Genomic DNA, 121,896 nt, shown 5'->3' on the forward strand with positions numbered 1-121,896 from the left:
AAACCAGCCGGTCAAAATGGGAGATAATCCCGCTGGAGTCAGCGTTGGGGCAGCCTCACCTTGAGCACCATCTGCAGGGCTGGGGCCCTTAAAAACGATTCGAAAGTGCTCAGAAGCATCGAGAGGAGGGCAAGGGAGCTGGTGAGAGGGCTGGAAGGCACGTCCTGCGAGGAGCGGCTAAGGACTCTGGGTTTATCCACTTTGGAGAGAAGGAGGCTGAGGGGGGACCCCATTGCTCTCTGCTCTCCTGAGGAGGGGAAGGGGAGAGGGAGGTGCTGAGCTCTGCTCCCTGGGATCCAGGGACACGATTCATGGCAATGGGTCAAAGCTGCACCAGGGAGCTTCAGGCTAGACAGAAGGAAACATTTTGGTACAGAGGGGGTGGTCACAGGCTGGAACAGGCTTCCTAGAGAGCTGCTCGATGCCCCAAGTCTGTCTGTGTTTAAGAGGCATTGGGACAAACGATGCCCTTAATCACATGCTCTAATTCTTGGTTTGCCCTGAAGTGATCAGGCACATGGCCTAGACTGTCACTGTAGGTCCCTTCCAACAAGACTGTTCTGCTCTAGTCTAGGCTACTCTAGTCTCTTCTGCTCCATCAAGCCTTTGGCATCTCCGCGAGGTTCTCAGGCGCTCAGCCCCACGCAGCATGCACGCCTCCCACGTCCCCTCTGCTACGCCCAATCCCTCCCCGGCCCCACAGACACTGCACGGAGGATCGGCCTCACCCCTCAGCACTCACCCCAAGTTCAGACCCCAAGGGCACGCACGCAGGCGCTCACTCACCGGCTTCCCCCGCCTGCTGCTCCCACTCCCCACGGGCCTCTCACCCTCTCTCCCAGAGCTCACCAGCCTCAGCCTCACGGCCACAGCTTTCCCTCACCACAGACAGGCACTCCCTCAGCCAACAGCCAGTCAGGGGGCAGATAATAACCGCCCGCTGCTGCACGAGCCCCTGGAAGCTTCCAGAAAGTGTCTGTCAGGACCCCAGGATCAACTCCTCCAGTACAAGAAATAGATCAGCTTCACCAAAGAGCCCCCAAAACAACTGCTGGGAGGGGTGGGGGGTGAAGGAGGGAATGAATGAGAAGAAAACCGACCAGAAGCCAAAAACCAAACACCTCCCACAACAGTAGTTAGGGGACTCTGAGGGGTGTGAGGACAGAAAAATGCCCTCATTAAATAACACTCCCCCACAAAGAGCTGACATCAATAACTACACCAACAGACCTGGCATTTCCTGCCCGTGCTGCCACGTACAAGGGACACCCTTGGGGTCCACTGCCATCATCCCCCCTTGCTGTGGTCCCCAGCCCAAGTGACAGGCAGCCCCCATGACACCACCTTCCCTCACAGACGGGTCCCAGGGCCACACACACAGGGTCACGTGTCCTTGACTTCCATTGCTTTGAGACCCTGGGCAACCCATGCAGGGTGCCCAGGTGACCACTCCGTTGCTGTGGGGTCCTCAGCTGACCCGAGTGTGGGTCCCTGTTGCCCTCTCCCCATGGCTCATGGTCCCCATCCCACCTACGGGGGAGGCCCCACACCACGGTCTCACTTTCCGATGGAGTCCACAACTGATCACTTGGGGGACGCCCCAGGACACCATCTCCTCTTCCCTGCAGGGCCCACGGTGACCCATGCAGAGGGTCTCGGCACCACCATCCTCCCTGCTGCGGGGTCCCTGGGCCACCTGGGCAGGGGACCCCAAGCCACCGTCCCTCTGCTCTGAGGGCACACAGCAAGCCCCCGCTCTGAGGTCACCATCCCCCTCACTGCCGGGTCCCTGAGGCACAGCATGGGGCGCTGAGCACCAGGGGCACGAACCTGCCGGGACCCTGCGCTGCTGGGAACAGTGATCTGTGCTGGCTTCTCCTTGCCTGGACACCAAGAGCCCACCAAGCCGCTCTCGCACTCCCTCTCCTCAACTGCATGGGGCAGGAAAATACCATGAAAGGCTCCTGGGTCGACATAAGCACAGCGAGATCACTCGCCAACTGCCATCACGGGCAAAACTGACTCGAATCAGGAAAACTGATGAAACGTCCTGTCAGTGAAAAGTCAGGGTAGGAGAAGGAGAAATAAAAACAACTATTAAAGAAGCAGCAGAAACAACGGCTGATGAAGAGAAGGCAACTCCCATCCCCTGCCCCCAGGGCCCCTGGCAGGGAGGAAGTAGAGAAATCGGGAGCAAACCGGAGTCCATGAAGAAGGAAGGGTGGGGAAAGGGGCTTTTAAGATGCGGTTGTATTTCTCACTGCCCCACTGGGATTGGATCGGGAAATTAGTGCTGGTGGTGGTGTTCAAATTCAGTTGGTGTTCTTCCTCAGTGGGGACTGTCTTCTGCCTCTGACCACAATGGGTGACACATCCCTCTCTGTCCTTCTCTTGACCTCCAAGCATTTTGGTTTTTCTCCTCTCCATCCCTCTGGGCAAAGGAGTGAGCAGGCGGTTGCAAGGTGCTCAGTTGCCCGCTGGGCTCACACCAGGACACACCTTCTCACAGAGGCGACCCCTGCTACCCTGTCCATGCCAAAGCCCTGCCAACAAAATCCACTCTACACAGCTACAACATTACAAGGCAGAGGGAGCCCCAGATACCCACAGAGAGCAACCAACGGCAAAGCCAGGCCTACAGACAGGATTAGTGAGCTGGCATCAAGGCAGGGAGGGGCCAGAGATGATGGGAGGGGCAGCCTCTCACACCCACAACACATCCAAGGCCCAGAGCAGCCTGCCAGGCCTGAGAAGTAATGGGGACCCATCCTCAGAATGCACCCGCAAACCACAGCACACCAGGGCCACGGGGTGACCTCACTGATGACAAACACCGCTCTGTGCTTTGCACACGTCTGTAAACGCCCTGACACGCACCTTCCATGAAAATACTCCCAAATGCCTTTTCTCCCTTAAAAGCTGCCGACAAGGTCAGAGGGACACGTCCTCAAGAGAAGGACATGAAAAAGGTGCATTGCAGCCAGGAAACACACCCACCTCATTACTGGCCAGGCTGTGGCATGAACAAAACTGCTCACTGAGAAATGCCGCCATGCCCAAAGGCTGTCCCGCCCCTTGGGGACCAGCATAAAAGCCGGCCCAGCGCCTCTCTCCCTCACACACTTCTCCTGACGCCTTCTCCTGCGCGCTCAGCAAGGTCAGCCTCAACCCCCTTCCCCTCCTTCTCCTCACCCACCTGCCCCGGCTCTCCCAGCACGCTCTGCCCCCAGCCTCAGCACCCCTGACGCCTCCCCACCGCCACGCTCCACACACACCCACCACAGCCCTCCCCGCTCCCTCGCCCTCCTGCAGCAACGCCCCTCGCACCCCCACGCCCCTCCGCTTGCTCAACACCCTCTCTTCCAGGGACCCTCCACACCACAGACATGGCCTGCTACGATCTCTGCCGCCCCTGCGGACCCACCCCGCTGGCCAACAGCTGCAACGAGCCCTGTGTCAGGCAGTGCGAGGACTCCCGCGTCGTCATCCAGCCTTCCACCGTCGTCGTCACCCTGCCAGGACCCATCCTCAGCTCCTTCCCCCAGAGCACCGCCGTCGGATCCTCCTCCTCGGCTGCCGTGGGCAGTGCCCTCAGTGCCCAGGGAGTGCCCGTCTCCTCCGGAGGCTTCGGCTACGGCTTGGGAGGCCTGGGCTGCTCCCGCGGCACCAGAGGCTGCTACCCCTGCTAAGGGCCCTCCACAACAACCATGACAGCAGCTCTCGAAGCCACGGCATGCTTTCAGGATGCACCTCCATGTCCGTGCTCAAACACATGCCCGCCATCGACGTCTCCTCCTCTCAAGGCACCAGGCCAGGAAGCAGTGAAGGGACCAGCCTGGGCTGCCTGGAAACATGGCCCATGTTCCTCCTCCTCTTCTCCCACTTACTTCGCTGCATCAAGCCTTCTGCTATGGACGCTGCTCTCCACTGCAAACACCTTCTCACAGGGCAAAAGCCATGGGGCACCTCTGGTCGGCTGATCCCACTGCAGGGCAGGAAGATCTCAGAGCTCTGGCACAATCTCCTGCATGCAAAGGGAGCTCTGCTGATGGGCGCACTACTTGCACCTCAGACTGGCTCCCTTCCACCTCACGCTCTTGACTTTTCCCTGTTTTTTTCCTGCAATAAATTCTATGCATCCCAGACTGAGACGCCTCCACTTCTTTTCTTCTCTAAAATCTCTTCCATCCCCACCCGGCACAAGCCAGGCCTCAACCGGCCATTGGGGTGGGGGCAAAAGGAATACAGTGCATCTCCTGTAAATTATGCTGCCAACACCACCTGCACAGACTGGCACCTGGGAGCTTCCAAAACATGACATAAGCCCATCTCTTGCTCAGACAAAGGCTTTGACATGAAAAACACCCAACTGAACATGCCTTTGATAAAGTGTCCCCGTGCCAGCACACGCTTGACTCACTCTCTTCCCCAGCAGGACTCTCCAGGCCTCCCAGAAAACAGAATCACAGAATCATTTAGTTTGGCAGGAACTTGGGAGAAAAGGTGCTTCAACCCCTGTCCTCGTGCAGGGCCAGCTCGGGTTTGCAGTATCTCCCCAGACAGAGACTCCACCGCCTCTCACACTCCTGACACTGAACAAGGCTCGCTGCCTCTGCCCATGGAATTTCCTCTGTTCCCACTTGTGCCCAAGGCCTCTTGTTCTGCCACTGATCACAAGCCTCAGGGCCCAGCCCTTCAGACGCTTTGCAGTCCCCCTCACTGGCCACTGACACAACCCGTCCTTGCTCACCTTGTCTGGGAGCACATCACAGCAGACACTGACAAAGGCTTCAGTCAAGCACAGCTCAACCACCGTCACTGCTCTCACCTCGTCCAATAACCAGTCTCTTCAATACCAAAGACATGGAATTAGGTCAATCACATTTTGCCATTAGTAAATACTTGCTGATCACTCCTCATCAGCTTCTTGTCATTGCACGTTTGGCAGCACATTCCGGGATGAATTTATCTATTGTCCTCCCTCAAACCGAGCTCAGGCTCACCAGACTCTCGTTTCCCACATCCTCCCTCTTCTTCTTCTAAAAGACACAAGCGGTGAGAGCTCTCTTCCAGTCTTCAGGAACTGCTCCCAGCGACCATGACCTTGTGAAGAATATCAAGAGCCGCTTCAACACCTCCCTGCCTGACGCTCACACTCCCCCTCTGCCTCTCGCCACACTCACGGCATCTCCAGAAAATCCCCTGCCCTGCCCAGGTGCCCCAGATACAATCAGAGAGTCCTTTAGCTTGGAAAAGGCCCTTAACACCGGCGAGTCCAACCCTTAACCTGACACGGCCGCCTCCAACACTAAACCATGTCCCCGAGCGCCACATCTAAACAGCTCTGAAATACCTCCCGGCAGGGTGACTCAACCACTTCACACACAACCTGTTCCCGGGCTTCATGGCACTGTGGGGCATAAATGTGTTCCCAATATCCAGCCCAAACCTCCCCTGCTGCAACGTGAGGCTCTTTCCTCTTGTCCTATCACTTGTTACTCGGGAGAAGAGACTGACACCCACCTCCCTACAACCTGCTCTCAGTAGCTGTACACCACAATAAGGTCTCCCCTCAGCCTCCTTTTCTCCAGACTCAAGACCCCCACTTCCCTCAGCCGTGCACCCGGACTCTTGCTCTCTACATCCTTCACCGGCTCCGTTGCTCTTCCTTGGACACGTCATGGCAGAGCCCAGGCTGCAAGCTTCCAACAGCAGCTAAGGACAGGGCTACGGAGGGGGCAACACAAGGCTCTGGGCAGCAGGACAGCCCTCCCGGCAGCACAGGGCTTGTGAGCTCTGAACCAGGGCTGCCAGGACAACGGCCTGCTCTGGCAAACAGCCCTCCTGGGGCTGCTGGCACTGCCACCCCAGGGATGGACCCCGGGGGACACAAACACAAACACGCAGCCTCCTTTCTGCCAGACACAACCTGACAAGCATCAGGGGCACCAAAACAACCACGGAGCACAGCCAAGGGGAAAGGACAGGCCTGAAGACACGCTCAGAAATCCACTCATCAGCCAGCCTGTACCCATGGCTGGGACTGACCCGACCCACAGGCAGGACATTGCCCTTGGCCTTGCTGAACTTCATCAGGCTGGATTTGGCTCTATCGGACAATGGGGGAAGTTTCTACTGTGTTGAATAAATTCCTACAGCCCCATGGCTAGCAAACCCTTGTGTTGTCAATACAGTACAGACAGCCACAATCTAAAAGCGAGGAGGGACGCTGAGCCCAGATGGAAGGGGCAGACCCACGTGCCCACTGCACGTCCAAAGCCCAGATCAGCCTGATGGGCTGCGCGGAAACGGGGTCCCCTCTTCACAACGCACCCACAAACCACAACACACAAGTGCCACGCGATGACCTCGCTGATCACAACCCCCCTCTCCTGCGCTTTGGCCACGTCTCAGGAACGCCCTGACACGCACCTTCCATGTGAATCCTCCCAAATACCTGCTCTGCCGTGAAAGGTGCCGCCAGGGTCAGATGGACACGTCCTCAAGAGGAGAACATGAAAAAGGAGCGTTGTGGGAAGGAAAACACACCCACCTCATTACTGGCCAGGCTGTGGCATGAACAAAACTGCTCACTGAGAAATGCCGCCATGCCCAAAGGCTGTCCCGCCCCTTGGGGACCAGCATAAAAGCCGGCCCAGCGCCTCTCTCCCTCACACACTTCTCCTGACGCCTTCTCCTGCGCGCTCAGCAAGGTCAGCCTCAACCCCCTTCCCCTCCTTCTCCTCACCCACCTGCCCCGGCTCTCCCAGCACGCTCTGCCCCCAGCCTCAGCACCCCTGACGCCTCCCCACCGCCACGCTCCACACACACCCACCACAGCCCTCCCCGCTCCCTCGCCCTCCTGCAGCAACGCCCCTCGCACCCCCACGCCCCTCCGCTTGCTCAACACCCTCTCTTCCAGGGACCCTCCACACCACAGACATGGCCTGCTACGATCTCTGCCGCCCCTGCGGACCCACCCCGCTGGCCAACAGCTGCAACGAGCCCTGTGTCAGGCAGTGCGAGGACTCCCGCGTCGTCATCCAGCCTTCCACCGTCGTGGTCACCCTGCCAGGACCCATCCTCAGCTCCTTCCCCCAGAGCACCGCCGTCGGATCCTCCTCCTCGGCTGCCGTGGGCAGTGCCCTCAGTGCCCAGGGAGTGCCCGTCTCCTCCGGAGGCTTCGGCTACGGCTTGGGAGGCCTGGGCTGCTTCAGCGGCACCAGAGGCTGCTACCCCTGCTAAGGACTCTCCACAACACCCCTGACACCAACCACACACATCCTGGAAGCAACGATAGGGATTGATTATGCTCCTCAGGCTCTTTCTGGCACGTAGACCTGAAATCTGTGGCTCTTTCTCTCAAGGCACCAGGCCAGGTAGCTGTGAAGAGTCCAGCCCTGGCTGCCTGGAAACACGGCCCATGTTCCTCCTCTTCTAACTCCTACTTCTGTTCATCAACCCTTCTGCTATGGACGCTACTCTCCACTGCAAACACATTCTCTCAAGGCAAAGGCCACTGGGCACCTGTAGCCAGCTGGTCCAACTGCAGGGCAGGAAGACCTCAGTGCTCTGGCAAAATCTCCTGCATGCAAAGGGACATCAGATGATGGTCACCTGAATTCCACCTCAGAGTTCCTACCTTCCACTTGGGGCTCCTGCCTTTTCCCTGGTTTTTTTTGCTCAATAAAGTTCTCCTGGCATCCCACCATGAGTTGCTTCTTCTTAATTTCTTCTCCCAATGCTCTTCCAACCTCACCCAGCACAAGCCAGGGCTCAACAGGACATCAGGGGGATAGAAAAGGGCCACAATACCTCACCTAGGAAATATGCTGCCACCACCTCCACCAATACCGACTGGCACCTGGGGGCTTCCAGAACGGGACACAAGTCCAGCACTGCCTCAGACAAAGGCTTCTAGATGACAACTGCCCCCTGCACACCCCTCTGACAAAGTCTCCCCCTGCCAGCACACACCTGACTCATTCTCTTCCCCAGCACCGCTCTCTGGCCCTCCCACCAAATACAAACACAGAACCAGTTGCTTCAGCAGAAACTCAGGAGAGCAGGTGCTTCACCCCCCTGCTCATCCAGGGCCAGCTACAGCAGGTTGTCCAGGACCACGGCCAGTTGGGTTTTCAGTATCTCCCAGGACAGAGACTCCACCACCTCTTCCACGCTTTGACCACCCTCACACTGAACAAGGCTCGCTGCCTCTGCCCATGGAATTCCATCTCTTCTCCCTTGTGCCCAAGGCCTCTTGTCCTGGTAGCACGCACTGCTGAGGGCACCCAGGCTGCCTCAACATCACGCCCTGCCCTCCAGGGATTTACACACATCGATGAATGTCTGTAAGGAAAGGCCGTGGATGGAGTTCTCCTGGATTTCCATGAGGCTTTGGATCCTGTCCCTCACAGAGTCCTGCTGCACAAGTTGTCCAGCTCTCAGGTGAGCAGGTGCAGGCTGGGATGGGTGAAGGAAGAACTGGCTGGATGGGAGCACTCAAAGCCTTGGAGCGAATGGGGCTACATCTGGCTGGTGACTGGTCACCACTGGTGTGCCTCGGGGCTCCATTCTAGGGCCAGTTGTGTCCAATATTGCTAAGAGGGGGCTGGATGCAGGACCTGAATGTACCTTTAGGGAATTTACTGATGCTACCAACTGGGAGCAGCTGTTGACTCTCTTGACGGACCAGACACCTTACAATGGGATCTGGAGAGACCTGAGCACTGGGCAGTGATTAGCAGCATGAAATTTAACAAGAGCAAATCTTGGATTCTGAACCTAGGGTGGAGTAACACCAGGCACAGGTGAAATTTGGAGAGGAGTGGCTGGAGAGCAGCCCTGCAGAAAGGGATCTGGGGGGCTGGCTGGCAGCAGGCTCAACAGCAGTCAGCAGCGTGCCCTGGCAGCCGAGAGGGCAAAGCACCTCCTGGGGTGCAGCCAACACCGGGAAACCAGCCGGTCAAAATGGGAGATAATCCCGCTGGAGTCAGCGTTGGGGCAGCCTCACCTTGAGCACCATCTGCAGGGCTGGGGCCCTTAAAAACGATTCGAAAGTGCTCAGAAGCATCGAGAGGAGGGCAAGGGAGCTGGTGAGAGGGCGGGAAGGCACGTCCTGCGAGGAGCGGCTAAGGACTCTGGGTTTATCCACTTTGGAGAGAAGGAGGCTGAGGGGGGACCCCATTGCTCTCTGCTCTCCTGAGGAGGGGAAGGGGAGAGGGAGGTGCTGAGCTCTGCTCCCTGGGATCCAGGGACACGATTCATGGCAATGGGTCAAAGCTGCACCAGGGAGCTTCAGGCTAGACAGAAGGAAACATTTTGGTACAGAGGGGGTGGTCACAGGCTGGAACAGGCTTCCTAGAGAGCTGCTCGATGCCCCAAGTCTGTCTGTGTTTAAGAGGCATTGGGACAAACGATGCCCTTAATCACATGCTCTAATTCTTGGTTTGCCCTGAAGTGATCAGGCACATGGCCTAGACTGTCACTGTAGATCCCTTTTAACTGGACTGCTTTTGTCTAGTCTAGTCTAGTCTGCTTCAGCAAGCCTTTGGCACGCAGACATCACCTCGAGGTTCTCAGGCGCTCAGCCCCACGCAGCATGCACGCCTCCCATGTCCCCTCTGCTACGTCTAATCCAGCTCTGGCCCCACAAACACCGAGCAGAGAAATGGCCTCACCCCAAAGGCACTCACACGCTCAGTTCCCTGTTGCTCCCACTCCCCATGAGCTTTTCACCAGCCTCACCATCGCTCCCAGAACTCACCAGCCACAACCTTCCCTCACCACAGCCAGATACCCCCTCAGTGACCAACCAATCAGGGGCAGATAACAACCTGACAATCAGGGGCAGATAACAACCTGACAATCAGGGGCAGATAACATGCACCAGCTGTTCCAGAAGACCCTCAAAGCTTCCAGTAAGTGCCTGTCAGGACTCCAATATCAACAACTCCAATACAGTAACAAGACAAACTTCAGCAAACAGCCCCCAAAACAACTGCTGGGAGGGGTGGGGGGTGAAGGAGGGAATGAATGAGTAGAAATGCTGCCAAAAACCAAACCAAACAACCACACGATAGTACTTAGGGGACTCTGAGGGGTCAGAGGGAGGGAAAATGCCCTGATTAAATAACATCCCCCAAAAAGCTGACATGAATACATCAACAGACTAATTACTGCCCTCTCCTCTGTGAGGTCACCGTTCCTCTCACGCTGGGGTCCCTGAGTCACCACATGGGGCACTGAGGACCAGGTACAGGAACTGTGACCCTGCTTTGCTGTGAAGATGGGGCTCTGTGGGGTGTGTGGCCAAGAAGCTGGCGGGGTGAGCACATTTCCTGGGGCTCCTACCTTTCTTCCTCCCAGTTTGAGCACTGAAACCCAGATTTTTGAGTACCAAAGATCTTGGTCCAGCCCCCCCCCCCGATTGCTTATCACCAGCGCCACTCGCTCGCTCTTCTCCTTTGTTGCTTTTATTTTGCACTCTCTGTAAAAAGGCTCCTGCAAAATAGGTGAGCTCTGGGCTGAGACATGAGCTCGCAGTCTCCAGGGCTATTGGCAGCACTGAAATATTCATCAAAAGCAAATTAGGAGAACATCTCCAGAGCAGCTGGAGTCCAGAGTGCCGGAGAGGTCTGTGCGCAGCTGGAGTCGGCCTCATTTCAAAGAGGAAGATTTTGCCTCGGAACAAAGCCCTTGCCTAAAATCAAAACCAAACATCACCTGCCTCAGAGCCGGGCGAGGACAGTGGGAATGGGTTTGGATCTGTCTGGCCGTTTTATCTGGTGATTTAGTGTAGATAGTGCATCTCCCCTGCAGGCGGGCTTTGTTGGCCTTGAGGGGCTTGCTTCAGCTCATCTTAAAATAATGTCTAATCAATAGAAGACAAATTCAAGTAATACCTGTTCTTAGGAGCGATAGTTGTTCACCTTGAAGTTCAGCCAGCTTGACATCAACCCTTGGACTGAAATGAGTGCAGGATCTCACCTCCCCACAGCTCTGCGACATGCCTGAGCAGCCAGGCCTGGCGGAATGTCTGTCTCGTGCTTCAGAGCACGTCTCAGCCCAAACTTGCTCTGGAGCCGCTCGTTTTGGGCACAGTCAGCTCAAACGGGTTCAAGGGAGCGCTGGGAGGAGGCTCACAGCCACATTGGAAAGGGGCTCAGTGCTGGTGTGCTGTCCACCTAAAGGCATAAAAAAGAGCCACAGAACTGAAAGCTGAGTGGGAGAGGGATGCTGGTGTGTCTCACCTGGGCTCCTGGAGCCTGGCTGCTGCCGTGCAGCAGCATCACGAGCTGGCTCCCACGCTGGGGTGGGCTCCAGCTGAGCAGCTCGTACCCACCTGCCCCACTTTCCTGGGAGGAATGGGGAAGGCAGAGCAGGGAGTGGGGCTGGAGCTGAGACCGGACCAGTTCAAGGAAGCTTCGTTATGGAAACGAGGCGTCGGGTGAAGCAGCGGTTCTCCAACGGCGATGGCATCTGACCAAGCCACCCAAGCTCTACCCTGCTTGCTGCAAGGTCCTGGGCTGTCCTCCTCCTCCTGTCACACAGGAGACCTGCTCGCTTGAGCTAATGGGTCTCCTCCAAGCTTTCATCCTTAACTCACGAGATCTTGCTAGATAATATCAAAAGCCTGGGTTATATTTCATTAATGAGAGTCCTGCTCCATCCCATGCACTCACTGCAAGCTTACACCTCTGCCCTGTGATCCGCCCTCATGCTCTAACATCGCTTTGGTAATTAGCTCCAAAATTACCATATTTAAATCCCTGGTTATTCAGCTGCTGCCACAGCAGCTCTGGCTGCGCCACCTCTCAGCGATACCTTGGTTGAAACAGGGGCTACCCCCAAATTAGTCTCTGAGGTTTGCAGGAGGCAGCAAGAAGCTCTTATTCTCCCACCAGCACCTGGAAAATCTCCCCCAGCCTTTTGCATTTCCCTGGCTCATCTAACGGGTGCCCCATCATTACAAGTGTGCAAGGCCACGTCGAACGGGGCTTTGAGCAACCTGACCTAGTGGAAAATGTCCCTGCCCATGGCAGGAGGGTTGGATTAGATGATTTTTGAAGGTCTCTTTCAACACAAACCCTTTTATTCTGTAATTTTACCACGCGTGGATGAAGCTGGATGTGGGGCTGGCTGAGATCCATCCCCCTGCCTTGAGCTGGTGCACACGGAGTGGGGACGTGCAGGAAAAGTCACATGAAGTTTCTTCTTGCCAAACCGTGGTGTGTCGTGGAGGATGAAAGAGGTGATGCTGTTTGCGGGGCAGATGAGGGATTAGCTGGCATGGAGCAGCCAGGGCATCCTGCATCGGAGGAGGGAAAATAGCAGCAGGACTGGGAGATGCTTGTGGGATTTTGGAAAGCACTGGGAGCACTGGGGACACGCTGGGACTCCCCCAGCTGGGACACATGAACTTCCATGGGACACACAAGCAGAAGGTGACAGGGGAAAAAAATGACACCCACCACCCCCCGAGGAAGGGTTTCCCCAAGGATCCAGTTTTTCCTGAGACTTTCCCCAAAGGAAAAGAGCACGTTCCTCTTCCAGGTGTCACCCAGGAGAAAGGAGGAGGAAGAAAAGGAGTGAAAAAGCTGGTGATATCCTACTGCTCGTCGACATCGGGACCGTGGTTTTTTTGGAGGAAAAGTGGGAATTCCTGGCTGCGTCTCCCTGAATCCTTTTCCTCCCCGTTTTAATTCAGAGCAGCGCAAGGCTCTGCCTTCGCTTCACAGAAATACCGAGGGAAAAGCCAGCCGGGGGGGGGGGGGGGGGCGGGAGTGTGTCTTTGAAACCATCCCCTGCCCACCAGAAAGCCTTGCTCATTTTTAATCTCCGCTTAAGTGCATTAAAGACGATTAAGCCTTTTCCCATCAAAATCCTTTTGTGTTGGGGAGGAGGGGAGGGAAGCTGCGCGCCCCCCCCCCCCCGCACCCCCTCCGGCTGTGTGCCTTGCACCAGCCCCCCCGTGCAAGTGACGGGGGGTGCTCTCGGTGTCCCCCGGTGCTCTGAGAGGTCCCGGGGCCGGTGACCCCCCCCACACCCCGATTGCGGACTCCATTTCCCGAGGAGCCGAGCGGCGGCGCCCGGTGATGGCGGCGGGGCGGCAGGAAGCGCGGCCGGGCCCGGCCCAGCCGAGCCGAGCTCCCGCTAGGCCGAGCCGAACCGAGTTCAGCTGAGCCGAGCCGAGGCGAATCCAGCCAAGCCCCGTGGTGGGGTGAGACGGGACCCCCCGCCGTAGGGGTGCCGGGGGGGGGGGGGGGTGTCCCCAAAGTACAGAGGGGAGAGCCCCAGGGGAGTCTGAGGGGTTTAGGGGGCCCCTGCGGTGGGAGGCTCTGGGTTGGGGTACGGGGGTGTCTGGGGCGCGGGGAGGACGGGGGGGGGGTAGACCTGGGACTCGGGGTGCAGGGGAAATGTGGGGTGCAGATCCGGGTGCAGAGCTGGGGTTTGGGGTGCAGACCTGGGACTCGGGGTGCAGATCCGGGTGCAGACCTGGGGTTTGGGGTGGAGAGGAGGGTGTGGGGGTCAGGCCTGGGATTTGGGGTACAGGGGAGGTGTGGGGTGCAGACCTGGGACTCGGGGTGCAGGGGAAACGTGGGGTGCAGATCCGGGTGTGGAGCTGGGGTTTGGGGTGCAGGGGGAATGTGGGGTGCAGACCTGGGACTCGGGGTGCAGGAGAAATGTGGGGTGCAGACCTGGGGTTTGGGGTGCAGGGGAAACGTGAGGTGCAGACCTGGGACTCGGGGTGCAGGAGGAGATTTGGGGTGCAGATCTGGGACTCGGGGGGTGAACCTCCATCCCCAGAGGCCGGGCAGCGCCACGTGGCAGGGTCTGGCTCCAGCCCAGGTGCCGCACGGGCCACCGGCCAGTTTCATCAATTAACAACTACAGCTGACGAGTTTCTGCTGCCCCAGCCGGGCCACGTCACCGCCAGACACACCGCTGCTGCTTTTCCTTTTCCCTTTTGCTGGCAGAAGTGGGTAAATCCCCCCCCCCCCCCAAAAAAAAAAACCAACCCCACCAGCCTGGCTCGTGGCTGATGCTCGTGGGTGCCCATGCCAGGGTGGGGGTGAGCTCGGTGGTGAGCCCAGCTTAGCCCCCCCACTCCCCGCAGGGTTTTGGCCATGACAGAGGCGGCAGGGCCGGTGCCCAAGCGCATCCTGGTGACGGGTGGCACCGGCTTGGTGGGCAAAGCCATTGAGAAGGTGGTGGCCGATGGAGAGGGGCGGCCGGGTGAGGAGTGGATCTTTGTGTCCTCCAGAGACGCCGACTTGACGTGAGTTGACCGTGTGGGTTTTCACTTGGAATACCCACTCCCCCCACCTATCAAATCTCCCTTGGCACTGCTCGAACCCCAAAATTTCCCATCCCAGGAATGCCACGGAGACCAAAGCCCTGTTCGAGCAGCACAAGCCCACCCATGTCATCCACCTGGCTGCCATGGTTGGGGGCCTCTTCAAAAACATCCGCTACAACCTGGATTTTTGGGTGAGCATCCTGAGGGAGGGGTGGTGATGCGCAGAAAGAAACACTGCAACGGGGGGGAGAGTTATAAGGTAGGGATGTTTTTTCTGGCGCCAGGGTGCAAGGGGATCTCTCCACAAAGCTTGCACCCCAACAGCACGTTTCACCAGATTATAGAGTGTAGATATACATATTCATTGAATTACGTAATGCAAATATAAATATGCATAAGTAAGGCTGGGTTAGTTCAAAAGGCCGGTGTCAGCAGTTTACGTTCTCTTTGTGCCTGCCCATTGCCTCCTGGGGGGTGTTTTGAGGGATCTTTTGGAGGAAGGCTCACAGTCTTCTTCACCTCGTCCTCAGAGCACATGCAGATTCTCTCAGCCAATTTCTTGAAGAACAAGAGTGGTTCCAGCCAGTTTACCACCTCTGTCTTACCTAAAAGGACTAGCTTATGAGTTTCTACTCTCCGTATACAGTCTACAGAGACTCAGCTTGTTAGAACCCATCCGCTTTCCAAGGACATGTCTCTTATTTTTCCTGAACACAGTAGTCCTTGGTGAGTTTCCACAGAACAGTCAGGGCAAGCAAGGATTATTAAGCAATATTCAGAAATCATTGTAACTTGTTGTAAGTAAATAAGTTGCAAAGGAGGTGAACATTCCCTTGTATCAGTGGTATCGGGATCCCTGTGGGTGCTGCAGCCCCCTGCCCTGGGACATGGCTTGCTCTGCTCCCAGCACCTAACCAGAGCTCCTCTGGGTTTTGGAGTTATTAATGAGTTATTACCCATAGGGTGCAGGGTTTTGGGAGATCTGACCAATCTCTCCATCCCCAGAGGAGAAACGTCCATATCAACGACAATGTCCTGCACTCGGCATATGAGACAGGGGTGCAGAAGGTGGTCTCCTGCCTCTCCACCTGCATCTTTCCAGATAAAACAACATACCCCATCGACGAGACCATGGTGAGCATCTCCATCCCCAGGCACAGCCCAGGGGGTCCTTGCCCTGCTTAATTCTCTGCTTTTTCCCCCCCCAGATTCACAACGGGCCACCTCACAGCTCCAACTTTGGTTACTCCTATGCCAAGAGAATGATCGACGTCCAGAATAGGTGCGTGAGGGACATGAAAGAGAGTTTTACAGGCTGTGAGCACCCACTGGTTATCGGGGCAAGGGGAAGTCCCTGGGACTCCCAGGAATTAAACAGACCTGGGGGGATACTTGGGCTCTGGAGATGGGAGATGCTGTTGGCCAGGGTCTTCTGGGGACAACTCTGTGAGTAAGGGGTAGGTGACAGTAGCTGGTGGAGAACCCACCCGCACCTTCCCTGCTCTCACCCAGGGGCTACTTCGAGCAGCACGGCTGCCGCTTCACCGCCGTCATCCCTACCAACGTCTTCGGGCCACACGACAACTTCAACATCGAGGACGGCCACGTCTTGCCGGGGCTCATCCACAAGGTCTATCTGGCCAAACGTGAGTGCGGCAGGACTTCTTACAGCTTTTGGGGGAAGGGTTGGGTTGTTTTGGGTTTTTTCTCCTCTGCTGGCTCCGTGAGCTGCTCTGCAGGGCGGCCAGGGTGGGTGGAGGTGGCTCCAATGGACATGCTCTCCTTCCCCCTGCAGAGACCGGCTCTGCATTGACTATCTGGGGCACGGGCAAGCCCAGGAGACAGTTCATCTACTCCCTGGTATGTGTGGCCTTGGGGAGGGCAGGATGCGGGGCTGGGGGGGGTCAGCGCCTGGACCTCAGCAGGGTCTGAGCCCACCTGGGTTGTTCTGGGCAGTGTTGGCCATCCTCAGGGTTGGGTCTCCTTGCACTGGGAGAGCTGCTCCCCAAGAGCCATCTGCCCCTCTGCAGGACCTGGCCCGGCTCTTCCTTTGGGTCCTGCGGGAATATGATGAGGTAGAGCCCATCATTTTGTCAGGTAAGTCCTGTCTGCCCTCCCCTACAACAAGGGGGTCCAGCCCCTTTCCAAGAAGATGGAGGAATGTCCACAATCATGCCCTTCTCCGCAGTGGGAGAAGAAGATGAAGTGTCCATCAGGGAGGCAGCAGAGGCGATCGTGGAAGCCATGGACTTCAGGGGGGAGCTTGTCGTATCCTTCACTTCAGGCTGGCCCCCCTTGCTTGCAGGGCTGTGGCAGCATGGGGGGCACCCCACTTTCTACCAGCAACCACAGAGCTCCAGAGGAGATGCCACGGTCCGGAGCAGCACCCCAAGCATCCCACCCCCTGCCCCAGCCACGACGCTGTGGTGCAGAGCCAGATCTGGGTTTTTTTAACTCTTTGGTTTCCCTTAATCCCTCCCACCGCAGTTTGACACCACCAAGGCAGATGGGCAGTTCAAGAAGACAGCCAGCAACGCCAAACTACGGCTCTACCTGCCCGACTTCCAGTTCACACCCTTCAGGCAAGGTGAGATGAGGGGCGGGGGGCTCCACAAAATACAGAATCCCAGAATCACCTCTGTTGGAAAAGACCCTGAAGATCATCCAGTCCAACCATTAAACTCACACTGGCCGTTCTCAACTCCACCAGATCCCTCAGCTAAATACGGAGGTCCTACCCACGGCAATCGGGGTGGTCCATCCTTTCAGTATGTAAAGGAGGCTTGTAAGAAACATGGGGATAGACATTTTAGTAGGGCCTGTAGTGATAGGATGATGGTAATGGTTTTAAACTAGAAAAGAGTAGATTCAGACTGGATCTAAGGAAGAAATTTTTTTATAATGAGCGTGGTGAGGCACTGGTCCAGGTTGCCCAGAGAGGTGGTCGATGCCTCTTCCCTGGGAATATTCAAGGCCAGGTTGGACGGGGCTCTGAGCAACCTGATGTGGTTGAAGCCATCCCTGCTTATTGTAGGGGGTTTGACTAGCTGACCTTCAAAGGTCCCTCCCAACTCAAACCATTCGATGATTCTATGAACAAACTGCTTTCCCCATCCCCAAAGCCATCCCATCTCCTCCCTCCCCAGCCGTGAAGGAGACCTGCGCCTGGTTCAGCACCAACTACGCCGATGCCAGGAAGTGACGGGCCAGCACGGCCCCAGCAGCATCCTCTTCAACTCAGGGTTGTCCTTTGCTGGGGCAAAGGACAGGGCTGGGGGGGTGACAGTGACACTTCCAAAGTAAAAAGGGGACAACAGCCCAGTGAGCAGCGCGGGACGCCCAGGGCAGGGGCAGAAAGGTCAGGGCACCCCAAAGGCATTGGGACCCCAAACCAGGTGGTAGCAGCCAACTGGAGCCACCACTGCTGCCTTGTCCAAGAGGCTGGTGGCTCTGGTTGAGCTGTAGCAGGCAACACTGCTAATTACCTGTAATTAGGCTGTAATAAAGGGCAGGTGATTAGGGCTTGCTTCTGCAGTGCAGGAACAGCAGCCAGGCATTTGCTGTTGCTTTGGGCAGGTGGGGATGGTCCTGAAGCCCCCAGCAAAGCCACCCTGCCCCAGCATCAGGATAGGGGGGTGTGGGGGGGGAGTGCAGAATGGGGGAGGCTCCAGCTGTAAATATGGCATTTATTAAAATATATGCAAATAGCATAAAACTGGTGAGATGAAGAGTGTCTGCTACACCGCACAATCCCACACCCACATCAAATGGTGCCCTTAGGGCCCCTGAGCACCACCCTGTGCTCACCAGGATCTGGAAGAGCAAATAAAAGGGTTTTAAAACCCCTCTGGAAGGGAGAGAGGGAGGGAGGGAGTCAGACATGAGGGGACGAGTCCGTGGGCAAGCGGCTGCAGGAGGCTGGACCAGCGGCGTGGATGTGGCAGAAGTCCTGCCCGGGGGTGACACTCTTCCGGCATCGCTGCCCGGCCCTGGTGACCCCCTGGCACAGGGACCGTGGGGACAGCAAGGACCTACAGAGGAGAGGCCCATCAGCACCCCAGGAAGCCCCCCAGGGGGGTGTCCCTGCCCTGTCAGGTCACTGCTGCACCCCGAGGTGACACCAGCCCTTGGTGTCCCTGCAGAAGGGGTGACCTCTACGGTTGGTACTCACGTGCCACTGGCCAGAGACTGCCTCGGGCTGCCCCGTTTGGGCTCCCAGCGCTTCCCAGTGCCCGTGTCCGGCTCCAGCAGTGCCTGGTTGGGGAAGAAGAGGTTTGAGAGGGCACCCTCTGTCTCTGGTGATCCTCCTGTCCCACAGGAAATGTCCCCTGGGGACATGGGGGTCATTAGAGGATGGGTGCCTTGACCATCTAGCCTTGGAGGACACCCCCTCCCCCTACAAGTCCTCTCAGCATCACGTCCCAAGTGCTGCAGGACCAGCCCTGGCCCCTCTCCCAACAGGGTGTCCAGCACCCAGGGGTGCAGTCACAGTGAGGACACCCCCAGCCTTAGAGGGCCTGACCCTCAGGGGGACCCAAGGTGGCCTCCAGGAGCAGAGTCTACCCCAATCTAGGGACATCCCACCCAGCACCCACTCCCAGCTCAGGCTTACCTCACATGAGCTCAGCTTTGTCCTCCAGCTGCCGGGGAGAGGTGACACCCACTCTGCTAAGCCAGGGAGGTCCCCTGCCACCGCTGGGGGCTGCTTGGTGCACAAGGGCTCTGTGAGAACATGACACGGGTGGTGGCACGCTGCCAGTGCTGCTGTCCCCAGGTGTTGGATGGGGACACCCTGGGGTGGTTGTAGGTGCTTGGGGGAGGGACATGCTGGGTGTTTGGATCCCTGTCCTACAGCCACCACACCTCCCACCTCATGGTCATCTCTCCCCCTGTCCCCCTGCCCGGCCAGCTCTCACCTCGCAGGCAGCTCATCTCCATCCTGTCCAGCTCCTCCCGCAACAGCTCCATTTTGCACTCCCTACGAGGGAAGAAGGAAGACCAGAGCCCCATCGTCTTGGCAGCTTTTGGTGTCATCATCACGATGGCAGCTCCCTCTCCAGCCTCCCAACACCCTCCTCTGGGCAGAAGTAGGGCAGGGAGCTGGGGCGAGGTGCTCAAAAGCCATCGAGATGTGTCCTACCCCCTCCTGGGAAGCAGCAGCCCACCCTGGGGACCTCAGCCAGATGGCAGCAGGGTGGGATGTCCAGGATGGGTGCCCAGGCTGGGTCCTAGCAGCTCCCAAGCGTGCCATGCCAATCCCTGTGCTCCCCCCCCCCCCCTCGCCATCTCCTACCTGTCCGGGGTGGAGGTGAACCGGTGAGAAGGCTCCTCCTGGGGAAACACCAGCCAGGGCCCCCCAGCACCGCGGCGAGCGGCTGCCACCAGCCACTGACCTGTGGGGAGGTGAGAGGGTGGGAGAGGGGAAAAAAAAACCCCCTCAGCCCACCCCTGTAGCACCCCCAGGGTGGCACATGCTCAAACAGTTCCCCCACACACACCCATTCCCACCTGCCGTGGTGAACACCAGCAGAGCAGAGAGCGCTGGGATGCTGAGGGTGCTGGAGGCGAGGAAGAAGAGGAGGAGGAGGAGGATGGCGCGGGGCGGTGTGAGCAGCACGGCCAGCAACACCAAGCAGGAGCCGCGTAGGATGGAGGTGGAGATGGCACCTGTGGGACAGGGAGCAAGAGCCTGGTGTTGGCACCCACCAGCACCCATCGGCCCACCAGCACCCACCCCTGACTCACCAGCTGGGTCAAGGACAGCGTGGAGGTGCTGCGGATGGTTCTCCACACTGCTCCGGGCATCCTCCACAGCCGCCAGCATCAGCCCCAGGCTCCGGTTGACTTGCTGCAGCTTCTCCATCATCTCCTCCATCTGAGCCAGGAGAAGGGCCAGGTCTCTCCCTGCATGTGGAGGAGACGGAGACGGTGTCGGGATCCCAGAACCATCTGGGTTGGAAAAGCCCTTGCAGCTCCTCCAGCCCAACCATGACCTTCCCCCTGACCGTTCCCAACTCCCCCAGATCCCTCAGCGCTGGCTCAGCCCGACTCTTCAACCCCCCCAGGGATCCCGGGGACTCCCCCCTGCCCTGGGCAGCCCATTCCAACGCCCAACAGCCCCTTCTGCACAGAAATCCTTCCTCAGAGCCAGCCTGACCCTGCCCTGGGCAGCTTGAGGCCATTCCCTCGGGGCCTGGCGCTGGGGCCTTGGCTCCAGAGACTCATCCCCCCTCTCTGCCCCCTCCTGGCAGGGAGTTGCAGAGGGCCAGGAGGTCTCCCCTCAGCCTCCTCTGCTCCAGACTGAACCCCCCCAGTGCCCCCAGCCGCTCCCCAGCAGACCTGTGCTCCAGACCCTGCCCCAGCTCCGTTGCCCTTCTCTGGCCACGCTCGAGTCCTTCAATGGCCTTTTTGGGGTGAGGGGCCCAGAACTGAACCCCCTCAGCGAGGGGCGGCCTCCCCAGTGCCGAGCCCAGGGCTCAGATCCCTTCCCTGTCCCTGCTGGCCACGCCAGTGCTGACACAAGCCAGGATGCCGTTGCCCTCCTTGGCCCCCTGGGCACACTCTGGCTCATTCTCAACCCCCCCAGCCCCTCTCTGACCGGCAGCTCTCCAGCCACTCCTCCCCAGGCCTGGGATGACCCAGGAAAGCTGCACCCGGGGTTGTCCTGGTGCAACAAGAGCTGGGAATGGGGTTTCCCACGTTCCCACTTAGTTGGGAATAAACATCCCGAGCTCGTTCCTGCCAGTGACAGAGGTCAGACAGAACAACCCAGGGCCCTTCCCGAAGCCCTGCGACCCCACAGTTGCTCACGTTCCCTGTGGGGAAGCACAAGAGGTTGGGTTGTTCCCCGAGATGGGACACAGGGACGCAGCAGCATCCCAGCTGGTGGCTCTTACCCATCTGCTGGGTCGTGTCCTCCAGGAATTGGGCCACCCGGTGCTGCTCGTTGGCAACGAGGGTCTCGCCCGGCCCGGGTCGCTGCAGGCTGTGGTGGTCCGGGCTTTCGTGTCTTGGCCGTAGCCACCCGGCCAGACACTCCCGCAGCTCCTCCTGGGGTGAATATTGGGGTGGTGGCACCACAGCCCCCCCCAAACCATCACCCCACAGCAGTGCGCCCCACCACGTAGCCATGGGTGCTGGCTCCCCCCATGGGCCCACCCTCGGCATCCCAAAATGAACCCCCAGCGTTTCACCTCAATCCCGCAGTGCTGGGGAAAGATTTCAGAAAAAAACATTGGAAGTGAACAAGGCTGGGGGGTGGGAAGGGGGGGGTAGGAGTGGCAACCCCCATCTGCCATGAGGGAAATGGGCTAAACAGGGCTGGTTTTACCCCAAAATGAGGATGAGGGGTTGAGCAGAGGGGGCTGGGCTCTGCGTGGGTTCTGTGGCCACAAAGTTTGGGATTGGGGGGGGGGGGGGGGGGAATTTGTGTTAGATTATGAATTGAAAAAAAAAACCAGGATTTGGGGGGCCTTACTGTGTCTGGGGTGCAGGGCTGTGTCCGGTGCCCCTCAGGACTGGTCTGGCAGCTGACCTCCTCCTCCTCGCTCAGGTTGGCGCAGGATGAGCGGAGCCGCACCACGACCCAGTGGCAACGCGGGTGTCCGCAGGGCTCAGCACCCATGGGTGCTCCCGGCGCGGGGGGCTACGGAGGGGTTGGGTTTGGGGGTGAAACCAGGAAAAAGGTCGGAGCCCATCCCAGCACTTGGCCTTCACACCCTGCTCACACCCCCAAAACCATCCCACACCAACACAGGGTGCCCCATGTCAGCCAAAGCAGCTGCCCCGGGGTGGGGGGTTGTCCAGGGGACCCCCCCCCCCCATTTCCCGGTTTCGGGGTGAGGGGGGCCCCATGGCCACACCTGATGGTGACAGGAGTCTAGGGGTGACAGCACCCAGCACCTGGCTTCGGTCTGGAACAGGTGAGCACCCGCAGCCATCTCAAGAGGGATGCGGGGGGGCTTCCCCACCTCCGGGGGGGTCCCCAGCTCCTCTGGGGGGGTGCCAAGTCCCAGCCACCCCAAAAACCCGGCGGTGGCACAGAAAAGCTGCAGAAGCCAGCAGCTGCGGGGCAGCATGACAGGGGGGGTGTGTTTGGGGGGGGGGGGGGGGTCCTGTGGGAAAAACAACGAGTGGGAAACACCCCAAAACCATCCCCCCCCCCCCAAAAAAAAATTCCAGTTTGGGGGACCCCCATCCCAAAAGGGACCGAAGCCCATGGGGGGGTGACCCCCCCACAATACACCCGGGGTACCAGGGACCTCGGCTGCAGCCCAGCCCTGGGGCGCTGGGGACCGTGTCCCCCCCATTTCCCCACGGAGGGAGGGGAGGGGGGGGGGGGGGTGTCCTCACGCCTGCACCGGAGCCCCCCCCCCCCCCCCCAACGTGGCACCCGCGCACCTGCGCAGAGCCCCGCCCCTTCCCAGCCCCCGCCCCTTATAGCCCGGCGCCGCCAATAGAATAGCAGGGGAGGGGCAGAGAGCGACCAATGAGCGTTGGGGAAAGGCAAGTCCTGGAAGGGGCGTCTCCTTGCGGCGCGGAGGAGGCCCCGCCCCGTAGAGCTCGGCGCCGCCAATGGAAGGGCGGGGGAGGGATAGAGAGCGACCAATGGGGGTTGGGGGGAGGCGTGGCCTGGAGGGGGCGTGTCCGCGCGGCGTGATGGAGGCGGCGGAGCTGCGGGTGGGGTTCGTGGGCGCCGGGCGCATGGCGGGAGGCCTGGCCCGGGGGCTGCTGCGGGCAGGTACGGGCCGAGCGCGGGGACGGCCCCGGGGGTCCCCGCCCCATCGAGAGGGGTGGGGACATGGGGATAGCCCTGTCCTGTCCCCTCCCGGGTCCCTGCCCCCCTCCCCGGGGTCCCTGTCCCCGGGGTCCCTGTCCCACAGATCCGTGTGGGGACATGAGGACAGTCCTGTCCTGCCCCCCTCCCCAGCTCCCTGCCCCTTCCCCGTAGTCCCTGCCCTGTCTGGGGTCCCTGTCCCACAGATCCGTGTGGGGACATGGGGACAGTCCTGTCCTGCCCCCCTCCCCATGGTCCTTGCCCTGTCTGGAGTCCCTGTCCCACAGATCGGTGCGAGGACTTGGGGACAGCCCTGTCCTGTCCCCCTCCCCTGGGGTCCCTGTCCACAGATCAGTTTGGGGACATGGGGACAATCCTGTCCTGCCCCCTCCCCGGGGTCCTTGCCCCCTCCCCCGGGTCCCTGCCCTGTCTGGGGTCCCTGTCCCACAGGCAGTGGGGGCACAGCCCCTCCCCTCCCCGGGTGTCCCTGGTTGTCCCTGCCCCATAGCACAGTGTGGGGATGGCCCTGCCCCTACTCAGAAGACCGGTTTTGGGGTCACCTCCCTGGTCACTGCACCGTGGCACAACTGGGTGCCCACACCCCGTGGGGTGCCCGTGCTGACCCGTGGGGTACCCACAGCTGTCCCCGTGGGGTGCCTGTGCCAGCCAGACCGGCAGGATCCGTCCCCGTCCCCCTTTGCTCCACGTGCCCCAGGCTGATCGTGCTGGGGTTGGAGGACGGGAGCACATCCCGGCTGATATCGGGGTGCCCAGGCTGTGCTGGGGTGGCCCCACCACCCTGGGGCCACCCCGGCCGCTCACCCTGCTCCCCGTGTTCCCCAAGGGAAGGTGCCAGCCAGCAGCATCCTGGCCAGCGCTCCCACGGACAAAAACCTGGACGCTTGGCGGGTGAGTGGGGATGTGGGATGACAAGCCACCCCGCTCGGTGGCCGCGGCGGTGGGAGACATGTTGGGGTGCCCCTCGCCACAATTTCGGGGTATCCTTTCCTGCCCCATGCAAGGATTTGACTCATCCTTCCCAGGTCTGGGTGAAATCCAGGCAAAACCTCAGCGGTTTTACAGCCAGAACGGGTCCCCACGACTTGGCCCTGCATGAAAATGTGCTTTGCCCGTGGGGGTGCCGGGGTTTGGGGGTGCCCCGCTGTGACACCTCTCCCTGCCCGCGGGCAGGAGTCGGGCTGCCGGACCACGCACTGCAACCTGGAGGTGCTGCAGGAGAGCACTTTGGTCTTCCTGGCCACCAAACCCCACGTCCTGCCGGGCGTCCTGCAGGAGATCCGTCCTGCCGTGGGTCCCCACCACATCGTTGTCTCATTGGTGGCCGGCGTCACCCTTCAGACCCTGCAACGGGTGAGCTTCCTCCTCCTCCTCCTCCTCTTCCTCTTCCTCCTCCTCCTCAGACCCATGGAGAAGGACACGCCGCTGTGGCTCTGTCCCTGTCACATCCCGCTCAGATGAGGGAGACAAGTGACTCAGATTTGCAAATCCCCAGCGGAGCAGACAACGGTGAGACAAGTCTCAAAGTCCAAACATTTATTAACTACCCACAAGGTACTAATTGGACACACGATAATTGGCTAAGTACAACGAGTTGTGGCAAGCAATACAGTATGCCTTGCATTGCTTAATGGTAGTGAAGGAAAAAGGGGAAAAAGGAGGGAATAGAGATCACCAGTCTGAGTTTCTACGTCAATCCCAGCAGCGAGGGTTCTTCCTTGCTTCACTTCACTTACCAAAAACCCCGTCCTTCCCCCCCCTCGATTTATACCCCTTTCCCTTGGGTCCATCCCCTAGGTCGACCCACATACCTACATATCCCATGGGTGGGGAGGGGTCAGGCGTTCCATTGGATGATGTAATGAGCGTGATCTTGTTAGTCTTCGTTAGCATACCCAGGGCTGTTAACTTTAACATGTAATTGTGGGTAATGAAGCAAAGGTCATTCACCGGACAGATGGCCCTTGAAATCTGGCCAGGTGCCCCAGAGCAGAACCGTCCTGTGTCCACAGGGCTCCCCCCTCCACCTGCACCCTGTGTTACTGGGGCAGCCCCATCAGCTTCGACCTCCACACTATGTGATGGACTGTAGTTTCATCTTGTGAGTGTTTGAGGCATTCCTTAGCTTGGAGGGCCTCAACTTTTATCTCTTTCTCAGGCTGTATTTCTCAGTCCATGTTTCACAGAATCCCAGAATCCTTCAGGTTGGAAAAGCCCCTCGGGGTCATCGAGTCCAACCCTCAGCCCGACTCTACAAAGCTCTCCCCTACCCCACATCCCCCACAGCTCATCCCAACGGCCCTGAAACCCCCCCAGGGATGGGGACTCCCCCCTCCCTGGGCAGCCTCTTCCACTCTCGGACCACTCTTGCTGGGAAACATTTTCTCCTCCTGCCCAGCCTGAGCCTCCCCTGGGGCAGTTTCCAGCCGTTCCCTCTTGTCCTGTCCCTGATCCCCTGGGAGCAGAGCCCAGCCCCAGCCTCTCTGCAATGTCCTGGCAGGAGCTGCAGAGAGGGGTGAGGGCTCCCCTCAGCCTCCTCCTCCTCACACTAAACAGTTTATCACAGGCCTGTTTTTTCCCCTCACAGTCCCCCACTCAGGTTGCATCCCCAGCTTCTTCCCCGTGGATTTCTCTGCCAGCCCCATGGGTGATACCCACCCGTGTCTCAGGGGCACCTCGGGGTTATTCCCAGACCTGGCACCTCTCTCCCATCCCCATCTCTCCCCAGCTTCTCCCCGCCGGGACCAAAGTGCTGCGCCTCATGCCCAACCTGCCGTGCGTGGTGCAGGCAGGGGCCATGGTCTTCACCCGGGGCAGCGGTGCCGGTGATGGGGAAGCCGCCCTGCTGAAGAACCTTCTGTCCTCCTGCGGGCTCTGCGAGGAGGTCCCCGAATCCTACATCAACATCCACACCGGCCTCAGCGGCAGCGGCGTGGCCTACGTAAGCCCCTATGCTCGGTGGACACCGGCGGGGCGCCGGCAGAAATCCCACCCGTGTGGGATAGAAGTTTAGGGGGGGGTCCCCTGCCTTTTGCCATGCTCACCCCCCATGTTCTTCTCCCCCAGGTTTACCTGTTTGCCGAAGCTTTGGCCGAGGGGGCGGTGAAGATGGGGATGCCGAGCGGTTTGGCCAGCAGGATCGCGGCTCAGACGCTGCTGGTGAGTCGGTGCTGCCGCTCGGGGACACCCAGAGTTGCTTCTCTCCCTCTTGTCCCCCAGCTCCCACCCAGCTTGGGCACTCCATCACCATCACTGCCCTGGGCTCTGCAGCACCCAAGAAGGTGGCAGAGTGAGGGAGGAGGCGGTGGGTGACCTCGTGCCTCAGTTTCCCCTCTTGAAACTGAAGATGAGGCCACCAGAAGACAGCGAAGGGACGGGGGCTCCAGCACCTTGACCTCCACGGCAGGAGTGTGGGCGATGGGAGGATGCTGCCAGTCAGCCCCTGGGCAAGGAGAGGGGAGGTTTGGGAGGTCCCCTTCTCTCTGACCCACCCTGGGTTCCCGTAGGGTGCAGCGAAGGTGATGCTGGAGACAGGGGAGCACCCGGCGAAGCTGCGAGGAGACGTTTGCACACCCGGGGGCACCACCATCCACGCGCTGCACCAGCTGGAGAAGGGGGCACTGCGGGCCACTGTCATGAACGCTGTGGAGGTGGCCACCAACCGGGCATGCGATATGGCCGAGGACTAGTGACCTGGTTGGGGATGATGAGCCCCTCCATCCTACCTGCCACAGGGAAAAGAGGGGCGATGGGGAATAGACTGAACCCCTTCAGGGACCCCGACACCTCTGTGAGACCCTGGCTGGGGGTGGGAGATGGTGTGGACTCACATCCATGCCACGTGCTAACTCTGCAGGGCTGGAACTGAATAAATGTGGGCAGCACGGTGGAAAACTTGGCTCTTTATGGTCCCTTCAGTCCTGGGGGGCTACTGCACCCAGTATGGGGTCACCTCCATGGGAAGGTGACAGCCAGGGGTCCCTGGGTCAGCAGGGATCACAGAATCCCAGAATCATCTGGGTTGGAAAAGCCCTTGCAGCTCCTCCAGCCCAACCATGACCCTCCCCCTGACCGTTCCCAACTCCCCCAGATCCCTCAGCACTGGCTCAGCCCGACTCTTCAACCCCTCCAGGGATCCCGGGGACTCCCCCCTGCCCTGGGCAGCCCATTCCAACGCCCAACAGCCCCTTCTGCACAGAAATCCTTCCTCAGAGCCAGCCTGACCCTGCCCTGGGCAGCTTGAGGCCATTCCCTCGGGGCCTGGCGCTGGGGCCTTGGCTCCAGAGACTCATCCCCCCTCTCTGCCCCCTCCTGGCAGGGAGTTGCAGAGGGCCAGGAGGTCTCCCCTCAGCCTCCTCTTCTCCAGACTGAACCCCCCCAGTGCCCCCAGCCGCTCCCCAGCAGACCTGTGCTCCAGACCCTGCCCCAGCTCCGTTGCCCTTCTCTGGCCACGCTCGAGTCATTCAATGGCCTTTTTGGGGTGAGGGGCCCAAAACTGAACCCCCTCAGCGAGGGGCGGCCTCCCCAGTGCCGAGCCCAGGGCTCAGATCCCTTCCCTGTCCCTGCTGGCCACGCCAGGGCTGACACAAGCCAGGATGCCGTTGCCCTCCTTGGCCCCTTGGGCACACTCTGGCTCATTCTCAACCCCCCCAGGTCCCTTTGGGGTGGAGCTGATGCCACACAGGCTCTGTGCTGGCCCAGCGCTGTGCTGGGGTGTGTGGCACTGGGGACAGGGATGAGGATGGGGATTTTGGGGATGGGGTGATCTCAAGTCGAGCCTGCTGGGGCTGGGCAGTGCGGCCACGTCCCTGTGGCAGGAGGCAAGGAGCATCGCAGGTGCCATGAGGATGCCAAAGGACCTTGGAAAGTGGGGAGCTGGCAGGACGATGCTCTGGGGGTGAGGATAAAGGCTTCGATTTCTCACCTCGGTGCTGAGCAGGGCTGCTCGGTGCTTGGGTGACACGTGGGCAGCAACGCCCGCTCCTCTGCTCGGCTCCGGAGATGCCTGCACGAACACGGAGCTGCTATCCACATCCCGGAACCACAGGGAAAATGTCAGGCCGCTGAAAAACCTCCACCTCCACCCCGGCCAGGCACCCGCGTCGCACCACGGTCCTGCAGACAGGTCCCTCTCTGGCAGGAGGGAAGCCCAGACCCGCTCTCGGCCCCTGGGGTGCTACACATCAAGGGAGGAGAAACTCAAAGCTTGCCTATCTGGAGAGGATCTGAGCTTTTTGCATGCCCTAATTAAGCTTTGTTTGCCTCCCGGCACCTGCATGAATGCAATTAGTGATGATTTGAAAACCGCTTTGAAGATGAAAGGCTTTTTTCAGGTGAAACATTGCTGGTGAAACAGCTGGATGCTGAGACTCTGGCTCCTACAGCTTCGACCCCATCCCCACAGAGGTGCAGTGCCGGGTCATGCCAAGGCATGACCTCCCCAAGCACCTTCTTGAGGGATCTAATTAATTAACAAAGCTGCACAAAAGCCGGCGGTGGAGCTGGAGTCTGCCTGTCTCTCCTGCCCATCTCTATGCTTCACTGTGTAGCCAGGGAAGGGGCTCAGGGCACCTACGTGGTGCAAGGAAGAAGTCCTCAAGGTTTCCAAGCCACCTTTGTCCTTGTTCTGCCCTGCTTTTATCCCTGCCCTGTCCCCAGGTGTCCCCCCCAGGCCATTCTGCCAATCTCTCCAAAATATGCAGCCTTCATTCTTGGGAATCGCCATCTTTTCTGTACCCTCCACACCACTATTTTAACGTATCTGGCCAAAAAAACCTTGGCCAAATCCAGCCCTGCTGCTCGTGATGTGGCTGACCACATCCCCTGCCCCTTCCCCATCTCCACGTGTCCTCCTAAACGCTTTTGAGCTTTGGGTTTTCAGGCTGTCTTTCAGAGCAGTGGCATGTTGGACCCCAAAGCCGGGATGATGATGACCTCCTTCGTTTTGCTAAGTGCTAGTTTTAACAAAACGGGCCTAAATTCCATTAATTTTATTTTAAAAAGCTAGCACTCATTGCGGGTAAATTATTGCTACAAACTTACTACCAGTACTCCTGCCTTCAGGAGAGGCATCTTGCCCTGCTGTGTGAGATCATGGAGCAGATTTCTCCTGGAGGACATGTTGAAACATAGGGAAGGCAGGGAGCTGATTAGAGATGGCCAACATGGCTTTGCCTGACAAAGGTAGTGGCCTCCTACGATGGAGTGAGTGCATTGGTGGACAAGAGAAGAGCTACAGATGTCACCTACCTGGACTTCTGTCAGGCCTTTGATAGGCTCCCGCAGCACATTGCTGCTGCTAAATTGGAGAGAGATAGGTTTGATGGATGGACTGTTAGATGGATCAGGAATTGGCTGGATGGCCGTGTCCAGAGAGTTAGTCAATGGCTCAACGTCCAAGTGGAAACCAGTAATGAATGGTGTCCCTCAAGGGTTTGTACTGGGACCAATACTATTGAATATCTTCATCAGTGACATAGATGGTGGGATCGAGTGCTCTCGGCAAGTTCGCAGGTGACACCAAGGGATGTGGTGCAGTTGGTTTCCTTGAGGGACGGGTTGTCATCCAGAGGGACCTTGACGGGCTGGGGGAATGGGCCCATGTCAACATCATGAAGTTCAATAAGGCCAAGTGCAAGGTCCTGCACAGGGGTTGGGAATGAAGGGATGGAGAGCAGCCCCGAGGAGAAGGACTTGGGGGTACTGGTGGGTAAAACATGGGACATGACCCAGCAATGTGCCCTCACAGCCCAGAGAGCCAACTGTAAGCTGGGCCGTGTCCCAAGCAGCGTGGCCAGCAGGTCGAGGGAGGGGGTTTTCCCCCTCTGCTCCCCTCTGGTGAGACCCCCCGGAGCCCCGCGTCCAGCTCTGGGGTCCCCAGCACAGGACAGACATGGAGCTGCTGGAGCGGGGCCGGAGGAGGGACACGGGAATGGTCCGAGGGCTGGAGCAGCTCTGCTGGGGGGAAAGGCTGAGAGAGTTGGGGGGTTCAGCTGGGGAGGGAAGGCTCCAGGGAGACATTAGAGCTGCCTTTCAATATAGAAAAGGGGCTCATAAAGACGGAGCAATGGTTTTAAACTGGAAGAGGGTACATTTAGATTGGATATAAGGAAGAAATATTTCACGAGGAGGGTGGTGAGGCCCTGGCACAGGCTGCCCAGAGCAGCTGTGGCTGCCCCCTCCCTGGAAGGGTTCAAGGCCAGGTTGGACGGGGCTTTGGGCAACCTGGGCTGGGGGAAGGTGGCCCTGCCCGGGGCAGGGGGGTTGGACTGGATGATCATTAAGGTCCCTTCCAAGATGGTTCAATGTTCTCACCTCCCAAACCAGGCCAAACGCTGCCACGAGTGCACCCAGACCAACCTACCCGAGGAGCTCAGCACCTTCTGCTGAACTTGGCCACATTTTTCTCAAATACCCAAAGACTCCTTCAATTCACAAACTACCGCTTGAACCGAGCCACATCCCAAGCTCTAAACTGGTTTTGTAAGGGGTTTTTGGTGCAAAAGTTGATAAAAACAAACAAAAATGTAGTTTTACACGACTGCATCCCGTTGGTGGATAGAAGTCTGCATTCCAGCATGGCAACATGAAGGCCCAAACTCAGGCCATTAGGAAACCAAAGCTAAGGGAGAAGCATGAAATAGGTGGGACAACACCCAGGGTGACGGCTGTGAATCCAGCAGCAGCCAAACAGCAGAAACTGAGGTTGGTTGGGTTTGTGGGGGGGAAAAATAGTTTATTTCTTCTCTAAAAGCTTTTCTTGACATTGGTTCTGCAGTGGAGTTTCATGATCTGGAAGGACAAACCTCAGCTCTAAATTTGACTTTTTTTGTGGTTTTTTTTTCATTTTGCTGCTCCTTAAATTCCCTGGCAGGCTCATTTATCAATTATTAATTTACTAATAAAGTAAAAAACTCAATTTGGGGAGCAGCCACAGCTACTCAGGCGCCTGCCTGACCCTGCTGCATGAAACGGGCTGCGGAGAGGCGGGGAACACGACAGAGAAGACCACACCAAGAGGACACAAACCGCACAGAGATCTCCCTTTTGCCACCCTCCACCCCGCTGGGATGACTCCGCGTGACTATTTACACACGACAACCCCAAAGTGGGAATAAAAATCCATTTAATTTTCATAAACTCTGAAGTTATGAGACAAAGACCCAACAAGTAAAAACACCCACCCCGCCTGATGACACGGGGCACGGCAGCACAGATATTTTTTTTCTTTTTCTTCCTTTCAATAATTTGGCTAAGCAGGTGAAAATTTAATCCAAATCAGGTCAAGAGCTACTAAATTCCTATCTGATGCCTCCGGTTATTTTAAGGCAGTGCTGGGAGCCCTCCCTGCTCCCGTCTCAACTCGCGACGCACGTCACGCCAGCAGCCACGTCCTCCAACCCGTCTCCCCGTTGGCACCTCAACCCTCATCCCTGGAGCCTTCAGCTTCGTGAGGATGCTCGGATGATGGTACCTGTTTCAGCAGGTCTCCGTAGTCCGGGCATTCCCAGGCATGGGGCTGTCATGGGAATGATGGAGGTGGCCCTCTCCAGGGAGCCGCAGCTTCTTGGATGCCACCCAAGTGTCCCTGTCCCAATTCAGTGCATGAAAAAAGTTGTCTTGAACCAGCCCCAAACCTCGCCAGTTTAACAAGACTCCGTTTTGGCAGGGGGAAGGGCATCACCAGCTTCTTCCAGGGCAGGATGTTTGCCCTTTGGCACGCCATGGAGTGGTCCCTGTCCAGCCAGACGTGCCCACCTCATCCCTGCTCTGAGATGTGGGGAATGAGCGTCACTTCCCCGCATTGTCCCGGCTCCTCACGGTGATGCCAAACAGGTCCCTCCCTCGCCCCTTCTCCCCATGGCGTCGGGGGGGGATACAAGCAGTGTGGGGAGCATCACCCCCTGACCCAGGGGTCACTCAGTCCCATGGGATTTAAAAAATAGCACCTCCTAAGTATACTTAAGGTGAGGAACAACCCTCGAATATGCCACGTAGGGAGGGGTTGTTGCACAACCCCCCCCCCCCCCCGTTAGCCCTAAATTGTAACCCCTCCTTCGCCGTGGTAACCCAGGGGCGTTCGGGCTTCCCGAGCCCCCAGGGACTGCCCGTGACGGAGGGCTGAGGGGAGCTGGCACCTCTACCGCCAGCCCCCGGTGACAAGCGGGGTGTCCCCAGCCCCGTGTCCCCCCACCCCGAGCGGGGTGGTTGGTAGCCGAGAGAGGTCGCGGGTCGCCCTGCCCTAGGAGTGGGGGCTGGCGCCGCTGCGCAGCCGCTGGGCCATGCTGATGAGGGAGCGGAGCTGCACCAGCTTCAGCGGCCCCACTTGCCGCGGGTCCTGACCCTCCAGCCAGCGCAACGCCGTCTCCAGACCTTTGATGGCCTCCCGAGCTGTGGGCAGCAAGGCATCCCCTCCTTCCCCACCCCTTCTGCCCCCTCCATCTCCAGCAGCTGCCTCCTCCTCATCCTCCTCTGCTCCGCAGCCTCCGGCGCCTTCCTCCTCAGCATCCTCTTCCCCATCGTCCTCCTCCGTACCCGGGGCCACGTCATCCAAGTGCAACCAGTCGGCCACTTCCTCAGGAGCCAAGCGCTTGTAGGCCAACGCGGCCAGGTGAGTCAGGTCACTAAAGACTTTGCTGTCCCCGCCACCTTCCTCCCCACACGGGTGGTCTCCGTGCTCTTCCTTCCCGGGCTGGGGCTCAAAGGCAGCGCGTAGCCCCAGCAGCCAACACTTCTCGATGGAGCCGGGGGGGATGAGGTCCCAGGAGAGGCCGGCCAGGTACAACATGTCCTTGAGGAGGAAGGACCTCACAAAGTCCATGGGGCCACTCGAGCTGGTGCCACCGCCGGCCACGCACGAGACGGCCAGGCGCAGCAATTCCCGCTTGTAGAGCTGCTTGAAGGCCGACACCACCCCTTGCTCCAGCGGGGCCGGGATTCGGCCTCCCCCTCCGGCCGAACCGCTCCCGGTAGGGCCCTTGGAGAGGAAAAGGGCGCGGATGGAGCCGTCGGGCGTCTGCAGCGGAGAGGAATCCTCAGGGCTCGTCCCGGAGGAGGGTGGCGGGGAGCTGAGAAGCAGCACGGCCTTCTGCTGCAGGCAGCTCCGGCGCAGGTAACGTTTGACGCCCGGCACAAAGTCCTCAAAGAACCAAGCCCGGAGAAGGGCCGGCCCCAGCCTGGCCTCTGGGCTGTAGCGATAGCAAGCGGGGAATTTGTCCTGGTTGTGATGGCGGAGGCTGGGGGGATCGCGAAGGCCCCCGACCACCAGCGGCTTGAGCTTATGGGAACCGGTCAAGTTGGCAGCCAGCAGCACGGTGACTCGCTCGCGGGGAGCTGGTCGCCGCCGCGCCGCCGCCCCACCAGTCTGTCCCGGCAGCAGCTTCCAGTAGAGCCCGGTGACGTTGGCGTTGTAGATCTGGTCATCGCCGTAACCCCCGGCGTCGGCAGCCGGCACGGGCAGAGCCTCGGGGCAGGCGGCGGGAGCCCGCTCGGGCTCGCTGGGGAGGCCGCCCTCGCCGTAGATACGTTGACTGGAGATGCCGTGACGCTTCTGCCAGCGCCAGAACCAACCGTGGCTGGCTTTGAAGGTACACTCCGGACCGTAGATCTGCCGGGCGAAAGCCTCGGCCTGGGCTTGGATGAGGGGCCCGGAGAGGGGGACGCCATGCTGGCGGAGGGCGAGGAACCAGGCGTAGACGGCGCGGTCGATCTCCTCCTCGTTGGCCAGACGCATCTTCTTGCGTTGGGTGCCCACCTCACCCCCCAGCTGCTCCAGGAACCACCGCAGCTTGGCCTCGTCCTTCAGCCAACCCCTCAGCGTCCCTCCAGGCACCCCGAAAGCCCGGCACACCGACGCTTGCCGCTCGCCTTTCTTCACCCGCTCGATGGCCTGCAGCTTGTCCTTGATGGAGTAGGCCCGGCGCAGCGCCATCTTCACCGACATCCCCCCGGCTGCACCGCCACTGCCGCCACCGCCCCGCCGCCCTCCCGCCATACCGCCCGGACCCCCTCCCGCCTCCGGCTCCCCCCCGGGCATGAAGCCACCCCCGCAGCCATGGGCCGGCGCGGTACCGGGAGAGGGGGGGGGGCGCGTTATAACCGGGGCGGGGCGGGGAAAGGAGGGCGGGGGGGGGGCGCGGCGCCTTTGTCTCCGCTCCGGCCCCGAGCCGGCCGGTAGGGCGGGGCGGCGCGCACTGCGCATGCGCCGCCCGTAGGGATTGGGTTGCCCCCCCCCCTTTTCGTGCCCTGTTGGACCGTTCCCCGCAGCCCCGCCGCCGCCTCTGGGTTGTACCACTCGGAGAGGAAAAGAGGGGGGGGCCAGCATCCCCGCTTCCCCCCGCCTCGCTGCTTTCCTCCCGCCCTGCCCGGTTGTTCCACCGTGGGGAAGGAGCCGGAGGAGGGAAGGGGGAGGACACCCGCGCTGTGAGCGCGGAGCCTTGTGTCCTTCCGCGCACCCCCGGTCCACACACACACACACACCCCCCCCCCCCGCCGCCACGCGTGGTCCGCGCCGCCCCCACAACCCCCCGCGCGCCGCCCGGCGCCTCCTTTTGCCTGGTGGAGGCCGGGCGGAGCGGAGCCGCCTCAGGCCTGGCCGGGCCCAGCGCTGCCGGTGAGTGCAGCCCACCCCCCCCCGTCCCCCCCGCCTCATCCTCACCGGCTCCCCGCGCTTTTTCCTTTTCCCCTTGGGCCTCCCTAAGGGGATCTTGGGGGTCTCTCGTTCCTTTCACAGCCTTGTTGGGGGGGGGGGGGGGTTGTGGTGTGGGAGCCTCTCGTGGTCTGTGGGGAGCTTCGCTGCTCAGGGACCGGGAGAAGGGGTTGGGGGGCTCCTGGCGATCCGTGGGGTGCCTTTCTCCTCTCGCAGCCTTTAAGAAGGAGGTTATGATCACCCCACTATTATCTCCGGGGTCCTTTCCTGCTCATAAGCCAGGGGAAGGGGGTTTTGGGGGAACCTCACAGTGGCGGGAAGAGCAGCGTTGGGGGGGGGCGTTCATTACATGTGGCGGTCTCCTTCCCAGTTACAGTCTCGGGGAAGGGAGGTTTTGGGGTTCCCTTGTCTTCTGCATGGTCCCTTCTTCACGGTCTCTGGAATGGGGGTGGTTTTGCCTCCTCCCCCCCATTATCTGTGGGGTCTTTTCCCCTGATGAAATCCTGAGGGAGACGGTTTAGGGTGCCCTTGCTCTTCGGGATTACTTTTCCTCTACTCAGAGATACAGGGAATAATGGGGTAACATGCCCCCCGCAATCTCTTAGGTCCCTTTCCTCTTTAACAGCTCTGGGAAGGGGGGGTTGTGGGAGGGCCCCCAATTCCCTGTGGTGTCTCTTGACCCCTCCCATCCCAAGGAAGGAGGATGTTCGGGGCCCCTCATGGGGGAGAGCCCTTTTCCCCTCTCGTGTCTAGGGAAGGGGGGGTTGTATGGTTCTCCCATTTCTGTGGGGTCACTTCCCTTTCGCAGTCTCTAGGTAGGTGGTTACAAGAGCACTCTGTTACGGGTGTAAGGGCTGGGTGGGCTGATGCTGCAGATCTCCCCAAACCTGTTTGCCTTTTGGGAGGGGAGGCAGGTTCCCTCTCCTTTGGGGTGCTGATTGTGGGGATACCCTTGCTACATGGAGCCTTACTCTTCAGGTTTTCGGATCAGTGCAATTCCTGCCCTGGTAGGGAGGGGAGTTTAGGGGACCCCCTGTCCCCAGCAGCTCCGAGTTCCTTGGGGGTCTGCTCTTTCCCCATTTCTCATCTTGGCAAGGGTTTCTTGTCGAGTCACCTGCTGCAAAGGGAAACTGGAGCTGCTGCCCTATCCTGGCACAGAGCAGCTGGCAGCTCTCTGTAACTGAAGCAGTGGCCTGATCCAGCCTGTGGCCCAGCACCTTTAGCTGCCTCTCCAAACTTGGGGTGGAGCTGGGAGCCCCGTAACGTCAAGCCTCCCCCATCATCCAGCCCTTGCTGTGTACGTGCACCTGGGCTCTGCTTATCTCACCTCTCCTTCTCTGCGTCTCCGTGCTCCCAACCCCTCTAGAACCTTGACGGTGCCTCCCCGTCCTCTTGCTCTTTCTGCTTTTTGTTTCAGCGACAGCTCACTCGGGAGGTATCCGTTTCCAAACTCTTATTTGGGGAATGGGCAGAGCCGGGGAGGAGTGGTTGTGTGGAGGCTGCTAAATGTGCTCTCTGGGGGTTTGTGAAGGATTACAGCGGTAGCTAAAGTTGCTGAGGCTGCTGCAGTCTGTCGTTCCTCCCCTCCTGGTGTTCCCTGAAATCAATATGGATTTGTTCTCTCGCGTCTCGATCGCTGATGGTTTGGAATTGATTGTAATCTGATGTTCACAATCCTGTCGTGCTCGCTGTGGAGGAGAAAATAACTTTGCTTGGCTCGTATCGCTGTAATTCTTTGCTCTCCTTTTCTAGGTGTGCCCTCTTTCTCCCTGACCTTGCAGGTACGCATTTTTTTCTCTTCAGCCAAGCTGTGTATTTTCAACTACTTTGCTTTTTCTTGTGAAGGTGACTCCTTCCCTGTCTTTCACTACTGCTGATTTCCAGTGTCCTTGATTATCTCTTCACTAGCAATCAGCAGCATGGTTGCTTGGAGCGAAGAGTCGTGGGTTTAGGTGATGGAGGCTGGGAGTCGTTGTTGTTTCCCTGGCTAAAGGTTAGTGTGGAGTTTTATATTATAGGTGGTCTCTCTCCTGGCTGTCTCCTGCTTCTTCAAGCCACTGTCTCTGCTGCTTGTGCGTTGGGAGAGAGCTAATTTAGGGAGTTAAACCAGCAGAAAAGCAATACTGCACAAGTGTTAATATTTTCTTTTGCTTTAGCTGCCTGTATTGACTCAGTGCCAGTGCTGAGGAGGGGGGTGGATTTGCTCCCTTGAGCTACAAGAGCCCATCAGACCCTCTGGTGTGAAACCAATCTCTGTTCTTTTAACTCTGAATCACCAAAAAGAAAAAAAAAATAGCAGGAGGTGGAGTGGGGTTGATGTTATCTTTGCTGTAAAGCAGGTAGGTATGAGGCATCTGTGTCTAATTGGTGCCTAAATTCCAAGCTGAAACAGCTCTTGGCTTTTGTGCAGGACTGCAGCAGTAGGATTTTGGAGAAGAGAAGTGTTTCACAAAGATGACGTGGGCAGTGCAGGTGTCTTGAGTGTGGTAGCCCAGGTGCTGGTCTGAGGCTGTAGAAAGGACCAGACTGGTGCCCGTGGACCTTCTTGTTCCTCTCTCTGCTCTGTTTCTGACACCAAATAGGCCTTTTCTGGGTTTTCTGGCATTTATTTTTCTGGCTGCTGCTGGGATGAGTGTTCAGGAGCTTCTGGTGTGACATGTGATAGGACAAGAGCACTAAATTTATAGCCATGTTGGCCAGGTTGGAATGAGCTGTGCCAGGGCATGTAAGGAAAGATGCAGATGGAGGATTGGGATAGAATCTCCTGTAGTGAGAACCTGTCCGTGCTGCGCTGGGGAAGGAGTGACCGGTGTTGGCTTGATTGCCGCTTGGACCTGCAGAAATCAAGATTTTCCTGCCTAACCTCTAGGGCTGTGTCCATGGGGTGTTTTTGGGGTCAGACTGCAGCAAGATGCCCCGTGTTTTTGTCATCCTCTGGCCCTGCATGCCACCTGATTGATGCTGGCTTTGGCTTTTTTGAAGAAGAGAGAGTTGAGCTGGGACTAACCTTACCCTCTTGGTTATGGCTTGCAGAAAGCAGCTCTCACATCCCTCCAGAAATCAGTGATGGGTAAGATTTGCCGCTCTTGCTCATCTAAAGATAATTTTTTCAAAGCTATTGGTAATATTTTTAAGCCACATCAAACTGTTCAATTGTTTCTGGGAGAACTGCTTTCAAATCGTGCTGCTGCCTGACTTGCTGGGCCTTGTTGGAAGCTGAAGGTCAGCCTGGCACACAGCTGAGATTCAAATCGCAGTTCAGTTCCAGTGCAAGAAATTGTGCAAAGCCTAATGGAATTTAGGTCTTGGGGAGGCTGACACAAACATATTTATAACCTGACTCCCTCCACAACCCCACATTTATTTTATTGGTGTCTCAATTCAGGAGACATGTAACTTTCTCATGGATAGATGAGAGAGTGGCTTTCATTAAACCAATAAATGGAGTTGACTTAACTTTTTGGCTATAGCCCTAGAGTAATGCATTGTACTCTTTTGTTTTACTGACTTTTGAAAAAGTAAGCAGACTTAAGGGGATAATGCAGCCAAATAGCTGCAGTCCAAAGCTTATTTTGGATTTACAAAACAATAGAGACCTTTTCATTGCCTATTTTTAACTGTATGCATTCCCCTGCAGCGCTGGAAGTACAGCACAGATTTGTTCTGGCTTGAAATACCCAGGACATGGTGACAAGACAACAGCAAGCCCAAAGCTCTGAAGCAGTATCTATGATTAAAAATACTTTCAGGATTTCCTAAGCCCCATTTAACGGTCCATGAGAGACCAGTGATTTTTTTGTTGTTGCTTGTGAGTATTTGGTTATTTGGCATGGATAAAGATTAATAATATTTGCCTTTCCAATGGCTTTGTGCCTTGTAAAATGCCCAATAGATTGTCTGCACTGTCACCAGAAAAGCAAAATTGTCTTGTGTACACAGGAGCCAGTCTCTGGTCTGTGTAGTAGAAGCCCTCCTTATATTTTTCTACTCCGCTCAGATTTGTGTTTCTTAACAGCTTTTTATAAAGTTTACCGCCTCTGTCTTAAAGTATGAATTTATCTTTGTGCTAAAAATAATGCTCGTTAAATGAAAAACTGCTTCATTTCTGAAAAATGCGAATGAATGTGGCCTCAGGAGTGGCTTGAGGGGGACACCCGAGCGTAACTGTTCATGTCTCCTTACTTAGCTTTAAGCATAGACTAGGTCAACTGTAGTTTCTGTGCTCTTGATTTTTGCCAGTGGAGAGGGTTCATAAAGCTATTAGCATGTTCTTTTAATTGTGAAACTTTGAGGAGGTGAAGCAGGCAGTTGAGAATACCAGGTGGAAAGCATCGAAACAACTGACCAGGTTGTGGTTTGGTGTGGTGGTAAAGCTTAGCTGCCTTGGACCAGAGATGGGTCAGGCTCTTAAGAAGTCCAAATCAGTTTAAATTTCTCCCAGAACCTCTGGAGAGGTGAATTAGTCTTTCCAGACTCCAGAGAGTAGGTCACCGAATCCTTCAGGTTGGAAAAGCCCCTGGGGATCAGCGAGTCCAACCCTCAGCCCGACTCTACAAAGTTCTCCCCTACCCCACATCCCCCACAGCTCATCCCAACGGCCCTGAAACCCCCCCAGGGATGGGGACTCCCCCCTCCCTGGGCAGCCTCTTCCACTCTCGGACCACTCTTGCTGGGAAACATTTTCTCCTCCTGCCCAGCCTGAGCCTCCCCTGTGGCAGTTTCCAGCCGTTCCCTCTTGTCCTGTCCCTGATCCCCTGGGAGCAGAGCCCAGCCCCAGCCTCTCTGCAATGTCCTGGCAGGAGCTGCAGAGAGGGATGAGGGCTCCCCTCAGCCTCCTCCTCCTCACACTGAACACTCCCAGCTCCTGCCCTGCCTCCTCACAGGATTGATTCTCCAGCCCTTCCCCAGCCTCGTTGCCCTCCTCTGCCCTCGCTCCAGCCCCTCCAGATCTCTCTGGGATTGAGGTGCCCAAACCTGGACACAACCTCCAGGTGTGGCCTCCCCAGTGCAGAGCACAGGGACTGTCACCTCCCTGCTCCTGCTGGTCACACTAGTGCTGACCCAAGCCAGGAGGCCGTTGGCTTTCTTGGCCACCCGGGCACACTGCCGGCTCCTGCTCAGCTGCTTGTCAGGACCCCCAGATCCTTTTTCTCCAGGTATGCTCCCTTCGCTCATCCTACTGTGATTTAGCAGACTTGGCTGAAATAGGATTGTGAGCTTGTGTCTTGTCAGGAGTAAATTTGTATTCTGGGAGAACTGGTAGTGCACTGGTCTGGTGTTTATGATTTGCAGCTCATCTCATCAGGCTGTCTGCAGCAGCCTAGATTATGGCTTGTGTAATTAAAATCCTTGTAAAAGCTTTTTCCCGGGTTCCTCTGAGAAGATTTAGGAACACAGAGTAGAAAGTACTTTTTTAAAATTTTTGCTTGTATTTGTAACCTTTACTTTATTGAAAATCTGGTCTTTATCATAACTAAACTTAAGGTTTGGCCCCTCATGGAAAGAAATAGGTGTTGCAGGTACCTTGTACTCACCTTTGGAAAATGGTATAGTCACCTCTTGTAAATCCCCTTATGAAGATTTTTCCCTGTTAATAATCTTTGTAAAAACAACACTTGAATTCCTGTGAGCCAGGTTTTTTGGGGAACATTTGTGGTTGTTTTGGCTTGGGGGGTTTGTGTTACTACTTTGCAGAAATACCCTTTTAATGTATAACGGTCAGTTGGTGACATGAGGAGCTGTGGCCTGTCAGGCTTCCTAGGTGTAACCTCATAGGTTACAGCTCTGTGTAAATCTTAAATTCTCCTGCAAGCTTTCACATGTTGTATTGATGCTTTTCCTGAAAAATTAGTAGCCTGAGTGTTGGTGCTAGTGTTTTATTTCTATCTCATTCATCGAATGTTGTACAGATGGCTAACTTCTGGTAGAGATAATTACAATCATGTGAATTCATTATTTGATATAACTGTTACATTTTCAGAATTTTTCAAAGTGTGTATTGTTGGTGTTTAGTTGCTTGAAACCGAGGGACCTGAGCTGTATTGGTGCGGCAGGTTGGGAGCCCCTCTGGCCTGTTCTCCATCGTGATGGGTGGATCCTTTTGAATATGTATATTTTCATGGCTTATTTAAAATTAAAATTAACAGTACCTGTGGTGTTGGTTCATGAAGATAATGTAGTTCTGGAGAGTGAACTGGTTGTAAATTTAAACGTATTATGTATGGGGGGAGTTAACTGTATGACAGTGTATTTGGCTTCTGTCATTCTGTGCCCTTGCTGACTAGCTGCTGCATCTTAGAACTTGAAACTTTCTCTAACTATATCTTTTTCCTTAATGCTATCACAGGAGCTAAAAAAGTAAGTACTCTCTAGTTGTTGTGTGGTTTCTGCACTTTCTGGAAAATCAGGGGAATACAGGTGCTGATCTGATTACTAGACAGATTATCGCAGTTTTCTGATTTCCACTGGAAAGAAGTGTACCTTTACAGGTTGGTTTGTTGAATTCAGCTGTGCCTCACCGATTCAACAGTCCGTTGATCTGAGAGAACCTCCTGATAATTGGAGTCCTCAGTAATGCACCTCACCCTTGAAATGAGTGTTGTGGTGGCTGCAACTCCAGGGTTTGAAGCTGTTTTCTTAAGGAATTGAGCAAGATTATCTATGATTTTTTTAAAAAAAAAACCCAAACTCACAAAACCTAAAATTTTAGTTTTGTTTTTGTCAAATTGTCGTGCTCTTTCTACATGAAATATTAATGGATGTAATGCAAATTAAATATTTAAAGGTGTGACAGTTTGAGCTGTATTGGGTCATGTCCAGGTTTCTTGTTACACCCACTAGAGAGTCTTCCTGAAATAGTTTTAAGTTGTAACCTCTGAGTAGAACACCACCTGCACTGGGTTAACAAAGTATTCTCAATAAAGGATTTCCTTGAAGTATGATTTTTTTTTTTCCTTGGGATAACTCAAATGTGAATGTAGAACCGTCCAGAGCATACCAGGCAAATACAGAAATCTGACGTCCTCTTTAGGAGTCCTTATTGACCTGAGTAACCTAAAAATTCAAATGTATTGTCCTTCCTGTGCAATTTCAGTTGTGCATTTTGCTTTTCCCGTGGATTTTGTGCTGACAGCTTGCTACTCTAGATCCGGATGGCTGCTATTTTTGAATGTGTGCGCTGCAAAGCAGAGCCTTTGTGCACAACACTTTGAATTTTTGCATCGTTTAATCCCTTTTTCAGTCTGACAGATGACTGAAATCCAGGTATTGCTCTAGCAGACGTCGCCTCCTCTTCATGTTACCCTCCAAGAACCTCCTTTAAATTGACAACTCCTGTAAAGATTATTTTTTTAAGGAGGATGCTGTTTGCTACTGAACAATATAAAAGCATCTAAAATTATTTGTCCCGACAGCTGAGATGATCAGGAATACGAGGCTGACTCAGATTATTTTTTTTAACAGCATGAACATATCCTTGTACCTCAAAATAACCGGTGCAGGCTCTCTAGTGGCACTGTCTTCTGTCCGCACGATGTACACGGTGTCATTTTCCACTGCTTGATGATAACGCTGTGGAAGCTGTAGTAGCAGAGCTTATCCCAACGAGTAAACCCGAGTTACTGCTTGCTCATAGCACTGCTTCCACTTGGGGGGGTTTTGGTGTTGATGGTAATAAATAGATTAATGTTTATTGGAAGCACTGGTTTGTTTCTAGTTGTCTTTATTAAGAAGCATTTTATTGCTCCATAACTGGTGTAAAATGCACAAGAGTGTAAAATAAAATAACGACTTAAAAAGAAGTTTCAGTTTAGGTGGTTTAAAATGTTTTTAGCTGTATCGCAGTGTTTTCAGCAGCTGGTGGAGGAGCCGTTTCACAACTCCAGTGAGAAAAGAAAGATCTTTTGCTTTTACTTGTAATTTTTACAATTGAAATATAGTATTACATTGCTTGAATATTTTAAACTACATAAATTTAAATTGAAAGTTTTAAAAGGAAAAAAACAAGTTATTATAATAATCCTTTATTGTTTTTACTGATCTGTCAAGGTCAAGCTCCAGACTTGAGGCTTGTAAAATCTTCCAGGAATGGTTGGAACTGCAAGCCATGGACTGTAGTCTGGAGAGTATTTCAGCTGCATGTGAATTTTATTTGGCAACCTGTCACAGATAAACTTGTAGCTATAAAACTTGCTGCTGTTGGTAGCTAAAGAGAGAGCTGGCTTACAGGTACTTCATTTTGGACCTTTTTTTATAACTCTAGGGATCTGAAAGTGTAGTGTTTGGCAGAGAGGGTAGTTACCCACTCATTAGATTTTTGAGCAGTACAGTAAGTTCTGTACTTGGAAAGGTATTTCCTATACCAATTGTAATAATTAACACATACTTGGAGCTGCTTGATTTTTTTTTTCCGTAGTAAAGTATGACTAGGGTAGGAAAACACAAAGCAGATAAAGTGTTTTTCATTTCAATACAAGATCTTTTTGTTAAGCTAAATTAATCATGAGATTTCCAGCTCGTAGTCAGTTTTAATTTGGCAGTAACTGGGATTTTACACCAAAACTGAGTCATATTTTTTCAGCCAGCTCCCTCTGCTGGCTTTCTAGTAGCAAAACACAAAGAGGTGTAAGCAATGACCTCTAAAGATACTCAAGAATTGGGGCATCTTTAGTCTGTCTTCCCAAAAGAGTGGCTAGTTGAGAATACCTAGCAAGTAATTAAGTATTAATCTACTAACTTGAAAGAACTTTTTACACATTACCAGGGGTTTGAACAAAACCTCGTTGCTTTTTTCCTGCCAGTTGTCTTCAAAAGTGAAAACTAAAGTGCTTTTGGCAAGTGCTTTTATTTTTAAATAGTTAATGTGTAGAATGCTTGTCAGAACAGAAGTATTTTAGGAGGAAGGTTATTGACTTCAGAAATTGGACATGTTTAGGCAGTTTAATTTCTTTGAATTAAAATCTGTAACAAAGGAAAAATGGAACTAAATGCTTAGGCTCTTTATCATCAATAATAATGTCATGATAACTTTTGAGACTCTTGTTTTACTTAAGAAATTAGTAAAGTCTGATGCATGCCCTTGCTTTATTTAGTTTTGCTGCAACTACATTGTTATGCTTATCTTTTAATGCTGCCACTCTTTGGAAGATGAGGACAAGGAAGCCTCCCTGCCCAGTAGAAAAAGTGTGGGTAGACAAACACAAATATGATGAAGCAGAGAGACTGCATTACGAAAGAGAAGCGATGCTGGCTGCTGCGGCCCCGGAGGAGTGCCAGGAGGTAGAGGCTGTAAACGGAGTCTGCAATGATGACTCTGTTGAAAGCGAATTCAAGGGAGACCTGAAGAGAGCAAGGAATGGAAAAAAACAAAGGAAACGGAAGCGTTCTCCAAAACCCAAAAATGCACCCTCCAAGTTGGACTCTGTTCTGAGTGGTTTGTTAGCTGACCGTGTGTGGTTTGACAAGCCTTTCTACGATCATGCCGAGAACGTGTACAGGAAAAAACTAGTGGATTGTCAGAACCAGGAGGCACCTGAGACTGCACTAACTGCTGAGCAGTCTCCTTTAGTGGCCAGGTCAAAAGCCATCCAAGATAACCCTAAGCCAAGGATGCTTTCAGCAGCCCTGCCCTGCTCCCATGGTAGTCTGTCTGCCTGTCACCATGTTGTTCAGGGTGTCTGGGTCAACAAGCTTGACTTTGATAAGGCCGAGGAGGTGTTTATTGAAAAATCTCAATTCTTTGTTCCTCCAAATGTCCTAACGATCCCGTCTGGGTGGTCAGATGCAGGCAACGTTGGGCTGAGGACGCCAGACGAGGGCTATGTTACAGCCCTGCCTACTCCTGCTACGCCAGGCTTAGCTCCAGACGTCGTTGCTGAATCTGCTGCTTCCCTCATTACCAGTTTGCCCAGCTCCCTCCACCAGACAGTCAACGGTAAGCCACAGATTTCAAGCTTACAGGCTCTCATGTCAGAGGTGTGGTTAGAGAAACCTCTCTACGACGATGCTGAGAAGAGCTTCTATGAGAACATGTTTGATGGACACCCGTCGGGCAAAGTCAGACAACAGCAACGCGGCTGCCCCGAAGCGTCGAGGAACCACCACGAGGAAGGGAAGAGCCACAGTGCTGAAGAGCAAATGAGCCTCAAACCCGTGGAGATGGCCACTGACTCTCTGCTTCCCAGGGATGCTGAGCAGCCTCCACCTGCCTGCTTTTTTCTGCATGAGGACAGTGAAACTGTGTGGCTTCACAAGCTGACATATGACAGTGCTGAATCACGATACTATGCAGCCGAGGCTCTGAAAATGTCAAGAAAAGGAGAGAGTACAGGGAGGCAGGAATCTGCAGTAATAAAACCTTCCCAACCACCTGCTTGTGCTTCAAGCGTACCTGCGCCAGAAACGAAGTAGGAGAAGTTTATTCTGGGGTAACACTCACACATGCAAAACTGCCGGGTCAGGATTGAGCTGAAAGAATTTGCATGTGTGGAAGACGGGCGTCCTTTGTGTCTGCAGGACGTTAGGGAGGTGCTGCTCCTGAGCCAGGGAGCCTGTTTGTGGACAGGATTAACTGGGGGAAACTCCTTCAAGAAACTCCCTTCTCCTGATTGAATGCTGGTGGCTAAAGGTAGCATTTGTGTGGTGCCAGAGGTTCAGCATTTAAAGTCAGGGCTGGGAGTTGAGCTCAGGTTTGACCCCCTCTTTACATGGGGGAAGCCCAGGGCCGTGCTTCTTTCTGTATTCCTATTAAAAAGCTGTAAAAGTGAGAGGTTGGGAGGGAATAATCACGCGTTCTAAACAGGCCTGTAGAGGATGCAGTGTTTTGTCTGATTTGAGACATTAAAGCAGTGCTTCTTTGCTGGGTATTTCTGTTAAAATGCCAGAAGGTCCTTTGGAGAAGCGTTTGTCCCCAGTCCTCCTGCAGAGCACGTAGGCTGCTCACTGAGCTCTGTGCCAGCCATGACTACATTTGAGCTTGAAGAAGACTTAGGGATGACAGCAAAGTACAATTTAGGGCATCGGTCTGGCGTGAGCATGTGCTGTATTTGCTTCACTGCGGGCGAAAGTTGCCTTTCTCATTTGTTAGACTGTTTGGTTTGGAAGCTGCTGTTAATTTTGGGACACGACTAGCTGGATTGCAGCTTGTTTTGATGTGCGTGTATGTCGCTGGGCAGGAAGGAGTTCAATCTCAAATTGTAGATGACTTTCACAGTTGTAACTTGCAGTTATAAATCAGTTTACAGGCAGAAACAGAAATGCTGAACCCTGAAGTCTGCTGCTCTAACGCCCTGGGAGCTTGTCTGAAGGCCAGAGCGTAGATGTTATTTTGCAGCGCCAAGGTAGAGGCTGATGTTCTTGGAAAAAAGGCTCTTAGAGCGTCTGTCCTTATTTCTGTCATTCTGATCCTTGAATTTGTCAGGATTTTATTGCGAAGGTTTTAAGATCTTTACATCAAGTGATACAGGGGGTTACAGACAAGCTTTAGAGCAGACATGCCTTTCACCCTGTCCTAGTTGGGATAATTTTCTCTTTAGTTGAATAGAACTAGATATTTGGTCATGCTTTTCACCATTCCCCAGGAAAGACCGTGTGTCCTTGTGAAATATGTGGCGAAAGTTTGTGTAACTGGCATTTTCTGTTAATAATAGAGACTTTGGGGTTTGAGTGCTGTGAATGGCTTCAGTTTAGAGGACCTCTGTGGTGTGGTGGCCTCCGGTCTCTTCTGAATGGGTAGATGAGAAGGGTGCTTGTTTTACAGAAGACTCATCTGTGTGGAAGAGTCTTTACGGGAGAGCTGTGGGGTTTTGAGCTGATGAGGAAAGGGTTTGCGGGTTGTTATTAGTTGCTCTCTCCGCGTTGCGTGGTGGAACCTGGTAACGGTGTGGTTTCGTTGTGATGCTCTATCCCTGCTCCCACCACCTCCTCAAACTGATGTTGGCTCTGTAAGCGATCCCCTGGCTCGAAGTAAGGGCACATCCTTTTCCTTTACTGTTATAAAGGCTCCATCATTTGCCTTCAAGTTAAAAAATGAAACAACCTTTGGAAGCTGCTGCACCGAATTAAAATAACACCATTTCACCACAGTGTTGGGATGTTTTCTGCTGTTCCTTCGTGTAGTGACAGGTCTGTCCCTTGCATGTGTGCGTTGCTGGTGATTTTAATTTCTGAACAGTTGCAGCAGCTTCCAAAAGGGCTTGTCTGCAGTTACCTGTGGTAAATTGTCTGTGTGTCTGGATTCCTGGAGGCTGGTCGGGGTGTTCCTTACAGGAGGATTTGGTGGCGCGTCTACTGAAGCGTGGTATGACCAGGCAGAGACACGTACTAGCCTGAAATGGCTGACGGTTGCTGTCAACGCTGTTGAGTTGTGTTCAGGGAAGACTGAGATATGTTCAGATTTGTCAGCTGTGGTGTCAGGAGTTGCCTGTCACATCCAGAGCGCTCCCTCGTAGTGTGGCACGTGCTGCTTGGAGCTGCGTATTCTTCAGTCTTTGGTTTCCCTGTGACCTTTTAAGAATTAAAAGCATTATTCCCTTTTTGATTCTTGTACACAAGACACCTTAGCAACAGATTGCCATGTGTTTAGCGTGATCTAGAAAATCCTGCTCTGAAAGCTGTTTTGGTGAAGAAGGTACAGAGGAGCTGATTTATTCTGTCCCCACTTAGTGTTCTGTCACTCAGTGCAGGTCAGGCTGGGCAGACGGGTGGGTGATTAGGCTGCCCTGCTTTCTTAATAGGATCCTGTTTACTTAAAGCTTTCCACCTGAGGGGAAACCGTCAAGCAGAGAGCTGCAGGCAGCTCTATGGGGGAAGAAAATACTCTTCTGACAAGCTCATTGCAAGCTGCTCACCTTAAGTACTTGTAGGAACTCACTGGGTTTGTGTTGTGCTTTTTTTTTTTTCCTTTCTGCAGAAAAATGGCAGTCGACTACTTTCTGCATGAGAAGATCTGGTTTGAGAAATACAAGTATGACGATGCTGAGAGAAGATACTATGAGCAGATGAACGGGCCTGTTAGCAGCTCCTCCCACCAGCAGGTAATGCTTGTTCTCAGACGGGTTTAGCAGAGTGCTGGAGCTTTGTAAGAGCTAGTTCCAGAGCAGGCGAAAGGACACGATCCACCTGGACGTGCACTTTTGTCTTATTTCCACTCTTGGTGCTGCTTTTTCCAAATGTGAGAGTCTTTTTCTGGAGCTCTCTAAGCCTACCCCCAGCTATGACCCCTTGTGTCTTTTAAAAGACTGTCTCCTGTGGACTGTGAAGAATTCCTCCCTGACAACCAACATACTGGGAGTTCAGACATCCTTGTAACATCAGACAAACCAATTACAGGTTGTAGCAGTTGCTTTTAATCTTTTCAGGCTGCTGTGACCTAACGGGGGCGCAGTTTGGCCTCTAAGCCCTGAGATCTGCCCTTCTGTTGACCGGGCTGGGTGATATACGCAGTGCCCTGTCCCTGTTTATCCAGGGAAAATGCTGGTTTGCTGCCATTTTGGAGCAGCTAAGCTTTCCTTGGCGAGGGATATCCTGGCTATTTATGACGTGATGTTTGAAGAGAGGCATTGTGGCTCCAAAGAGACCAGAAATTAGGTTCCTCTCTTTGTACCCCTTGAAATACTCGGTGTGCTCCTGCAGAAGACTGCATCGCAGTACTGGTGAGTTGGGGGGAGGAGGTGGAGGGGAAGCATGGTGCTGCTGCAGCATCCCTGAGCTGAAGTAGTTCAAGCTTAAATATTAGGCCGAAATGATGATTATTTAAAGGTATCGTAACCTCTTCCTGCCGTGTAAAGAGCTGTTAACTGCTTATGTGTTTGGTTCTGTAGAAAGCTGCTTAGTTTTAAATGGCTGTCTTGCAAGTGTGTAAGGGGAAGCTTTTTGCTTAAGTAATAGCTTCTAGGCACACGCTCTGTCTGTTCCTGCTGCCCGTGCTGGTAGAGTGGTGGCACAGCACCTAGGACATGTGTAAGAATTAGAAGCTGTAGGTAAGCATTTGAAGTAGATGTTAAAGTGCAAACTTTGGCAGTGCTCTTAGAACTCTTAGACTATTTCATGCCACCTAAGGAGCTTCCAGTGAAGAAGCTCGGCCTTTGAGAGGTGGTGTGAAGGCTCTGGGGGAGATTCTGCAGCAGTTTATCAGCTACTTCTCTGCTAAAGAAGATCCATGCTCCTTAAATCCTTCCTGCAACCTGGAAGTAGTATCCACCTGAAAGTGTCCAGGCTGTGGCTCTTCTGTGGTCTGTTTGACATGAGGTTTTGGGCTTGTGGGCAGTTTCATGTCTCAGATTTTGCTTCTGGGGTTGCAGTCTGGGAGAGGCAAGGGGAAAATGGATCGAGGAAACTAAATTCGTGCCCTAGGGAGGGGATCTTCAAATCCAGGCTAAGGCATGGCAGCAGGAGCATGGACGGGGTGGGGAAAATGCCCTTGTGCTGCCATCCTCTGGATAGGAGACTTCAGTTCGGGCTGTCACTTCTTGCCTCTGAATACAGTGACAGGTAGTGCTATGAAAAAAAGGCTGCCTAACGATAGATTTCTGAGGAGTACTGAAGTGACTCCAACCCTCTGCCGGGCTGGCAGCTGGCCAAACCATTCAGGTGATAATAGAGAATTTTAAAAGCTCTTGACTGGATGATCTTCTGGACATGTGGCCTGATGTGACTAGGGACTGCAGTCAGTGCTGCTTGATTTAGAACCAATCCTTCTTGCAGCTAAATTTGCAATACTTGCTGAATCATTGGAAGGAACCTTCCCCCACTCTTAACCCCTTTTTGTTGTGGTTTTATTTTTTGACTTCCCTGACCAGTTTCCGATGTTACATTTTTTTTTAAAAAAAATCTTGGTTCTTTCTGCACTGTTTGCAGGAGAACGGAGCCAGCACGATCCTACGCGACATTGCCAGAGCCAGGGAGAATATCCAGAAATCGCTGGCCGGAGTGAGTACCCAAGCTCTCTCACCAGCTGGCTACCCGCAACCATTTTTAGCTGTGATGCATCTCACAGAACTCCGCTGTGACCACTTCATAGATTGTGTGGCTTCTTAATTTTGAAGTTAGAGGAGAAGACTAAGGCGTGCAGCGCTGTGTACCACCAGCGTAGCTCCATCCACTGTAGAGCACCGTTACTACTAGAGTGCATGCTGCTTACCTGCTTGCTAGCCTGCAGTGCTTTTTTAAAACTAACTGGATTCGGGTTAAAAGTCTCCAACTTGGCGCATTTCTTTACTTTTTCTCCTGGTGGAATGCTAGAGTTTGTTCGCACGAGTCTTTTATCTATCGCACAAGTCTTATCTAAGCAAGTTACTGTTAAAATAAACCTTGCTGGGTAGCAAAGCACTGAGCTGCCAGCAGGAGTATGTATGGCTCTCTTGGGGTACACTGAGCTGCCACCTTCTCTTTCCTGTTTTGTTTTCAGTTAGGGTATGTGCAAAAAAATGGTATCTTCCATCTGCTTGCATCTAGGGAATTCAGCTTGGCTCCTAGCTCTCAGTCTGGACCATCCTGTAGAAGTCCAACCACATCCTTTCTGGAGGTGTTTTTGTGCTGATACATGCAGACAGCACTGTTAAAACTCTTTTAATTTTTCATTAGGAAGATGAGATCTTAAACTACTAAGTGGACTGGTTTCACGAGTGAAGAAAATTTATAAATACAGTCCATTTGTCTTCATTTCTTCTGCAGTGGGACTACTACATACCTGCACATATCTTCCACCTGAGGGTATCCATCCTTCTGCTATATTGATTTGGCCTCATAACAACCTCTTTGGGGTATTTAACATCCTCAGTTTCTATCTAGATCAGCACAGTAACAGAATTGAGCCTTTCTCAAGGGGAATATTTCATATTCCTCCTTACCACAAGCAGAAAGGAGCCGTATACTTGGGGTGAATGCGAAAGAGTCAGGCTAATTGCTTTCCCCCGTGGTGGTCTCACTGTGCCTGTTGAACTCAACACTATAAAAGCAACTTCTGCAACCGCTCATGTGAGTGATCCAAGACCCTCAGTACTGCACTGGAAACTTGGAGGTGGATGCAGGAAGAGCAGGGAAAATTTGGTGAAAGGATTAAATTTTGTTAGATTCAATGGCCCTGAACACAGCATGGGAATCAATGGAGAGTTGGGACAGCTTAGTAATATTAAAAACAAACCAAAGCAGGTTGAGGAGGAAAATATTGGGAGTTTTCTAGTTTCTTATTTCAGCCAACAGTTTAGGAAGGATTTTCCAGAACTGGCTCATTTCAGTTCAGATCTGAAATAACATGTTTGAGCTTTCAGTAGAGACTATCAGCCCCAGTCAAAGCTGTTTGGTTTGAACTTCAGTAAAGAAAATATGTGGAGAAGGGAGCCCCCATCCCAGACAGGGCTGGGGAACTTTTTGCACAGTGTTAAATACGTTTGGAAAGATCTTTTCAAGCTGAACAAGGTTGCTGCTTCCTCCCAAGACCTGCCTCCTCCAGGAGCAGAGGCTGGGGCAGGAAACCCACATACAAATCACCTGGCAGTGCTGCTGCTCTGCCCTCAAGGCACATTCTCATTTTGCAGAGTGGTCTGTGGTTTGTCAAAGATGAGGAGTTTCTTGCCCTGGCCTGTGACTCCTGTTAGAGCTGCTTCATGTGAGAAGCCTGTAAATTGGTTTGTCCAGCTCCTGTCATGGGGAAGACTGGGAGAACTGGAAAAGCACCAGACCAAAGCCAGAACAGAAATTTGAGAATATAAAGACCTATACACCCCTGTGGCACTTGTTGGGGTCAGTGCTGAACATAAAATATTAATCTGCTGGGGTTTTTTTTTCTTCCTGTGAAGAAAGCTTGGTGGGCTTAAGGTTAGGACTGAGCCATTGGGCCTTAAAACTGGAGTCTGGAGTGTTGCAAAAAGTGGACTTGAAACTCTTCAGTGAGGTTTTAAGGAAAAGCATTGTGTTACTGCACGACTGTATTAGGGGAAGCATTGTGCCCCCTGATCTGCATCGTTGTCATGGACACTCTGTAATTTATCTAACCTGTAGTTGCCGTTCTGCTCCCAAAATACACAGTTGCTTGGATGAGCAGAGCACATGAAAACAGTGACCTCCTCCTCCTTTCTGTTTTGTAATCCTGTTTAACTGATCTTACCTTAGCCCGACTTATACGATACGCTGCAGAGTTCACCTTTTCCTTTTTTCCCCACATATTGCCCCATCTCTGCCCTGGAACCCGTAAACCATGGTTGGATCTTCTCTGTTAATGTGCGAGTTGGGAAGACTGAGCTGTTGAGAAACAGGTCTGAAATATCAGCTTTTGTAGCTTCTGTTTCTGAAGGATCATCATTAATCTTGGACAGCTGTGGCCTAAAGCAGACTTGAGAACATGCTTAAACTTTGTTTTTGTGTTTCAGCCAAATCTATACTGTCTGATCTACAGAGCAAGAGTGAAGCATGTTTTTATAGTCAGGATTTTAGTCTTTTCTTCAACCTGAACATGCAGAGTTATTGTCAGGAGTGTAAAGGTGTAGCAAGTGAGGAGTTGGCTCTTATAAAATGGGAAGATGAAAGCTTAGTACCTTTTGCTGTGAAATTCAGCCAAGGCTGGTTTCAGATCTGCTTCAGCTGGCTAGTGGTGTTCTGAAATGTGTGAATGAGCATCAGAAGGGCTGAGGCAAAGGTTTGTACCTCCTAAAGGAGGGTACAAAGCTCCGATGCTGGAAACATTTGTTTGCACATACCTTTCATCCCGCTATGCATGGTCATCTCTGCTTTAAACAACCTCTCCAGTTGACATCTGCTCGATCCCTCGTGCTTTTCTAGATATCAAGTTGTTAACATGTGCAGTACTGCAGCTGGAGGCAGTGAGACTGCACGTGGGGATTTTACAGCTGGGGACCCGAGGCACGGGGAGGCTCGACTTGCCTGAGATCATAAGCAAGTCCAACAGAGCGGGTGACTGAACTCTCCCTTCCTACACCCTCCCTGGGGGCTGTAACAAAAAGGATGTCACTGGGTAGGTGGCTGGTGTGGGAGTTGAAAGCTCTGTTATTCCCTTCTCTGCCCGAGCTCCCTCTTGCAAAGCATTTGTGGGTTTCAAATGAGAAAAGCTCCCAGAAAACCTCTGATCCTGTTAAAGTGTTTGGAGACCACGGTCAGAAACACATCTGTGTCACACCTTCTGCAGGAAACCAGCCAGGACCCATCCTGCTTGGTCTTAGGTGGGGGGGAAAAAAAATCTTTTAGTTCTTCAACATCATTTCCCCACTGTTCAATTTTGTGTATCTAACTGTGACTAAACTTTCCCTGTTTCCAGAGACCAACCTGAGGGGAAGGGTGTTGTATCCCTGCGTGCACAAAATAGGTTTATTTTTTTGGATGAAGCTGTTGAGTGCTTTGAGCTCTGGACTGGAAAAACCTACACATCACATCTATAACAGAGCTTGTCAAATCTGCATTCTGTTCTTTGTAACTGGTTAACTCAAGAGGAAAAAAAATACCTCCAAATAATACTTGTAGTGAGGGAAGTGCCAGCTTTCCAGCTGCAGGCATTAGCTAGACCTGACATACCAAGGGAAGAACTTTTAGCTGTAGTGATCCAGATTTCTTTCTGCTGATATGTAGAAATGTAACCTTTGCCAACTTTTTCTTCGTTAGTCAGCGTTCTTGTCTCTGATATTTAAAGTATGTTTTAGAGCTAATCTTCAGAGAGGGCCAGATGTTGATAGTAGCCCTTTGAGGCTGAGGCTAGATTCTGTTTTCTACCCTTCGTAAGCAAGAATTCCCAGGGTTTTAATTTGCTTGGATGATTAAATTTATATGCAGTCCTTGGTGTGGTTCCAGGCTTGCTGAGCACTTTTACGCAAAATATTTGGAATTCATTGCAGTGCTGGTTAGTGTATCTAATGTGGATTCAACACAATGACTGTGGGTTAAACTTTGAAAAAAACAACGTTTTTAAGAGCTCCATCCATGACACAATGCACAGGAAGTGACTGCAGTGATGCTCTGGAACTCCCCACCTTTGAGACTTTGAATTATTTTCCTTGATAAAATTCACAAACGCTTGTGTTGAGCTTCCTCTTGGCGTAGTTGAGTCAGAAGAGGAAATAGTGTTTGGTTGTGCAGAGGAAAAAACACGGTGTAGGTAGTGTGTAGCTTAGGTTGGCGACCACATCTTCAAAAGCTTCAAAAATCCTCACCTCAGGGGAAAGCCCACAGTCTCAGAAAGGCAACTTTGCCACCATTTCTGAAAGTGTGACTTGACCACCTCCCAGAATTGGGCACTTTATTCAGCATTGTGCCTCTCGCACTGTGTTTTACACAGGTTCCACGTTCCCAAAGGATGGCTGCCCTGGTTTGTGAAGACTTAATATCTTGTTTGCTTGAGCTTGGGGCAGGCAGCCCTTTCTTATTGCCAGCTCAGGCTCACCCTGCCCTGGGGTTGCCCAGGATGAACAAGTAATGGCTGAATTCCACAGGGTGTTGATTTAAATCACAGACTGGGTTCAAGGGACCTTAAATATCATTTAGTCCAACCCCCCTGCCCCGGGCAGGGCCACCTTCCACTAGCCCAGGTTGCCCAAAGCCCCGTCCAACCTGGCCTTGAACCCTTCCAGGGAGGGGGCAGCCACAGCTTCTCTGGGCAGCCTGTGCCAGGGCCTCACCCCCCTCACAGGGGAGAATTTCTGCCTTGGATCTGATCTAAATCTTCCCTGTTTAGTTTAAAACTGTTACCCCTTGTGCTGTCACTACAGGCCCTGCTAAAAAGTGTCTCTCTTTCTTATACAACTGTTGAAATGCTGCTCTAAGGTCTCCCCGGAGCCTTCTCTTCTCCAGCTGAACCCCCCCAACTCTCTGTCCTCACAGGGGAGGTGCTTCAGCCCCCCCGGTTATCTTTGTGGCCCTGTGCTGTGCCATGTCTGGGAGCACTGAGAGCCCCCCACCATGCTGTAAATCTCCCTTTCAAACAGGCACGAAAAATACAGCACAGAGGAATGAGTGACTCCAGGTTTATGATTAGCTTAGCCTCTGTAATTTGCTGAATCTGTTCATCCATTGAACTATTCACATGAGTTTTGTGGGCTTTTTTAACCTGTAGGTGCATCCAGGTTGGTAATTAATCTTGCCATTTCTTCAGAGACCTCATTACCAGCTTGTAGCTGAGAAATCCTGGGGGTGAGACGACTCCCCACGGAGCCACCCAGATATTTGTGCTGCAGCTCCTGTGCTACCTGTGTTGCTGCACACCGATGGGCAAGCGCCTCTCTGGGCTTCATTATCTCTATTTACAACCTTAATGTCGTCTCACGTGCAGGATTGATGTGAACTGGCAAAGGAGGTGTCAAAAGGGAAGGAGTTTGTGCATTGCAGAGCTCTGCCTCGCTCTGCGCGATTCCCTGGTCGCTACGTGAAGCTTTAGAAACACCGCCACTATATTTTACACTTCTCAAAAGGTCTGCTGAAATAACAAAATGTCATGTTTCCATGCTCTTCCTCACTGAGAACAGCTTCAGGCAGAGCGGAGTGTTTCAAAGTGCTCTCACCTTGCTCTTGCAAGCCACAGCTATGGCCTTTTTGGGGAGAATGGCCACGATTTCCTCAAACTCTGTTCTCTAAATTGACACAACCACTCAAGGCTGGCAGGTTTTTCTGTTGAAATAACAAAATGCCATCTTTCTGTGCTGTTCCTTGCTGAGAACAGCAAAGTGTTTCAAAGCGCTTTCAACCTCACTCTTGCAAGCCATCGCTATGGCCTTTCTGGGGAAAATGGCTGTGATTTTTCTCAAACTCTTTCCCCTACACTGACACAACCACTCAAGGCTGCAGGCTTGTCTGTTGAAATAACAAAATGCCATTTTTCCATACTCTTCCTCACTGAGAACAGCTTCAGGCAGAGCAGAGTGTTCCAAAGTGCTTTCACCTTGCTCTTGCAAGGCATAGCTACAGCCTTTTTGGGGAAAATGACAGTGATATTCTCAAACTCTTCCCCTAAATTGACACAACCACTCAAGGTGGGCAGGTTTGTCTTGAGCTGGAGGCCTCCTGCCAAGCTGTAGGTGTTTTTCCTGCGAGAAGAGCGGTACTGAGCTGTTCTGTGTGAGACTCCACAATGGCAGCTGACAAGTGTAAAGGTAGATGGTGCTGCCTCAGGTGAGATTTTTCATATTTTTGCAGGGGTTATCATTAACAGGGAAGAGAAATGTGGAGGCACAGCTGGGTTCTGTGACATGTTTCCACTAAAGCTGAAAGCCAGGATTCGACTTAAAACAGGCATAGCCATGTCACAGCGCCTCGAATATCCACGGCTGTGTGCAGGTTAGCCAGTTGCCACGGCACACGTGGAGTCTGCTGAAATGTTTCAGTATTCAGCTTGAAAACGTGACTAGGGCTTGAAACTGCCAAATAGCTGCAGTGTTTGCTGCTTAGTTGAATCAGCAGGCTGCTTTTGGGGGAAAAAAAAAAAAAAAACCCAAACCTGGCTGTGTATCTTTTTGCAGGTGACACAGCTCCTGTGTTTGATCATTAGTCAAAACAAGATGTGGGTTTCCACACGGTGGGGATGGATGTGACTGTTGCCAGAATTCACTTTCATAGAATCATCTGGGCTGGAAAAGCCCTTGCAGCTCCTCCAGCCCCACCATGACCCTCCCCCTGACCGTTCCCAACTGCCCCAGATCCCTCAGCGCTGGCTCAGCCCGACTCTTCAACCCCTCCAGGGATCCCGGGGACTCCCCCCTGCCCTGGGCAGCCCATTCCAACGCCCAACAGCCCCTTCTGCACAGAAATCCTTCCTCAGAGCCAGCCTGACCCTGCCCTGGGCAGCTTGAGGCCATTCCCTCGGGGCCTGGCGCTGGGGCCTTGGCTCCAGAGACTCATCCCCCCTCTCTGCCCCCTCCTGGCAGGGAGTTGCAGAGGGCCAGGAGGTCTCCCCTCAGCCTCCTCTGCTCCAGACTGAACCCCCCCAGTGCCCCCAGCCGCTCCCCAGCAGACCTGTGCTCCAGACCCTGCCCCAGCTCCGTTGCCCTTCTCTGGCCACGCTCGAGTCATTCAATGGCCTTTTTGGGGTGAGGGGCCCAGAACTGAACCCCCTCAGCGAGGGGCGGCCTCCCCAGTGCCGAGCCCAGGGCTCAGATCCCTTCCCTGTCCCTGCTGGCCACGCCAGGGCTGACACAAGCCAGGATGCCGTTGCCCTCCTTGGCCCCCTGGGCACACTCTGGCTCATTCTCACCCCCCCAGTCCCTCTCTGACCGGCAGCTCTCCAGCCACTCCTCCCCAGGCCTGTAGCCCTGCTGGGGGTTGTTGTGGCCCGAGGGCAGAACCGGGTATTTGCCCTTAATGAAACTCTTACACTTTGCACTGAATTAACTTAAACCGTGGCCCAGATGGTGTAACCAGAATAGGAAGAGATCAGGCAACGAGTTCATCTGAGCTTTAATTTTTATCCTTGGTGCGTAAGGCTAAGGGCTGGCCTGCTGTGGGGAGCCCCCTGTGGCTACCAGCCTCTGCTCTCAGTGGTAGTTGTGGACTTATTAAGAGTTTTGGTAACCTTCCCTGTGCTTCTGCATCTGTCAGGTGTTAGATTTTTTTTTATCTAGTGACAGCAAAGCTTAGTGGAGACTGTGGTGTGTGCCACCGTCATTGTGCATCTGTTGCACCTCTGGTTTTACAGATGGGCAGACTGTGCTCTAGACATCTCTGTCTAATTCTGCTGTAACCTTTCTGCAGGCACTGAGATGTTTAACAAGAAGTTTGCAGAGTTCACGGATAAATGTTTCTGTGCAGGCTTTGTTCTGTGTGTAGTTGGTGTGAGGCTGTATCTTGTTGCTTGATGATTTATCTTGCATGTGGATCTGCTTCTTGCACTTGAACTGCCTCTTCCAGCATGAGTGAAACCTTCTTCTATCTTCCGTGTTGAACCAAACATCCCCCAAACCTTTTGCCCTTTGCAGCAGAAGACAGTTCCTCGTAGTAAAGAAGCTCCTCCTGCCCGTCACAAGAGGCAGTCGGGCCGCTCAACTGTAAGTCACCTGCGCACGGATGGAGCTGGATGTGTGATCTGAGAGGACGTTGTAGGGCCAGGACAGCCCTGCCTCGGGGAGATGGGCCAAGTTCTCCTTCCTTACGAGGAGAAGTGTTGGTCCTGTGGTCCTTACATCTCACCTTATATAATAGGAGCTTCTAGCAGGGCATTTAGTCTTCCCCACTTGATCTGCTCTCATGTTCCTGGGCCTGCATCTACCTCAGAGGCTGTGCCAGAGATTGAGTTCTTGATACTTTTGACCTCCGGCCCCTGCCCCTTTTTGGGTGGGTGGAGATGGGTCTCTAACCTTCCTGCTCAGAGCAGCTCGTGCTTCCATGTGTCTCCCTGAGACCTGCTTTCTGTGTGCCCCATGTTCCTCTCTCTTCATCTTAATCCCTGTGTTCCCCCCTCTTCATCTTCAGTGACTGCTGAGATGTCAGAAGCATGTCAACTGCAATCGAGAACCACCTTATAATTATATGCAGGGTGCCCTTGAAAGAGTATAAATTATTTCCTCTATTGTTGTATTCAGTTATAAATGACAAAGCGTGAAGGCCTGTTATTTTCTTTCTTTTTGATTTGAATTCATAGATAAGGGCCTCCTTAAAAAAAAAAAAGCTCCTTTTTGTTGTTAAAGACTTTTGAAGCTGCATCGGTATAATTGCTCCCTCAGGATGTGTTAAAGTAGATTTAAGTTGTTTTGAGAGGAATTAAAGGCTGGACTGGGAAGGCAGGAGTACAGAAACACTGGGATCTCTTCCCAGCTTCCACAGTGACTCACTGGGTGACGTTAGGCAGGTCACTTTTGCGCTCACATTCTGTAAGATGAGACCAGCTGCCCCATTTCAGGGACTCGGTGTGAAACTTTCTAAATTCTCTGTGTGTTTAGTGACAGTCTGTGATTCAAAACTAAAGGATGACTTAATCCTTTGCTCCTCAGTGCCAGCTGAAATTTCTTGAAATAGGTTTCCTGCTTCACTCTGTAGAGCTAGTGTATTGTTTTTAGAAAGCCTTTAAGAAAATGCCTTTTTTTCTTAGATTAGTTCTTATATTTTCTTCTTCCCTGAAGGCATGACTCTGCTTTGTTTCACTGAACCATTGGCCTTGGGAGTAAGCAAACAGATTTGTTTCATCTTGGTTTTCCTTGTTGCAGAGCTCAAGCACAACCGCTCCTGGGCCTGCTGGTGACCAGAATGAACTCCTTTCCAGAATTTCTCACCTGGAGGTAGAAAATCAAAACCTTCGCAGTGGTAAGTAGGAAAATCTTCTGGCATGAAAGCAAAACTGGGTGATGGGGTCCTGCTCCTGCGGGCTGTACCCCCTTACTGAGGTTGTGGTCAGGTGAGCACATGCCAGTGTCTTGAGCAGAGCTTTGCAGGCTTCCCTCTGTCTGGGGCAACTGGTGGGTTTTCAAGCCCACTTTGAGCAGAAACAAATTTATCCTGACTTACAAACTGATGTAGAACCTGCAAGATACAGTTTTATTCCCCTTCTCTCTTCTCACAGTTGTTGCAGACCTTCAGATGGCCATCTTCAAGTTGGAAAGCCGTCTGAACGCTCTGGAAAAATCATCTACCTCCCACCAGCCCTCACCGGTTCCTCCAACCCAGGTGAGCATTGGCAGAGTGTTGTTCTTACCTGCTTCACGCTCATAACGTCACTCCCAGGGTCTCGTTTGAAGATGGCGAGATGCTCATAGTTAGGATGAGTTTGGTGCAGATTTTCCAGCGGTTTTGGTAGCTGCCTTGCCAAAAATATCTTGCCGAAATATTGTAGAGATACCTTGCCCAAATGTTGTAGAGAGGAGTAGTCTGCCCTCGGACCAGCAAAGAAGCTACGTTAGAGATTTCAGCCAGGGAGAGCTGATGCAAATCTGTGAAGCTTGGAATTAATACATACTTGATTAGCATTTAGCCCGTGGCACTGTGATTTTCTTAGCAGGCACCAGGTAAAATATCCCTTTATTACAATAAACAGAATCGGAGATGCTTTTTTAACAAATGTCCTCCATAAGAATATGTTTAATTGGATTTAAGGCAAAGCTCTGTGGGAGCTGAATGCGTGGCACCGGTTTGATCAATTCTTGTAGGTTGGAAGATGTGCTGCCAGTGGTGCTGGGGGTCTCTGCAGTAAAGCCTCCAGAAGGTGTAGACCCCTCCTCACGTGAGGGGAAGACACTTGGTTGCGTTCCCAACTGCTGTCCCACTCAGACTTTTGTGATCTAGATATCCTGAGCCCTTAGCAGAGGGATCAGCTCTTGGCTACGTGGTGGTTTTCGCTCTACGAATAGATTTATGGCTGTGCCGGGCCGTTTCAAAGGTCCTTCTTGTCAAATGTCCTATTTTCATGGCTTATTCTTCACACAAATCACACGGTGTGGGCCACGTTGGCTGGTTTGAGCGATGTAGACTTCTGTGCCTGAGCCTGTGCCGCTCCGATTCAACTTTGGGTTAATCTTCTCCCCTTTTTCCTTGATGCCAACTTGGAACGTGCCTCACCCCGATGAAGAAAGTGGAACCGTTCAGTGTTCCCTCCAAAAAAGTGGAGCTCCCATCTGCTTCACCAGCAAAGAAAGTGGAGCCAGCTGCTGCAGAGGAAGACGATGATGATGACATTGACCTTTTTGGTAGTGATGATGAAGAGGAAGACCAAGAGGCTGCTAAAGTCCGGGAGGAGAGACTGCGTCAGTACGCGGAGAAAAAAGCCAAGAAACCGGGTCTTATTGCCAAGTCTTCTATCCTTCTGGATGTGAAGCCAGTGAGTAGCTGAAGCGGCGGGGCTCCTGGGTGAGGCTGTAAATAGTTTTGCACTTTTAGGGGGGGCACTGGTGAATGTGCGACCTGCAGACTTCCAAACTGAGGGGCAGAGCGAGGTGGGATATTGCCGCTGGGATCTGCCACCTTGCTCCGTGGCAAGCGCAGGCTGTTACCTGAGGCTTCCCTGACCCAAACTAACCCTTTTCTTTGAAGAAAAAACAGATACTGAATGCCATAAAGATGGGAATGAGCCTTTCTTTTGTCCACTTGACATGGTAGAACAAAAGCTCTGGGTGAGCTAGTGCTCTGAGAGATGCCCTTCGTTAAAAGCCACTTAAAAGTGAGCGCTTTGAAGTGGTTGTGTTGCTGCAGGAGGAATCCCCCTCGCACCTGCAGTGCCTGTAGGGAGGAACACAACGATGTGCTCTGCAGAGCTGCTGCAAAGTCAGATTGAGCTCGGCTACCCTGTCAGCTAATTCTGGTGAAAACAGCCAAGAAAGGGCAGCTTGGATCAGCTGAAATGTCTGGAGAGAGGAGAAGAGTTGAATTTTAAGTTACAGAATCATCTGGGCTGGAAAAGCCCTTGCAGCTCCTCCAGCCCAACCATGACCCTCCCCCTGACCGTTCCCAACTCCCCCAGATCCCTCAGCGCTGGCTCAGCCCGACTCTTCAACCCCCCCAGGGATCCCGGGGACTCCCCCCTGCCCTGGGCAGCCCATTCCAACGCCCAACAGCCCCTTCTGCACAGAAATCCTTCCTCAGAGCCAGCCTGACCCTGCCCTGGGCAGCTTGAGGCCATTCCCTCGGGGCCTGGCGCTGGGGCCTTGGCTCCAGAGACTCATCCCCCCTCTCTGCCCCCTCCTGGCAGGGAGTTGCAGAGGGCCAGGAGGTCTCCCCTCAGCCTCCTCTGCTCCAGACTGAACCCCCCCAGTTCCCCCAGCCGCTCCCCAGCAGACCTGTGCTCCAGACCCTGCCCCAGCTCCGTTGCCCTTCTCTGGCCACGCTCGAGTCATTCAATGGCCTTTTTGGGGTGAGGGGCCCAGAACTGAACCCCCTCAGCGAGGGGCGGCCTCCCCAGTGCCGAGCCCAGGGCTCAGACCCCTTCCCTGTCCCTGCTGGCCACGCCAGTGCTGACACAAGCCAGGATGCCGTTGCCCTCCTTGGCCCCCTGGGCACACTCTGGCTCATTCTCACCCCCCCAGCCCCTCTCTGACCGGCAGCTCTCCAGCCACTCCTCCCCAGGCCTGTAGCCCTGCTGGGGGTTGTTGTGGCCCAAGGGCAGCCCCCGGCATTTGCCCTCAGTGAAACTCCTACTGAAAGTCTCTGCCCCCCCGGGCTAACACTGATCTCCAGTTAAACACTGACGTTCCCTCTTCTCACCTTTGCAGTGGGACGACGAGACTGACATGGCGAAGATGGAGGAGTGTGTCCGGTCCATCCACATGGACGGGTTGGTGTGGGGAGCCTCCAAACTGGTCCCAGTAGGTTACGGCATTAAAAAACTCCAAATCCAGTGCGTGGTGGAGGATGAGAAAGTGGGAACAGACATCCTGGAGGAGGAGATCACCAAGTTTGAAGACTACGTAAGTCTGTCCGCGAGACGGGTAACGCTGCGTGATCCCTGACCCACAGGGTTGGTTTTAACTGAGGTTCTTCCACAAATTTTAGCAAATTTAGATATATTTTTTTAAAAAAGACGGACTTATTGGAATTGACAGTGTCTTCCTGCTGAGACACTTGTATATTTAAATATATATTTTTTAATGCTGGCTGATGCGGCTGTCTCACAGGTATTTTGTGGAGCCATTCTGCAGGCTCTTGCTGCTCCTCCAGCCCCCGCCAACTGCTATTTTGAGGAACCCCCACTTTTATGCACTTTTACAGGGTGGACGCACAAATATTTAACCTCAGCGACTGGGATATCTCCATCCCCATCCTCCCTCCTGTAGAAACGGCAACAGGAGCATCAGGAACTTGAATCTTAACATTGCTAGAAAGTCTTAATACATTTTGTAGTCTGGACTAAAGGTTTGTGCGGGAACTAGCACGATGGAATGTCCTGTTGTGACTTGATGTTGCAAAAAAAATATTAAATAACCATCCTTCAGGTTCTCCTGGCACAGCTGGGGAGCTGGTTGGAGAGACCTGGGCCACGTTTGGTCTGTCTGAGCACCGCTAGTGCGTGCTGGGAAAAAATCCCCGACGCGAGCGTGGCTTTAACCATCTGCAAACCCCTCGGTGACCTCTGGTTGCTGCTTTTGTTCTGTTTCAGGTGCAGAGCGTCGACATCGCTGCGTTCAACAAGATCTAGAAGCAAAATTGTATCCCCGCTGAAACTGTAACTAATAAAGATCAAGATTGGGAGTGCAGATGGGAGGCTTTTTTTTTTCTTTTTTTTTTCTGCCCAGTGCAACTTCTCCGAAGCAAATTGCTGTGCGACTTTGGGGTATTTCCCTTCCTTCTTCCCTTCAGAAGAGGAAAGGCCTTGAGGTGGGTGTTTTGCTGATGAGGATACCAGATAAACTCGGACACGGGAGTGGAAAGAGTAGGTGTATTTTTCTAGTGATAATAAATGGGGTTCTCAGTGACAAGCAGCTGAGCAGGAGCCAGCAGTGTGCCCGGGTGGCCAAGAAAGCCAACGGCCTCCTGGCTTGGGTCAGCACTAGTGTGACCAGCAGGAGCAGGGAGGTGACAGTCCCCCTGTGCTCTGCACTGGGGAGGCCACACCTGGAGGTTGTGTCCAGGTTTGGGCACCTCAATCCCAGAGAGATCTGGAGGGGCTGGAGCGAGGGCAGAGGAGGGCAATGAGGCTGGGGAAGGGCTGGAGAATCAATCCTGTGAGGAGGCAGGGCAGGAGCTGGGAGTGTTGAGTGTGAGGAGGAGGAGGCTGAGGGGAGCCCTCATCCCTCTCTGCAGCTCCTGCCAGGACATTGCAGAGAGGCTGGGGCTGGGCTCTGCTCCCAGGGGATCAGGGACAGGACAAGAGGGAACGGCTGGAAACTGCCCCAGGGGAGGCTCAGGCTGGGCAGGAGGAGAAAATGTTTCCCAGCAAGAGTGGTCCGAGAGTGGAAGAGGCTGCCCAGGGAGGGGGGAGTCCCCATCCCTGGGGGGGTTTCAGGGCCGTTGGGATGAGCTGTGGGGGATGTGGGGTAGGGGAGAGCTTTGTAGAGTCGGGCTGAGGGTTGGACTCGATGATCCCGAGGGGCTTTTCCAACCTGAAGGATTCAGTGATTTGTAACAGTAATACAGAAAACATGCAGTAAGAAAAGGCAGAATAATGCACTTAAATAGGAAAATACAGGGTAATGCATGAAATCATTACTATATGAGAGGGAGAATTAAAAATCACCACTTGCACCCATTACCATCATCCAGACCTGCAGGTGCTGGGGAGCCCCGGCTAGTAACCAGCGCCAGGCCCCGAGGGAATGGCCTCAAGCTGCCCAGGGCAGGGTCAGGCTGGCTCTGAGGAAGGATTTCTGTGCAGAAGGGGCTGTTGGGCGTTGGAATGGGCTGCCCAGGGCAGGGGGGAGTCCCCGGGATCCCTGGAGGGGTTGAAGAGTCGGGCTGAGCCAGCGCTGAGGGATCTGGGGGAGTTGGGAACGGTCAGGGGGAGGGTCAGGGTTGGGCCGGAGGAGCTGCAAGGGCTTTTCCAACCCAGATGGTTCCGATTCATTCTTGTTGTTTCATCCTCACCACCGATTACATTCTAAGCCGTATCTTTCATTAATGAGCACACACATTTCGTTAATGACTACGCAGCCTCACCTCGGGGCCTGAACAGGCCCCAACACTTGAGCACTTTTTCTACCAGACCAGGTGGTTTGTTGTCACACAGCTCAAACACCCCCTGGCACGGGGGTCATCGGTTATAAAACACAGGGGATGGCAGGTCACCTCTGGCTGGGGCCTGTTGTCCAAACCTCGGCTCCTCAGCAGAGGTGACCAACATTTTGGGGTCAGAACGCCTGTGAGTGACGTCCTGTCCCTGGAGCCTCCGCTGAGGGGGTTCACGCTCCCCTTTCCCCCACTGGAGACCCCACTTGATCTCAAAAAAACCCTAAAATCAGGATGGAGCCTGAGGAGCCATCTGGGAATTGCTGCTTTAGGGCTCAATTTCCTCCTGTTTTCCCCTCGTTGCTCTTGTTGCTGCCCGTTTGGTTCCCTGGCAGCCCGGTGGGGAGTGCAGGTGACACTTCAGACTGTGGGGACACACGGTGACACACGTGCTCTGGCACCGTGTCACAGTCCAAGGTCACACAGTGATGTGGGGGGGGCTGTGGGGTTGTGCTGAGGGATGGTGACTCCGGTGTCCTGCGTGTGACACACGTGTCCCTGGGGAGCTGCCCTGTGCCTGGGCTGTCCCCTGGGCTCAGGGACACCCCTGTGCGTGTTGTCCCTTGTCCCTGTGTTAGTGTGGCTGGCGTTATACCTGGTGTGTGGCACCTGTCCCCTGCGCCTGGGGACTCTGGGTGTGTTGTGCTGGGTGTGGTGTCCCCAGAGCCCTTGTGTCCCCTGTGCTGTCACCCCCAGGGCCCTGTGTGTCCCCCATGTCTGCTGTGCTGTCACGCCCTGGGCCCCACGTGTCCTCTCTGCCCCTTGTGCTGCCACCCCCGGACCCTGTGTCCTATGTGCTGCTGTCCCATGTGTCCCCTGCACTGTCACCCCCAGGGCCCCATGTGTCCCCTGTGCAGTTACCCCCAGGGCCCTGTGTGTCCCCTGTGCTGCCACCCCCAGTGTCCTGTGTGGCATATGTCCCATGTGCCACATGTGTCCCATGTCCCCTGTGCTACCACACCCAGTGCCCCATGTCCCTTGTACCGCCCTTGCCTGGCACACACTGTCCTGGGGACACGCCTGGTGTCCTCTGCACCCCTCTCCTGGGGCTCCTGTGCCCTCCCCCCTGTGCCCTGTGTCCCCTAAGCCACCAGTGTGTCCCCAGTGTTTCCCATGTGCTGCTGTCCCCACTGGGGCCATGGAGTGTCCCATGTGCTGCCAGCCCTGGTGCCGTGTGTCCCCTATCCCCAGTGTGTCCCCTCTCCCCAGCCTGCCGCCATCCTGGTGCCCAGTGTCCCATGTCCCCTGTGTGCTGCCATCCCTGTGTCCCCTGTGCCCAGTGTCCCCAGTGTGTACTCGGTGTACTTCCATCCTTGTGTGTCCCCTGTCCCCAACCCTGCTGCCATCCTGGTGCCCATTGTCCCATGTCCCCCGTGTGCTGCCATCCTTGTGTCCCCTGTCCCCAGCCCAATGCCATCCTTGGTGCCCAGTGTCCCCAGTGTGCCACCATCCCTGTGTCCCCTGTCCCCAGCATGTACTCTGTGTACTTCCATCCCTGTGTCCCCTGTCCCCAGCCTGCTGTCACCCGTGTCCCCTGTTTCTCTAGTGCCCAGTGTGTCCCCTGTGTGCTGCCATCCCTGTGTCCCATGTCCCCTGCCCCCAGCCTGACACAATTTCTGGTGCCCAGTGTCCCCAGTGTGTCCCCTGTGTACTTCCATCCCTGTGTCCCCTGTCCCCAGCGTGTACTCTGTGTACCTTCATCCCTGTGTGTCCTCTGTGTCCCCTGTCCCCAGCCTGCTGTCACCCCTGTGTCCCCTGTTCCTCTAGTGCCAAGTGTGTCCCCAGTGTGTCCCCTGTGTGCTGCCATCCCTGTGTCCCATGTCCCCTGTCCCCAGCCTGCCACCATCCTCGTGTCGCCTGTCCCCAGTGTGTCCCCTGTGTGCCACCATCTTTGTGTCCCCTGTCCCCAGCCTGACACAATTCCTGGTGCCAGTGTGTCCCCTGTGTACTTCAATCCCTGTGTCCCCTGTCCCTAATCCTGCCGCCATCCTGGTGCCCAGTGTCCCATGTCCCCTGTGTGCCACTATCCCAGTGTCCCCTGTCCCCAGCCTGCTGTCACCCCTGTGTCCCCTGTTCCTCTAGTGCCCAGTGTGTCCCATGTGCCCTGTCCCCAGCCTGCCGCCATCCTCGTGTCCCCTGTGTGCCACCATCCCTGTGTCCCCTGTCCCCAGCGTGTACTCTGTGTACCTTCATCCCTGTGTGTCCTCTGTGTCCCCTGTCCCCAGCCTGCTGTCACCCCTGTGTCCCCTGTTCCTCTAGTGCCCAGTGTGTCCCCTGTGTGCTGCCATCCCTGTGTCCCATGTGCCCTGTCCCCAGCCTGCCGCCATCCTCGTGTCCCCTGTGTGCCACCACCCCTGTGTCCCCTGTCCCCACCCCGCTGCCCGCTGTCCCCCCTCCCGGTTCCCAGCCCCTCCCCGCGGTGTCCCCGTCCCCCCCATGGCGTGTCCCGCTCCCAGGCTGCCCCGCGCGGGGCCATGGCGCTGCTGACCGATCTCTACCAGCTCACCATGGCCTACGGGCACTGGCGGGGCGGCCGCCACCGCCTCCCCGCCGCCGCCGAGCTCTTTTTCCGCTGCGGCCCCTTCCGCGGAACCTTCGCGCTGGGCGCGGGCCTGGCCGAGGCGCTGCGCTGCCTCCGCGCCTTCCGCTTCTCCGCCGCCGGTACGGGGCGGGGGGGGACCCGGGGGGGACCCTGGGGGGGGACAGGGACATCTCAGAAGGACTTAAGGGGGATGGGGGACTTCTCAGAGGGGCCTGGGGGATGGGGGTGCCCCCCAGTGGGAGTTGGGGGGGGGACGGGAGGATTTAAAGGGAGACAGGGACACATCAGACCTGGGGGACAGGGGTACCCCCCCCCCCCCCCCCCCCCCCCCCCCGTGGGAGATGGAGGGGAACGGACACAGCTGTCAGGGGGACCCCTCCGAGGGACTTAAGGGGGACAGGGACATCACAGAGGGAGCTGGGGGACAGGGGTACCCCCAGTGGGACCGGGGGGGGACAGACAGCTGTCAGGGTGACACCTCAGAGGGACTTAAGGGTGACAGGGGTACCCCCAGTGGGAGCTGGGGGAAGGCGGGGGGGGACACAGGGGACCTGCTCAGGGGGCCTTAAGGGGGACAGGGACCTCTCATGGGAACCTGGGGGACAGGAGGTACCCCCCAGTGGGACTGGAGGGGGACAGAGACAGCCCTCAGAGGGGACAGGGGGGAAATGGGGATGCCCTCCAGGAGAACAGTGCTCCCTCTGGGGACTTGGGGGGGCCCTGACACCCCCCCCAGGGCTGGGTGTACCCCCAGCCTCACCCCACATCTCTCTCTGCAGCTGCGCGGGGGGGGCGTTGCGGTGAGATGCCCCCTCAGCTGCCCACAAACTGTCACCCGTCCCTGGTGTGGGAAATAGGGTCCGTCCGGCCTTGAGCTGTGACCTGGGGGTGCAGGGGGGGGCCCACGCACCCCCAGTGCCCACCCAGCTCTGCCCCTGCAGACATCGCCTACCTGCGCTCTGTCCTGCCCAGCACCACGGAGGACGCTTTCTTTGATTATTTGGCCACCCTGGACGCCTCGGAAGTCACGGTGTCCGCTGTGCCGGAGGGCTCCGTCGTCTTCGCCAGGGTGGGACACACTTCTCCGGACCCTCCCCTGCATTGGGGGGGTGGAGCTGCTGGCTCCCACATCCCTGTGGGGAAGGACACGGGGATGTCACCGCTCGCTTGTCCCCACAGGTCCCGTTCTTGCAGGTGAAGGGGCCGTTGCTGGTGGTGCAGCTGCTGGAAACCTCGTTGCTGTGTCTGGTCAACTACGCCAGGTAGGGACACGTCCTGCTGTGGGCCCCTGGGACCGCACCCATCCCACAGAATCCCAGAATCATCTGGGCTGGAAAAGCCCTTGCAGCTCCTCCAGCCCAACCGTGACCCTCCCCCTGACCGTTCCCAACTCCCCCAGATCCCTCAGCGCTGGCTCAGCCCGACTCTTCAACCCCTCCAGGGATCCCGGGGACTCCCCCCTGCCCTGGGCAGCCCATTCCAACGCCCAACAGCCCCTTCTGCACAGAAATCCTTCCTCAGAGCCAGCCTGACCCTGCCCTGGGCAGCTTGAGGCCATTCCCTCGGGGCCTGGCGCTGGGGCCTTGGCTCCAGAGACTCATCCCCCCTCTCTGCCCCCTCCTGGCAGGGAGTTGCAGAGGGCCAGGAGGTCTCCCCTCAGCCTCCTCTGCTCCAGACTGAACCCCCCCAGTGCCCCCAGCCGCTCCCCAGCAGACCTGTGCTCCAGACCCTGCCCCAGCTCCGTTGCCCTTCTCTGGCCACGCTCGAGTCATTCAATGGCCTTTTTGGGGTGAGGGGCCCAGAACTGAACCCCCTCAGCGAGGGGCGGCCTCCCCAGTGCCCAGCCCAGGGCTCAGATCCCTTCCCTGTCCCTGCTGGCCACGCCAGTGCTGACACAAGCCAGGATGCCGTTGCCCTCCTTGGCCCCCTGGGCACACTCTGGCTCATTCTCACCCCCCCAGCCCCTCTCTGACCGGCAGCTCTCCAGCCACTCCTCCCCAGGCCTGTAGCCCTGCTGGGGGTTGTTGTGGCCCAAGGGCAGCCCCCGGCATTTGCCCTCAGTGAAACTCCCCCAGCTGGGCTCAGCCCATGGCTCCAGCCTGCCCAGGTCTCTCTGCAGCCTCCCTGCCCTCGAGCAGACCCACACTCCCACCCAGCTGGGTGTCATCTGCAAACTGACTGAGGGTGCCCTCGATCCCCTCGTGTACATCATCAATAAAGATGTTAAACAGGAGTGGCCCCAACACCCAGCCCTGGGGGACACCACTGGTGACCGGCCGCCAACTGGATTTAACTCCCTTCACCACAGCTCTCTGGGCCCGGCCATCAGCCAGTTTTTGACCCAGTGAAGCGTGTGCCCATCCAAGCCACGAGCAGCTGGTTTCACCAGGAGAAACCTCCAAACCCCACCGAGTCCCATGGCGCTCCCCGTCATGTCCCCACACAGCAGCACAGAGGCCTGGCTCGGCGTCACTGATGTCCCTTTTTTTTTTTTTTTAATTTTTTTCTTTTTCTCCCCAGCCTGGTGGCCACAAACGCCGCCCGCTTCCGCCTCCTCGCTGGCCCAGACATGAAGCTGATGGAAATCGGGCTCCGTCGTGCTCAGGGGCCAGATGGGGCCCTTTCAGCCTCCAAATACTCCTACATCGGGGGTGAGTGTTGCCCAGCGGTGCCCTGCAGCCCCCACGGCTGAGCCATCACCCACGCGCCCCCTTCGCAGGCTTCGACTGCACCAGCAACGTCCTGGCGGGGAAACTCTACGGCATCCCGGTGCGTGGCACCGTCGCCCACTCCTTCATCATGTCCTTCACCTCGCTGGAGGAGGTGCAGCCCCGGGTGAGCGTCGCTGAGGGCAGGGGCTGGGATGCTCTGGATGCCACCACGGGGAGGGCGGGTGCTAAACCTGTGTCGTGTGTGTGTCCCCCTCAAACCCCCCGTGCAGGAGCTGCAGCCGCGGGCGGGAGGAGAACCGGTGGATCTGCCGTCGGTGGCCGAGTCGTGGCTGCGGCGGGTGTGTGAGCTCCTGCAGACCCCCCCCGAGAAGGCAAATCGGGGCGAGCTGGCTGCCTTCGTGGCTTATGCCGTTGCCTTCCCGTGTGATTTCCAGGGGCTGCTGGACACGTACTGCGTCAGGAGGTGAGGACACCACGTTCCTCCCCAAAACCTTGCCCCCGGGGTGGCTTTGCGGGGACTGATGTGTCCCTCCTTGCTTGGTGGCTGCAGAGCAGGGACGGCTCCACCTGGCAGCGTTCTCCTTGTTGTCTGACGGAGGGCATGGACCTGCAGCTGGGTCCCTGTCCTGCTGGTCAAGGGCTACTAACCCTCTCCTTGCCCGTACCAGGAGCGGCTTGCCGAACTTCTGTGCCGTTGCCCTGGCCCTGCACCAGTTGGGGTACAGGGCTATTGGGGTGCGCCTGGACAGCGGGGACCTGGCCTGGCAGTCCAAGGAGACCCGCCGAGTGCTCCGAGCCTGCGGCGCTCAGTGAGTCCCCCCACCTTGCAGAGTTTGGGGTGGCTGGCACCGGTTGCTGGCACCCAGCACCTCGTCCTGTCGTGGCAGGAGCCCTTGTGGCTCGAAAGGGTGCAGCGAGCAGAGTCAGGGGTCCCCCCCCCAAACCCTGCACCCCCTCACTTACTCCTTGGCAGCTTCCAGGTGCCCTGGTTTGGGACCATCCCCATCGCTGTCAGCAACGACATCAGCGAGCAGAGCCTGGAGGAGTTCAGGAGGGAGGTGAGGGAGCTGCTGCCGGGGCAGAGAAGTCACGTTTTCTCTGCCCTTGGGCCACAACAACCCCCAGCAGGGCTACAGGCCTGGGGAGGAGTGGCTGGAGAGCTGCCGGTCAGAGAGGGGCTGGGGGGGCTGAGAATGAGCCAGAGTGTGCCCAGGGGGCCAAGGAGGGCAACGGCATCCTGGCTTGTGTCAGCACTGGCGTGGCCAGCAGGGACAGGGAAGGGATCTGAGCCCTGGGCTCGGCACTGGGGAGGCCGCCCCTCGCTGAGGGGGTTCAGTTCTGGGCCCCTCACCCCAAAAAGGCCATTGAATGACTCGAGCGTGGCCAGAGAAGGGCAACGGAGCTGGGGCAGGGTCTGGAGCACAGGTCTGCTGGGGAGCGGCTGGGGGAACTGGGGGGGTTCAGTCTGGAGAAGAGGAGGCTGAGGGGAGACCTCCTGGCCCTCTGCAACTCCCTGCCAGGAGGGGGCAGAGAGGGGGGATGAGTCTCTGGAGCCAAGGCCCCAGCGCCAGGCCCCGAGGGAATGGCCTCAAGCTGCCCAGGGCAGGGTCAGGCTGGCTCTGAGGAAGGATTTCTGTGCAGAAGGGGCTGTTGGGCGTTGGAATGGGCTGCCCAGGGCAGGGGGGAGTCCCCGGGATCCCTGGAGGGGTTGAAGAGTCGGGCTGAGCCAGCGCTGAGGGATCTGGGGGAGTTGGGAACGGTCAGGGGGAGGGTCATGGTGGGGCTGGAGGAGCTGCAAGGGCTTTTCCAACCCAGATGTTCTGGATTTCTGTTTGGGATGTGTGAGGTGGACACCAGAGTCACTTGGGACTTTCTCCCTGGGTGAAAAAAGAGAAGAGTGGGCAGAAAAAAAAAATGCTTTTTGGGTGGGATGGATGGACAGAGAGACACTGGGCCCCTTCAGGCAGAGCATCCTTTGACCTGCCTCAGTTTTGGCGTGGATGTAAAAACCAGTGGCAGGGCTGGGCTGTTGATGGCCGCTGTCTTCTCTGCCGCCCCAGGGGAGCGAGATCAACATGATCGGCGTCGGGACGAACCTGGTGACGTGTCCCCTGCAGCCGTCGCTGGGCTGCGTGTACAAGGTGAGAGCGGCTCTGCCCGGCGGGGGCTGGGGGACGGGGGGCACTGGCTGAAGGGACAATGCTGTGAGGCCACTCTCAAATCATTGAATGGTTTGGGGTGGGAGGGACCTTAAAGATCATCGAGTCCCACCCCCCTGCCCCGGGCAGGGCCACCTTCCCCCAGCCCAGGTTGCCCAAAGCCCCGTCCAACCTGGCCTTGAACCCTTCCAGGGAGGGGGCAGCCACAGCTTCTCTGGGCAGCCTGTGCCAGGGCCTCACCCCCCCTCACAGGAAAAAAAAAAAATTCTTCCTTAGATCTAATCTAAAGCTTCGCTCTGCCAGTTTAAAACCATTACCCCTTGTCCTGTCACTACAGGCCTTACTAAAAATGTTGTCCCCATCTTTCTAACAGTCCCTTAATAATATTGAAAGGCGGCTCTAAGGTCTCCCCGGAGCCTTCTCTCCCCAGCTGAACCCCCCAACTCTCCCAGCCTTTCCCCCCAGCAGAGCTGCTCCAGCCCTCGGACCATTCCCGTGTCCCTCCTCCGGCCCTGCTCCAGCAGCTCCATGTCTGTCCTGTGCTGGGGACCCCAGAGCTGGACGCGGGGCTCCGGGGGGTCTCACCAGAGGGGAGCAGAGGGGGACAATCCCCTCCCTCGACCTGCTGGCCACGCTGCTTGGGACACGGCCCAGCTTACAGTTGGCTCTCTGGGCTGCGAGGGCACATTGCTGGGTCATGTCCCATGTTTTACCCACCAGCACCCCCAAGTCCTTCTCCTCGGGGCTGCTCTCCATCCACTCCTCCCCCAGCCTGTGTTGATACCGGGGATTGCCCCGACCCCTGGGCAGGACCTTGCCCTTGGCCTTGTTGAGCTCCATGAGGTTCACATGGGCCAAGTCCTGCCAGGGACCCTCTGGATCACATCCCATCCCTCAGGGGACTCAGCTGTGCCACTCAGCTCGTGTCATCTGCAAACTTGCCAGTGTTGAGCTCAATCCCACGATCTCTGTCCTCCTTGGAAATAATGTTCACGAGACATTTGTAAGAAGCAGCTTGCGGGCAGGCTGCCCAACTTTGGGGTGGTTTGAGAGGTATTTTATGATTTAATCAGCTGGTTTGCATCAGTGGCCTCCCCACACACACAGAGGACACAGAGCTCCTGGCACAAGTGCCAAAAATAAGTTGCCCACCCCCTTAACCTCCTTCTCCTCCAGCTGGTGGAGGTCAATGGCTCCCCGTGCCTGAAGCTCACAGAAGACGAGGAGAAGATGACCATCCCAGGGCCCAAAACGATCTATCGGCTCTATGATGCTGCTGGTGAGTTGGAGTTGACCTGCAGCCCTGACTCTGTCACCCTGTCCCTGATGTCCTGTGTCTCCACTGGCTCCTAACTTGGCACCCCGTGCAGGTCACCCCTTCATGGACCTCATGGCCCTGGAGGAAGAGCCCTCGCCCCGAGCGGGGCAGGAGCTGGCGATTCGCATCCTGGGGCAGCTCGCTGAGATCAGCAAGGTCGTGCCTACCACCGTGGAGCCCCTCCACCGCACGTACTTCAGAGACGGCCAGGTCAGGGGCGGCCTTCTGGGGTGTCCTCCCTCAAAGCTGGGTGAAGGACCAAGCCAGGGTGGTTGTGTCTTGGTAGTAAAGTCAGGCTCAAGGGTTAGACCCTTGTGGCTGGGATGATGGGGCAGGGACCAACTTGGGTGCTGTGGTGTTGGTGTCCATCCTGGGGCTGGCTCGCTCCCCACCATGGTCACGCTCATAGAATTATCTGGGTTGGAAAAGCCCCTGAAGCTCCTCCAGCCCAACCATGACCCTCCCCCTGACCGTTCCCAACTCCCCCAGATCCCTCAGCGCTGGCTCAGCCCGACTCTTCAACCCCTCCAGGGATCCCGGGGACTCCCCCCTGCCCTGGGCAGCCCATTCCAACGCCCAACAGCCCCTTCTGCACAGAAATCCTTCCTCAGAGCCAGCCTGACCCTGCCCTGGGCAGCTTGAGGCCATTCCCTCGGGGCCTGGCGCTGGGGCCTTGGCTCCAGAACTCATCCCCCCTCTCTGCCCCCTCCTGGCAGGGAGTTGCAGAGGGCCAGGAGGTCTCCCCTCAGCCTCCTCTGCTCCAGACTGAACCCCCCCAGTGCCCCCAGCCGCTCCCCAGCAGACCTGTGCTCCATCCCTGCAGGTGTGTGAGCCACTGCCCAGCCTCCCCGAGGTGAGGACCCACGCACAGACGTCCCTCAGCTCCCTCAACCCCGCTCACCGCCAGCTCCACGAGCCACAGCCCTACCCGGTACGTCCGCCGCTTGCCCGACCCCATCAGTACACCCCCGGGGGCTGAGTAAAGCCAGTGTAGCTCCACCACAGAGCTGCCACGGGTGTCTGGCAGGGACCACACGTTCACTGTCCCCTCTTGCCCCCGTGCCAGGTGGCTGTGACGGAGAGGCTGCACCACCTCCTCACCGAGCTGAGGCAGGCCAGCCAGTGAGGGGAGCCCCCCTCAGCCCCCCGCCGTGCTCCTCCATGCTCTTTTGAAGACCAGGTGACTAATTGGGAATGGTTCTAATGCTGCTGTGTGGTGCCGAGCCAAGGACCCTGCAGGAACTGGAGGTGCTCCCTGGAGTCCCAGTAGCAAAACTGGGCACAGAGGGAAAGGGCAGGTGGAGCTGGGAGGCAGCTGCCTTTGTGTTCTCAGGCAGCATCGGCCCTTCCCTGCCTTCCTCGGAGGTCCTGCCACCCCTGTGCCTTCTGTCATGGCAGTGCTGCCTGCCTCGGTGGCCCTGCCAGCCCTGTGCCTTCTTTGGTAGCCACCCTGCTCCTCCGTGGCACTAGAGACCAAGACTTGAGCACAGAAAACAAGATCCTACCAGAGGAAGGACCAGTGTGTCTGCACCCCACGTCTGGTGGGACAGCTGTGACAGATGCACTTTGTCCTTTCTATTTTCATGTTGGGCTCTGTGGCCACATTTCACCTTCTCTCCATTTCGGATGCATTCCCTGGGGCATGGAAGCCAGCTCCAGGTTGACGCCAGCTCCAGGTTGACGCCAGCTCCAGGTTGACGCCAGCTCCAGGTTGACGCCAGCTCCAGGTTGACGCCAGCTCCAGGTTGACGCCAGCTCCAGGTTGACGCCAGCTCCAGGTTGACGCCAGCTCCAGGTTGACGCCAGCTCCAGGTTGACGCCAGCACTCTTAACCTGATGTTCATAAAGGAAGCATGGCACTAATCCTTGCAATTAGCTTCATTCTAAGCAAAAAAAAACCCAAATAAAGGCCTTAACCTGCTGCTGCCACATCACGTGGCTGCCCTGGTCCTTCAAAACACTTGTTGCCTTCAGCTTGAACATTTAATTCAATGTCCTTCATTTTGTGGTTTATGACTGAAGAGTTGGAGTGAAAAAGCAAGTGCTGACCCATAAGAGCATCTGGGGGTGGCCCCAGCAGGTGCCACGTGGCATCTTGTGCCCCTAATTCCAGTGAAAACCCCGCTGTAGCTCCATGAGGGGAAGGTCTCATGTCTCCAGTAATGACTGTTTGAAGGTTTTTATCAAAACAGGGTCAAGAAAAATTGTGCAGAACGGGGGGGAGGGAAAAAAAAGATACAGACTAAAATCTCCACAACCTGCATATTTTCTCAAATTCTGCCCAAATCTGTAACAGCGAAATAGTAAATATTTTCCCCTGAGCTTGTAAAATGTACAGACCCAGAATCGAGCCACTGCTCGGGAAGGTGCCGTGAGGGAGGGTGAGAGGGAGATCCCCAGCAAGATGCACCCAGGCACCGACCCTGCACCTGCATCACACCCCCTCCCAGAGCAGCTATGGTTTCCATCTTGTTTAGATCTTTGCAACACCTGTTGATTGGGGAAAAAAAAAAAAATATTAAAAGAGCTTAACGAAGCATGGCCTGACGGTCTCTTGTTTCTGAAAAACCCAGCAGGCTGGAGCTCCCCGTTGCAGGGTGCTGTGGGCGCTGTATCACGCTCAGCATTTTGAGAGGAAAAAAAAAAAAACCACCAGGAAAATGAGCAGTTTGCTATTAAAAGTTACGTTTTTAGAGCAGAAGCACCAGAGATTAAAGAGCCCAACCCCCAGCGTACCTGAGTAGAGACTGTCCCGAGTTCTTAGAAGGAATAAAGAGCAACTTTGCGTAGACAAGAGAGCGAGCCAGCAGCACCCTCCAGCCCTCTCCTTGGCCACGGGACCAGCCAGAGGTCAGAAGTCGGTTCCCAAGCAGGAGCAGGATAAACCCATCCTCAGGACGATGCGATTGCTACATCTGCCCCCATCTCTCCTCCCCCCGCACAGACTCTTCAATCGCTGGTGCTTTGGCTTTGCCCGGGACCATTCTGAGTATCTCCGAGGGCTGGAAACTCCACCACCTCTTCGGCAACCTGTGCCGGTGCCTGTCACCCTCATGGTGATGTGTTGAGAGGGAACCTCCTGTGTTCCAGTTTGTGCCTCTGGTCCTGGCACTGGGCACCACGGAGAAGGTCCTGGCTGTCGTCTTTGCCCATTCCCTTCGGGTATTTGTGGACATTAATGAGCTCCCCCTGAGCCTTTTCTTCTCCAGGTTGAACAGTCCCAGCTCTCTCAGCTTCTCCTCAGAGGTGCTCAGGTCTCTTCATCATCTCCGTGGTCATTCATTGGACTCTCTTCTTTTTTTAACTGGAGAGCTCAAAACTGAATCCAGTACTCCAGGTGTGGCCTCAGTGCTGAGCAGAGGGGAAGGATCCCCTCTCCTGACCTGCTGGCGAGCCAGGACGTCGTTCACCTTCTCTACCACGAGGACACGTTGCTGCCTTGTGGTCAACTCAATGTTGAGGCTCGACTGCTCAGCCAGGAGGTTTGGAAGCCCATTTGGACAGCAGTGCTCTCAAAACATTAATTGTGTGTTAATAATCTGGGTTTGTTACACATCAGCCCTCCTTTGTAGCCACCACAAATAAGGGACACACCAGAAAGCCAATAGAACCATCAAGCTGTTGAGGTCCCAGTTAGGCAAAAAAGATCCTAAACCACGTTATCACGTGGTCTTTGGCCACAAAGCTAGAGGCTGCATCTTAGTTACTGCACCCTGCCTTAAAGAGGGGGGGGAAAAAAAAAAAAAAAAAAAAAAAAAAAAAGAGCAGGAGGAAGATTACAGCTGCACATCAGTGGCTCCTGGATGTGTCCCTCAAGGTTTTGGTGTCCCGTCAGGAATCTGGGCAAGTCTGTTCATAGCACCGACTCCCTCCTGTAACAGCTTCCCACTGCCCTGGCAGCATGTGCTTAACAGCAGAAAACCCCCAGTTTCCAAATTTAAGTTATTTAATTTAAGGAATACTTAATCCCCAGAGACCCTAAACGTTAGTTAGATTTTCATGGGGGGGGGGGAATATCAAGATGTACTCATTTTTTCCATTTTTCCCCTTGGAATTCTGTTGCTGGTCTTCAGCGTAGTTCTCAGAAGATGCAAAGATGGGACAGTCATGCTAAAAGTGAGGTTAAAACACCCAATTGTGTAGCAATAGTGCAGAGTTTTCATAAAAAGAGGAAGCATGAGCTTGTATGCTGTTCCTTCGCTCCATCTTTCTTCCAGTTTTGTTCTTAAAAAAAAAAAAAAGTATTTTTAAAGCATTTTTGCAGCTCAAGACATCCAGTTAATCTCATGGTTGAAAATAAGGGATGGTGGGTAAAAAAGTGCTGGAGTATTAGTGCTGGATAAGGGAAGTGCAGATAATTCAGGGACAGTTTTAGGTGTGAGGTGACATCCCAAACCTCAGAAAAAAAACCTTCATCCTGACCCATCTCTTAACCACACCGCTGCAGCTCCTGGTTTTCTCACTCCTCAAGTCCACGTGAGGATGTTTCCTGCAGGATGAGGCTGTGGTTTTCTTGAGCTCTTTGCCAACCCGAGGATAACTGCTGGTGTTTGGATGAGATGGCTGGTCCTGGGGTTTGAGGGGGGAGGGCTGGCAGGGAGAAAAGGGGGTTGGGGAGGACTCTGAGGTAGGGTACAGGGTGGCTGGGGGGGAAGGAGGATGGAAAGTAGGAAATGAGAATGAATTTGAGTGTAAATAATTCCGAGTCCAGGTCTGCTGGAAGTACAAACTATCACTCGATAAGGCCAGGTACAGGATTTAACAAACCCAGACAGGCTGACATGGACAGTTGGACACCAGGCAGGTAAGAAGAGGCAGAAGCACAAGCTCGGTGCACCCAGTGTCAGCCTCTTTCACCGACCATGAGCTGCAGGGTTGGTCCAAGCTCACGTTTCCACCTCCTCGGGGCTCGCCAGCGCCAGCCCAAGGGCAGTGTCATTTGTAAAGAGCCATCTTCTTGCTCTGGTACATGTACATGTAGGCGTCGCAGAAGAGGCGTTTGGCCACTCCGTCCATGTCCCGAGGTTGCTCCAGGGCCAGCACAGCCAGCGGCAAGTCCAGGTATTTGGCAACTTCAGGGCACAGCGTTACTGTGGGAATGTTGAAGCCGTTTTCATCACCTAACGCAGAAAGAAGGAGAAAAGTCCAAACCAGGCCCCGAGTACCTCCAGCTCAAGCAGATACCATCACACTCGACAGTAACATAGTGCCTTAGCTGAGAGATCTGGAGGCCAACAACAAAGTGGAGAAGACCAGGAGAATGATTCTCACCGTGCCTGTCAGCCATGCTGTCAAAGAACATCCAGTGTTCGTTCTCGGGGCCGTATTTCACAAAGGAGACGTAATGACTGGTCTCGATGCAGAGCACTGCAAAGAGCTCCATCTTCTCACGAGGAACCTGCTGGCTTCCCTGGGGGCTCCGGCTGTGAAACTCTTCTGGGATGTGCAGCCTAGTTGGCTTGTGCGTTTTGCGTCGGTAGTGGGAGTGAACCTGAGGATGGACAACGGGGTGGCACTGCTGAGCGGGGCAGAACTGAACCTGGCCTGCCAGAAAAAGGAGCATGCAGGGGGTAGATCCCCAGTTTATCCCCAGTGATCTGACTCCCGTGGTCCCTGCATGCCAGGGAATGGCCTTGTGTCAACAGGCCGGCAGCACGAAGCTGAGGTAGGAGCCTGCCACCCTCCAGGAAAGGTCAGAAAGCTGTAGGGATGCTCCTGGTGAGAGCGTGGAGGGCCCAGCACTCACTCTGTGCAGGATCAGTGCTTATTGAGACTCACTGTGAGCAGAGAGTTCAATAAGATGAAGGATCAGTGTTTATTTAGGCTCGCTACGAGCAGAGGGTTCAATAATGTGCAGCACCTAACCCCGCTCACGCAGCTGATGCAGGCGGTGGGACTGATGCTCACAACCTGGAGAGCTGCAGGGACATGTGGATATTTTGGGGGGTTCAAAACTCAGCCAGCAAGGCAGATTTTGTGAGCAGGCGAAACAAAAAATAAAAAGAATACCTGTCTGGAGCAGGAGCTGCAGAACTGCTTCAGGCCTGTAGCTGCGAATACCTTGTCTTTGAAACACTCCGAACACTCCAGGGTGGCAACGTCACCGCACACGCAGCACTCCCTGGGACCTGCAAGGGCAACAGGGGTGAGGGTGTGTCTTCTCCAGGTGTCACCCGCAGTCCAACCTCTCCTGCCAAAACTGGTGTTCAGGGAAGAAGAATCACACCGTGATTCAAGGCCACCCCTCGCTGAGGGGGTTCAGTTCTGGGCCCCTCACCCCAAAAAGGCCATTGAATGACTCGAGCGTGGCCAGAGAAGGGCAACGGAGCTGGGGCAGGGTCTGGAGCACAGGTCTGCTGGGGAGCGGCTGGGGGAACTGGGGGGGTTCAGTCTGGAGCAGAGGAGGCTGAGGGGAGACCTCCTGGCCCTCTGCAACTCCCTGCCAGGAGGGGGCAGAGAGGGGGGATGAGTCTCTGGAGCCAAGGCCCCAGCGCCAGGCCCCGAGGGAATGGCCTCAAGCTGCCCAGGGCAGGGTCAGGCTGGCTCTGAGGAAGGATTTCTGTGCAGAAGGGGCTGTTGGGCGTTGGAATGGGCTGCCTAGGGCAGGGGGGAGTCCCCGGGATCCCTGGAGGGGTTGAAGAGTCGGGCTGAGCCAGCGCTGAGGGATCTGGGGGAGTTGGGAACGGTCAGGGTGAGGTTCATGGTTGGACTGGAGGAGTTCAAGGGCTTTTCCAACTGAGATGATTCCGTGATCCCACCTCACATCTGTTCACAACCCAAGGAGGTGAGACCTGTCACATGGTTGCTCACAGTCCCAGCCAGCAGCTTTGCCATCGCCCAACAACTTACTGTCTAGCAATAGATCTGTTATATCCAGCTCCAGGGAAGGAATGATTTTGCTGAACATTTTATATTCCTTCCCAAAACGCGGCATTTGGATAATGAAGCAAGATGGGATCTGGGAAAAGAAAGTCAAATGGGTCACCCTGCCAGAAGAGACAAGCCCAAGAGAATCTTCTCCCCATCCTTCTGCCAGGAATAAAGATTTTCTGCTCCGGTTATTCACGAGTCAAAGTGGCAACAGGAAAAGCACAGCCCTCTGCCCAGGTCACGCTCAGGTTCCCCGAGACCTCTCTTGTGGCTGTATCCTGGTTCTTTGCAGTGTTGGACAGGAGACAAACTAGACCCACTGCAGACTCACTGGCAGGCCCTGGTATGTTGGAGGAAGCAAGAAAGAGGCAGCAGAGAGCGGCGTAGGCGGAAGGTAGCTGGGCTCACCTCCACTAGCTTCAGATCAGAGGACAGGAAGGAGCGTTCCACTAACTGCTGCACGTCAGGAACCACCAGATCCTCCTGTTTGTCCATAAATATCTGGTAGCAGTAACAGTCCTGCTCCTTCTGGCCTCCTGACCTGCAAGGAGTGGGCACGGGGCTTGTTTATGTGGTGCCACCAAATTCTGAGCTCCCAGAGGACATAGTGGGTTTGTCCTGCAAGAGCTTCTGAGCCCAAGGCATCAAGGGCTGCTTGGTGCAACACAAAGTCCTTTTTCCACCTAGAAATGCTAAATACATGAACGAGAAGAGGATACAAATACCATCTTCAGTGCCGTGATCCCTCCATAGCATCACATCCTGCTCCTATAAGCAAAACTCGATTTCTCTTCGTTGATGTAAATATTAAAGGACACTTCAGTGATTTTTCAATCAACTGCGCTACGGCACCACCAGCAAACCCTTTCTCAGGTGAAAGATCTATTTATAACCACACGTACAAAAGCCACAGAGCAAAACTCGGTGCATTCAGAAGGTGAGCTGTGTGCAGATCTCCCCCAGGCCCCACATCCCTGAGCCAGCAGAGGAAGAATTTCCTTCAGATGACCCTTTGCAGGGGAGCTGCAGCACAGAGTCATCTTTGTGCTCAGCCTTTCCCAGTACTCCACGATCTACGGTTTGACTGACGGCTCCACAAAGGAGCACAGAAACCCAACAATCCCCTTCTATGCTCCTGAACAGCACAGTTATTTTTGGCTTCCTTCAGCCTCTCATCCTCTTTGTAGAGTCCTGAAAAACTGGGACTGTATCCATGGACTCCCTGTTTGAGAGGCTGCAGGACCTGAGCCAGCTTGACAGGCTGGACACAGCCCAAAGCTGTCAAATACTGCTGGCTCCACGCTGAAGTTGGACACTACGTTTTTTCAAACCACTGCTGGCTCTCCCTAAGGACGAGACAAGGTTTTTATTATCGTTTTCTGGAGGCGGCACCTCCAGGGGGAAGTTTAAAAGTGTCTTTTCCTGGTTGTGTCACCTGGGACAAGATCACAGGGACAGCAGAGAGGAGCTGCAGGCAACTCACTGAGCTGCACCTCCAACGCCTCGATCAAAAGGGGCAAGTAACACCCGGTGATCGTGAGGCGGATCACTAACGAGCCCGGGTAGAGATGGAAACTTACTGCAGTTTTAAGAGCGGCTCAATTCCCAGGATCTGATGCATGATGAGATTGAGGAACTCCTCAGGATCTGGAAGGCGAAGAGAAAAAGCCCAGGTCACACCACCCCAGGAACGCTGCTTTGCCCCGCTGCATCCGAAGGCAAAAAGCTGCCAGAGAAACACGAACCAGCATTTTGGTGAACGTGGAATCTCCTCTTTTACTTTAGGTAAGGAGGGGAAAATCAGGCCAAAAGCTGAGAGCACTTGGTTAATGCATAAATCCTAGGGCGAGCATGAAAAAAAGCAAACCAGCCTTCAGATACTGCACTCTTACAAGCCAGGCCATCGCAGCAACACTGCCTCAGAGACTGGAACAGATTATTACTGCTAACACTAAAACCATAAACACAAAGTAAAATCAGGGACAACTACGGAAAATCAAGAACCTGAACAGTTAAAACTACCCTCGGCTAAAATAAATATACAGTAGTACAAAACGCAAGCGCTGTTCACTGACCGGGTACCTGCTGTTTCTAAAAAAATCAACGCCACTTGTTTAGTCTCCAGGTACTTTGGGGTCGTTGCAGTGATGTTTGGGACTGGTGAATTCTGTTTTCTTGTTGTAAACTACACGGGGCTTTGCTGTGCGTGGATGGGAATGTAGAACCAGAGATCGGTGGGTTTCAGCTGTAGGTGTTTTCTGGTTTATTTTAAGCAGACTATGGTCTTTGAGAAATCTTAACTAATTTACTAGCACTCAAAGACAAGTTGATCTTGGCAAAATGATAAAATCAAGCTGGATTCTAGCCAGGACATTAGGGATGGACTTATCAGTAAGTCAAAGTATAAAGGTAAAGGAAATTCCCTTTATTTAAATTCTGTTCACACAGATCTTCCTCTCCCCTCCTGGTTAACAGCTGCCACCAGGTAAAGACCCAGCAATTCCCATCTTTCCCTCAGACTTGAGGACAAATTTCAGTTGAAAAGCCCGTAGAGTTTTAAAAGCTGAAAGTATTTCACGTGTGCATGAAATGAAGAGCACAGCGGGCGTGTTAACGAACGTGCCTGGGAGAAGCATATAATTAAGTTGTCAGCCTGGTGCCTGGATGAGGCAACGCACAACGAAACAGCCCGAGGAAGGCCCCAGAGAGCACGTTACCTTTCTCAGCGTTGGTAAAACTTGAACACTGGCCTTTTTCAGTCAGCTGCTCCCTCAGGTGCATCACGCTCCTAGCCCTGACAAAGCCAGTCCTAGAAACGAGAAGCAGCAGCAGATTATCTCGCCAGTGTATTTAAATCATAGAATCATGGAATGCTTTGGGGTGGGAGGGACCTTAAAGATCATCTAGTTCCAACCCCCCTGCCCCGGGCAGGGCCACCTTCCACTAGCCCAGGTTGCCCAAAGCCCCGTCCAACCTGGCCTTGAACCCTTCCAGGGAGGGGGCAGCCACAGCTTCTCTGGGCAGCCTGTGCCAGGGCCTCACCCCCTCACAGGGGAGAATTTCTGCCTTAGATCTGATCTAAATCTCCCCTCTGTCAGTTTAGACCCATTCCCCCTCGTTCTATCCCTCCCCCTGATTGACAAGTCCCTCCCCCCTTTCCCGCAGCCCCTTTCAGCCCTGGGGGGCCGCTCCAAGGTCTCCCCGGAGCCTTCTCTCCCCAGCTGAACCCCCCAACTCTCTCAGCCTTTCCCCCCAGCAGAGCTGCTCCAGCCCTCGGACCATTCCCGTGTCCCTCCTCCGGCCCCGCTCCAGCAGCTCCATGTCTGTCCTGTGCTGGGGACCCCAGAGCTGGACGCGGGGCTCCAGGGGGTCTCACCAGAGGGGAGCAGAGGGGGACAATCCCCTCCCTCGACCTGCTGGCCACGCTGCTTGGGACACGGCCCAGCTTACAGTTGGCTCTCTGGGCTGTGAGTGCACATTGCTGGCTCATATCCAATTTTTCAGCCCCGAGTCCTTCTCCTTGGGGCCGCTCTCAATCAAATCTCAGCATCACGGAACGCCCCAGGGTTGTATTTCTGCAGCCAGTGCCAGACACTGGTCCTCAAGGAAGATATTAATGTCTTAATGTTGTCAGCTCTCCTGTCTCTTCCACTCCTCTCTAGAGAGGATGAGGAATGAACCTGGTATCTTTGATACAAATTCCAGAGAATTTAGCTCTCATGCCATGGTCTACACTCATCCAATCCCAGTCTGGGATTAACTGCTGATGAAGACAATGCCATTGCTTCATCAGCTCCAGGGTTTCTCCACAGAGGTGGTCTCAATCCCAGGAATCCTCCTTTAATCCTTTCACTGAGAACTACAGCTCACAGGGCTTCCTACAGAGCAGGAGAGACTCACGCAGTCAGAGTCACGACAGCCTCACAGCCTGGGGAAGGGAAAAACTGGAAGAGAAACCTGATATGAAAACCTTTGAATGTGGCTGGCAGGAAACCCTCGAGGGAACCCTTTCCCTCAGTGACAGGTACCATCTGGCAGGGCAGGAGAGAAGGTATGAAGGCTGATGGATGATTTCCAGGATTCCCACATACTATACTCACTTTCGGAGGGGATTAACAATCTCATCCCGCAGAATGCTTTGGACATTCCTGTCACACAGAGTGAAGGGCTTGAAGAGCATGGAGTCCAGCACGGACGTACAGGAGAAGAGGCTGTGAAAAAAAGTGTGAGGGGAGTGAAGTCCAGTGGGTTTGCAGCAATAGTTAGAACCAAACCATTATGCCTGGTGTTCGGTGGCTTTTATTGTCAACAGTCCACGCATGCACTTACAGAAAAGTGAGTGACAGCACATCTCTGCAATGAGAAAAACCACCTCTGGTTTAACAAACACTGGTAGCAAAGCAAGGAAACAGCTCAGAGAGAATGAAATCTCGTACTTTGCAGCCAAAACTGCGCACGGTGGGGGCACCACTGAGTCTTTTCCTCTCCAAACAGTGCTGCACAGTGAAGCTGGGACCTCCTGGGCGGTTTCTTTGAAATGTTTCCAGCCACTACCTCCAGTGACAAGAGTCAGCACAGTCCAAATCTAGAGAACTACGATCTCTCACCGCCCTGCACGACACACACGGGTACCTGAGGTACTCACGAGAGGTACTTCAGGGCCTGAGAACCTACCAGACTGGGAAGGAGATAAAAAAGCAGGAAGCATCGAGGCTGCGTCCCCACACAGTTACGTTCTGCTCTAACAGACACATTTCCAGCCACCTTGGAAATCCAGGGAAATGCTGCAGTTTAGGGCTCAGCCCAATTGAAAGAAAACACTCACTTAATGACACAGCACCACCCCAGCAGGCCCTTACCTGAAGAGAGCTGCATCCATATAGCAGGAATTACAGTGGCCTTGGATCCCCTTCATCCGCCCTCGCAGGACATGCACTGCTGCCTCGTTCCTGAGGGGAGGAAAACTGTCTGGGGCCTGCGGAAGAACTTCTTGCCCTCCTGCAAGAGAAAAAACAAAATCAAGACCCTTTAGTTTCCTACCTTGTCTGGGTTCAGCTCTGCCCTTCCCCAGTGCCCCAGGGGTCTGCTCTGCTCAGAAGCCAGCACCACACTCCTGCTGGGATGAAGATTTGTCTCTCATTAAGCTTCAGAGGTGGCTTTCTCAGTCTGGTCCTTCCTCGTTTCCTCAGCTTTATCCCCTTGTAATTCAATCCCCTCTCTTCAGCATGTCCTTAAGACATTCCTCCTTGTCCCTATGGCCAGTTTTGGGGCAGTCCATGCAGGAATCCCATCTTCTCACTTAGTGATCTCCTTTAGTTTCTAAACGGCTGGTTTACACTGTCTGCTTTGGAGGAATTTCTTGATTTAATCCTTTCTCCCTTTCCAAACTTTCTCTTCTTTCTCAGTCCCCTGGTGCAACACTTGACATCTTGGGCCTGAGCTACCCACTCCAACCCTCCAGAGCCATATGTGCAGTTTACATTTAACAACAGTAGCAAGGAGAGCCCCTATAGCTAAACCACTTCTCCATAATCACGATAAAATTATACAAGACCTTTTCTTCTGCCTTGAAAACCATAGGCAGAAGAATCCTGTCTTGCTTGTAGCATTCACAATGCCTTGCAAAGACTGTTGCTCTGGTCTTCTACCCTCTGTTACCCCCCAACATTTCCTGCCAGCTTCCCCTTCTCCAACACATCCATGCTACCAAGGCCTCATTTTTAGAACCACTCTGTAAGTGATGTCCTCGTCTATGTTATCCCTGTAACAAATTACTTACCCTCTCTCACACCTGTGGGGCATTCCCTATAAATACCATCATGGCAACCTCAGCATCCTTAAAACTGACATATTTTGGAACATGTAAAGAAAGCAAAGAATATTACAGAATCCCAGAATCATCTGGGTTGGAAAAGCCCTTGCAGCTCCTCCAGCCCAACCATGACCCTCCCCCTGACCGTTCCCAACTGCCCCAGATCCCTCAGCGCTGGCTCAGCCCGACTCTTCAACCCCTCCAGGGATCCCGGGGACTCCCCCCTGCCCTGGGCAGCCCATTCCAACGCCCAACAGCCCCTTCTGCACAGAAATCCTTCCTCAGAGCCAGCCTGACCCTGCCCTGGGCAGCTTGAGGCCATTCCCTCGGGGCCTGGCGCTGGGGCCTTGGCTCCAGAGACTCATCCCCCCTCTCTGCCCCCTCCTGGCAGGGAGTTGCAGAGGGCCAGGAGGTCTCCCCTCAGCCTCCTCTGCTCCAGACTGAACCCCCCCAGTTCCCCCAGCCGCTCCCCAGCAGACCTGTGCTCCAGACCCTGCCCCAGCTCCGTTGCCCTTCTCTGGCCACGCTCGAGTCATTCAATGGCCTTTTTGGGGTGAGGGGCCCAGAACTGAACCCCCTCAGCGAGGGGCGGCCTCCCCAGTGCCGAGCCCAGGGCTCAGATCCCTTCCCTGTCCCTGCTGGCCACGCCAGTGCTGACACAAGCCAGGATGCCGTTGCCCTCCTTGGCCCCCTGGGCACACTCTGGCTCATTCTCACCCCCCCCAGTCCCTCTCTGACCGGCAGCTCTCCAGCCACTCCTCCCCAGGCCTGTAGCCCTGCTGGGGGTTGTTGTGGCCCAAGGGCAGCCCCCGGCATTTGCCCTCAGTGAAACTCCCCCAGATGGGCTCAGCCCATGGCTCCAGCCTGCCCAGGTCTCTCTGCAGAGCACTAATTAAAACACCGTGCATGAGGGTTCTCCATAGTGTGTCTTATCCCAGCACAGCCCTGTCTCCCCTCACCCCAGAGAACTCACTGTAATCCACGAGGCTCAGGTCGCTCTCGTGCGAACACTGGAAGCGGACATCGGGCTGGCAGGACTGCAGCTTCACGAAGAGGCCACGTTTTGGAGCACAGTGGAAGTAATATTTGCCCAGCCATTCGCCAGCAGTGACCCCTTTATCTTCATCCTGGAAAAAGAGCATTGAGGAATAACACGAGAGCAGGTTTTCCATGACTGAGGTGCAATCCCCCACACGGCCACTTAAAATGTTAAGAGCTGCGTACAAATTTTGTCCCATTTTATTGACTGTTTTAATTTATTCTGGTTATATTTTAAACCTCTTGATGCTGCTTGTAGGATTCACAATTATTCCATCCCACATTCCAATAACATTGCTCTAGAAGAGAGCAAACCAACCCTCATCATCATACCAGAAACTCTCCTCCCCAGCCTCAGGGAGAGCACAGTTGTGTGTTTGCCCTCACAGTTAACACTCTGACAGGTCACAGGCCCAGCTCAGGCTGGGAGATAAGCAGCCACAAGCTGAAGGTCTTAAAAGAGAAGAGCAGCCATGACCTGCCCGTTCTGATATACAATCTCACAGCAGGAAATATTTTGCTCCTTACCAGTTCAACTCCTGCCATTTTGTCCTTAATTTGGGGCAGGTAGCCCAACCAGCGGATAATTCCTGAAACCTGATTTCCCTTGTCCAAGGTGATCTGGACCATGGAGTTCACCTCCAGGGATGAATTCCCGCTCTCACACTCCTCACCGCTCTCGTTTATCTCTCCTTTCATTTGGGTTGGGTGTCCCAAGCCCATGTCGGACTCAAACAGTGAATATAAACCTGGTGGGCAACAGAAAACGTCAGGTGAGGTAGGAAGTCAACACCTAATGACAGACACCTCTGGATCTCACCTAATACCGGGTTTATTTTAAAATTATAGACCACACGGAGAAGCATGAAGCTGAGCACCAGAGACACAAGGTGTAATTCCCAGTGATACGGCCAAACTGGTCTAACAGGCTGAGAGGGGATGATCCTGCTCCTTGTTTCTCCACCCAAGGCTGCACATTCCAGCCTCTCGCTGGCCCTGGAGCTCATCCAGCCCTTCACAGAGCCATTTCGCACTACTGAAACGGCAGTAGGGGGGTTATTTCCAAATTATTTTTCTGCCTTTAGTGAGATGAAACAACTCAGTGTAGAGCCTAACGACGGCTCCCCTCAGGCTGGCCCTGACAGCTGCACGGTGTCTTTTGATGGCAACGAAGAGATTCCACTAATTTCTTGGCTCGTCCGATGACTCACGCCATCGCTGCTGTCATCTGTGCCGTTCTGAGTGTGTCTGGCATCAGGATGAGGCTCCTGCTCCATCTTCTACAGCTAAATTAAAGACTCTTTAACCAGTGGTGCCTTCTCCTCTAGGAAATCCTTCTGCACTGCAATCAGATTCTTTCTTCTTCCTGACAAATGGGTAGGCTCAGCTTTAGTTGCCTAATGCAAGGAATTCCGTCCAGAACTTAAGACTTTTCCATGGACCTTCTCTGCCGATCAACTAAGTTGGGACTAACTGAAACTTTTGTTGGACTTTCAGCTTGTCAGCAGCCGGCAGAAAAGAAATAAATGCCAAATCCCCAGGAATGTACACAGGGAAGACACATGATGGCAACCTACTTGGCAAGTTTTCCTTCACAACAGAGTCCATAGGGATTTCTCTGAAAATGTCCGTTGTTCCTTCCTCTTCCTGAAAGGAGAGAAAAATCTATCAGCTAAATGCTTTGTCAGACATAGGGCATTCCTGGAATACAAACCAATTTTGCAAACAGGCCTGGAAAGCTTGCATGTAACCTCATGTCTCTTTTGGATGTTCTTTCCACTTCTGTTTAACGTCCCACCATAACGCCATTTTTAAAAATATCCCCCAAAATGAGAAAAAGGCAGCAAGACTGCTCTTACCGGACAAACTTTCACGAACCATTGTGTTCCTTCCCTGTAAACTGCCATCGCTATTCCTTTTGTGAGCACCTCGTCCACGTAGAAGCTAACTGCATCTCCCACTTTCACAGGATCCACCTCCTCCGTGTCCAGTTTTGGCTTCGGTTTCCCACAGCTGTCATTTGGCGCGGGAGCAAACTGGACTCTGCTGAACGGCAGGAAGATCCCGCAGTTCCTCTTGCACTTGAAATACTCGGTGCCGTGGTAAGATCCATTGCTGCGCCCTCTGTTCTCTCCCTCGCCCTGAAAACAAGTCAGAACAGCCTGTTACATACACAAATATAAAGGGAAAACAAGCAACTTACTTATTTTTTGGCCACATTACCTGTAACTCCACCCCGAAGAAGAACGGGGACAGCACAGGTGAAGTGTTTTTGTAAATGCTCCCGATGTAGCGGATGATACCAGGGAAATATTGACGGTCAACCTCCACCATCACTTTTTGGCCTGGCACGGCCTGCAGAGCTGCTTCAAGGCTCAGCCTCTCCAAGAAGTAGTTCAAGCGTTCGTTGTGGCTGCTGACGGCCAGGAGGAAGACGGCCATGTCCTCGCGCACAGGCTGAAGGATTTCTATGTTTATGGTGACGGTGGAGCTGTCATCCAGCATGATGACTTTCAAGAAGCAAGCCGGGGGCCTGTCATCGGAGAAGTTGCGCAGGTAACTTCTCTCGCTGCAGAAACACATGTTCCCAGCTTGGAAGTACTTGCTGCCATAGGCACAGTCTTCTGTCAGGATGTAGTAGCAGTTCCCGTCCCCCGGTGAAGGCAGGAGGCTGGTCATCGTCATTCCCCTGAGTTGTGAGAAACAAGAGGAGTCACAGCAGCGAAGATACGTGCGTGTTGTTGCAGGATCTCAGAAGGATTCAGGCTGGAAAAAGTCTCAAGCCCAACCTCCTGCTCAAAGCGGGTTGCGCAAAGCCTCACCCAGTTGACTTTTGGTGAGGCCACACCTTGATTACTGGGTTCAGTTCTGGGCCCCTCACCCCAAAAAGGCCATTGAATGACTCGAGCGTGGCCAGAGAAGGGCAACGGAGCTGGGGCAGGGTCTGGAGCACAGGTCTGCTGGGGAGCGGCTGGGGGAACTGGGGGGGTTCAGTCTGGAGCAGAGGAGGCTGAGGGGAGACCTCCTGGCCCTCTGCAACTCCCTGCCAGGAGGGGGCAGAGAGGGGGGATGAGTCTCTGGAGCCAAGGCCCCAGCGCCAGGCCCCGAGGGAATGGCCTCAAGCTGCCCAGGGCAGGGTCAGGCTGGCTCTGAGGAAGGATTTCTGTGCAGAAGGGGCTGTTGGGCGTTGGAATGGGCTGCCCAGGGCAGGGGGGAGTCCCCGGGATCCCTGGAGGGGTTGAAGAGTCGGGCTGAGCCAGCGCTGAGGGATCTGGGGGAGTTGGGAACGGTCAGGGGGAGGGTCATGCTTGGGCTGGAGGAGCTGCAAGGGCTTTTCCAACCCAGATGATTCTGTGATCTCCAATGAGAGATCCCACAGCTTCCCCAGTCCCTTGTTCCAATGTTTGATCACCCTTATGGTAAACAAAAAAAAAAAAGTTTGTCTAACCAAGGTTTCCCACGTTCCTGCCTGTCCCCGGTTGCCTCCTGTCTGCTCCCTGTGCACCCATGGGAAGAATCCAGCTCAGTCTTTTCCACTAAACTCTCCCTGTGAGAAGTTGCACAGAGCAGCAGCTCGTCTGGCCTGTTCTCTACACCACCGTACAGCCAGAACAGCCTCATTAAATTCCACCTCCTGCTTTCTTTTCATACTTGCAGGAGCGAGGCAAAAGCAAAATTCTGCCTTTGCAAAATTCTCTTAAAAAGGGAGTTCCAGTCCGCGACGAGAGCTCTTCAGTGTTGTGTTAGAGCACAATAATATTCAAAACATACACAAAGTACAGCACCGACCGCATTACTAGAGGCACTAAAGATCACCACCTTTCAAAACAAATGTATTAAAAGAAATTCAAGTATCTGGAATCAGAAATCCATTTTTTCAGCTAAATTCTAGCTAAATTCTCATGCATTTTACCCCTCCCCATCTCAATTTTGATGATCATGCACAGCTAGGACCCAGACTTTTTGTTACAACAGAAAAAAATAGGTGAATATGGAAATTTCTTCCTGCAGGTACACAGAACTGGTTTGGCCCAACCAGAGAATATAGAGAATAGAGAGAAAACAAGAAATGTGGCTGTTTCTCGGCCATGAAGGAAATTAAGGAAGGAAAAAAAAAAAAAAAAAAAAAAAAGATGCCTCCACCATGGGCTACCCGGTAGAAGTTTCTTAGAAGTTTGAAGTGGAGAGAGGAGGAATTGAGCAGATGCAATTAAGGGAAGTAAAAATACAGTCGGGGCATTGTGGCAGGAAGTGTGAACGCAGCTGCTAGCAAGAATAAACGGGTTGGTTGGGAGGAAAATGTAGGCAGAGCTTGAACAGAAAGGCTGCAGAGAGCTCAGCGAGGAGGAGGGCAGCGTCACCGGGGACTTCACTAGGGATTAGTATCAAGAGAGCTCATTTTTAAACATATTAGGAAAAGATAAATCGCTGTTTGTATTTAAAAAAAATAATAAAATCACCCGATGCCTGATCAGATCCTAGAGGTTTCCTTGTGTTTGGGCTCATCGTGGCAGCTTGTTACAGGAGCCATCTCCCTTTCACTCTTATTTTTTAACCTTAGCAGGCGGGGAGACGGCTCAGAGACCTGATCCAAACGCTGCTGCGCTGCTTTTGGGCAACACTCATTTGCTGAATCTAAAGGTGTAGCCTCAAAAGGGAGTAACACCCCCAGAAAACCACGGGTCTCCTCAAACAGCACCCACTTGGGTCTGCCACAGCAGAAACACCACGCAGCTGGAGAGCTGATAACCAAACCTGCCCTGTTAAGGTGGCACAAACCACACTCACACTCTTCCCTCTTTCTGCCGAGGGAACGCAGCTCGATTCATGCCGGGATGACCGGCTCAGTCCCGGGGCACAAGGGGGGTACGGGGAGCAGCCGTGCTGGGGCAAGACCCCCGCTCTGCAGTAAGGAAGTTGGGAGGTGGCAGCAGGCAGTGGAAGAAATCCTGTGGCACACACCAGTGCCTTTATTTGCCATCCACGTAACTCGCTGCTGACATTTCGTAACTCTGCCGGCAGAGCAAAGGTTTGAAATTCTGTGGGTTTTTTAAAGGATAGAATTAAAGAATAATATTCCATGTCCCACTCCCCCCTGTTCAATCTTCCATTTTCAGGACCTCAATTTTATTTTACTTATTTTTTAGAGTGCTCTCTCCACAGGGCATACAAGAAACCCCACCGTGCTTTAAATGCTGCTGAAAGAGGAAAACCAGAATACACCGTTTTCCTCGCCAAAAGCCCACGAATACACCGTTTTCCTCGCCAGAAACCCAAGAATAAACCGTTTTCCTCGCCAGAAACCCAAGAATAAACCGTTTTCCTCGCCAGAAACCCAAGAATAAACCGTTTTCCTCGCCAGAAACCCAAGAATAAACCGTTTTCCTCGCCAGAAACCCAAGAATAAACCGTTTTCCTCGCCAGAAACCCAAGAATAAACCGTTTTCCTCGCCAGAAACCCAAGAATAAACCGTTTTCCTCGCCAGAAACCCAAGAATAAACCGTTTTCCTCGCCAAAAGCCCAATAATAAACCGTTTTCCTCACCAAAAGCCCAATAATAAACCGTTTTCCTCACCAAAAGCCCCACGAATAGTTTTCCTCACCAAAAGCCCCACGAATAAACCGTTTTCCTCACCAGAAACCCAAGAATAAACCGTTTTCCTCACCAAATCCCACGAATAAACCGTTTTCCTCACCAAAATCCCAAGAATAAACCACTTCCCTCATCAAAACCTAAGAACAAACCGTTTTCCCCACCAAAAAAACCCCAAGAATAAACCACCTCTTCAACAACAGAATGGGCACACATCCCTCCCAGGTTAACAGAAATAAGAGCCCACCCAGACCAATGTGCGCTATTTGGGCTTGTGGTGGTTTAAGTGGCGCTGAAACCTGCTGGTTTGTGCTGGGGGGAAGCTGGAAAGCGCCTGATCATTGAAATTAAAGCGAAATGAAAGGAGAAAATCGAAGCTGGGCTGGAGAAGGGCTCTGAGGTACCGGGGGCGGGGGCACACGGGGCTGAGAGGGTCCCACGGCGGCCGGGGGGCAGCGGGGAAGGCTCCGCTGTGGGGCAGCGGGCGAGGCGGCAGGGGGAGGCCGGGGACGGGGGATCTCGGCGCGGCCCCCCCGCCCCCCCGCTCTCACCGTCTCCCGCCGCCGCCCCGGCCCCGCTCTTCCGCCTCAGGGGACGCCACCACAGAGTGGTGGGGAGCGCGGCCCAGAGCGGCGCCGGCACTTCCGGTCCGATCAGCCAATGGGGAGAGGGCAAAGCGAGGCAAGTCGCCAATGAAGGGAGGGGGCGGGGACGGGCGGCTGGAGGGCGGGACGCACCGCTGCCCCGCCCCCTGCTGGACCGGGAAGGCGGCGGGAGGGGCCCCGCGATGTCCCCATGGCTGTGGCCCCGTGGCCCCGTGCTCCATGGCCCTGTGTCTTGTGTCCCCATGTCTCCTGTCCTCCTGGTCCTCCTGTGTCCCCATGGCCCTGTGCCCCGTGTCCCCATGGCCCTGTGTCCCAATGGCTCCGTACCCCATGGCCCTGTGCCCCATGTCCCCAGAGCCCTGTGTCCCCATGGCTCTGTGTCCCCATGGCCTTGTGCTTGATGTCCCAAGTCCTGTGTTCCCATGGCCCCATGGCCCTGTGTCCCCATGGCTCTGTGCCCCATGGCCCCATGTCCCAATGTCCCTGTGTCCCCAAAGCCCTGTGTCCTGATGGCCCCATGTCCCTGTGTCCCCATGGCTCTGAGTGCCATGGCCCCATGTCCCTGTGTCCCCAGAGCCCTGTGTTCCCCATGGCCCTGTGCCTCATGTCCCCATGTCCCAGCATCCCCACGGCCCCATGTCCCATGTGCCCTCAGGCCTGTGTCCCCTGTCCCCATGGCCCTGTGTCCCCATAGCCATGTGTCCTTCCAGCCCTGTGTCCCATGTCCCCATAGCCCTGTGTCCCCATGACTCTGTGTCCCATGTCCCCATAGCCCTGTCTCCCCACAGCCACATGTCCCCATGTCCCTGTGTCCTCAGAGCCCTCTGTCCCCATGGCCCTGTCTCCCCATGGCCCTGTCCCCTGAGTCCCTACAGCGTTGTATCTATTGTCCCTGCTGTGTCCCCCTGGCCCTGTGCCCTGGCTCTCACATCCTGTGTCCCATGTCCCCTCCCCAGGTGGCCCTGCCTGCTGCAGCATGCACCCTCACACCACCTGGGTGTCCCCACCGCTGCTGGAACCCATCATAGGGACGAGGGTGACATATCGGATCTGGGACCTCCAAGCCACCACCTTGGGGACATCACCCACCTCAGGGACATCAGTGCTGAGGGCAGAGCTGGGGAGGTGTTGGGGGGGGTCACCAGACCACAGCAGTGGGGTATAAATATTGGCTAAATAGATTTATTTTCATACAAAGAATACACAGATCCCCCCCGCTGGGACGCCCCAACCCTGGGGGACACCCCGAGATGTCCCCGGCCACCGCTGCGCCGGGCACCACCTCCATGGGCTTTACCAGCACGATCCGTCCCCGTTCCCAGGGTTTGGTGCCAACGGTGGTGTCACCTCGAGGACATCCCTGTCCCTTCTGGGGCCACCTTCATGCCTGTATCTGCCCAGTGCCCGCTCGGGGCACCCTATCACCGGCCACCCTGCCCCACGGGGCACCCCCAGACCTGGTCCCTTGCTCCCACGTGCCCATGCTGGGGACATCTCTGGACATTTTGGGGTCCCCCCCGTGCTCTAATACTGCGGCTGGTACAGACACCCCCCACCCCCCACCCCCTCCCCGCGCCATATGTACACGCTGGCTAAAAGAAGAAAATACAGATATTTATAGCGGAGGGGCAAAATGCCCCCCTACACCCCCCTCCCCAAAGTGTCCCCTGCATCCCCATCCTGGTGCCTCGCTGCCAGCCGGTCCTGTCCCCAGGATGGAGGTGGCCGGTCCTGCCTCATCCTGGGCTGGCTGGGCCCTTGTGCCTCAGTTTCCCCATCGGTCACAGGGCTCTCATCACCACCCCCCTGCCATGGGGTGGTGGGACACGGAGGATGTAGGGTGAAGAGGAGCCGCAGTGGCCACTCAGCGGGGACAGGGAGGTGGCCACGAGTCCCAGGTGACACGGGACGAAGCCGGAGGCGCTCAGGATTTACATTACAGCGTCCCGCCTCCTGCCTCGCCCCGACAAAGAAACGTCACAAAGCAGAGCTACCCGAAGTCCCTTCTCGTCCCCAAATTTGTCACACCGCTATCACCCAGCTCTGCGTGTGGGGGGGGTCCAGATCCATCCACCCCACCTCCCTTTGCAGCGGGAGAGGAGGTGACGAGGGAGGTCCGCAGCGGGCTGGTGGCCTCGTGTCCATCCAGCTCAGCTGCGTTTGGTGACCATCTGCCGGTCCCTCTTCTTCTTCTCCATCAATCTGGAGGGGAGCAGGGTGGTGGCCTTAGGGATCCTCCCAAGAGGAACGTCCCGAAGCCACGGAGAGGGGACACTCACTTGCGGTTGCGGACTTCGGTGAGCTCCATGAGCCGCTCCTGCGCTGCCCGTAGCTCGTCGAGGCGCTGCTGGTAGCGGGAGTCGCAGCCATTGGTGCGCTCGTAGCTGGAGACCTGGCTGGAGAGCTCGCTGGCACGGTCCCGTAGCTGCTGGATGGAGGAGTAGAGGTTCTCCTCGTCTTCCTCCTGCTCTGACACAAGGCTGTGAGGTTGGTAGGGTGGACAGGACACCCCCCAGGGTGCTGTTCCCCCTGGCTCTGGCTGGGGAAACTGAGGCACAGGGTTCCCAAGCTGCCTGGTCCACCTGCCTTGGCGTTGATGATCTCGATGTGGATGAGGAGGGCAGCGAGCTCCAGGTCCTCGGTGTAGCTGTTCTTCAATGGCACCGACCGGTAGCCTGGACACAACACCATGACACGAGCTCAGCCCCAGGGCAGGGTGTGAGCCCCTCGCCATGGCCAGATCCCCAGGGAGGTGATGATGATGACGATGATCACAGAGTCACAGAATCACCTCAGTTGGAAAAGACCTTGAAGATCATCTAGTCCAACCACTAACCTCACACTGACAGTTCTCAACTCCACCAGATCCCCGAGCTACGACGATTGCAATGGGGTTGGACAAGACAACCTTTAAAAGTCCCTTCCAACCCAAACCATTCAATGATTTGATGGTGATGATGATGATGGTGGTGGTGCAGATGGAAGGACCGTACCTGTTTTGAGGCCCTTGACGGGGAAGGTGGCTTGTGCCAAGAAGTTGGGGTCGCTGAACATGTCCTCCTCGTACACCACAAAGCGAAGGAAGGCGAACTCGGGGTTGTTGATGTCGAAGACAAACTGCTTGAAGAGCCAGACGGGGTTGAAACCGTTGTCAGCTGGGGGCAAGGAGACAGCGGGGAGGGTCAGAGCGGGGTTAGACACATGGACATCACCAGTATAGCACCAGCAAATTAGTGGGAGACGCCTGTCCTCTTCACTCCTCCACAAAACCCAGCCCCATCACCCACATGTCCAGGAGGACCCCAAAGGACACCCCAAAGGCTTGTCCCAGCGTCCCCCCCTGTCCCCAGGGCACAGGGGCTGGGTGGGAACGCCACCCACATGGACCCTCACCTACGACATCCGTCTTGTTCTTGCTGTTGTCATACTCAGAGCCGCACACCTCCACCTCCACGAAGGGGCACACAATGCTCCTCCCGTTCTTTGGAAGGTGCCGGGCGCCAAGGATCTGTGGGAAGAAGAGGAGGAAGAGGAGGGTGAGGTCTGGCCACGCTGAGCAAAGGACTCCACAAGCCAGCCCTGTGGTTCAGCTGGTTTGGGCTTGCTAAAAGCTTCATGGCCACAATTAGCCACACCACACCTTATTTATGATTTTGGACTGGTTTTAGCTTGAATTTAGCCGTATCCCTGAAATTATTTTTAAAACTTTTGTTGGATTCATGCCATGCTCAAGAGTCAGGTGCCCACAAACCAACCTGTCCCAGCAGTAACACCGCAATTACCCAAGGGTTGAGTAAGGTGCTTTTCTGGGCTTGTTTTATCTACTTTACCCTCCACCTCATTCGTGCTCGGGTTAGGCTCAGCTCTGTGCAGTTGGGGGGTTGTCCCCCAGGAAAAATGATGCTGCATATGGAGAAGGAACAACAAACCCAAGAAATCATGGGGTAACAAACTCTATGGAGCAAATACATGGATGAAACATATAAAAAACACACCCAGTGGACCCAAAACCAAGGAAGAAGCAAGTCCCCATCTTGATGGTGACCACTTCAAGATGGACTTGCTGTCCTCACCCATTTACCTGCAGCTGGACTGTGATGGGTTCCACGATCTTCAGGCTGTTCTTGTCAAAGGGGTCGAAGGTCTCATCCCTCATGATGTCAGGCTGCAGGACGTAGCCGCTGCGGCCACCGAGCATGAAGAGCGCCTGGTTCAGCTGCATCGGCTTGTCTGTGGCCATGGGGAGACAGAGCACCTCTGAGCCGTGGGGCTCAGGGACCTCCCTGAGGTCCTTGGGCAGAAGGTCCTGCACTGGCAAACCCCCTGCTAAGAACCCCAACCCTGCTTGGAGAAGGGATGAAGCTGGGTTTTGCATGAAGCACCCAAAAATTGCATGGAGATGTCCCCATCAGGATGAAGACAAAGGTTGGAGAGATCATCCAAACCACCTCTAGCAACAGGGCAGAGCCACTGGGGATGGGGATTTTGGGGTGACCTGCAGGGATGAGCCCAGCAACCAACTCAGGCGCAGGATTTACCAGGTGTCTGGAAGTTGAGGGCCACGAGTTGGCTACCGCAGATCCACATGGGCAACGGGTCATAGTTGGAGGAGTCCAGGCGCTGCCCTTTGGGGTAGATACGGCTGAGCTGGCGCCGGTTGTACTGCAGGAACTTCTTGCCCTTGCTACGGTTGGCGTACTTCTCCGCCTTGGTCTCCGGGAAGGAGGACATGTCCCTGTAGCACGCCTTGTCCGTGCCAATCTCTGAAAGCATCAAGGTGGCCATCAGTGGAAGACACGGGGCTCTCTGGTGGCCTGGGGCTAGCCCACCGTGATGGTTTGGCTCCCCCCACCCATCTCGTCCCATGCTTATTCCATCACCCCCCTTCTCCAGCTCTTACTGTCCTCATCAAACGGCACCGGGCGGCAATACACAACCAGCTCGGAGAGCTCCAGCGCGATCTTCTTCCTCCGCTCCATGATTTTCCCCTCTTGCATCTGCACAAGGGAAAACAAAAGCTGAAAGTCTCCCCCCAACCTCCTCCTCTGGAGACGTTGGGGACCATTCATTGGGGGATAGGACCGTCTACTCCCTCCTCTGCACCCCTGTGCCCCTCACCCTGGCGTCGGCGTTCTGCGTGGCCTCTCGGATCTTGGCCACCCACTCGCTGAGTTCCTCCTGCGTGTCCGCGGCCACGTCCAGCGACTGGGCTGCGTGGGACATCTGCTGGGAATGGATGGTGAAGACAAATGGTTTGGAGCTCCTCCCGTCTTTGGAGATAACTATAAGGACATCAGAGGGGGGCTTTACTCGAAGACATTCCCAATGGATGGCTCTGTGGAGCAAACGAAACCTCAGCAGTCCCGCTCCCGGGCCCCCACCAGCCCTTCCTGGCACCCCACCAACCATTGGGGTCCTCCTCTTGCGAGGATCCCATTTTTCTAATGTATGGTTTCAGCTTTCCACGCTGGAATGCATTGTCCTTTGAGCCAGGGGCAAACGTCCCCTGCACCATTTGGACGTCTAAATCCCTCCGAATTCCCCCCAAATCAGCCAAATCTCTCTGAACTCAGCCCCACGTTGCTCCCTGCCACGTTGTGCCAAGCACAAGCCCATCTGGCAGTTACACGATGAGTTTGGGGAGCCTCAGCTCACGGCACCGAGCTTCAGCACAGGGTGCGCGTCATCCCGGTGGGCTCCCGCAGCAGCGGTGGGGACGTGGGGGGGACACTCACCAACGTGGCAGGATGGCACGTCGATGAAGCCCTTCAAGAAGTTCCCCAGGGGGCTGTTTTCTGATGACTGCAAGAGAGGAGGGAAGAGGAAGATGGTGGAGGAGGCATGAAGGGCTGAGCCCGGTGCCCGCTCCGTTTGACAGCCTCCCTCCAGCCTTCCAAATAGGCCAAATTTGAGCAAAAATGGGAAAAACAGACTCTTGGCATGCTCTGCTCTGAGGATGAGCATCTCCCAGCCTCTGGATAAGGGTCTGGGCTGGCACAAGGCTGGGAACATCTCAGGTGGCCTCGGTCCCAGGTGTGTGGGGACATGGCACTCACGGCCTCATCCTGCTCCTGCGCTTGCGTGCTGACAATCTCCTCCACGTAGTTGGCCGGGAACCACAGTTGCTTCTTGCCCCCGTAGTCCCCCCGCCACCTGCAAGGGGTGAGAGGATCAAGGCAAGCGGACCGGTTTGGGGGAGGACAGGGGTGTTCATGCTGAATGCAGTGTCAGGGAGCAGTTGGAGAAGGGGTAGGGGGACAGAAAGGGAGGCAGTTAAAACCCACCGCAGGACGACCTGCGGGAAAACCCAGGGTGTCCCCTCCACCTCCCACCCAGGGCGAAGCCCACCCAAGGGTCACCCAACCGCTCTCACCAGCCGCCGTCCTGTTTGTCGACGTTGTGGATGATGGCCTGCTTGCAGAATGACAGCTCGTCCTCCCGCTGTGCTTTGTAGTCGTAGAGAGCCTTCACTGTGCACTGGGTCACGGGGGAGAGGGACACGTGTCACCACCCGGCGCCTGCGGACGCTGGCAGGCAGCGTGTGCCTCCCCCATGGTGGAGCGTGGGGGCCCCTGAGGGTCCAACACCCCAAATGATGCCCCCGAATTGCTCGTGCCAACAGTGAGACGTGTTTGAGGGGACAGGAGGGCTGGAGGTGCCTGTAGGACCACTACATTCAGCACAAAGTGGGTTCCTCTTCCAGGTCCCCCAATGATTTCTGCTGGTGCACTGAAGGGGTTAATCCCCTGATAGTACCACAAGACCCAGGAATAAACCCTTTGGGTTACGCCTTCCCATGTCTGGCCTTAGCCTTAGAGCTGCTTTGCTGCAGAGGGACATTTAAGGCACAGGAATGCTGAACCATGGGATTTTAGGATCACAGGGGCTTGTAGGATTGTAGGAGCCTTGGGGCTCCAGTCCAGCCTCCTCTAGGCTCAGCTCCAAGACCAGCCTGCTCCCAAAAACCTCTGAGAATAGAGACTAGGTCAGGTCCAAGACCAGCCTAGTCCCAAAAACTTCCAAGGATGGAGACTGGGTCAGCTCCAAGACCAGCCCCATCCCCAAAATCTCTGAGGATGGAGATTGCACCACCTGGGAACTGACCCTAAACCTGCTCTTTTGGGGTTCCCAGTACAAAGGGATCCATGGAGGTTTCCTTGCTGTTGGGGCAAACTTGTGCCAGATCCTTGCTCCAGGCTGGGCTCCCTCCAGACCAGTCCACCCCCCCCATGCTGTGACAATGCTATTGCTGAAGGTCGGACTGTACCCAAGTGATGGTGATGCAGGAAAAGTCCAGCTCCAGCATTGCTTGAGGGTCAGAAAAATGTGGCAAAACGCCACCACTTCTCAGGTCAGCGGTGGGAGATGTTGTGGGTCTGAGGAGGCACCACCCTAAGGAGCTCCAGAACTAGAATCATCATGTCCCACCACCCTCCGCCTCCCAGGGACACCACCTTGGCCTCTTACCCTGGCCATTGGCATCTTGTTGGCCTCTACATAGAAGTGGGGGGTCCGCACCTCGTATAGGGCTCCATAGTCCAACTCCTGCAAGGGGAAATGCCTGAGTGGGTCATCTGGATACACGTAGAGTCTACAAGGGGATGTAGTGGGAGTCGGGCTACTATGTGTGATCAAGAGAAGGTTGAGAGGGACCTTTGCAACTTGTTGGAAGGGAATTATGATAGAGCTATAACTGTGGATAATGGCTGCAGAATGAGCTTAGCCGGTTCTGGCTGAGCTTCAACCAAGAGGCTGGAGAAGACCTTCCCACCATGGTGGAGCTGGGGACGAAGCTTGGTTGCCTGTGGCACAGACCCTCCATCCCTACCATCCCGTCCGCTGGGAGCACTCACGGTGGTGCCCATCTTCTCCAGGGTCTCCTCGTTGATGGGGTAACGCAGCTTCATCTTGCGGTAGAGCGGGTGCTTCTCGTAGTAGCTGATGAGGTCCACGAGGCTCTCGAACTCGGCCGAGCTGCCCAGCATGAAGAGCCGACCTTCCTGCTGGATGCGGCAGTGCTTGATCTTCCCCTCCGCCCTGGGGCCAAGAGAGATGGGGGGAGGATCATGTGAGGGGCGGCTGGACCCTGCCTCCACGATGGGGACGGACAGGAGGTGATGCCACCGGGTGACCACGCTGAGGACGTGGCTTTCACCACGGCTACCTGTTCCCCCCGCCATGACAACATCCTGCATCCCACCGCGTCACCCAGCTGACCCAGAGCGAACCCCTGGCACCCAGCACGGTATCACAACAGACACGAGCCAAGCAATTCTCAGCTCGGTTGGCAACGTGGGCACCGTGGCTGAGCCCAACCAGCCTCAGGGTGCCGGGGTGGCCACACTCACCGGAAGGAGATGGCGTAGGAGTTGGGTTCACTGCGCTTGCGCACCAGGAAAGCTCCATCCCGTGGGACCCTCATCAGCATGTGCTCGGCCTGCAGACGCGTCAAGCTGGCGTGGTACCACCTGGCCGGGCAGAGCATGGAGGTGGTGGGTTGGCACCAGTATCTCCACCCCCCCCCGGGGGGGGGGGGCTGACACCAGGGATGGAAGAGGCTGGTGGACCCAAGGGGCCGAGGGGATGGGGATGGGGACCATCCTCACTCTTTGCTCTCATGGGCATTGGGTTGGGGGACGGGGTCGGTGAGGCGCATCTCGAACTCGTTGCAGCGGAGCGGCACCTCGCGGTAGTGGCAGATGAGGCTGTAGAGGCTGTCGAAGACCAGGTTATCCGTCAGGTAGAACTTGGTGGCCCCGGCCTCCTGCCGCGAGTGGATCCGGCAGTGCTGCACCCGGCTGGACCTCCTGCCACGGTGGTGGGGGAAAGGCAGGGGTGAGTTAATTAGCCAGGGGTGAGTTAATTAGCCCAGGGTGAGTTAATTCTGGTCCACGTCCCCACCCTCCCACGCTCAGCGCTCTGCCTGCCACAAAAAAAGGTGGCGTTTCCCCTTCCCAAAGCCATTCCAGTCACCAAACCAGGGATCGGCTGGAGGACCAGCCCGTGGTGGGATGCCCAGACCAGCTCCAGGAGGGTGGGATCCTGCCTCCCCCCTGGGGCTCCTACCAGAAGGAGAGGGTGTAGTCGCCCACGAAGGTCTCGCTCTCGCGCACCAGGAAGGTGCCATCCTTGCCGCCCGTCTCGGTGCAGTACTCGTGCAGCAGCTTCTCGGCGATCTGTCGCCCGTCGCGGCCTCCTCCCAGCTTCCCGTGGAACCACTTCTCCGTGAAGTGTAGCTCGTTGTTGTTGAACTCCTGTAAGTTCTCTCTCAAAATTTGGGTGTCGCCACCCTCTCGCCCTCGCCACAGAGTCCTTCCTAAACCCCCCTGCCCTGTGGACACATCCTGCCCTTCACCCACCTCCTTCTGCTCCACCTCCTCTTCATCTTCATTGAACTGGTAGCGGGAGGTCTCCTCTGAGTAGTAGATCTTGTTGCTCGTCAGGACAAAATAATGGGGGCTCCAGGTCTGGGAGGGAGGAAAAACATCACCGAGGGCGGGAAGGATGATGACATGGAGGGACGGGGCTTTGAGACTCCTGTTTCTGCCCCTTCCTGCACCCCACAGTGGGGGAGCCTATGCCCCATGCCCAACCCAAACCCCAGTCCTCACCCCCATCTGACAGACCCCGCTCGGCCCCTGGCTGCCAGCGGCAGGGACACCCTTACGTGGTCAATGGGGTCTTCAAGGTAGAGGATTCCATTCTTGATGGAGTTGCTGATGTCATTCTCTGAGTAACTGGCGGTTGAGACCTCCTCATACAGGTTCCCTTCGACCAGCTTTTTGTGCTGGGGACAGCCCAGGGAGGGGAGGTCAGCAGTGGGCATGGTGTCCCCATCACACTGAGCTCCCAGCCCTCAGGCCGTGCTCAGGCTTCCACAGGGTCCCTTTCCACCACCCCCTGTTCCCGTGGACCATCTCTTGCAGTAGAGTATCGGAGAGATGTCCTACTTGTGCACAGAGGGATATCACTCTTGAATCCCAAGATCTGGGACAACCGTCATCCCTCCCAGCCCAACATGGTCCTTGTCCCTCCTGCAAAGAGGGACTCTGGGGTAGTGCCCATTCCGCACCTTGATTAGGATTTTCTTTTTGAGCTGGGTGGGTGAGGGCAACTCATCGGCGTTGATGTCCACTGGCTTGGTGAGCAGCATGTCCCCAAAGACCTTCTTGAAGTGGGAGGCCATGTTCCTCTGCTGGACGATGCTGCAGTGGTCTTCAATGGAGAGGATGATGGGGAACCTGGAGGAAGCAGGTGGGAATGGTGGTCTGAGATGAAGGCGAAGGAAAGGTTGCCTGCCTGGCCCAGAACTGGGGTGTCACTGGGGCGCTGGGTCTTACTCGGAGGTGACAAATGCATGTTCCTTGATGGTGTGCAGCACATCCAGGAACTTGATCTTGGAGGTGAGCGTGTGGCCATGGTAGATGATGGGGAGATCGTCGGGGCCATCCCAGCAGTCCACTGAGGGGGGAGACACCTTGGTTAACACATGCTGGTCACCGACTGCGCACCGGGGAGCATGTTTTTGAGCCCCCAAAGGACATGGAAGACCCCCCCACCCCAGTGCTGTGGGATGGGTGCAGGGGACGTTCTGTCTGACACGACATGAGGTGCTGGGGTGCGCTCAGCATCTCTGTGGAGTGCTGTGGGGACTCACACTCGATGCAGCGGCAGCCCATGCGCAGGCAGCGGGCGTACGCCTCCAGGGAGGACTCGCTGGAGAACTGGTCCCCCGTCAGGTACCTGCAGAGGAGAGAGACCATTAGCAGCTGGGACTGCCCTGTATGGGGTGATGGGATGCTCACGGAGGTCCCCAAGGAGAGCCCACCCTGTCCTTACGTGTTGTGGGAGGAGGAGATCCAGTACTGGGACAGGGGGTGGTTCATCTCCTCAGGCACCACACGCTCATACTTGGCGTCCATCACCATGTTCTCCTTGGAGAAGAGGTACGTGAGGAACTGAGGGGGAAGCAGAGAGGTCAGAGCCTGATCGGGCCACGGAGACACCCCTGGGTGGGTTCTGTGTGGGGTTACCCACCTCATCCAGTTGGAAGGAGGGCTCTGCTGCCTCGCTGGAGCCTTCCTTGAGGTAGGTGCACATGTAGTCCCGCACCATGCCCACGTCGCTGGCCCAGGGTTCCTGGGGTGCAAATGTGGCCATTGTTACGGGGGGAACCAGGCTGAGGCATCCCATGGGGATCCCCTAGACTGAGGCTGAGAGGGATCTGCAGGGGTCTCTAAGAGCACCCACCTTCTGGTCGTGCAGCAGGAACTTTTGGAAGTCGTAGAGGGAGACTTGGCACAGCTCGGGGCGGTCCACATTCCTGGGACACGGAGCAGCCATCAGTGAGGACCGGGAGCAGGAGTTGGGGTAGACCCCATGGAGGAGTCAAGGCCAGCAGCGTCCGCCTGCAGCTCAGGCTCCCTCTGGCCCCCACTCCTGCCCCACTCCTGCCAGCTGCAGCAGCTGGTGAGGGGCTTGGGGAAAGCACATGGGGGTGCAAGGGGAACCTCGAGCTGCTGGGTGCTGCTAGAGCAAACACTCCAGTGTCACCCTGGGACTGGCGGACAGACAGCCAGAGGGTGCAGCATTGCCCAAGGATACAGGGAGGAGGGCAGGGGATGTCCCCACACCCCCGGCACCCATCCCTACTCACACTCCTGCTCCCATCCCTGCTTCCATCCCCATGCCCACCCCTGCTCATCCTTGCTCCCATCCCCTCTCCCACCCCTGCTCCCATCCCGCTCCCATCCCCGCTTGTCCCTGCTCCCATTCTTGCTTCCATCTCTACTCACATCTTTGCTCCTATCCCTACTTCCATCCCTGCTCATCCCGACTCCCATTCCCACTCCTATCCCTGCTCATCCCTGCTCCCATCCCCTCTCTCATCCTGCTTTCATCCCCTTTCCTATCCCTGCTCCCATCCCCACTCCCATTCCTGCTCATTGCCACTCACATCCCTGCTCTCATCACCTCTCCCATCCCCACTCCCACTCCCATTCCCTCTCCCATCCTGCTTTCATCCCCTCTCCCATCCCCTCTCCTATCCCTGCTCCCATCCCCACTCTCATTCCCGCTTCCATCCCCTCTCCCATCCTGCTTTCATCCCCACTCACATCCCTGCTCCCCTCCCTGATCATCCCTGTTCCCATCCCCTCTCCCATCCCCGCTCATTCCCGTTCCCATTCCCTCTCCCACCCCTCGGAGGCCTGGCGGGGCTGGGAGCCGCGGGGCTCCGGGAACTCACCGCAAGGGGAAGGAGAGCTCCAGCTGCTCGATGACCTGCAGGACAAAGGAGGGGACCAGGCTTAGCTGGTGGGGGACGCACCCCACTGGACGGGGAGGGGGGTGCTTGGGAGGAGAAGCCGTGGCTCTTACCGACTTCTGTGCATCAAACATCAGGTTTTTGTAGAACTGGATGAAGTGGGAGAAAGTCATCTCATTCCTGGCTTCCACCTCCTGTGGGAGAAAGTGCTGCATGAGAGTGGGGCCACCCAACCAGAGCTGTGACACCGGGGCCAGCTCCAGCCCAGTTGTGGGGGCTCAGAGACCACCTCCCTGCACAGCTGGGGGGTGCCCAGGGGGTCCTTACCACGAGCTTGTCCCGCAGGAACCTCATGTTAGGGACGCGGTAGTTCACCTGGGGCAGCATAGCCTTCAGGTCCTTCACCGTGATGCTGCGGGAGGGGGAGCAGGCGTGAGGGCACTGGCCAGACCTCGCAGATGATGGACAACCCCTGGATGGCACCTGACACCACGTCTCTCACACCAAATCCTGGTGCCAGCGTGGTCTCTGGTGTGGGGTTCCCACCCTACTGGACTGTGGACCCCCGCAGTGGCACAGGACCCCGAATTATATAGGGTCTGGCATGAGTGTGAGCAGAGGGCTGGGGAGAGGGACCATGTCCAGGAACCAATTGGGTGCTCTAAGCCATCATCCTTTCTGGAGATGATGCCCATCTCTAGAATCATTTCACAGAACCCCAGAACCATCTGGGTTGGAAAAGCCCTCGCAGCTCCTCCAGCCCAAGCATGACCCTCCCCCTGACCGTTCCCAACTCCCCCAGATCCCTCAGCGCTGGCTCAGCCCGACTCTTCAACCCCCCCAGGGATCCCGGGGACTCCCCCCTGCCCTGGGCAGCCCATTCCAACGCCCAACAGCCCCTTCTGCACAGAAATCCTTCCTCAGAGCCAGCCTGACCCTGCCCTGGGCAGCTTGAGGCCATTCCCTCGGGGCCTGGCGCTGGGGCCTTGGCTCCAGAGACTCATCCCCCCTCTCTGCCCCCTCCTGGCAGGGAGTTGCAGAGGGCCAGGAGGTCTCCCCTCAGCCTCCTCTGCTCCAGACTAAGTGAATTTTAAGTCCAAATTCCCTTGATTTGGGGTTTTTCCCTGTCTTGGGGAAATGTTTATGGTCCAGCCCCTCCTGACTCTGGTGGAAATGCAGGAGCAGATGTGAGTGCATCGGAGTCCCCATGGTCCTTCCAGCAGCAAGGAGGGACCCGCACTCAAGTCTCTGATTTTCGGTGCCTTCAAACAGCCCAAATAACCCGGTACTACCTTGCCCCCCAAACCTCGCCCCCAGCCTGGCTCACTCTCCAGATCTGGGGTGCAACCGGGGGGGATATGACCCTGTCCAGTTGAACCCACTGGCCACTGCCCAGCACGGGGTTGTGCCGGTGCTCACCTGCCTTCCCGCGACCGGTCCATCCCATCAAACTGTTTGCGCAGCCACCTGGGAGGAAAGGGATGGACAGCTGATGCTCAGCCCTAGGGGGGGAATAAACCCAGGGAGGGTTTGTCCCCCAGACCCCCAGATGGGGAGCGGGAAGTGGGACCTGCTGGTCCTTCCCCACCTCTCGATCTGCAGCGGGGTCTGGGCTTTCTGGGTGTCCGCCACCAGCCAGTTGAGGCCCGTTATCCACAGGTTGATGTCCTCCTCGCAGAAAGCTGGAGGAGAAAGAGGAAGGTGGCGAGGGTGGGATGGGGTAGATGGGATGGTGGGGAGGAGGTGAGCACCCAAGGGTGGTTGGGGGGACGGGGGAGGGAGCCCACACACCGGCCACGCTGAGCGTCCTCAGCCTGAAATCCATCCCGTAGAGGATGATGAAGCACATGGTGAAGTCCAGCTTGCGAGCATCCTCGGGGTAGCGCTCGAAGTCCCGTGAGTTCTTCCCCAGGCGGATTTCCTTGATCTCCCGTATGTCGACTGCGGGGAGAGAGGAACATGGAGCTGTCGCTTGTCACCCTGTCACCACAGACCCATGTGCAGGGCTCGGGGGAGGCTGCAGGAGGTGCCAGGGCACCAAGTGTCCTCTGGGGATCCTTGTCCCCGAGGTGGAGCATCCCCATGGTGCTGCCGCCGGGTGTGGGTGGTATTGTGGGTGCTGTGGCCACGTGTCCTCTGGGGATCTGTGTCCCCAGGACAGGGTGTCCCTGCAGCACTGTCTCCAGGCGTGTGATGGCAGCCCACTCCTGTGTGTCCTCTCCAGGGACTCGTGTCCCCAGGATGTGGACACAACTGCCCACTGATTTCCCAGCTTTGTGGGTGCCACGTGTCCACCAGGCTCAGCCTGCCCCATCCCAACCAACGCATCCCCAGCCGCCTCTCCCCTGCCTTCTCCTCCCCAAGACAGACCCTGCTCTGGGATAGGCTGAGCTCATCTTTTAATTGAAGACATCTGCCCAAAGGTGGCAATTTGGAGCCCCGGCAGGCCGGACCACAGGGCGTTTCTTTCCTGCTGCGCTGCTCTCTCATTATCTCGCTATATAAAGCCCCAGCGGCGGGAGGGCTGGGTTTCCGGACCACGGTCTTCCTCACCACCACGCCACTGACGGAGATTTCCAAGCCCTGGTTTTGCCGAGTGGACACGTCCCACCCAGAGCAGAATAATAATACGATGATATTAGTAATAACACCCAAAGTTGTTTTCGATACCACAAGCATCACCCCCCCTGGGCAGCTTTGCACTCTGGGGCTGAGCCACCAGCACCGGAAAGAGTTTTTTATGACCGAGGGTGGCCAGACCACCACACCGGGGGTATTGTCCTGCTGAGGAAATGGATCATTTCCCGGAGAATTTCCAGCCCAGCTGCGTTTCCGATGCGGCAGTGGGGAAGGGTGCAGGCGTGCTGGTGCCTTGGTGGAAACCCTCAGCCTAAACCAAAGTGGGGAAAGAAAAGCCGAATGCAAAGAAGAATAAGAGATGGGGTAGAAATTGGGATGATTAAGCAAGAAAAGAGGTGCAGAGTAGTTTTTCTTAGTGGAAAAACTCCAGAAAACACTGGAGAGTTTATCCAGCCTTCTCTCGCTGGATGACCACAAGCCAGATTTCATGGATTGGTGTGGGATTTTAGCACAAGTAATACACAGGAGGTCTGCACCCCTGCACCTGCTGCCTTTTGGGACTAGATCTCAAGAAATGAAACCTTGTTGCTGTCTCCAGGAGGCCCCCATGGCTCGGAACAAACCCTCTTTGGTACAAGCAGCCAGATATTTGGGGGTAAAGATGAGTTTATAGGTTAAAAACCAGCCACTCATCCTCAAACCTGCCCATCCACAGGGGGCCAGAGAGGGGCAAGAAGCCAGTGGCTACCAGGGCTCCACCAACAAGTCGCAATGTAGCCACCCCCCCAATTCAACGCCTCCAGAATCCAGCCTCAGACCCGATGTCTGGGTGCTGCCAATAATCACAGAATCATGGAATGGTTTGGGGTGGGAGGGACCATCCCCAAAGATGGTCATCTTTGATCATTAAAGATGATCCAGTCCAACCCCCCTGCCCCGGCAGGGACATCTTCAATCACATCAGGTTGCCCAAAGCCCCGTCCAACCTGGCCTTGAACCCTTCCAGGGATGGGGCATCGACCACCTCTCTGGGCAACCTGGTCTGGTGTCTCACCACTCTCATGGTAAAAAATTTCTTCCTTGTATCTAATCTAAATCTACCTTTTTTAGTTTAAAACTGTTACCCCTTGTGCTGTCACTACAGGCCCCGATAAAAAGTCTCTCTCTGTCTTTCTCACACACCTGTTTTAAATATTGAAAGGCGGCTCTAAGGTCTCCCCGGAGCCTTCTCTCCCCAGCTGAACCCCCCAACTCTCTCAGCCTTTCCCCCCAGCAGAGCTGCTCCAGCCCTCGGACCATTCCCGTGTCCCTCCTCCGGCCCCGCTCCAGCAGCTCCATGTCTGTCCTGTGCTGGGGACCCCAGAGCTGGACGCGGGGCTCCGGGGGGTCTCACCGGAGTGGGGCAGAGGGGGACAATCCCCTCCCTCGACCTGCTGGCCACGCTGCTTGGGACACGGCCCAGCTTACAGTTGGCTCTCTGGGCTGCGAGGGCACATTGCTGGGTCACGTCCCATGTTTTACCCACCAGTAGCCCCAAGTCCTTCTCCTCGGGGCAAATAGCCCGACCCCGCAAAGAGCCGGGGGAAGAGGGAGTGGTGCGGGGCTGCACAATGCAACGCTGCTAGCGGCTTCCTGGAAACCACATCTGCAGCGGATTTGCAGCGATCATGTCAGAACTATGTCTCCAAACTCCTCCCTGCATTGTCTCAGGGGTCCCGGGCGATTAAAACACTCTGGAAGTCGGTTCCAGCTGTGAAAATCCCTTTTCTCTTCTAAGGCAAAGCGATCAGCGTGGTGCAAAGATTTTAAATGGTGGGATGATGATGTAGGACCAGGTTCTGCCCGGTGGCTTTTAGGGATGCTTGAGAGCCTGGGTGTTTTCTTAATGCATTCGGAGAAAAGCAAAGCAAAGCAGCTGGAGGGAATGCTTGTGCTTGGAAATCCCTCTGGCCTTGGCAGTGCTGCGGTGACATGAGCCGTGGCCCCTCGTGTTTGCCTCGGCTGCCCCTTCTTGCAGGACACGTGGCAGCTCAGACCCTCCTGTACAGGGGTGACTGGGCGTTTGCATCCCCCAGGGCTCCCCGTGGTGTTGTGAAGCTGATTTAAAACCTGAAATAAAACATTTCCTCCCGGTCCAGTGGTGTTTAACCTCATCTGGATTTTATCCTCCTCAAACGGTCCAATTTTTAATTATCTGCCCGGAGGTGTGATCCCAGTTAGCCATCATTGTGGCAAACCACCCCTCTGAAATGCTCTTGGGTTTGCCAAGCTGCCTTGACCCCTATTTCTTTTAATTTCTTGCAAAGATCCCTTCTGAGCTGTTTTCTGCTAGATTTCATCCTTGCCTCGGGGACCGGGGGCTACTGAGGGTGATGAGCTGGAAACCCTCCCGGATGAGGTTAATTTTGGAGGCAATGCTACAGGGCGACCCCATCGGCATGGACACGAGTCCATTGGCTGCTTAACGAAGCGTGTAATTAGCCAGCACGGTGCTGGGTGTCTAGGGAAGAGCTGGGATCTGCGTCCTGGCCCTGCCAGTCCGTAACAGAGACATCAGCACTGTGGGTCGTCTCCGCTAATCCCTCTGCAAGCGGGGTGCCTGGTTGAAGGGGGGATTTAAAACGGCCCTGGCAGGCGTGAGGTCGGGCACGGGGTGGGAATGAGACCCCAGGGATGACTACGAGATCCCGGCGCTTCCGTAACATCACGGCGAGTGGGGGGATGTGTGAGCGTGGAGCAGGGCTGGACCAGGGGGGTGAGGATGCTCCAGCCCAGCACCAAGCAGGGATTGCTCCCACTCTGGGGGCTGGGGAAAGTGAGTGGTGGGATCGGATGGCAGGATTATACCATTTCTAGAGGGATTTTCCTTTATTTTCCCCACTTCTGGATGACCTTGGAAGATGCCCACTCACTCCCATGGAGAGTTTTGGGCTGTTGTATGGGAGAAGCCAGATCCCAAAGTGGGGAAACTGAGGCAGGGCATCAGGAGCGACCCGAGACCCTGATCCGGTGGCACACGGTGCTCCCCAAAAAACCCCAAGGAGATGGAAATGCATTAATTTCATGAGCAGAGAACAAGCTCTTTCCCATGAGGACCAAACCACCTCTCTAAAAATGGGTGCCCTTCCTCGCCTCGCCCATCCCTCCTCTTCCTCCTCCCACAAATCTGCTCCTGCACCCAGCAGGTCCGGACAAGCAAGGATGCTGCTCGTGCCAAGGCTCATCTCTGGGTGACACCTTCTTTCCCAGCTCCAAGCCTCGCCGTAGCTGGCAGTCCAGCTCGGGATTGGGCCCTCCAAGTGGGAGCTGAACCCTCCTGGGGATTTTGCTCTGTCTTGTGCAAAATTAGCAGTGGACGGGGATTTTGGGGGGGGTAATTGGTGATTTTTAAGAAGACCTTCCAAACCCTCTCAGGGAAAAGGCACCTGTCATCTCCCAAACCTCCAGGGTGGGCTTTGCCATCGTCCAGGTGAGATGATACCCCAAAACAAAATAATTCCTCCCCACATGGGGATGTGGGATGAGGTGATGGTACAGCTCCACGTCACCCCAACTCCATGTTTTCATCCATTGGCTCTTTTTAGCTCAATTTAAGAGGCAGTACAAACTTTGAGGTAATGAGCAAAAAGGTATCAAGCACCAAGACATGGCGCCCCACCAATGCCCCAACAGCTTACTAGCCACCAGCGAACCCACAAATAAAGGTTATTTTTATGGATGCTCCAATGGGAGCATCTCCTGTGCTGGACACCAGTGTCACCAGTCCAAACTTTGCATTGATGTCACTGATGCATGTGGGGCAGAGCCCAGCTAGCCAAGTCCTCTCTGGGCAACCTTGGGGCCACCACCATGCTCTGCCTCATGCTGCTGCCTCTCCCAGAAGCCTGAGCACTCCAGTTTTGGGGTTAAAAGCACCGTGAGCTGGCAAGGTGGTGCCCAGTTCTTTTACCTCCTTGCCCGGGAGGGTAGAACACCCCAGGGATGAAATGGCAGCAGCTTGAGCCCCCCCAGCAAGTTATGGACCATGTGAGCTGGGATGGAGGAGGCGAGGGTTGCTCAGCCCAGCAGCTCCTGCGTTTATATCTCTGAGCATCCTACCATGGCCAGGAACCAACCCCACCACCGTAGGACATCCCAGCACGGCTGGGGACCCCACTGTGTCCGGGCACCCCACTATGGCCAGAGACCCCACTGTGGTAGGGCATCCAAACATGGCCAGGACCCCATTATGGCCAGGCTACCCACCATGGCCAGTCATCCCATTGCGGTCGGGAACCCCACTTTGGCCAAGTACCCCACTGCCAGGCACCCCATCATGGCTGGGCACCCCACGGCCAGACACCCCACCAGAGCAGGGCACCCCACCACAGCCAGGAACCCCACAGCCAGGCACCCCACCACAGGAGGACATCCCCTATAGTCAAACACCCCACCGCCAGGCACCCCATGGCTGGGCACCCCACCATAGGAGAACATCCCCCATGGCCAAGCACCCCACTGCCAGTCACCCCACCATGGCAGGGCACCCCACTGCCAGTCACCCCACCACAGGAGGACATTCCCCATGGCCGGGCACCCCACAGCCAGGCACCCCACCACAGGAGGACATTCCCCATGGCCGAGCACCCCACTGCCAGGCACCCCACCACAGGAGGACATTCCCCATGGCCGAGCACCCCACTGCCAGGCACCCCCCCATGGCAGGGCACCCCGTCAGCCATTCCCAGCCCACGGTGCCGCTGCCGCCGATACTCACTGTCCCCTTCCACCTTCTCGGGCGTCCGGCTCCAGATGATCTGTCGGGTCTCCAGCTTCACCTGGAAGGTCCTGCGCTCCGGCCTCTGCGACTTCTTCTGATAGAACAAGGTGAGGACGGTGCCCATCTCCAGGCAGCGGAGGATCCTGCCCATGTCCCCTGCCTCCATCCTCCCGTCCTCCAGAAAGCCATTGACGCTGGGGAGCCTGGCCGCGGACATCTTCACTGCGCGGCCATCGCCCGGCGGAGCCGCAGAGCCGGCGTTGGCTCATGCAGGAGAAGACGAACCAAAAAAACGAAACCTCCCCGGGGATTTTCTCCGCTCGGTTTCCTCTAGGGCCGCCGTCCCCTCCGGCGCAGCGCGGGCAGGGCGCGGCGCTGGGTTCGAGGGCGGCGGGGGGGCAAGGGGCGGCCGGGGGGCGCCGGGACCTTCTCGGCGAGGCTGGAGCCGGCCCCGGCGCTGGCATCCAGCGCCGCTGGGGGAGGCTGGGCACCGCGGCGGCCTTGCGCTTCGGAGCCACGGGGGGGAAAAACCATCCGGCCGCCGCGGGATGGCGGGGGCACCTCTGCGGGCGAAGAGGGTGGCGGGGGGGGGGAAAAACGCAGCCGAAAAAAAAAGCAAAGTCACCCCAAAAGTGATGGTGGCTACGAGGAGGAGGAGGATTCCACCACCACCACCACCCCCCCCCGGCCTCCGGGCCAAGCGGGGCCGGGGTTGGGAGAGGGGCGCGGTGAGGGGGGGCCGAGGGGTGTTAGGGCAGGCCGGGGAGCAGCGGGGTCCCAGCGGGGGGGGATGCGGGATGCGGGATGCGGGGTGGTGGTGGGTGGGGGGGGAAAGAGGGAGGGTGGGAGGGGTGGGGGGGGGGTGCTCCCACCGGCTGCCCGTCGCCCCTCTCCTCCGCTCCTTAATTTCGGGCTGATGAAATGGACGCCCAGAGGAAACTGCAATCACACATGGCCGGAAAGAGATCAGAAAGGAATTTAAAAAAAAAAAAAAAAAAAAAAAAGCAGGATCTTGGAGAAAGGAAAATCCGAGCGGGGAAAAAGACGGCTGAGGGTGACATCTAGAGGAACTCAAGATGGGGACCGGCTTTTTGGGGGGGGGGGGGGGGGGGGCAGGCCCTGATGCTGGCTGGGGGGCACCCCGGGACGGCGCTGGGGATGTCTGAGTGGAAATGTGGGTGTTTGGTTAAAAAGGGATAAAGATGAGGAAGGCGGCTGCTGTGGCTTTAGCTCCTGGCTGTCCCCGCCTCGATGCTGATCTGGGACTGAAGCCCTACGAGTGACTGGGACGGGAGTCACTGCTGTTATGAGTTTTGTCCTGCCTCAACTATATGGGAAGAAAGGGGCTAGAGGCTGCAATGGGGGGAAAGAAACTGCTGGAGGGAGGGGGGAAGGCGGCAGGGGACAGGGTTTGGTGTCACAGCCCCTGTTTTGTCCCTCTGATGGGGACTGGATGGGCAAAGACCTGCTGGTGCTATGGGGGCAGAAGTTTGTGCAGGGATTTGGGGGAGGCAGGGGTGCGAGGTGGGACCAGGGGTATGGGGGGTGGGCAGGGGTTTCCTCCCCAGCCCAGTGCTTTGGGGATTTGGACCAGGAGAGGATCTTGAGGTGCTGAGGCTCTGAGAATTCTGGGGCATATTGGGGTCCCTGTGATGGAGGCTCAGGCACCTGGGGGTCCCGAGAATGGAGGTTTAGGAACCTGGAAATCCCGGTGGTGTTGGTTCAGGCACCTGGGGGGCCTGGTGATGGAGGTTCAGCAGAGCCAGGTCTTGCCACCAGCCCTTGTGGGAGAGAGGACACAGGAGCTGCTGTGAACAGGGAGCTGTGCAGAGCGTTTCAGGCCTAAAATCCCTGAAAAAAACATTTTACTCATTAAAAATGGGACACGTTTAGAGTTGCTCCGAAATACTTATTCCTTCCCCAGAAGCTGCAAGATCCTCCTGGCTTACAGGTTCACTCCCTGCTTATAGGAGCCATTAATTTCTCTCCTTCATGAAGAAGTCGTCTTAACTTTATTTTAACTCTTGTCTTTCTGGAAACACCACTTTTCCCCTCCCTCTTCCCCAGCCGTATCTGATCTTCTCATCCCAGGGGAGCCCAGAGCCCCGTGGTGAAACACGAGCAGAGCAGCGTTGGTGGCCAAGCAAGGGACATGTCACAGCATCGGGGAGGATTTAGGGTCAAGAGAAATATTCCATCCATGTGTGCACCCATCCGAATTGAAACAAGAGTTGAGGAGCATCCATGGCCCCTGTGGTGGTGGCACCTATGGACCCACTGGAAATCACTGGGTGTCCCCAGTGTCACGGCATGGGGTGTGCCAACACAGCTTGATGTTCACACGTATGAGGGGCTGCAAATTAAAGCAGTTTGTACCTTCGCCACTCCAAACATACAAGGGTGGGACTGGTACTTTGAAGCAAAGAACTATCTTGCTGGGTCTTTGCCAGAGCTGGTTCTAGTGGATGTTGCAGGGAGAGAGATTCTGGCAGCCCTGGCAGGACTTGGCCCATGTGAACCTCATGGAGTTCAACAAGGCCAAGGGCAAGGTCCTGCCCAGGGGTCGGGGCAATCCCCGGTATCAACACAGGCTGGGGGAGGAGTGGATGGAGAGCAGCCCCGAGGAGAAGGACTTGGGGGTGCTGGTGGGTAAAACATGGGACATGACCCAGCAATGTGCCCTCGCAGCCCAGAGAGCCAACTGTAAGCTGGGCCGTGTCCCAAGCAGCGTGGCCAGCAGGTCGAGGGAGGGGATTGTCCCCCTCTGCTCCCCTCCGGTGAGACCCCCCGGAGCCCCGCGTCCAGCTCTGGGGTCCCCAGCACAGGACAGACATGGAGCTGCTGGAGCGGGGCCGGAGGAGGGACACGGGAATGGTCCGAGGGCTGGAGCAGCTCTGCTGGGGGGAAAGGCTGAGAGAGTTGGGGGGTTCAGCTGGGGAGAGAAGGCTCCAGGGAGACCTTAGAGCCGCCTTTCAATATAGAAAAGGGGCTCATAAAGACGGAGCAATGGTTTTAAACTGGAAGAGGGTACATTTAGATTGGATATAAGGAAGAAATATTTCACAAGGAGGGTGGTGAGGCCCTGGCACAGGCTGCCCAGAGAAGCTGTGGCTGCCCCCTCCCTGGAAGGGTTCAAGGCCAGGTTGGACGGGGCTTTGGGCAACCTGGGCTAGTGGAAGGTGGCCCTGCCCGGGGCAGGAGCATTGGAACTGGGTGATCTTTAAGATCCCCTCCACCTCAAAGCTTTCAGTGATTCCATGACTTGAGCAGGGCTGGATGTCCTGGGAGCAGCTTCACTCCACCTGGCTCAGCGGGGATTGGGGCATTTAGACTTTTACCCCCATGAGGGCTGGTCCCACACTAAGGGTCTTGGCTGATTGGCAAGCAGGGAGAGGTCTCCATCTTTGCACTGGTTGACTTCAAAACTCCCCTTTCCCACAGAACTAGGGGACATATGGGGTGAAAATGAGATCCTGAAGGTTTTTCTTTTTTATTTCTTTGTTGATGAATTAACCTCTGTTTTCCCCCTTCTCTAGGGCAGAATAAGCTTCTGTTTAAGGCAATAAGCTACAGAGATACTGGCTTCTTGTGTTTATGTTTTCCATTTCCAGGCAAATCCCATTTCGGAGCCTCCTGAACATGAGTCTGGGAACTGAACATCCCGACCGCAGCGAGCCGCGGTGGGCTGAGGATCAGAATAGAAGATTGTTTTTACACAGGGGATTTAACAGCCTGGGTTTGGCTTCTGATGTCCATCCAAAGCACGCGGGCGGAGAAGGAATGCTCTGTTTTCAGTCTGCAATGGAGTCACTGTTTTAATTTTAGCTCCTCCAGAGCAGAGCTGTGAGCAAGCCGTTACTAAAGCGAAGCACCCTATGGAGGCTGGAAAGGGCAGAGGTACTGGAGCCTCCCTGCTGGCCCGCACGTAGAGCCGAGGGGTACTGGGGTGCCCCCCTAAACTGGTGATGCTGAGCACCCAAAATCCATGTGTTTTTCTTAAAAACCCCACTGTGACTCATCTGTGCAGGTCAAAGGAGGTGTTGGGACATTGTGGAGCTGCCAGTGCCGACGCCGGGAGGGCAGAGCTGTGCTCAGGGAGGAGCCATGAGTGCACCAAAGGACCTTCATTTTGCAAGAGCAAAACTCCGTCAGGAGGTGCCAATAAACCCTCAGCAAAACACAGAGAAGCTTCGGTGGGTGCAATTTATGTGTATGGCAGGAAAAGTTGATCCCAGGAGGAAGCAAGTAAGTTTAATTTCTTCTGCGGCTTTCCAGGCTTGATAGTGCTGGAGGTGAGCATCCAGCCAGGTCAAAACAAACAAAGAAAGGTCTCAAAATTTCACCACCTTCTTCCTGAGTGCCCTTTCCTCTCTTCCAGGGCTTGCAAACAAACAGCCGATGCCACTTTTCCTTCAATAGCTGCTGTAAGATCCAGCAAATGCCACTGCTCAGTCACTAACTCGCAACTCGATTTGTTGAGAGCAGTTTGCTTCCCTTCTCTTTGGCGGTGTTGTGAAATTCCTGAAACCTCGTTGCGCCGAAAGAATTTGCAAATGTTTTTAGCAATGAACCCCTGAGCGACAGGTCGTGCAACGTGGGAATGTTGCAATGGCAGCCGGTGTTGCAATGGTGGTGGCCGGGGCCAAGCACAGATCCCTGGCTGGTTGTGGTCTCCATCCAAACTCCACCAAGCGATGCGGTCAGCAGCGCAGGCTGAACACAAAACTGTATTTCTAACACAAACGTTTACGATTGTCAATGTAAGGATTTCTTTCATAACCTTTCCAAGCAGGGAAAAGTCCAACACCCAAATGCTTGGTAGGCGAAGTCCTCCCCCCTTCACAAATGAAGCTGGACTAATATGAATTTTTTCACGTGAACAAATATTTACGAAGATGCTGCCACGGTCTTGTGCCTCATTGGTCATGCCCCTTGGAAATGAGGAATTCACCACGTGGGAAACAGCCACAGAAAGCAGGAGCTGGTGGGGTCTGAACTTGAAAGGCCATTGAATGACTCGAGCGTGGCCAGAGAAGGGCAACGGAGCTGGGGCAGGGTCTGGAGCACAGGTCTGCTGGGGAGCGGCTGGGGGAACTGGGGGGGTTCAGTCTGGAGCAGAGGAGGCTGAGGGGAGACCTCCTGGCCCTCTGCAACTCCCTGCCAGGAGGGGGCAGAGAGGGGGGATGAGTCTCTGGAGCCAAGGCCCCAGCGCCAGGCCCCGAGGGAATGGCCTCAAGCTGCCCAGGGCAGGGTCAGGCTGGCTCTGAGGAAGGATTTCTGTGCAGAAGGGGCTGTTGGGCGTTGGAATGGGCTGCCCAGGGCAGGGGGGAGTCCCCGGGATCCCTGGAGGGGTTGAAGAGTCGGGCTGAGCCAGCGCTGAGGGATCTGGGGGAGTTGGGAACGGTCAGGGGGAGGGTCATGGTTGGGCTGGAGGAGCTGCAAGGGCTTTTCCAGCCAAGGTGATTCTGGGATTTTGTGGTTATGCATGTTAGTGTGATCACAGATATCTCCTTGGTCAGTAAAGGCAAATTCATTTTTCTGTGGGGTGTCATTAGCCTGTAGGATCCCCTGCCCCACAGAGCAGAAGGCCTGGGATGTCACCACATTAATCGAGGTGTAGCTGCTCTTGCTGCTTAGAAAGGTTTATCGTTCATGGTTGGTCCTTGCTGCCTCCATGAAAGATCAAATGGTCCCTATACCACCAGGTGAATGTGGAGGATTAAAAAGAGGCTTTGCTCTCTGTTCTCACTTTAAATATCTTGGAAAATATCATGCTGACTGGGAATGACAGCGGCGTGGAAGCACACAGATCATCGCTCTGATTTCTCCCTTTCCCCAAATACATGTATTTAGGTCTGCGTGCAGCTCACGCACCAGCAGGGAGACTCCAGGCGAGAAAGAGGGCCAAAAAATAGGTATCACAGCAGAAAACTAGTGCCCACTTGATAAATGACAGTGGCTTTTCCTTTAGGATCGTGCAGCAATTTCTCTTTCTGTTACTGACATTTTCCTCTCTGTTTTCCATCTAACCCAAGAGACATCTCCTTCCCTTGAGCCTGCACTCTTGAGTCTTGCTATTATCAGCAAAAATGGGATTCTAGAGTTTGTTTGCCCTTGGCAAGCACTTCTTTTTTCCCCCTCAAGTTAAAATAGCAAAAACTTTTTGGAGAAGAAGAAACTTTCTTCGGTGGTAAATAGCTGCTGAGCTCCTCTCGCAGCTGGAGGCTGAGCGTGTCCATGCGTTGCCGTACGAGCGGTGCTCGCGCTCCGAATTGCAGCAGAGCCCAAGGTGACGTCGGGAAACTGATAAGCTGATGCTTCAGAGGGGTTAAAACCAGAATTAAAACACAAAATAAGATCCTAGATGGTGAGCCTGGGAGAAAATGCTGCCCGACTGCTTGACCATGGGCGTTTTGTATCGACGTCAGGTCTCCGCTGCACAGCAGGGTGCAGGGTGCAGCCTGAGCTCAGTCCTTTGTTCACCTCTTCCATATAAGACCACTTGGTTCTTAGGATGATTAGAGGGGTCTATTTAGTTTCAAGCCTAAATGTAGTAATCCAGTATTATCTTCTTCTGTTGCAAGGTCCTGCCCAGGGGTCGGGGCAATCCCCGGTATCAACACAGGCTGGGGGAGGAGTGGATGGAGAGCAGCCCCGAGGAGAAGGACTTGGGGGTACTGGTGGGTAAAACATGGGACATGACCCAGCAATGTGCCCTCGCAGCCCAGAGAGCCAACTGTAAGCTGGGCCGTGTCCCAAGCAGCGTGGCCAGCAGGTCGAGGGAGGGGATTGTCCCCCTCTGCTCCCCTCTGGTGAGACCCCCCGGAGCCCCGCGTCCAGCTCTGGGGTCCCCAGCACAGGACAGACATGGAGCTGCTGGAGCGGGGCCGGAGGAGGGACACGGGAATGGTCCGAGGGCTGGAGCAGCTCTGCTGGGGGGAAAGGCTGAGAGAGTTGGGGGGTTCAGCTGGGGAGAGAAGGCTCCGGGGAGACCTTAGAGCCCTTTCAATATTTAAAGCAGGTGTGTGAGAAAGACAGAGAGAGACTTTTTACCAAGGCCTGTAGTGACAGCACAAGGGGTTTTAAACTAAACAGGGCAGATTAGGTCAGATCTAAGGCAGAAATTCTCCCCTGTGAGGGGGGTGAGGCCCTGGCACAGGCTGCCCAGAGAAGCTGTGGCTGCCCCCTCCCTGGAAGGGTTCAAGGCCAGGTTGGACGGGGCTTTGGGCAACCTGGGCTGGTGGAAGGTGGCCCTGCCCGGGGCAGGGGGGTTGGACTAGGTGACCTTCAAAAATCCCTTCCAACTTATGATTCACTGATTCTTGCTTGAATAAGTCTTCCTTTTCCTGCAACAGTGCCTTCTTCCTCTGACTCACTTGCGGAGAGCACCCGGATCGTCTCTTGGTGTGCAGGGCTAAGAAAACTCAGCTGCTTTGGGCACCTCTACTGAGAGGCTCCGCGTTCCGCAGAGTATCTCAGCAACCGTTCCCTACACCTCTTCCAGGCTGAATGTACTTAGCTAACACAGCCAGGGCATCGTGCACACCATTAGTTTCCACCACTGTCTTGTGCAATGGTGTTACTTGTTCCTAGTCTGTAATGGAAACCTGTCTTACAATCCTCTCTGTGGTCAATTTTCTCCCTTTTTTAAATTTTTTTTTTTTCTTTGTATTGCTTGAGTCTAGCCAGCAAGCTTCTGCTGCTACTAAAATTATCTCCTCTGCCTGCTGCTTGGCCTGTGTCACGCTTCCTCCTGAAGCTTTGCATCAGCTCCTGGTCTCCTTCCACAGCAAATTCATATGCCTCATCTTCCTCCTAAGTGCCTGCACAGCTCCCCCAGGGGCTGGGTGAGCTCCTGCCATGCATTCCCCAGAACAGGCATCTGGACAGCGTGAGACTGGTCTGAGTGGGAGGCAGAGATTTCTCAGCAGCTGGAGCTTGGATTTAGGTCTTCGTTCTAAATCGGGGCTTTCCTCTTGTGATCAGCTGGACTCAGAGCTGCGGGCGTTCTGAAACAGTGCGGGTTTGTGCTCGGGTTAGAGCAATCCGGGTCCATGACACTATAAAGGAGTTCCCCGTGTTGTTCTTCTCCCATGGACCTCTGTCCCATCGTTTGCACTCCTGGGACTGCATGGTGAATCTTGTTAGAGACCACATCAAGCTGAAAATTAAACCAGAAGGAAAAGAAGGAGAACGAGGGGGAGAGGGAGAGGGGGAGGGAGAGGGAGAGGGAGGGGGAGAGGGAAAAGGAGAGGGAGAAGGAGAGGAAGGAGAAGGAGGAGAAGGAGAAGGAGAAGGAGAAGGAGAAGGAGAAGAAGGAGAAGGAGAAGGAGAAGGAGAAGGAGAAGGAGAAGGAGAAGGAGAAGGAGAAGGAGAAGAAGAAGGAGAAGGAGAAGGAGAAGGAGAAGGAGAAGGAGAAGGAGAAGGAGAAGGAGAAGGAGAAGGAGAAGGAGAAGGAGAAGGAGAAGGAGAAGGAGAAGGAGAAGGAGAAGGAGAAGGAGAAGGAGAAGGAGAAGGGGAGGGAGAGGGAGAAGGAGAAGTTGTTCTGCAGCCAGATGACAGCTGACGAGTCCATGCCATGGCTGCACAAGCGCTGGAGTTGGTGAAGGAGGGAACGGGGAACTTGGCTCAGGACTCTTCTCCTCGCAATGCTTCAGCAGAACGATGCAGGACACAACCGCAGGGACTAGACATGCAAGAGGCCACGGAGCCCCAGGACTGTAGAAACAGAGGTTGAAAACAAGCTGAGGAGGACGCCTAAATCAGAGACTCCAGCAGGGTCCTGCAGGTATCAGCCACCCCCAGGAGCACACCTGAAATCTTCCTGTCATCCCCAGGTAACCTCTCCTCTGGATGGAAAATTTTTCCTGAGCTGTAACCGGAATCTCCTTTGCTGCAAATGAAGCTAGTGCCTGCTCTACTAGACCAGTGGGCATCAAGCACACTTGATTAGAAATCTATTTCTAATATAATTTCTGGTTTTTAAAATCAAAACCTGAAAATTGTTCAGCTTTTCTTTATAGGCAATGTTTTTTAAACCTTTACTCTTCTGATTTTTCTATTCCTTCTGGATTCTCACCAATTTTTCTACATTTCTATTAACGCATCTCCCCATCACTACAGGCTTGGGGGGTGTCTGGAGCTGTCTGGGAGAGAAGGGTCTGGGGGTTCTCAGTGACAAGCAGCTGAGCAGGAGCCAGCAGTGTGCCCGGGGGCCAAGAAAGCCAACGGCCTCCTGGCTTGGGTCAGCACTGGTGTGACCAGCAGGAGCAGGGAGGTGACAGTCCCTGTGCTCTGCACTGGGGAGGCCACACCTGGAGGTTGTGTCCAGGTTTGGGCACCTCAATCCCAGAGAGATCTGGAGGGGCTGGAGC

The 121,896-nt window shown here is 55.3% G+C and overlaps 8 protein-coding genes across 25 annotated transcripts; 4 read left to right on the top strand and 4 right to left on the bottom strand.

Moving 5' to 3' along the window:
- The first annotated feature begins 12,938 nt into the window (after positions 1 to 12,938).
- On the top strand, positions 12,939 to 17,956 carry GFUS (GDP-L-fucose synthase). 5 transcript variants are annotated; one of them, XM_074897545.1, is made up of 12 exons: positions 12,939 to 13,222; positions 13,847 to 13,981; positions 14,120 to 14,281; positions 14,379 to 14,493; positions 15,308 to 15,436; positions 15,511 to 15,584; positions 15,815 to 15,948; positions 16,098 to 16,162; positions 16,333 to 16,399; positions 16,491 to 16,570; positions 16,790 to 16,889; positions 17,449 to 17,956. In XM_074897545.1, exons 3-12 carry the CDS (start codon positions 14,130 to 14,132, stop codon positions 17,502 to 17,504), a joined length of 972 nt encoding a protein of 323 aa, XP_074753646.1. In that variant the 5' UTR covers positions 12,939 to 13,222; positions 13,847 to 13,981; positions 14,120 to 14,129; the 3' UTR covers positions 17,505 to 17,956. The 5 variants fall into 5 exon arrangements, with proteins under 5 accessions (XP_074753646.1, XP_074753647.1, XP_074753645.1 ...); XM_074897546.1 differs by having other exon boundaries at positions 13,897 to 13,985; XM_074897544.1 differs by having other exon boundaries at positions 13,897 to 13,981.
- Positions 17,957 to 18,044: 88 nt separating this feature from the next.
- On the bottom strand, positions 18,045 to 21,926 carry LOC141958276 (uncharacterized). The gene is made up of 9 exons (XM_074901125.1): positions 21,780 to 21,926; positions 21,199 to 21,352; positions 20,048 to 20,206; positions 19,811 to 19,969; positions 19,596 to 19,695; positions 19,219 to 19,280; positions 18,915 to 19,024; positions 18,474 to 18,556; positions 18,045 to 18,333 (listed from the first exon to the last, which is right to left on the bottom strand). Exons 1-9 carry the CDS (start codon positions 21,924 to 21,926, stop codon positions 18,177 to 18,179), a joined length of 1,131 nt encoding a protein of 376 aa, XP_074757226.1. The 3' UTR covers positions 18,045 to 18,176.
- Positions 21,927 to 22,938: 1,012 nt separating this feature from the next.
- On the top strand, positions 22,939 to 26,990 carry PYCR3 (pyrroline-5-carboxylate reductase 3). 2 transcript variants are annotated; one of them, XM_074897549.1, is made up of 6 exons: positions 22,939 to 23,042; positions 23,923 to 23,987; positions 24,270 to 24,449; positions 25,825 to 26,037; positions 26,163 to 26,255; positions 26,603 to 26,990. In XM_074897549.1, exons 1-6 carry the CDS (start codon positions 22,961 to 22,963, stop codon positions 26,783 to 26,785), a joined length of 816 nt encoding a protein of 271 aa, XP_074753650.1. In that variant the 5' UTR covers positions 22,939 to 22,960; the 3' UTR covers positions 26,786 to 26,990. The 2 variants fall into 2 exon arrangements, with proteins under 2 accessions (XP_074753650.1, XP_074753651.1); XM_074897550.1 differs by having other exon boundaries at positions 25,885 to 26,037.
- A 4,214-nt stretch (positions 26,991 to 31,204) lies between these two features.
- Positions 31,205 to 34,260, bottom strand: TIGD5 (tigger transposable element derived 5). The gene has a single exon (XM_074898313.1). The coding sequence runs from the start codon at positions 34,129 to 34,131 to the stop codon at positions 32,338 to 32,340; it is 1,794 nt and encodes a 597-aa protein (XP_074754414.1). The 5' UTR covers positions 34,132 to 34,260; the 3' UTR covers positions 31,205 to 32,337.
- Positions 34,261 to 34,578: 318 nt separating this feature from the next.
- On the top strand, positions 34,579 to 62,840 carry EEF1D (eukaryotic translation elongation factor 1 delta). Of its 8 annotated transcripts, none has more exons than XM_074898321.1 (10): positions 34,645 to 34,707; positions 36,496 to 36,524; positions 47,651 to 47,774; positions 49,597 to 49,668; positions 57,645 to 57,713; positions 58,869 to 58,965; positions 59,222 to 59,325; positions 60,224 to 60,472; positions 61,860 to 62,054; positions 62,744 to 62,840. In XM_074898321.1, exons 3-10 carry the CDS (start codon positions 47,655 to 47,657, stop codon positions 62,780 to 62,782), a joined length of 945 nt encoding a protein of 314 aa, XP_074754422.1. In that variant the 5' UTR covers positions 34,645 to 34,707; positions 36,496 to 36,524; positions 47,651 to 47,654; the 3' UTR covers positions 62,783 to 62,840. The 8 variants fall into 8 exon arrangements, with proteins under 8 accessions (XP_074754421.1, XP_074754423.1, XP_074754422.1 ...); XM_074898315.1 differs by lacking the exons at positions 34,645 to 34,707; positions 36,496 to 36,524 and adding exons at positions 41,094 to 41,100; positions 43,888 to 45,146; XM_074898319.1 differs by lacking the exons at positions 34,645 to 34,707; positions 36,496 to 36,524; positions 57,645 to 57,713 and adding exons at positions 43,888 to 44,289; positions 44,344 to 44,481; positions 44,557 to 45,134 and having other exon boundaries at positions 49,600 to 49,668.
- Positions 62,841 to 66,773: 3,933 nt separating this feature from the next.
- NAPRT (nicotinate phosphoribosyltransferase) lies at positions 66,774 to 74,957 on the top strand. 2 transcript variants are annotated; one of them, XR_012633086.1, is made up of 14 exons: positions 66,774 to 66,969; positions 67,792 to 67,919; positions 68,030 to 68,112; positions 69,371 to 69,501; positions 69,570 to 69,685; positions 69,792 to 69,985; positions 70,191 to 70,331; positions 70,496 to 70,580; positions 71,583 to 71,663; positions 72,858 to 72,960; positions 73,052 to 73,209; positions 73,823 to 73,930; positions 74,066 to 74,658; positions 74,744 to 74,957. XR_012633086.1 is itself a non-coding variant. In XM_074898326.1 (13 exons), the coding sequence occupies exons 1-13, from the start codon at positions 66,783 to 66,785 to the stop codon at positions 74,123 to 74,125; spliced, it is 1,575 nt and encodes a 524-aa protein (XP_074754427.1). In that variant the 5' UTR covers positions 66,774 to 66,782; the 3' UTR covers positions 74,126 to 74,957. The 2 variants fall into 2 exon arrangements, 1 of the variants encoding a protein (XP_074754427.1); XM_074898326.1 differs by having other exon boundaries at positions 74,066 to 74,957.
- A 127-nt stretch (positions 74,958 to 75,084) lies between these two features.
- On the bottom strand, positions 75,085 to 92,898 carry LOC141957233 (ubiquitin carboxyl-terminal hydrolase CYLD-like). 3 transcript variants are annotated; one of them, XR_012633085.1, is made up of 16 exons: positions 92,865 to 92,898; positions 88,943 to 89,408; positions 88,579 to 88,860; positions 88,297 to 88,366; positions 87,248 to 87,468; positions 86,655 to 86,808; positions 84,729 to 84,867; positions 83,970 to 84,080; positions 82,587 to 82,678; positions 81,450 to 81,516; positions 80,278 to 80,410; positions 79,849 to 79,957; positions 79,009 to 79,127; positions 78,271 to 78,490; positions 75,736 to 78,119; positions 75,085 to 75,489 (listed from the first exon to the last, which is right to left on the bottom strand). XR_012633085.1 is itself a non-coding variant. In XM_074898325.1 (15 exons), the coding sequence occupies exons 2-15, from the start codon at positions 89,402 to 89,404 to the stop codon at positions 77,935 to 77,937; spliced, it is 2,313 nt and encodes a 770-aa protein (XP_074754426.1). In that variant the 5' UTR covers positions 89,405 to 89,408; positions 92,865 to 92,898; the 3' UTR covers positions 75,085 to 77,934. The 3 variants fall into 3 exon arrangements, 2 of the variants coding, with proteins under 2 accessions (XP_074754426.1, XP_074754424.1); XM_074898325.1 differs by having other exon boundaries at positions 75,085 to 78,119; positions 79,060 to 79,127; XM_074898323.1 differs by having other exon boundaries at positions 75,085 to 78,119.
- A 1,175-nt stretch (positions 92,899 to 94,073) lies between these two features.
- LOC141957235 (1-phosphatidylinositol 4,5-bisphosphate phosphodiesterase gamma-1-like) lies at positions 94,074 to 113,359 on the bottom strand. 3 transcript variants are annotated; one of them, XM_074898327.1, is made up of 32 exons: positions 112,520 to 113,355; positions 106,975 to 107,124; positions 106,772 to 106,865; positions 106,603 to 106,650; positions 105,511 to 105,634; positions 105,297 to 105,377; positions 105,166 to 105,200; positions 104,169 to 104,241; positions 103,956 to 104,057; positions 103,758 to 103,876; positions 103,576 to 103,661; positions 103,259 to 103,379; positions 102,991 to 103,159; positions 102,586 to 102,705; positions 102,278 to 102,385; positions 101,985 to 102,172; positions 101,525 to 101,725; positions 101,267 to 101,386; positions 100,772 to 100,955; positions 100,386 to 100,463; positions 99,292 to 99,395; positions 98,975 to 99,071; positions 98,654 to 98,720; positions 98,037 to 98,200; positions 97,819 to 97,915; positions 97,457 to 97,681; positions 97,000 to 97,148; positions 96,312 to 96,426; positions 95,912 to 96,073; positions 95,505 to 95,593; positions 95,198 to 95,382; positions 94,074 to 95,120 (listed from the first exon to the last, which is right to left on the bottom strand). In XM_074898327.1, exons 1-32 carry the CDS (start codon positions 112,737 to 112,739, stop codon positions 95,069 to 95,071), a joined length of 3,927 nt encoding a protein of 1,308 aa, XP_074754428.1. In that variant the 5' UTR covers positions 112,740 to 113,355; the 3' UTR covers positions 94,074 to 95,068. The 3 variants fall into 3 exon arrangements, with proteins under 3 accessions (XP_074754428.1, XP_074754429.1, XP_074754430.1); XM_074898328.1 differs by having other exon boundaries at positions 105,511 to 105,595; positions 112,520 to 113,354; XM_074898329.1 differs by lacking the exons at positions 94,074 to 95,120; positions 95,198 to 95,382; positions 95,505 to 95,593; positions 95,912 to 96,073; positions 96,312 to 96,426 and adding an exon at positions 98,229 to 98,253 and having other exon boundaries at positions 97,006 to 97,148; positions 98,037 to 98,144; positions 112,520 to 113,359.
- Positions 113,360 to 121,896: the final 8,537 nt, after the last annotated feature.

Source organism: Athene noctua, chromosome 2, assembly GCF_965140245.1.
Source record: "Athene noctua chromosome 2, bAthNoc1.hap1.1, whole genome shotgun sequence".
Lineage (NCBI taxonomy): Eukaryota > Metazoa > Chordata > Aves > Strigiformes > Strigidae > Athene > Athene noctua.

Bases quoted from the DNA above. Each gene is read 5' to 3' on its own strand.
- LOC141957235 (XM_074898327.1), bottom strand. From the start codon at position 112,739: ATGTCCGCGGCCAGGCTCCCCAGCGTCAATGGCTTTCTGGAGGACGGG. The intron at 105,378-105,510 runs GTAAGGACCCCC...TTTCTCCCACAG, and splicing joins TCCTGCGGGACAAGCTCGTG to GAGGTGGAAGCCAGGAATGA. The intron at 103,662-103,757 runs GTAAGGACAGGG...TCTCCTCTGCAG, and splicing joins ATCTCCTCCTCCCACAACAC to GTACCTGACGGGGGACCAGT.
- GFUS (XM_074897545.1), top strand. From the start codon at position 14,130: ATGACAGAGGCGGCAGGGCCGGTGCCCAAGCGCATCCTGGTGACGGGT. The intron at 14,282-14,378 runs GTGAGTTGACCG...TTCCCATCCCAG, and splicing joins TCCAGAGACGCCGACTTGAC to GAATGCCACGGAGACCAAAG. The intron at 15,949-16,097 runs GTGAGTGCGGCA...TTCCCCCTGCAG, and splicing joins CAAGGTCTATCTGGCCAAAC to AGACCGGCTCTGCATTGACT.
- TIGD5 (XM_074898313.1), bottom strand. From the start codon at position 34,131: ATGCCCGGGGGGGAGCCGGAGGCGGGAGGGGGTCCGGGCGGTATGGCG.
- PYCR3 (XM_074897549.1), top strand. From the start codon at position 22,961: ATGGAGGCGGCGGAGCTGCGGGTGGGGTTCGTGGGCGCCGGGCGCATG. The intron at 24,450-25,824 runs GTGAGCTTCCTC...ATCTCTCCCCAG, and splicing joins CCCTTCAGACCCTGCAACGG to CTTCTCCCCGCCGGGACCAA. The intron at 26,256-26,602 runs GTGAGTCGGTGC...GGGTTCCCGTAG, and splicing joins TCGCGGCTCAGACGCTGCTG to GGTGCAGCGAAGGTGATGCT.
- LOC141957233 (XM_074898323.1), bottom strand. From the start codon at position 89,404: ATGACGATGACCAGCCTCCTGCCTTCACCGGGGGACGGGAACTGCTAC. The intron at 88,367-88,578 runs GTAAGAGCAGTC...CTCTCCTTTCAG, and splicing joins GGTTCGTGAAAGTTTGTCCG to GAAGAGGAAGGAACAACGGA. The intron at 79,128-79,848 runs GTAAGTTGTTGG...TTGCCCTTGCAG, and splicing joins AACAGATCTATTGCTAGACA to GTCCCAGGGAGTGCTGCGTG.
- LOC141958276 (XM_074901125.1), bottom strand. From the start codon at position 21,926: ATGGGTGCTGAGCCCTGCGGACACCCGCGTTGCCACTGGGTCGTGGTG. The intron at 19,970-20,047 runs GTGAGTCAGGGG...CCTGTCCCACAG, and splicing joins CGCTGTCCTTGACCCAGCTG to GTGCCATCTCCACCTCCATC. The intron at 19,025-19,218 runs GTGAGAGCTGGC...ATGTTCTCACAG, and splicing joins GGAGATGAGCTGCCTGCGAG to AGCCCTTGTGCACCAAGCAG.
- EEF1D (XM_074898315.1), top strand. From the start codon at position 43,888: ATGAGGACAAGGAAGCCTCCCTGCCCAGTAGAAAAAGTGTGGGTAGAC. The intron at 47,775-49,596 runs GTAATGCTTGTT...CACTGTTTGCAG, and splicing joins GCAGCTCCTCCCACCAGCAG to GAGAACGGAGCCAGCACGAT. The intron at 59,326-60,223 runs GTGAGCATTGGC...ACCCCGATGAAG, and splicing joins CACCGGTTCCTCCAACCCAG to AAAGTGGAACCGTTCAGTGT.
- NAPRT (XM_074898326.1), top strand. From the start codon at position 66,783: ATGGCGCTGCTGACCGATCTCTACCAGCTCACCATGGCCTACGGGCAC. The intron at 69,686-69,791 runs GTGAGCGTCGCT...CCCCCCGTGCAG, and splicing joins TGGAGGAGGTGCAGCCCCGG to GAGCTGCAGCCGCGGGCGGG. The intron at 72,961-73,051 runs GTGAGTTGGAGT...CACCCCGTGCAG, and splicing joins TCGGCTCTATGATGCTGCTG to GTCACCCCTTCATGGACCTC.